This window comes from Pan troglodytes, chromosome 20 (assembly GCF_028858775.2).
Source record: "Pan troglodytes isolate AG18354 chromosome 20, NHGRI_mPanTro3-v2.0_pri, whole genome shotgun sequence".
Taxonomy (NCBI): Eukaryota; Metazoa; Chordata; class Mammalia; order Primates; family Hominidae; genus Pan; species Pan troglodytes.
In genome coordinates, this window is record NC_072418.2 from 57,707,459 (window position 1) to 57,810,120 (window position 102,662).

General features: G+C 49.1%; 3 protein-coding genes across 7 annotated transcripts; 2 read left to right on the forward strand and 1 right to left on the reverse strand.

The window, feature by feature from the left end:
- The first annotated feature begins 10,759 nt into the window (after positions 1–10,759).
- On the forward strand, positions 10,760–22,149 carry NCR1 (natural cytotoxicity triggering receptor 1). Of its 2 annotated transcripts, none has more exons than XM_016933988.4 (7): positions 10,760–13,219; positions 13,297–13,332; positions 13,521–13,805; positions 15,085–15,363; positions 15,854–15,901; positions 18,014–18,061; positions 18,513–22,149. In XM_016933988.4, exons 1-7 carry the CDS (start codon positions 13,186–13,188, stop codon positions 18,692–18,694), a joined length of 912 nt encoding a protein of 303 aa, XP_016789477.2. In that variant the 5' UTR covers positions 10,760–13,185; the 3' UTR covers positions 18,695–22,149. The 2 variants fall into 2 exon arrangements, with proteins under 2 accessions (XP_016789477.2, NP_001164063.1); NM_001170592.1 differs by having other exon boundaries at positions 13,175–13,219; positions 18,011–18,061; positions 18,513–18,779.
- Positions 22,150–29,271: 7,122 nt separating this feature from the next.
- On the reverse strand, positions 29,272–66,392 carry NLRP7 (NLR family pyrin domain containing 7). 4 transcript variants are annotated; one of them, XM_054674190.1, is made up of 13 exons: positions 66,116–66,392; positions 50,361–50,567; positions 50,187–50,223; positions 47,124–47,439; positions 46,620–46,694; positions 44,576–46,154; positions 43,731–43,928; positions 41,945–42,115; positions 40,171–40,341; positions 39,228–39,398; positions 36,141–36,308; positions 33,248–33,418; positions 29,272–29,631 (listed from the first exon to the last, which is right to left on the reverse strand). In XM_054674190.1, the coding sequence occupies exons 2-13, from the start codon at positions 50,366–50,368 to the stop codon at positions 29,499–29,501; spliced, it is 3,198 nt and encodes a 1,065-aa protein (XP_054530165.1). In that variant the 5' UTR covers positions 50,369–50,567; positions 66,116–66,392; the 3' UTR covers positions 29,272–29,498. The 4 variants fall into 4 exon arrangements, with proteins under 4 accessions (XP_054530165.1, XP_054530164.1, XP_054530167.1 ...); XM_054674189.1 differs by having other exon boundaries at positions 50,361–50,476; positions 66,116–66,383; XM_054674192.1 differs by lacking the exon at positions 33,248–33,418 and having other exon boundaries at positions 50,361–50,476; positions 66,116–66,384.
- Positions 66,226–99,904, forward strand: NLRP2 (NLR family pyrin domain containing 2). The gene is made up of 13 exons (XM_001175085.7): positions 66,226–66,543; positions 70,395–70,691; positions 73,950–73,994; positions 77,186–77,257; positions 81,048–81,113; positions 81,593–83,159; positions 84,476–84,646; positions 85,576–85,740; positions 89,442–89,612; positions 89,922–90,092; positions 93,673–93,843; positions 96,705–96,875; positions 99,522–99,904. The coding sequence occupies exons 2-13, from the start codon at positions 70,412–70,414 to the stop codon at positions 99,658–99,660; spliced, it is 3,189 nt and encodes a 1,062-aa protein (XP_001175085.1). The 5' UTR covers positions 66,226–66,543; positions 70,395–70,411; the 3' UTR covers positions 99,661–99,904.
- Positions 99,905–102,662: the final 2,758 nt, after the last annotated feature.

Here is a 102,662-nt window from a genome sequence, read left to right on the forward strand (position 1 = left end):
ATCTGTTTCACAACACTGTGAATACATTTAACACTGCTATACTGTACACTTAAAATGGCTAAGATGGTAAATTGTATGTTATGTTTTTACTACAATTTTTTTTTTTTTTTTTTGAGACAGAGTCTCACTCTTGTTGCCCATGCTGGGGTGCAATGGCGCGGTCTCGGCTCACTGCAACCTCCGCCTCCTGGGCTCAAGCCATTCTCCTGCCTCAGCCTCCAGAGCAGCTGGGATTACAGGCATGCGCCACCACGCCTGGCTAATTTTATATTTTTAGAAGAGACGGGGTTTCTCCATGTTGGTCAGGCTGGTCTCGAACTCTGGACCTCAGGTGATCCACCCGCCTTGGCCTCCCAAAGTGCTGGGATCACAGGCGTGAGCCACCACGCCTGGCCTACAATTTTTTTTAACTTTTTTTTTCTGAGATGGAGTCTCGCTCTTGTCACCCAAGTTGGAGCGCAGTAGTGTGATCTCGGCTCACTGCAACCTCTGCCTCCCTGGTTCAAGGGATTCTCCTGCCTCAACCTCCCAAGTGTGGGAGATCAGTCAGAGTAGCAGAAGAAATTATAGGAATAGGAAGCAGCAAACCTTCTTGGAAGGCCAGGGAGGTTGGCATAGCTTCAGATAGTTTGGCTGAAAGCAGCCAGATTCTCTTTTCAGGAGCCAAACAGCTTAGGGCGCAGATACAAAGGAATGCGGAGTATTTTATCTAAATAGCTTGCTTAGTCATATGGTCCTAAAATCAACCTTTGATCATTCTCGGGCAAGATGGCCCTCTCCAGGGAGGTGGGGGCGGGGGGGCGGTGACCAGGTTAATTACCCACAGGTGTGTTGACTCAAAGCCTTTGTTAATTAAATCTGTGCTAAATAAATGCAAGCGTTGCCAGCTTAGAGGGGCTGCACTCTCTTTGGCTCCTAGTGCCGGCAGCCCCCTGGCCTGCTCTTTCACTGAATATTGGTGTCTGAGGATGTGTCTCATCTGTCGTACAGCTGGGATCTGCAGAACAGATCCCCCCCGCACCCAAGAAGCTGGGATTACAGGCACCCGCCACCACGCCCAGCTAATTTTTGTATTTTTAGTAGAGACAGGGTTTCACCATGTTGGTCAGCCTGGTCTCGAACTCCTGGCCTCAGGTGATCTGCCCGCTTCAGCCTCCCAAAAGTGCTTGGATTACAGGCATGAGCCACTGCGCCTGGCCTTAGAAAACTTTTTTTTTCTTTTTTTTTTTGAGACACAGTTTCACTCTGTCGCTACGCTGGTGTGATCTGGGCTCACTGCAATCTCCGCCTCCCAGGTTCAAGTGATTCCCCTGCCTCAGCCTCCCGAGTAGCTGGAACTACAGGTGCGCACTGCCACGCCCAGCTAATTTCTTGTATTTTCGTAGAGACGGGGTTTCACCATGTTGGCTAGGCTGGTCTGTTTCATGGGCGTCCATGTGAAGAGACCACCAAGCAGGCTCTGTGTGAGCAACAAGGCTGTTTATTTCACCTGGGTGCAGGCGGGCTGAGTCCGAAAAGAGAGTCAGCGAAGGGAGATGGAGTGGGGCCATTTTATAATATTTGGGTAGGTAAAGGAAAATTACAATCAAAGTGGGGTTCTTTGGGGGGCAGGAGTGGGGGTCACAAGGTGCTCAGTAGGGGAGCTTTTGAGCCAGGATGAGCCAGGAGAAGGAATTTCACAAGACAATGTCATAAGTTAAGGCAGGAACCGGCCATCTGGATGTGTACGTGCAGGTCACAGGGGATATGATGGCTTAGCTTGGGCTCAGAGGCCTGACATTCCTGTCTTCTTATATTAATAAGAAAAATAAAATGAAATAGGGGTAAAGTGTTGGGACGGCGGAAATTTTGGGGGGTGGTATGGAGAGATAATGGGCGATGTTTCTCAGGGCTGCTTTGAGCGGGATTAGGGGCGGCGTGGGAACCTAAAGTGGGAGCGATTAAGCTGAAGGAAGATTTTGTGGTAAGGGGTGATATTGTGGGGCTGTTAGAAGAAACATTTGTCATTTAGAATTATTGGTGATGGCCTGGATGCAGTTTTGTACGAATTGAAAAACTAAATGGAATAAGAGAAGGTGAAAAACAGGTATTAAAGGTCTAAGAATTGGGAGGACCTAGGACATCTAATTAGAGTGCCTAAGGAGGTTCAGCATAGTCCTGCCAGCAAAGATTATTTATTTAAGAGTTAAGAGTGGCGGTTTGGGGATAGTACCAGGAGATATCAGCTGTGCTGGCTTAGAGAAACAGTGTAAACAAGAGCAGGGCATGTGTGAGTAGTTGAGAACAGTGAATAGGAGTATGACTAGACAGAAGATAGTAAGGATGACAAGTTTTTTGGGGCACATTCCAAGTTGGTCTGGTGTCTGGAATGAGACTGGGGCTTAATAAAAAGGAGTGTCGATACAGGAGCTCAAATGTGCTGTACCTTGTAGCATTCCGAGGACAGGCCTGAATTCTGAGAAAAGAAAGTGGTAAAAGTATTGTCCAGTCCTTTTTAAGTTGGTAGCTGAGCTTGGTGAGGTGTGTTTTTACTAGACCATTAGTCTGTTCTACCTTTCCTGAAGACTGAGGACTGTAAAGGATATAAAGGTTTCACTGAACCAAGAGCCTGAAAAAATGCTTGGCTGATTTGACTAATAAAGGCTGGTCCGTTATCAGACTGCATAGAGGTGGGAAGGCCAAACCGAGGAATTATGTCTGACAGAAGGGAAGAAATGACCTCGGTGGCCTTCTCAGACCCTGTGGGAAAGGCCTGTACCCATCCAGTGAAAGTGTCTACCCAGACCAAGAGGTATTTTAGTTTCCTAACTCGGGGCATGTGAGTAAAGTCAATTTGCCAGTCCTGGGCGGGGGCAAATCCCCAAGCCTGATGTGTAGGGAGGGGAGGGGGCCTGAGCAATCCCTGAGAGGTAGTAGAATAGCAGATGGAACACTGAGAAGTGGTTTCCTTGAGGATAGATGTCCACGAAGGAAAGGAAATGAGAGGTTCTAAGAGATGGGCTAGCAGCTTGTAACCTACATGGAAGAGGCTATGAAATGTCGACAGAATAGAATGGGCCTGTGAGGCTGGAAGGAGATATTTTCCTTGGTCTGAGAACTATTTGCCTTGTGTGGGAAGAGATTGATGGGTGGACGTTTCAGCGGGGGAGTAGGTGGGAGTGACTGATGAGAAGGAGAAAAACTGGCTGTGAGGGACAGAAGTTGGAATGCTAGCTGCTTGTCTAGCCACCTTATCAGCATAGGCATTGTCTAGAGCAATGGGATCTGACGCCTTTTGATGGCCCTTGCAGTGAATGACCCCAGCTTCCTTTGGAAGTAAAGCGGCCTTGAGCAGAGTTTTTATTAAGGAGGCATTAATGATGGAGGACACCTGCGTAGTGAGGAAACCTCTTTCAGCCCATATAACAGCATGGTGGGGCAGAATATGAAAGGCATATTTAGAGTCAGTATAAATATTGACGCGTAGTCCTTTTGCAACAGTGAGGACTTGGGTTAAGGCAACTAATTCGTCTTGCTGAGAGGTAGTAGAGGGGGCAGAGCGGTAGCCTCAATGATAGATGTGGAAGATACTATAGCATAGCCTGCCTTTGCTGGTGAGTGGCGATTAGGCCTGGTGGAACTGCCATCAATAAACTAAATGTGATTAGGGTGAGGAACAGGAAAGAAGGAAATGTGGGGAAATGGGGTGAATGTCAGGTGGATCAGAGAGATACAGTCATGGGGGTCAGGTGTGGTATCTGGAATAATGTGGGAGGCCGGATTGAAGTCTGGGCCAGTAACAATGGTAATTGTGGGAGACTCAACGAAGAGTGAGTATAGCTGAAGGAGCCGGGAAACAGAAAGTATATGTGTCAGGTGTGAGGAAGAAAATAGATTTTTGGAAGTTATGAGAACTGTAGAGAGTGAGTTGAGCATAGTTTGTGATTTTGAGGGCCTCTAAAAGTATTAAAGCAGCGGCAGCCGCTGCTCACAGACATGAGGGCTAGGCTAAAACAGTAAGGTCAAGTTGTTCGGACAGAAAGGCTACAGGGTGCGGTCCTGGCTCTTGTGTAAGAGTTCCGACCGCGCTAACCATGCCTAGGAAGGAAAGGAGTTGTTTTGTAGAAGGTGCTGGGGTTTGAGAGATCAGTCAGACACGATCGGCGTGGAGAGCACGTGTGTTTTTATGAGAATTATGCCGAGATAGGTAACAGAGGAGGAGGAAATTTGGGCTTGACTGAAGTAATGGGGGCTGTCTGTGAAGCTTTGCGGCAGTACAGCCTAGGTAATTTGCTGAGCTTGATGGGTGTCAGGGTCAGTCCAAGTGAAAGCGAAGAGAGGCTGGGATTAAGGGTACAAAGCAATAGTAAAGAAAGCATGTTTGAGATCCAGAACAGAATAATGGGTGGTTGAGGGAGGTATTGAGGATAGGAGAGTATATGGGTTTGGCACCACGGGGTGGATAGGCAAAACAATTTGGTTGATAAGGTGCAGATCCTGAACTAATGTGTAAGCCTTGTCTGGTTTTAGGACAGGTAAAATGGGGGAATTGCAAGGAGAGTTTATAGGCTTTAAAAGGCCATGCTGTAGCGGGCTTTAATCCTTTTAAAGCGTGCTGTGGGATGGGATATTGGCATTGAGCGGGGTAAGGGTGATTAGGTTTTAATGAGATGGTAAGGGGTGCATGATCGGTCACCAAGGAGGGAGTAGAGGTATCTTATACTTGTGGGTTAAGGTGGGGGGATACAAGAGGAGGACGCAAAGGAGGCTTTGGATTGGGAAGAAGGGCGGCAATGAGATACAGCTGTGGTCCAGGAATAGTCAGGGAAGCAGATAATTTAGTTAAAGTGTCTCAGCCTAATAAGGGAACTGGGCAGGTGGGGATAACTAAAAAGGAGTGCTTGAAAGAGTATTGTCTAAGTTGGCACCAGAGTTGGGGAGTTTTAAGAGGTTTAGAAGCCTAGCTGTCAATACCTACAACAGTTATGGAGGCAAGGGAAATGGGCCCTTGAAAAGAAGGTAATGTGGAGTGGGTAGCCTCCATATTGATTAAGAAGGGGACAGGCTTACCTTCCACTGTGAGAGTTACCTAGACTGTCTGTGATGGTCCTGTAGGCTTCCGAGGTGATCGGGCAGTGTCAGTCTTCAGCTGCTAAGCCGAGAAGATCTGGGAAGGAGTCAGAGAGCCTTGGGCCAGAGTTCTAGCTGCTCTGGGAGTGGCTGCCAGGTGAGTTGAACAGTCCGATTTTCAGTGGGGTCCCGCACAGATGGGACGCGGCTTAGGAGGAATCCCAGGCTGTGGACATTCCTTGGCCCAGTGGCCAGATTTCCAGTACTTGTAGCAAGCTCCTGGGGGAAGAGGTTCTGGAGGAAACCCTGGCAGCTGCGGTTCAGGCGTTTGGAGTTCTCGTGTGCTGGAGATGTGGCTGGGGTTTGTCTCATCTGGAGACTGGAGTGGAGGCAAGGAATTGCAACTCAGAAATATGTTGCTACTTGGCTGCCTCTACTCTATTATTGTACACCTTGAAGGCAAGGTTAATTGAGTCTTGTTGTGGGGTTTGAGGGACCGAATTTAATTTTTGGAGCTTTATTTAATGTCGGGAGCAGATTTGGTAATAAAATGTATTTTGAGAATAAGATGGCCTTTTGACTTAGGGTCTAGGGCTGTAAAGCATCTCAGGGTTGCTGCCAAACAAGCCATGAACTGGGCTGTGTTTTTAAATTTGATGAAAAAGAGCCTAAACACTATCTGATTTGGGAGAGGTCAGATAAAGAAAAAGGAGCATTAACCTTGACTATGCCTTTAGCTCCAGCCACCTTTTTAAGAGGAAATTGCTGGGCAGTTGGGGGAGGGCTAGTCACGGAACGGAACTGTAAGCTGGACCGGGTATGAGGAGGGGAGGTGATAAAAAGATTACAGGGTGGAGGAGCGGAGGCTGAGGAAGAATTGGGACCCAGCTTGGCCTGGCAAGGAGGGGAGATGTCAGATGGGTCTGTAGAAAAGGAAGATTAGAAAGACTCAGCGATGCTTGGGGTTGGGACTGACGGGACAGGCGGGAGGGAAAGAAGGAAGATTTGGGATGAGTTGCACTGGGCACAGAGACTAGGGAGGGACCGATGTGTAAAAGAATGCCTGGATGTCAGGTACCTCAGACCGTTTGCCCATTTTACAACAAGAATTATTTATATCTTGTAGGATGGAAAAATTGAAAGTGCCGTTTTCTGGCTATTTGGAACCACTGTCGAGTTTGTATTGGGGTCAAGCAGCATTGCAGAAGAAAATAAGGCATTTAGGTTTTAGGTCAGGTGTGAGTTGAAGAGGTTTTAGGTTTTTAAGAACACAGGCCAAGGGAGAAGGAGGAGGAATGGAGGGTGGAAGGTTGCCCATAGTGAAGGAGGCAAGCACAGAGAAAAGAGAGAGTAGAGACACGGAGGGAAGGGGTTCAGGGGTTCTTACCCTCCAGAAAAGCGGGAAAGGGGTCAGGGCACAGAAGTAAGGGATTGGGGTGCAGAGATAAGAGGTCGGGGCACAGAAATAAGGGATCAGGGGGTTCTTGCCCCCTAGAAAAGCAGTACTTGCCACTAAGGATGAAGGAGAAGGGGTTGGGGGGTTCTTGCCCCCCAGAAAAGCAGAGAAGGGGTAGAGACACAGAGAAGGAGTTGGGGGTTCTTGCCCCCCCAGAAAAGCAGTACTTGCCACTAAGGGTGAAGGACCAAGGCAGGCATCCCCGTGTGGTCAGACACCTCTGAAACGTGGGTGAATAATCAGAGAGGTGTCCCCGCATGATTAAACACCAAGGGAAGACTGCCTTCCCAAGTCCATGACCTGCGCTGGAGTTTTGGGTCCACGAATAAAACGCGTCTCCTGTCTCTACCAGAAAAGGAAAGGAACTGAAATTAAGAGAAGGGAGAAACTGAAGGGTGGAAAGGAGAAAGTGGTTGAGGGACAGTGAGAGAGGTTGGAGAAGAGAGTAAAAAGAGGCTGCTTACTGGATTTAAAATTGGTGAGATGTTCCTTGGGCTGGTTGGTCTGAGGACCAGAGGTCGTAGGTGGATCTTTCTCATGGAGCAAAGAGCAGGAGGACAGGGGATTGATCTCCTGATTCGAGTCATGGCACCAAATTTCACTCACATCCATGTGAAGAGACCACCAAACAGGCTTTGTGTGAGCAACAAGGCTGTTTATTTCACCTGGGTGCAGGCGGGCTGAGTCCAAAAAGAGAGTCAGCAAAGGGAGATAGGGGTGGGGCCGTTTTATAGGATTTGGGTAGGTAAAGGAAAATTACAGTCAAAAGGGGGGTTGTTCTCTGGCGGGCAGGAGTGGGGGTCACAAGGTGCTCAGTAGGGGAGCTTTTGAGCCAGGATGAGCCAGGAGAAGGAATTTCACAAGATAATGTCATCAGTTAAGGCAAGAACAGGCCATTTTCATTTCTTTCGTGGTGGAATGTCATCAGTTAAGGCAGGAACCAGCCATCTGGATGTGTACGTGCAGGCCACAGGGGGATATGATGGCTTAGCTTGGGCTCAGAGGCCTGACAGTCTGGATCACCTGACCTGGTGATCCACGCACCTCGGCCTCCCAAAGTGCTGGGATTACAGGCATGACCCACTGCACCTGGCCTTAGAAAACTTTTTAAATATTAAAATGTATGTTATGTGTATTTTGCTACAATTTTTGAAAAGCACCTTCTGGTGTTTAGAGACAGAAGATGAGTGGTTGCCTAGGGCCGGGAGAGTGAGGGGATCGTGGTGATGGGCAGCTGGTCGGCATGGGGTTCTGAAGGGCAGTGATGACAACATTCTAAAATTAGACTGTGTTGACGGTTGCACCAACTCCGTGAATACCACAAAATTTAAACCATTGAATTATGCACTTTTAATGGGTAATTGTATGGCATGTAAATCATATCTCAATAAAGTTATATTTTTAAATACCAAAAAAAGGCCGGGTGCGGTGGCTCACGCCTGTAATCCCAGCACTTTGGGAGGCCGAGACGGGCGGATCACGAGGTCAGGAGATGGAGACCATCCTGGCTGACATGGTGAAACCCTGTCTCTACTTTGGAAAAAAAAAAAAAAAAAAAAAGATTACCCAGACATGGTGGTGGGCACCTGTAGTCCTAGCTACTCAGGAGGCTGAGGCAGGAGAATGGCATAAACCCGGGAGGCAGAGCTTGCAGTGAGCTGAGATTGCGCCACTGCACTCCAGCATGGGTGACAGAGCGAGACTCTGTCTCAAAAAAAAAAAAAAAAAAGATTAGTAATATCCTCTGTGTCACTTACCACTTACGTGATTGAATCACGACTTGAAATTCATCATCTCAAACATGGCTTAGAGTCTGTAGAGGGGACAGTCCCAGGAATGCTGGTGTGGGCTTAAGGCTGAATTAAATAGATCCAGATGGCTCACACCTGTAATCCCAATACCTTGGGAGGCCGAGGCAGGTGGAAGGTTGAGGCGGGCGGATCAGTGGAGCTCCTGGAGCGAAGAAAGGATGCCAGTGGAAAAACTGGTGAAATCAGAATAAAGTCTATAGTTTTATTTTTTAAAAGAGGCTGGGCGTGGTGGCTCATGCCTCTAATCCCAGCACTTTGGGAGGCTGAGGAGGGTGGATCAGTTGAGTTCAAGAGTTCAAAACCAGCCTGGCCAACTTGACGAAACCCCATCTCTACTAGAAATACAAAAACTAGCTGGGCGTGGTTGTGGGTGCCTCTAATCCCAGCTACTCAGGAAGCTGAGGCAGGAGAATCGCTTGAACCCAGGAGGCGGAGGTTGCAGTGAGCTGAGATCACACCATTGCACTCCAGCCTGGGCGACAGAGCAAGACTCCATCTCCAAATAAGAGAGACATGACAATTAAATAAATTGTGTAATCTTGGATTAAATCCTAAACCAAATATATGTCACTGGTAAAACAAGTGGTAAAATTTGAATACAGTGGATAGATCAGACAATAGTGTCATATCAGTGCTATTTCTTGACCTTGAACATTAATAACAGAATGTCCTTGGTTTTGGGAAATATAACCTGAAGTGATTAGAGGTTGAGGGCATCATATGCAAATTAGACACACTTTCTTGGGGGAGAGAGGGAGAGGGAGAGAGGCTGAATGATGAAGCAAATGTGGTAAAATGCTAACTTTGGGGGAATCTGGATGAAGAAATTACAGATTTTTTTTTTTTTTTTTTTTTTTTTATAGACAGGGTAACACTCTGTCACCCAGGCTAGAGCGCAGTGGCACGATCATGGCTCACTGCAGCTTCTACCTCCCTGGGCTCAGATGACCCTCTCACCTCAGTCTCCCAAGTAGCTGGGACTATAGGCACACAGCACCACACCTGGCTAATTTTTGCATTTCTTTTTCCCCAGGCTCATCTCAAGCAATCCACCCACCTCGGCCTCCCAAAGTGCTAGGATTACAGGTGTGAGCCACTGCACCTGGCCAGAAATTATTTATACTATTTTTGCCAGTTTTTTTGTAAGTCTGGAATTATGTCAAAATTAAAAGCTCAAAATAATAAAAGACAATATTCTTATATCTATTTGGTGAAGGTAACTATGTTATGGCTGAGAGGGTGGCTGAGGTCTGAGGATCCAGCCTACATAAGTCTCCTCCATAGAGGGCATCCAAGCGTTCCATAGGGGGAAGGATAAAGAAAACACCCAGAGTTATGACAGTTGTGTAAGGGGAAACACCAGCACCGAGTGCTGAATCTTCAGTAAATAAGAAGCAGGTGGGCTGGGTGTGGTGGCTCAAGCCTGTAATCCCAGCACTTTGGGAGGCTAAGGTGGGCTGATCACTTGAGGTCAAGAGTTCGAGACTAGCCTGGCCAACGTGGGGAAACCCTGTCTCTACTAAAAATACAAAAATTAGTCGAGTGTGGTGGCACACGCCTGTAATCCCAGCTACTCGGAAGGCTAGAACAGGAGAACTGCTTGAACCCAGGAGGTGGAGGTTGCAGTGAGCTGAGATTACACCACTGCACCCCAGCTTGAGGGACAGAGTGAGATTCCGTCTTAAAGAGAGAAAAAAAAGAATTAGCACATTTGTTTGCCTCAAGAAGATACAACTAGTCTTGTACAGTAGTCACATGTATCCACCAGGATATATTTCAAGGCCCCAGTGGATGCTGAAAACTGCATAGTACCTTACATGTGTGTATATATATATATGTGTATATACATATATACATATATGTATATGTGTATATACGTATATGTGTATATATGTATACATGCATGCATACATGCATGTATATATACATGTGTGTGTGCGCATACATGTATGTATATATGCATGTATGTATATATGCATACATGTATGTGTATATACATATATGTATGTATGCGCGCATACATGTATATGTACATATATGTATGCATGCACACGTGTGTGTACATATATGTATTTATACACGCATGCGTATATATACATGTATGTATACACGCATACATGTGTGCATATATACATGTATGTATATATGCACGCATGCATGTATATATACGTATGTATATATGCACGCATGCATGTATATGTATATATACGTACATGTATATGCGCACATATACATGTATGTGTATATATACATATATGTGTATATATACATGTACGGTACTATGCAGTATATATATGCGGTATATATACGCATATATGTATATATGTATACATATATGTATAAATGTATATATGTATAAATGTATAAATGTATATATGTGTATATATATAAAAGGTATATATGTATATATGTGTGTATATATAAAATGCATGAATTTCTTTTTTCTTACTGTAGATCTTAACTTCTGCATAGAATTTTTTTTTATTAAGTGGAGAGTTAGTAACTTACTTAAAAGAAATGTTTCTTGGCCGGGTGTGGTGGCTCACACCTGTAATCCCAGCACTTTGGGAGGCCGAGGCAGGAAGATTCACTTGAGGTAAGGAGTTAGAGACCATCCTGGCCAACATGGTAAAAGCTGGTCTCTACTAAAAGTACAAAAATGAGCTGGGCGTGGTGTTAGGTGTCTGTAGTCCCAGCTACTCAGGTGGCTGAGGCAGGAGAATTGCTTGAACCCACAAGGCAGAGGTTGCAGTGAGCTGAGATCACACCACTGCACCACAGCCTGGGCAACAGAGCAAGACTCTGTCTCAAAAAAAAAAAAAAAAAGAAAAAAAAGAAAAAGAAAAGAAATGTTTCTTTTCTTATTAAGTTCTTTAAATGAAAAGCTTTTCTTTTCACTTTTATTTTATTGAAACATTATAACACTATCTTTGAAGAAGATAGTGTTATCATTCCATTCTGATGAAACCAATTAACTTATCCAAGCATATGCATGCTGTACACAGAGAAGCCAACGTCAAAACCCCTATTTTTATCTTCTTAGATTCAGCAGATACATGTGCAGGTTTTTTATGAGTATATTGCATGATGCTGAGGCTTACATTAATGATCTAGTCACCAAATAGGTAGATTTTCAAGCCTTGCTCCCCTCCTTACCCAATGTTTAGCGCTCTCACTTATAAGTGAGAACATGTGGTATTTGGTTTTCTTTTCTTTTCTTTTTTTTTTTTTTTGAGATGGAGTTTCACTCTTGTTGCCCAGGCTGGAGTACAATGGCACCATCTCGGCTCACTGCAACCTTCACCTCCCAGGTTGAAGCAATTCTCCTGCCTCAGCCTCCCGAGTAGTTGGGACTACAGGCATGTGCCACCATGCCCGGCTAATTTTGTATTTTTAGTAGAGACAGGGTTTCTGCATGTTGGTCAGGTTGGTCTCGAACTCCTGACCTAAGGTGATCCACCTGCCTCAGCCTCCCAAAGTGCTGGGATGACAGGCGTGAGCCACCGCGTCTGGCCAGTATTTGGTTTTCTGTTTCTGTGTTAACTCGCTTAGGATAATGGCCTCTAGCTGCATCCATGTTGCTGCAAAGGACATAATCTTGTGATTTTTCAAGGCTGTATAGCGTTCTGTGGTGTATACATATCACATTGTCTTTATCCAGTCCACCTCTGATGGGACCTGGGTGGATTCCATGTCTTCACTATTGTGAATCCTGCTGCAATGAACATACAAGTGCATGTGTCTTTTTGGTAGAATGATTTATTTTCCTTTGGATATATACCCAGTGATGGGATTGCTGGGCTGAATGGTAACTCTGTTTGTAGTTCTCTGAAATATCTCCAAACCAAACTGCTTTCCACAGTGGCTGAACTAATTTACACTCCCACCAACAGTGTATAAGTGTCCCCTTTGCTCCACAATCTCACCAGCATCTGTTAATTTCTGGCTTTTCAGTAATAGCCATTCTGACTGGTGTGAGATGGTATTGTTGCGGGATAATTTAGGAATCAGAGAGACCGAGGGGTTGAGGAGGATTTCTTCTTATTATTATTATTTAGGTGCACCGGCCCCAGTCGGATTAACATCCAAAAAGACTGAGGCTCGAACAGAGAGTCCGGTTACCTTTTAAGCATTTTGTGGGGTGGGGGGAGATCTGTGCAGGGGGAAGCATATTACAGAAGCGAGAAACAAAGACAGTTATTCAATTGAGACATGCATCACATTATTCCTTACTTTTCAAGAAAAATATGTTTTACGACTTGAGGTTATCCTGTCTGGTGACCTTGCAGCTGCACGGCAAGAGAAACAGGGTCTTCACAATGCCTGGGAAAGGGAGAGATAAGGCTCACTAGCCACAGACAGAAAAACAGGCAGTGCATGTTTAAAGGACTCTACCTCTTTCTCTTCCTCCGGGGGAACTGGGTTTTCTTACATACAACTGAGTTTTTGTTTACACATTCTGTAATTTCTTTTAATTCCTGTTCCAGTTTCTCACTGTGAAACTCCCTATGTTTTTATACGATTCTCAGGGGGTTTCCTCTGGGCATGATTGGGCACAACTTCCCACAGTCAGCTCTGGGTACGACATCCACATTGCAGAATTGAGAAGTTGACCCAGAAATGCATTTTGGGCTGAGCAGACAATTGTCAGAGTTGCTGGCTAGACCACAGATGTGTCAGAGGGGCCGTGGCCTTTCTGTAAGCTCATGGTCAGAGGCGGAGGGGAGTTGTGAACGTTCTGATGAAAGCAGTCAACGTGAAAGCGCTCTGGTGATGGGCGCTGGTGCTCACCCACCACTTCCTGTGTATGTCCCTGGCCCGCTGGGCTCAGTCCCCACTGCTCAGCACTAGGCCGGCAGAATCTGAGCGATGTCTTCCACACTCCCTGCCCTGCTCTGCGTCGGTGAGTTCTGGCGTGGAAGGGGAATGGGATCAGGGTGTGCCTGGGAGGCAACAGGTCTCATTACTCCCGTCTTCCAGGGCTGTGTCTGAGCCAGAGGATCAGCGCCCAGCAGCGTGAGTCCTTCCTTCAAAGCCCAGGGTCACCCTTCCTGGTTCAGGCCAAGCTCCTTCCACCCAAGCACGGCTGGGGAGAGGGGACAGGGTGCTGGCTTCCCAGGAGAGCTTGGGGCCAGCAGCTGGGGGGAGCCTAAGGTTGGGGGGAGGGGGCTCCGCTGGAACTCCAGCCTCTGATTCCCTTCCAGAGACTCTCCCAAAACCGTTCATCTGGGCCGAGCCCCATTTCATGGTTCCAAAGGAAAAGCAAGCGACCATCTGTTGCCAGGGAAATTATGGGGCTGTTGAATACCAGCTGCACTTTGAAGGAAGCCTTTTTGCCGTGGACAGACCAAAAGCCCCTGAGCGGATTAACAAAGTCAAATTCTACATCCCGGACATGAACTCCCGCATGGCAGGGCAATACAGCTGCATCTATCGGGTTGGGGAGCTCTGGTCAGAGCCCAGCAACTTGCTGGATCTGGTGGTAACAGGTAACTGTCCGGTTCTCTAACTGGAGAGTGATCTCAGTCTGCATCCGGGATGCAGCAGCATCTGAACTCTTCCAAGCCCCACTCAGACACTGTTTGTCTCGGTAGGAGGCTGGAAGGAGGGGTGATCCCCATCACAATCCTTGCCTACAAGGGGTTGTCTGCAGACCGTGTCTCTACATCCTAGGAGCAGATGTGTCCTCGGTCAGTTTCTCCAAGACACAGATTCTGAGATAGATATTTGTGTGCAGGGGTATGACTGAGGAATGTCCTCAAAAACAATGCCTGTGGGCCAGGCGCAGTGGCTTACACTTTGCTTCCCTCACCCATCACAGGTGGTGGGGTTTTTTTTTTTTATCTGTTTTGAGACGGAGTTTCGCTCTTGTCACCCAGGCTGGAGTGCAGCGGTGCAATCTCCAGTCACTGCAACCTCCACCTCCTGGGTTCAAGTGATTCTCCAGCCTCAGCTTCCCAAGTAGCTGGGATTACAGGCACCCACCACTACGCCAGATTTTGTATTTTTAGTAGAGATGGGGTTTCACCATGTTGGCCAGGGTGGTCTCGAACTCCTGACCTCAGATGATCCGCCTGCCTCACCCTCCCAAAGTGCTGGGATTACAGGTGTGAGCCATCGCGCCTAGCCAGGTGGTGTTTTTCTAAAAAAAAAAATTTAGGTTTTTTTTTTCTGGGACAGTCTCGCTGCAGTGCAGTGGTGCAATCTCAGCTCACTGCAACCTCACTGCCTCCCAGGTTCAAGCAATTCTCCTGCCTCAGCCTCCCAAGTAGTTGGGATTACAGGCATGGGCCACCACACCCGGCTAATTTTTGCATTTTTAGTAGAGACGGGGTTTCACCATGTTGACCAGTCTGGTCTCAAACTCCTGACCCAGGAGGTCGAGGCTTCAGTAAGCCAAGATAGTGCCACGGCGCTCCAGCCTGGGGAACAGAGCAAGACCCTGTATCATTTTTTAAAATGGTTTTAGATGGTAAATCTTCTATTGTGTGTATTTGACCAAAATAATAATTTAAAAAAAAAAAAAAAAAAAAAGCTGGCTGCCAGGCATGGTGGCAGGCCCCTGTAGTCCCAGCTACTTGGAAGGGTGAGGCAGGAGAAATGCTTGAATCCGGGAGGCGGAGGTTGCAGTGAGCCGAGATCGTGTCACTGCACTCCAGCCTGGGCGACAGAGAGAGACTCCATCTCTAAAAAAAAGAAAAGAAAAAAAAAAATAGCTGGCTGCTCATCACTGAGTTTCTGGTGTGGTGGCCCCACCTTCTCTCATAGAAATGTATGACACACCCACCCTCTCGGTTCATCCTGGACCCGAAGTGATCTCGGGAGAGAAGGTGACCTTCTACTGCCGTCTAGACACTGCAACAAGCATGTTCTTACTGCTCAAGGAGGGAAGATCCAGCCACGTACAGCGCGGATATGGGAAGGTCCAGGCGGAGTTCCCCCTGGGCCCTGTGACCACAGCCCACAGAGGGACATACCGATGTTTTGGCTCCTATAACAACCATGCCTGGTCTTTCCCCAGTGAGCCAGTGAAGCTCCTGGTCACAGGTGAGGAAATGCTCAATTCCCCACACCCTTCGCCGCCATGTCCTACCTGGAGCCCTGAGGGATCCCCAGAGAGTGATGGGGAGGGTGTCCAAGGGTCATCCACTTCCTGGGTGCCTGGTTGGTCATGTGAGGAAGAACACCAGAAGCAGGAAGGAGGAGGGAGCAGAGAAAGGAATGGTAAGGCGGGTGGATCACAAGGTCAGGAGTTCGAGACCAGCCTGGCCAAGACGGTGAAACCCCGTCTCTACTAAAAATACAAAAATTAGCCAGACGCAGTGGCGGACACCTGTAGTCCCAGCTACTCAGGAGGCTGAGGCAGGAGAATCGCTTGAACCCGGGAGGCGGGGGTTGTAGTGAACCGAGATCATACCACCGCACTGCAACCTGGGCGACAGAGCAAGACTCCATCTCAAAAAAAAAAAAAAAAAAGAATGGCAAGACCGGAGGAAACCCAAAACCCTTACTTTTTTTTCTTTATCTCCTTTTCCAGGCGACATTGAGAACACCAGCCTTGCACCTGAAGACCCCACCTTTCCTGGTGAGTAACTGGTCCTTCTAAGCTCAGACGAGCGATCAGAGCCTCCCAGTGACACTAAAAACGTGGCATTCATTCAAAATATTCATCGAGGCCAGGCGTGGTGGCTCACGCCTGTAATCCCAGCACTTTGGGAGGCCGAGATGGTGCATCACTTGAGGTCAGGAGTTTGAGACCAGCCTGGCCAACATGGCGAAACCCTGTCTCTACTAAAAATACAAAACTTAGGCTGGGCATCATGACTCACACCTGTAATCCCAACACTTCGGGAGGCCAAGGTGGTTGGATCACAAGGTCAGGAATTCGAGACCAGCCTGACCAACATGGTGAAACCCCATCTCTACTAAAAATACAAAAATTAGCCGGGCCTGGTGGTGCTCGCCTGTAATCCCAGCTACTCAGGAGGCTGAGGCAGGAGAATTGTTGAACCTGGGATGCGGAGGTTGCAGTGAGCTGAGATCGCGCCACTGCATTCCACTCCACTGCACGACACAGCGAGACTCCATCTCACAGAAAAACAAAAACAAAACTATTATATATATATATATTCATCAAGTGCATAGTATACACAGTGAACTACACTGTAACAGTCAGCCAGGCAAATATCTTGACGGTGCAGCACTTAGATTCTAGCAGGAGGAGACACACCATCGGTCAACGTCAGGATAGCACATAGGAGGGAATGATGCTATGGAAGGAAAAGACAAAGTAGAACAGACTTACAGTGATTGAAATGGCAGCTAGCAATATTAAATAGGTTTGTCCAGATGGACCTCACAGAGAAGAAGGCATCTGAGCAAATGCGTTCAGACTGGAGTTAATCATGTGGCTGTCAGGAGAAAGGAGGCTCTGGACAGAATGAAATGGCATCTGCCTGTGCCCTGGGGCAGGAAGATAACTGGGGTAATACAATAATAACTATGAGGCCAGGAGGGTTGAAAATTATGTTTGGAAGATGACGGTGGGATGGGGCTGGGGCGCACGGTTAGGATGCTGAAAAAAAACAGTGAGGCAGGGCATGGTGGCTCACGCCTGTAATCCCAGCACTTTGGGAAGCCGAGGCGGGTGGATCATGAGGTCAGGAGATCAAGACCATCCTGGCTAACACAGTGAAACCCTGTCTCTACTAAAAAAAAAATACAAAAATTATCCGGGCGTGGTGGTGGGCGCCTGTAGTCCCAGCTACTCAGGAGGCTGAGGCAGGAGAATGGCGTGAACCCGGGAGACGGAGCTTGCAGTGAGCTGAGATCGCGCCACTGCACTCCAGCCTGGGCGACAGAGTGAGACTCCGTCTCAAAAAAAAAAAAAAGAAAAAGAAAAAAAAATAGTGAGACTTTGGATTTCACTATGTGTGAGGAGAAAGAGGTAATGATGACTTAATGAGGAAAATGAGGCTTAAATAGAAGACCGGCTGGGCCGGGTGGCTCCCGCATGTAATCCCAGCACTTTGGAAGGCAGGGGCGGCTGGATCACTTGAGGTCAGGAGTTCAAGACCAGCCTGGCCAACACAGTGAAACCCCATCTCTACTAAAAATACAAACATTAGTTGGGTGTGGTGGCGCATGCCAGTAATTACAGCTACTGGGGGCTGAAGCAAGAGGATTGCTTGAACTCGGGAGGCGGAGGTTGCAGTGAGCTGAGATCACACCACTGTACTCCAGCCTCGGAGGCCTGTAATCCCAGCCCTTTGGGAGGCCGAAGCAGGCAGGTCATCTGAGGTTGGGAGTTCAAGACCAGCCTGGCCAACATGGCAAAACCCCGTTTCTACTAAAAATATGAAAAAAATTACCTGGGTATGTGGTGTGTGCCTGTAGTCCCAGCTACTCCAGAGGCTGGAACACAGTGAGACTCTATCTCAAAAAAAAAAAAACAAAAATAGAAGACATGACTGGTGCAAAGACACATGCTCACGAGTGCTAGACTGGAATTCCTCGCCAGCTTTGTCCATCTGTGGACCCTTCCACTTTACCCGCTGGATGAAGCTCCTGGGACCTGCAGGGTGGGGTGGGACCTTGCAAAGCTGCAGAACGTCATGGGGTAGACCCAAGGGAAGGAGTGCTGGGGCGGAGGAGGTCAAAACCATCCTCTTTTCTTCACTTCCCTTATTATCAGCAGACCCTTGGGACACCTACCTTTTAACCACAGAGACGGGACTCCAGAAAGGTAAGTAGACAGCTGGGGCCATAGGCTCTGAAGGAAGGGGCTGGGCATAGAGTAGACCTAGGAAGGAAATCTAAATGGGAACAAGAGGGTGTCCTTGGCCAGGCGCAGTAGCTCACACCTGTAATCTCAGCCCTTTGGGAGGCCAAGGCGGGCAGATCATCTGAGGTCGGGAGTTCGAGACCAGTCTGGCCGACATGGCGAAATCCCATCTCTACTAAAAATACAAAAAAATTAGCCAGGCATGGTGGCGTGTGCCTGTAGTCCCAGCTACTTGGGAGGCTGAGACAGGAGAATAGCCTGAACCCAGGAAGTGGAGGTTGCAGTGAGCCGAGATCGTACCATTGCACTCCAGCCTGGGCGACAAGACTGAGGCTCTGGCTCAAAAAAAAAAAAAAAAAAAGAGGGTGTCCTTACATCCCTGTCAGCGATCACCCTGTTCTCCTGCCTACAGACCATGCCCTCTGGGATCACACTGCCCAGAATCTCCTTCGGATGGGCCTGGCCTTTCTAGTCCTGGTGGCTCTAGTGTGGTTCCTGGTTGAAGACTGGCTCAGCAGGAAGAGGACTAGAGAGCGAGCCAGCAGAGCTTCCACTTGGGAAGGCAGGAGAAGGCTGAACACAAAGACTCTTTGAAGAATGACCGTGAGACACAGTGGCCGTGGGTGGATCTGAAAGCTGGTGTTGAGCCTGGGCCGCGTGAGCTCTGTGTTGGACCCACGGAGGAGGGAGTCACTGCAGGGAACGAGGGACACTGGCATTCCATTTGTCAGAGCATCCCGGACGATGCAGAGGGTGGGAGAACTACATGCTAAATTTCTTTTTTTTTTTTGAGACAGAGTTTTCTCTTGTTGCCCAGGCTGGAGTGCAATGGCGCGATCTTGGCTCACTGCAACCTCTACCTCTCCATCCCTCGGGTTCAAGTGATTCTCCTGCCTCAGCCTCCTGAGTAGCTGGAATTACAGGCATGCGCCACCACCCCAGCTAATTTTGTATTTTTAGTGGAGACGGGGTTTCTCCCTGCTGGCTGGTCTCGAACTCCTGACCTCAAGTGATCTCCCCGCCTTGGCCTCCCAAAGGGCTGGGATTACAGGCATAAGCCGCTGCGCCCAGCCACTGAATTTCTTCTGTAGACAAATCCTATGGTCTCTTCTAGGCTCTAACTATTTTTGTGCCACTTACTGCAAACCATACTTTTAACCACTCTGGTCTTTTCTGAAAAGATCTCTCCTTCTTTAACAGGAGGGCCATGGAAATATTTTTTTCCTACTTTGGTCTTTTTTTCTTTCCTTTCTCTGCAGGAAGCCATTCAAAATAGTTAATAACCAATATAGAATAGGTCTGTATCAAATGGTTCAGGAGGCATTGTGGCAACAACCAGTTGTAGAGAAGCAGCTTTATAAGTGAATCCTGCCAGGCACGGTGGCTCACACCTGTAATCCCAACACTTTGGGAGGCTGAGGCGGGCGGATCACCTGAGGTCAGGAGTTCGAGACCAGCCTGGCCAACATGATGAAACCCCATCTCTACTAAAAATACAAAAATTCGGCCAGGCACGGTGGCTCATGCCTGTAATCCCAGCACTTTGGGAGGCCAAGGTGGGAGGATCACCTGAGGTCAGGAGTTCGAGAGCAGCCTGGTCAACATGGTGAAACCACATCTCTACTAAAAATACAAAAATTAGCCAGGTATGGTGGCGTGTGCTTGTAATCCCAGCTACTCAGGAGGCTGAGGCAGGAGAATAGCTTGAACCCGGGAGGCGGAGGCTGCAGGGAGCCAAGATCGCACCACTGCACTCCAGCCTATGTGACAGAGCAAGATTCTGTCTCAAAAAAGAAAAGAAAAAAAATAAATGAGTCCTGGCTGCATCCCAACCATACCCCAATTCCTTCTAACCACAGAATTATTCCATCTTCTCTTCCTTTTTTTTTTTTTTTCTTTTTTTTTTTTTTTTTGTTTATTTTGTTGGGACAGAATTTCACTTTTTTTTTTTTTAATGTAAGTTTTAGGGTACATGTGCACAACGTGCAGGTTAGTTACATATGTATACATGTGCCATGTTGGTGTGCTGCACCCACTAACTCGTCATTTAACATTAGGTATATCTCCTAATGCTATCCCTCCCCCCGAGTTTCACTTTTGTCACCCAGGCTGGAATGCAGTGGTGCAATCTTGGCTCACTGCCACCTCCACCTCCAGGGTTCAAATGATTCTCCTGCCTCAGCCTCCTGAATAGCTGGGATTATAGGCATGCACCACCACGCCCGGCTAATTTTTGTATTTTTAGTAGAAATGGGGTTTCACAATGTTGGCCAGACTGGTCTTGAACTCCTGACCTCAGGTGATCCACCAGCCTCGGCCTCCCAAAGTGCTGGAATTACAGGTGTGAGTCACCGTACCCGGCCACCATCTTTGCTTCTTTATCCACACCTTGCCTTGTTCTTCAGGGCTCTGCAGAGATATCATTTCCTCCAAGAGTTTCCACAACTCCGACTTCACAAAGGTAGCACTTTTTTTTTTTTTTTTTTTTTTTGAGACAGTCTCACTCTGTAGCCCAAGCTGGCGTGCAGTGGCACAATCTCAGCTCACTGCAACCTTCGCCTCTGGGGCTCAAGCGATTCTCCTTCCTCAGCCTCCCAAGTAGCTGGGACTAGAGGCACGTGCCACCACACCCGGTTAATTTTTTTTGCATCTTTAGTAGAGATAGGGTTTCGTCGTGTTGCCCTGGGTGGTCTCAAACTCCTGAGTTCTGGTGATCCCCCCGCCTTGGCCTCTCAGAGTGCTAGGATTACAGGCGTGAGCCACTGCGCCCAGCCAAGACAACACTTTCCTCATCCCAAAGCACCTGTTAATTCCCTGTAACAGCACTTGAACCCTGATTCGGCATGCATGTCCATTTTCCTGCCTCTACCGTGAACTCGTGTGAATTGATCTATGTCAGATTTAGTGGCTGCATTCACAGCTCCCGCAACTATAATGGGGTTCTCGGGAAATATATATCAAATTAGTGAATGTATATACGGGGCTGTGGCACAGCCTGCAACTTGAGACTTCTCACTAGGGGTCTTGAAATGCTGTCTGGACACCACCATCGCTTTCCTCCCTGAGAACTACTTATCAACCCATTTATATACTCATCGCATGGGTCCTCACGCCCTCCCATTATTCTGGTGCCTCATGCCAGTCAAATTTATTCTCTAAATCTGATTTTTCCATTAAATAGCAGCCTGGCCAACACGGTAAAACCCCATCTCTACTAAAAAATACAAAATATTAGCCAGGCGCAGTGGCTTGCACCCGTAATCTCAGCTACTCGGGAGGCTGAGGCAGGAGAATCGCTTGAACCCGGGAGGCAGAGGTTGTGGTAAGCCGAGATTGCACCACTGCACTCCAGCCTGGTAACAGAGCGAGACTCCCTCTCAAAATAAATAAACTGCTGACTTGCGTATTTTTTCTTTACCCCAACTCATTCCTTACATGTAGGCACCTGTAATCCCAGCTACTCAGAAGGCTGAGGCAGGAGAATCGCTTGAACCTGGGAGGCGGAGGTTGCGGTGAGCCAAGATCGTGCCACTGCACTCCAGCCTGGGCGACAGAGCGAGACTCCATCTCAAAAAAAAAAAAAAAAACCACATAGGCTCAGTCTTTTCAGTATCTGCTTTACTGGTTCAGTAAAAGCCAGGAAACACAACTTTGTGGTAATCTGAATGTTATTGAACTGTATTTTGTTCACTTTATTGTAAATACTGGTGAACAGTGAATAAATGGTTGTATATTCCTAATAAGAAAAAAAAAAAAAAAGACCCAAAGTACAGCGAGCTGATGCCGATCTCATTTCACAGAGGTCCGCCTGCTCTCCCCTCTCCAAGAGTGTAATCCTATGCTTAATAAACTTATGCCGCTTTGCTATATGTGAGTATCACACCCAATTCTTTGTTCGAAACACCAAGGGCCTGGAACTTCACAGCTTCAGCTGGTAACAGGGGGAGCAGGGGTAAAGACATTTAAAAGCTGCTTGTGTTAACCATAATCGCCATCCCGTATATCAGACCCCCAGAACCAACTCATCTTATAACTGAATACTTGTGCTTTTTTTTTTTTTTTTTTTTTGAGACGAAGTCCTGCTCTGTCACCCAGGCTGGAGTGCAGTGGCGCGATCTTGACTCACTGCAACCTCCGCCTCCCGGGTTCAAGCGATTCTCCTGCCTCAGCCTCCCGAGTAGCTGGGACTACAAGTGCGTGCCGCCACGCCCGGCTAATTTTTGTATTTTTAGTAGAGACGGGGTTTCTCCATGTTGGTCTCAAATTCCCGATCTCAGGTGATCCACCCGCCTTGGCCTCCCAAAGTGCTGGGATTACAGACGTGAGCCACCACACCCAGCTACCTTTTGACCAACATCTTCCTCTCCTACCACCCCCAGCCCCCTGGTAACCTCCACCTACTTTCACTTCTAGGAGATCAACTGTTCTATTTTTTTTTTTTTTTTTTTTTTTTGAGTCTCGCTCTGCACACCTAGGCTGGAGTGCAGTGCTGCAATCTCGGATCACTGCAACCTCCGCTTCCCGGGTTCAAGCGATTCTCCTGCCTCAGCCTCCAGAGTAGCTGGGATTACTGAGCCACCGCGCCCAGCCAGAAGACCCACGCTCCCTAAGACATAACCCACACTGGCGGCCTTTGTTCTGACTTCTCACCTGTGCTCCCCACCCGCTAGAAACTGGCTTCTCTCCCCACACTTCCTCTGAAGCTGTCTGTGTGACCAACACTAATGAGCTTCCTTCCTGGAACACGCAGTGACCCTGCTCAGCCCTTCTCATTATTGCTCCCCCACAGTTGTATTTGACACGTTGACCACTTCCTCCTCGAAGGACTCACTTCTCTGGCTTTCTCGGACACTTCTTGCTACTCGTTTTCTGACGGTTACAGTACCAACAGGTTTTACAGGCGCCTCCACCACCAGAGCCAATCCCAGCTACTCGGGAGGCTGAGGCAGGAGAATCGTTCAAACCCGGGAGGCAGAGGTTGCAGTGAGTCGAGATTGCGCCACTGCATTCCAGCCTGAGTGACAGACTGTGACTCCTCAAATACAAAAAAACAAAAACAAAAAAACTACAGTCTTGCTCTGTCGCCCAGGATGGAATGCAGTGGTGCCATCTTGGCTCACTGCAACCTCTGCCTGCTGGGGTCTAGCGATTCTCCTGCCTCAGCCCCCCAAGGAGCTGGGACTACAGGCATGTGCCGCCACGCCTGGCTAATTTTTGTATTTTTAGTGGAGACGGGGGTTTTACCATGTTAGCCAGGTTGGTCTTGAACTCCTGACCTCATGTGATCCGCCCACCTTGGCCTCCCAAAGTGCTAGGATTACAGGCCCCCGCACCCAGCCTAGGATCCTGCACCTCTCTAGCCTAGCAGTTCTCTGCTGGGTGATTTTGCTCTCCACTCCAGGGGGCATTTGGTAATGCCCATGGTAATTTTTAATTGTCATGACTTGGGGAGGGGCTCTACTGGCATCTGGTAGGTAGGGTCCAGGGGTGCTGCTCAGCTTCCTACAATGCCCAGGGCAGCCCCAGATGGCAGCAGCACCAAGGCTGAGAAACACTGGCTCATGCAGAAAGCAACCAGCTTACCCCCTTCAGTGCAGGGACAAAGGCAGGGTTTTGAGTCCACGGAAACTCTCCAGTCTCAGCCTACGTAAGACGTGGCTATTTTTCTTTCTTATTGTTTTTATTCATTTATTTTTCTCGAGACAGTCTTGCTCTGTCGCCCAGGCTGGACTGCAGTGGCGCGATCTCGGCTCACTGCAAGCTCCGCCTCCCGGGATCACGCCATTCTCCTGGGACTACAGGCGCCCGCCACCTAGCCCGGCTAATTTTTTGTATTTTTAATAGAGACGGGGTTTCACCATGTTAGCCAGGATGGTCTCGATCTGACCTCGTGATCCTCCCGCCTCAGCCTCTCAAAGTGCTGGGATTACAGGTGTAAGCCACCGCACCCGGCCTTATTCATTTATTTTTTGAGACAGAGTCTGAGCCCTTTATTTATTTAGAGACCAAGTCTCGCTCTGTTACCCAGGCTGGAGTGCAGTGTCGTGGCCTCAGCTCACTGCAACAACCTCTGCCTCCCGGGTTCAAGCAATTCTCCCGCCTTGGCCTCCCAAACTGCTGGCATTACAGACACCCACTACCATGCCTGGCTAATTTTTTGTACTTTTAGTAAGTAAAGACAGGGTTTCACCATCTTGGTCAGGATGGTCTCGAATTCCTGGCCTCAAGTGATCGGCCCGCCTGGGTCTCCCAAAGTGATGAGATTACAGGCGTGAGCGACCACACTGGCCTAATGTGTAGTTTTTTATCTGTGGCCTCCCTTCTGCCCTCCCCCTTCTGAGACTCTGAAGCCCATTACATCACTCTGCCTTTGTGTACCAACAGCTTAGCTCCCACTGAGAACATACAGAGCCAGGTACGGTGGCGGTGGCTCACTCCTGTAATCCCAGCACTTTGGGGGTGCTGAGGCAGGTGTATCGCCTGAGGCCAGGAGTTCAAGACCAGTCTGGCCAACATGGTGAAACCCCATCTCTACTAAAAATAGAAAAATACATAGCTGGGTTTGGTGGCTGGTGCCTATAATCCCAGCTACTAGGGAGGCTGAGGTTGGAGAATCGCTTGAACCCAGGAGGCGGAGGTTGCGGTGAGCCAAGATCACACCATTGCACTCTAGCCTGGGCAACAAGAGCAAAACTGTCTTAAAAAAAAAAAAAAGTGAGAACATATGGATTCTACTCCCGTTAGAATAATGGCCTCCAGCTCCATCCAAATTGCTGGAAATGACATTTCATTCCTTCTAATGGTTGAATAGTATTCCATGGTACATAGACACCACGTTTTCTTTATCCACTGTAGGGACCAGCCCCACAGGGTTGGTAGGTCTCTCCCTGTGTGCAGCGACGAGAGAGTGTAGAAATAAAGACACAAGACAAAGAGACAAGAGAAAAGGCAGCTGGGCCCGGGGGACCACTACCACCAATGCGCGGAGACCGGTAGTGGCCCCGAATGTCTGGCTGCGCTGTTATTTATTGGATACAAGGCAGAAGGGGCAGGGTAAAGAGTGTGAGTCACCTCCATTGATAGGTAAGGTCACGTGTCCACTGGACAGGGGGCCCTTCCCTGCCTGGCAGCCGAGGCAGAGAGAGAGAGAGGAGACAGAGAGAGAGACAGCTTACGCCATTATTTCTGCATATCAGGGACTATTAGTACTTTCACTAATTTACCACTGCTATCTAGAAGGCAGAGCCAGGTGTACAGGATGGAACATGAAGGCGGACTAGGAGCGTGACCACCGAAGCACAGCATCACAGGGAGACGGTTAGGCCTCCGGATAACTGCGGGCAGGTCTGACTGATGTCAGGCCCTCCACAAGAGGTGGAGGAGCAGAGTCTTCTCTAACCTCCCCCGGGGAAAGGGAGACCCCACCCACCCACCCACCGCCCCTTTCCCGGTCTGCTAAGTAGCGGGTGTTGTTAATTGACACCTTTTGCTACCACTGGACCATGATCCGCTTGGTGACGGGTGTCTTCCCAGACGCTGGCGTCACCGCTAGACCAAGGAGCCCTCTGGTGGCCGTGTCCGGGCATAACAGAAGGCTCGCACTCTTGTCTTCTGGTCACACCTCACTATGTCCCCTCAGCTCCTATCTCTGTATGGCCTGGTTTTTCCTAGGCTATGATTATAGAGTGAGGATTATTATAATATTGGAATAAAAAGTAATTGCTACCAACTAATGATTAATGATACTCATATATAATCACATCTAAGATCTATATCTGGTATAACTATTCTTGTTTTATATTTTATTATACTGGAACAGCTCGTGTCCTCTGTCTCTTGCCTCGGCACCTGGGTGGCTTGCCGCCCACAATCCACTCATTATTCAATGGGCACTTCGGTTGGTTCCACATCTTTGCAATTGTGAATGGCTGAGCCAGCCATTCTTAACTGGGGGTGATTTTGTCCCCATGGGGGTATCTGGCCACATCCCGAGAGGTTTTTTGGTTGTCACGAGTTGCAGTGGGGGCAGGCTCAGACTCATCCAAGTCCAGGGGTGCTGCTATACATCACGTGATACACAGGACAGTCCTTGCTACGGACTGAATTGGTCCCACCAAACGTCATGTACAAGCCCTACCCCAGATGTGACTCTATGTGGACACAGGGCTTTTCAGAGGTAATTAAGGCTGGTCAGGCGCCGTAATCACAGCACTTTAGGAGTTCTGTGTTTATTACTCGTAAGTGGGTAAGAGCCCAGTGTGGCAGCTCACGCGTGTAATCCCAGCACTTTGGGAGGCGAAGGCAAGGGGATAACTGGAGGCCAGCAGTTCAAGACAAGCCTGGTCAATACAGCAAGACTCCATCTCTATATTTTAAAATTAGCCAAGCATGTTTGGCATGCACCTGTAATCCCAGCTCAGGAGGCTCAGGTGGGAGGATTCCTTGAGTTTAAGGCTGCAGTGAGCTAAGATCGCACCATTGCACTCCGACCCGGCTGTGAGGAACACAGCACCACCACCATCTTGGCTGGGCACAGTGGCTCATGCCTGTCATGCCAGCACTTTGGGAGGCCGAGGCGGGTGGCTCACCTGAGGTCAGGAGTTTGAGACTAGCCTGGCCAACATGGTGAAATCACGCCACTGCACTCCAGCCTAGGCAACCAAGTGAGACTCTGTCCGCCCCACCACCCCACCAAAAAAAAAACTATCTTAAACAAAATCAACATTTTTAAGTAGATAAAATATTTAGGGGAAAAAAACTTCAATTAAATATGCAGCAGAGTCTGACCCAGATGTTTTCACTCCCAGCCTCTACCTACTATCTTTGTGTCTTTATTTTTAGCAAATTCTACACGGGAACTTCATGTGCATGTAGAACCCTAAATGTTGACTCAGCCCTACCTCTCATCACCTGACCACTTCCTTTATTCACGCTGTCTCCACCACCCTTCCCATCGGTGTGAGCTGTATCCCGCTAAACACTGTTACCCACAGCCTGCATTACTACCAGCTGACTGTAGCCCTAAACACCACAGTGATCTCGAGCATTTGAGAAGACTTATCTTGACAAGGGCTCACGAAAGACAGCAATGCTCAACAGCAAGATAAATGAGGGCCTTCATGGGATCATTCAGTGCTGAAGCCACTCAACCTCCAGGTTTGGGTTAGTAAAAAGAACTTTGTCAGGCCAGGCACAGTGGCTCACGCCTGTCATCCCAGCACTTTGGGAGGCCAAGGCGGGCAGATCACCTGAGGTCAGGAGTTCAAAACCAGCCTGGCTAACATGGTGAAACCTCGTCTTTACTAAAAATACAAAAATTAGCCAGGCATGGTGACGCACACCTCTAGTCTCAGCTACTCCAGAGGCTGGGACAGAAGACTCACTTGAACCCAGGAGGCAGAGGTTGTAGTGAGCCGAGATCGCACCACTGCACTCCAGCCTGGGCGACAGAGGCAAGACTCCATCTCAAAAAAAAAAAAAAAAGAAAAAACTTTGTCATACAAGCTTTCAACCTAAAGCATTAGCCATATGCCCGTGTTTTTGTGCCTGGGACCATGACAACTTTCCCCATATCAATGCTCTTATTTTTTTTTTTTTTTTCGAGACAAGAGTTTTGCTCTTATTGCCCAGGCTGGAGTGCAGTGGCACAATCTCAGCTCACCGCAAACTCCGCCTCCCGGGTTCAAGCGATTCTCCTGCCTCAGCCTCCCAAGTAGCTGGGATTACAGGCATACACCACCACACCCGGCTAATTTTGTATTTTTAGTAGAGACGGGGTTTCTCCATGTTGAGGCTGGTCTCGAACTCCTGACCTCAGGTGATCCGCCCGCCTCGGCCTCCCAAAGTGCTGGGATTACAGGTGTGAGCCACAGCGCCTGGCTGCTCTTATTAAAATAGTCTCATCACCTACCGCAAGTGTGGAGAGCCAAGTGAGGAGAGGGGTCAGTCCCTTTTGGCAGCACCTGGAAGCCAGTGCTAACATCATGGTGACAACTTTTCATTCTTAAGGAAAATTGCAGAGTGACTTCTATGCATTTTCTATGAATGACCAAATACAGGGTGTGGAAAAGCTGTGTTTGCCATGGCAATGGGAAGCCGAGAGAACCGGGGAAGCGAGAGAGACAGAGACATACACAGAGACTCCCAGAGACAGCCACACAGACTCACACAGAAACAGACAGACAGGCTGGGCGCAGTGGCTCACGCCTGTAATCCCACCACTCTGGGAGGCTGAGGCGGGTGGATCACCTGAGGTCAGGAGTCCGACAACAGCCTGGCCAACATTGTGAAACCCCGTCTCTAGTAAGAATACAAAAAATTAGCCAGGCATGGTGGCACAGGGCTGTAATTCCAGCTACTCGGAAGGCTGAGGCAGGAGAATCACTTGAACCTGGGAGGCGCAGGTTGCAGTGAGCTGAGATCACACCATTGCACTCCAGCATGGGCGACAAGAGTGAAACTCCGTCTCAAAAAAAAAAGAAAAAGAGAAAGAACAGAGAGACACATACAAAGACAGAGATAGAAACGCCCAGCGACAGAGAGACACACACACAGAAACAGACACAGAGACAGAGAAAGAGAGACAAAAAGACAGACACAGAGAAACAAAGAGAGACACACAGAGACAGAGACAGAGAGAGACACATACACACACACACAGAGAGTAGGAGGCGGCCCGTGGGAGCCAAGCAGAACCCGCGTGAGGCAGGGCCATCTTCTGAATTAAAGGCAACGTGACTGTAAGCTTGTGCTTTGTGAGTAACAGGATAGATTAGAACAGGGCTGGCTGTCCATGGCCCACGAGCTGTTTCTGGGAAGCCTCCGCAGGTGCCAGCCAGGCCCTGTGCTGCTTCCATGTCCAAAGGCACAGCTGAGAGCTGATGAGAGACGCGGGGCCCACAGTACCAAGCATATGAACTATCTGGCCCGTTTGTCAATGGGTGGGTTGATCACATAAGTTATGATCACATAAGTCACAAAGACACACTGATCACATAGATGCACCTGGCAGCCAGTAGACCACGTGGCGCCTGAGTTAGGGAAGAAAAGAAATAGAAGAATCAACCGAATCATCCCTGAACTTCTTAGCAATACTTCCTCCTAGACGAAGCACAGAGTACCATGTTTATTGCAGGTTTGCTCCTGAGCATGTCAATAAACGCAGCTGCAGCGAGAGTGCTCTAACTTTATTATCCCTGTGAGAAAGTACATAGCGTGATGTGAAGGGGGTGCGTGACTCGTGCAGAATCTCCCAAAAACAGTGAGAAAACCAGTGTCAAATCCTACCTCTCGACATAGACTCTAGTGTTAACATGTGACCCTCTGACCTGCATTCATAAGACATCTTAGAGACCCGAATCCCGCTTCCTGTGTAATTCGTAGAGCGATCCCAGGCTGCTCAGCAAAAAAAGTCACAGCACGGAGGTGCCGTTGCCCCGGAAGCATTGCAATCAATAGTCAGCTTGGGATTCTTTTCTTTCACTTCCTCCAACAGCTTCTTGACTTCCAAATTAGTTTCATAGGTCTTCAACCTGGAGGGATCAGAGAACACAAATGTTCCCAGAGCGCCTATAGTTTCATTGTCCCGAGAAATTCATTCTCAACTACCCAGGATGCCTGAATATCTGTTTTCAAACACTCAAAGCAGGAAACGTTTTTGGGATTTTCTGGGGGGACAGGGTCTTGCTCTGTTGCCCAGGCTGGGGTACAGTGGTGCCATCTTGGCTCTCTGCAACCTCCAGCTCCCAAGTTCAAGCAATTCTCATGCCTCAGGCTCCTGAATAACTGTGATTACAGGTGTGCACCACCACGCTTGGCTAAGTTTTGTATTTACAGTAGAGATAGGGTTTCGACATGTTAGCCAGGCTGGTCTCGAACTTCTGGCCTCAAGTGATCCATCGACCTCGGCCTCCCAAAGCCATGGGATTACAGATGTGAGCCACAGCACCCAGCCAGAAAGGTTTTCTAAAAAGAAATTTAGACCCACACAATGGGGATCCTTATAAGTCTAAGAAAAAAGAGATTATGGCCAGGCACGGTGTCTCGCACCTGTAGTCCCAGCGCTTTGGGAGGCCAAGGCAGGCAGATTGCTTGAGCTCCACAGTTCAAGGCCAGCCTGGGCAACACAGTGAAACCCTGTCTCTACCAAAAATAGAAAAAGCCAGGAATGGTGGTGCACGCCTATAGTCCCAGCTACTCGGGAGGCGGAGGCAGGAGGATCACTTGGGCCCACGAGGCGGAGGTTTCAACAAGCTAGAGATTGCCCTACTGCACTCCAGCCTGGTAACAGAGTAAAACATGCCTTTAAAAAATAAATTTAAAAAACAGATAATCAGGCTGGTGCACGGTGACTCACGCCTATAATTCCAGCACTTTGGGAGGCCGAGGCGGGCAGATCACCTGAGGTCAGGAATTCGAGACCAGCCTGGCCAGCATAGTGAAACCCCGTCTCTACTAAAAATACAAAAATTAGCTGGGCATGGTGGCAGACAACTGTAATACCAGCTACTCAGGAGGCTGAGACAGGAGAATCGCTTTGAACCTGGGAGGCAGATGTTGCAGTAAGCCAATATCGCACCACTGTACTGCAGCCCGGGTGCCAGAGCGAGACTCTGCCTCCAAATAAATAAAAAAAAAATAGTGGCAAATCAAACCTTCAGTAGAACTAAGAGAATGCCAGAGTGAACCCCAGGGTTAGTGATAGCAAACTTGGCTCTAACGTGGCTGCAGCATGCAAGCCTGTGTATGTGAACATGAGGGGTGGTGATTGTGGAGACACTGGCTTGCTATGTTGCCCAGGCTGGTCTCAAACTCCTGGCCTCAAACAATCCTCCCACCTTGGCCTCCCAAAGAAGGAACTGAGGAATGAGAAAAGAAATACGCCCAAAACATGACATAAGAGACCACAGGGGGCTAGAGATTTGTCACCAATAGTCCTTGGTGGCATTACAGACCTCGGTCCCACCAACAAGAGAAGCATGACACTATTTAGCTCAAGTTTCATGATATACCCCTAAAACCTTAACCCATTTATGGCAGAGGTTACAATTATTTGAACTGCAGACGTGTGAAAAATTGTACCTTGAGCAGGATATAAATAACTCCCACATGCTTAGCGTTCCAATAATGCAACACTGGGCATCATGAAGCAGTTTACATGCGTATCATCTCTACAACTAAAATAACTCTTGAATAAGACAAGTGGGCTGTGCACAGTGGCTCACGCCTGCAATCCCGGTACTTTTTGAGGCCAAGACAGGAGGATCGTTTGAAGCCAGGAGTTTGAGAACCTCGGCAACATGGCCACACAGTGCCACAGAGCAAAACGTTGTCTCAGAAAAGAAAAGAAAAGAAAAGAAAAAAGAAAAGAGAAAGGCAAGAAGAAACTAAAGGTAGATTACGTTAAAATAAGTCACTGAGGCCGGGCGCAGTGGCTCACGCCTGTAATCTCAGCACTTTGGGAGGCCGAGGCGGGCGGATCACGAAGTCAGGAGATCAAGACCATCCTGGCTAACACAGCGAAACCCCGTCTCTACTAAAAATACAAAAAAATTAGCCGGGCATGGTGGCGGGCGCCTGTAGTCCCAGCTGCTCGGGAGGCTGAGGCAGGAGAATGGCGTGAACCCGGGAGGTGGAGCTTGCAGTGAGCCGAGATCGCACCGCTTCACTCCAGCCTGGGCGACAGAGACTGGAGTCTCTGTCTCAAAAAAAAGACAGATTCAAAAAAAAAGACAGACTCAAAAAAAGACTGTCTCAAAAAAAAGACTCCATCTCAAAAAAAAATAAAAAATACAAATAAGTCATTGAAAAGATATACATGGGTCACAACTAAGGGAGCATCTGTAGGACAATCTTCTGAAAAGCTAAGACCCAGGACAGCTCTGGGAACTACCTATTTTTGGATATAATGATTAGGGGTGTGTGTGTGTGTGTGTGTGTGTGTGTGTGTGTATGCTCATGCACACACATACACACAAGCTTCCAGTCTGTACTCCAGGATGATTTAAACTCTCAGTATGCCTAGGACTAAGTGTTTTGGGGGAAAGTTGGACAATATTCAATTCACAGAGCATTTTAGAAAAGTATCTAATTTTTAAATTATCTCCTAAGCTAGGAGTGTGCTATAGAAAGATGCCTTAAGTTGATCCCTACAAAGAGTACACTCACTCCCAAAAAAACTCTTCTCTGCATGGGAAATTCACCATGTGAAACAGCCATCCCAGGGCCGGGCACAGTGGCTCACACCTGTAATCCCAGCACTTTGAGAGGCTGAGGCAGGTGGATCACCTGAGGTTGGGAGTTTGAGACCAACCTGACCAACATGGTGAAACCCCATCTCTACTAAAAACTACAAAAATTGGCCAGGTGCCGTGGCTCATGCCTGTAATCCCAGCACTTTGGGAGGCCAAGGCGAGAAGATCACCTGAGGTCAGGAGCTCGAGACCAGCCTGGCCAACATGGCGAAACCCCATCTCTACTAAAAATACAAAAATTAGCTGGGTGTGGTGGCGAGCGACTGTAATCCTAGCTACTCAGGAGGCTGAGGCAGGAGAATCACTTGAACCCAGGAGGCAGAGGTTGTACTGAGCCGAGATAGCGCCACTGCACTCCAGCCTGGGCGACAGAGAGAGACTCTGTCTTTAAAAAAAAAAAAAAAAAAAAAAAAAAAAAATTAGCCAGCTGTGGTGGTGTGTACCTGTAATCCCAGCTACTCAGGAGGTTGAGGCAGGAAAATTGCTTCAACCTGTGAGAAGGAGGCTGCAGTGAGTCAAGATCGCGCCACTGCACTCCAGCCTGGGCAACAGAGTGAGACTCCATCCCAAAAAGCAAAAACCAAAAAGGCCGGGTGCAATGGTTCACCTCTGTAATCCCACTTTGGGAGGCCGAGGCAGGTGGCTCACCTGAGGTCAGGAGTTCAAGACTAGCCTGGGCAACATGGTGAAACCCCTCTCTACTAAAAAATTAGCCAGGCGTGGTGGCAGGCATCTGTAATTCCAGCTACTTGAGAGGCCAAGGTGGGAGAATCGCTTGAACCCAGGAGGTGGGGGTTGCAGTGAGCCAAGATCGCACCACTGCACTCCAGCCTGAATGACAGAGCAAGACTCCATCTCAAAAAAACAAAACAAAACAAAACAAAAAAACCCATACCTGAGTGTCTTCAAGGACCCAGTTCTTTGTCTTAGAACCCCAAAGAGCTTAATTATGCCACTCTTCCACAAATGATTCTGGCCCAGGTCCAGAGTTTCAAGCTTCTGATTGCTGAGGAGAGCAGATCCAAGATGCTGACAATAGAAAGGCATGAGGGAGCAGCTCCAGAGGCTGTTGAGGAAGAACATGGAAACCCACGCATTCACTGAGCAGGTAGTGGCTCACGCGTGTAATCCCAACACTTCGGGAGGCCAAGGCGGGTGGATCACTTGAGGCCAGGTGTTCGAGACCAGCCTTGCCAACACGGTCAAACCCCATCTCTACTAAAAATACAAAGATTAGGTAGGGCGTGGGGACAGACACCTGTAGCCCCAGCACCTTGGGAGGCCGAGGAGGGTGGATCACCTGAGGTCAGGAGTTCGAGACCAGCCAGGCCAACATGGCAAAACCCCATCTCTACAAAAAATTAGCCATGCATGGTGGTGTGTGCCTTTAATGCCAGCTACTTGGGAGGCTGAGGCACAAGAATCGCTTCAGCCTGGGAGGCGGAGGTTACAGTGAGCCAAGATCACGCCACTGCACTCCAGCCTGGGCAACAGAATGAGACTCCATCTCACAAATATATAACATAAAATGAAAATACAAAAATTAGCCAGGTATGGTGGAGCCACCTATAATTCCAGGTACTCGAGAGGCAGGAGAATCACCTGAACCAGGAGGCAGAGGTTGTAGTGAGCCAACATATCACCACTGCATTCCAGCTTGGGTGAAAGAGTGAGACTTGGTCTCAAACAAAACAAAACAAAAAAACAAGCAGCATATTTGCTGGGGCTCCAGTAGTGAGGAAATGCAGAGGGGAGTGAGCAGAAGAAATCCTTGTCCTCAGAGTTTTTAGTGACAGCAGACATCTCGATATGTTCTATTGAAGACAATGGATGATGGTATTAAAATAAACAGGGTAGAGGTAAGTCAAACAGAGAGGCATTGATTAGCTAGACTTATGCTGGTCATTTAAGTCCTCTTTTGGAAAGTGATATGAGGCAAGAAACTGAAGGATGGTAGATCATGAACCAGCATGCTAACTGGGGGAGGGAATCTTGTAAATAAGATACTGAGCTAGTGAGAAAGTAGAATGATTTATGGCTCATAACTTACACGAGGATCCCCCATAAGGCCCTGTAGGCCACTGTAAAAGCCTTTGATTTTGTTTTTTTTTTTAAGGCAGAGTTTCACTCTTGTTGCCAAGGCTGGAGTGCAATGGCGTGATCTCGGCTCACTGCAACCTCCGCCTCCTGGGTTCAAGCGATTCTCCTGCCTCAGCCTCCCGAGAATCTAGGATTACAGTCATAGCTGAGATTACAGGAACAAGACACCAGGTAATCCACCCATTTGCATTGAGCTTTTGAGTCTTTGGAAATAAAGGTGTCACGGTCTGGCTTGAGGCTTGAAATGTTCCTCAGGGGGATGGGTTAAGAAACTTCAGGAGGCCAGGAATGGTGGCTCATGCCTGTAATCCCAGCACTTTGGGAGGTTGAGGCAGGTGGATCACTTGAGGTCAGGAGTTTGAGACCAGTCTGGCTAACATGGTGAAACCTGGTCTCTACTAAAAATACAAAAATTAGCTGGGTATGGTGGTGCACGCCTGTAATCCCAACTACTCAGCTCAATCAGGAGAATCGCTTGAACCTTGGAGGCTGAGGTTGCAGTGAGCCAAGATCGCACCACTGCACTCCAGCCTGGGTGACAGAGCGAGACTCTGTCTGAAAAAAGAAAAAAAGTACCCTGTGTTCTAGTGTTTTTTTTCTTTACTCTACAGCAAAGCTAAGTAGTAATGACGTGCAGATTCTCTTTGCATTAGGATTGCAGATTCTAGTTGGAAAATAGGTTGCATCCAAGAGATGCAACTGACAAACTTGGGGGAGAGAAGTGATGAAGAGCTCGCCATTCCATTTGTGGAGACTTTCCATTTTCTGGGGGTGGTATCCCACCTATGGTTCCCTGGGTTTATGAGGTGGGGCAGGCTCACTGCTTCCTGATTACTGGATCCCAGCAGAAGCAGCATGCTGCTGAAGTCCAGGTCACTGGGGGCCATTGTTATCTATATTTCACTTCTCCAGGCCCTCTACCTGACTTTAGAAGTGCCCACCCACATATATTCAGTTTCTGGAGGGGTTTGCTCTTAAAACTGGATCCGAAGTGATACAGTCTGAGATATTGAAAACATAGAAATTGGCCAGGCGTGGTGGCTCACGCCTGTAATCCCAGCACTTTGGAAGGCCAAGGCGGGCAGATCATGAGGTCAGGAGATTGAGACCATCCTGGCTAACACTGTGAAACCCCATCTCTACTAAAAATACAAAAAAAATTAGCCAGGCACGGTGGCGGGCGTCTGTAGTCCCAGCTACTCAGGAGGCTGAGGCAGGAGAATAGCGAGAACCCGGGAGGAAGAGGTTGCAGTGAGCCGAGATCACGCCACTGCACTCCAGCCTGGGCAACTAGAACGAGGCTCCGTCTCAAAACAAAAAAAAAGAAAACATAGAAATTAAGGATTTCCAGATTTCCAAACACTTTAAAAATGAGGCCAGGCATGATGGCTCACGCCTGTAATCCTAGCACACTGGGAGGCTGAGGTGGGAGGATTCCTTGAGCACCAGAATTCAAAACCAGCCCAGGAAAGATGACAAGACCTCATCTCTACAGAAAACAGTTACCTGGCCATGGTAATACATGCCTGTAGAGCCAGCTACTCTGGAGGCTGAGTTGGGAGGCCCGATCAAGCCTGGAAGACCGAAGCCGCAGTGAGCCGTAATCACCCCACTGCACTCCACCCTGGGGGACAGAGCAAGACCCTGTCTCAAAAAAAGAAAGAAAGAAGAAAAAGAAAATCGCCTACCGTAGGTGTTTTAGGTTACAGTTTGGATTCTCTAACGCCTGACAGAGAATCCACAATCCACGAGCTATCTGGTTGACACTCAAGTCCAGGTTTGTGAGGCTGCAGGCTTCTTGGAGCGCCTCTGAGAGATATCTACAGCCAAGCTTGGTTATGCTGCATTGCTGTAACCTACAGGATAATCAAAGGAAGAGAAGCCTGTTATCCCTCTGGCTAACACCCTGTGAAGCAGTTATTTCCAACACTATATACCTTCCACTTATATACTGGAATGCAGTGCTGCACTCTTGGCTCACTGCAACCTCTGCCTCCCAGGTTCAAGCGATTCTTCTGCCTCAGCCTCCCAAGTAGCTGGGATTATAGGTGCCCGCCACCTATATAACCAGACTTGGTGGTGCGCGCCTGTAGTGCCAGCTACTCAGAAGACTGAGGCAGGAGAATCGCTTGAATCCGGGAGGCAGAGGCTGCAGTGAGCTGAGATCGTGCCATGGCACTCCAGCCCGGGCGACAGAGCGAGACTCCGTCTCAAGAAAAAAACAACAACAACAAAAAGTATTTATATAAAACATAGGTGGCAGGTAGGAATTGACCCATGAACTGGAGCTATATACTTCCAGGTGGGCTTGTACATAAAAGCATGCAAATGGACCGGGCACAGTGGCTCATGCCTATAATCACAGCAGTGGGAGGCCAAGACGGGCAGATCATTTGAGGTCAGGAGTTCAAGACCAGTCTGGCCAACATGGTGAAACCCCATCTCTACTAAAAAATACAAAAATTGGGCCAGGCGCGGTGGCTCAAACCTGTAATCTCAGCACTTTGGGAGACCAAGGTGGGTGAATCACGAGATCAGGAGTTCAAGACCAGCCTGGCCAAAGTGGTGAAACCCCATCTTTACTAAATACAAAAATTAGCTGGGCACGATGGCTCACACCTCTAATCTCAGCACTTTGGGAGGCTGAGGCAGACGGATCACCTGAGGTCGGGAGTTCAAGACCAGCCTAAGCAATATGGAGAAACCCATCTCTACTAAAAATACAAAATTAGCCGGGTGTGGTGGCACATGCCTGTAATCCCAGCTACTCAGGAGGCTGAGGCAGGAGAATCTCTTGAACTGGGGAGACGGAGGTTGCAGTGAGCAGAGATTGCACCATTGCACTCCAGCCTGGGCAAGAAGAGCGAAACTCCATCTCAAAAAAAAAAAAAAATTAGCCAGGTGTGGCGGCCCATGCCTGTAATCCTAGCTACTCAGGAGGCTGACGTAGAATTACTTGAACCCAGGAAGCGGAGGTTGCAGTGAGCCAAGATCGCACCACTGCACTCCAGCCTGGTGACAGAGAGAGACTCAGTTTAAAAAAAAAAAAAAAAAATCATCCAAATGGCCTTCTGATTCCATCCATTTCCAGCTCTGCCTGGGACAACAGCTTAGGCTCTGGGTTCAGACCGACCCAGGACAGGATCTGAGCCCTGGGTCACTTATTTTCTGCGTGGTTAGATTATGGAAATTTCACTTTCCCTGTCATTTTATTTCATGTTTAAGTTTTGTCTTTAACTGACACATTCTACGTATATAGGGGTATAGTGTGATGTTTTGGTGCAGGTACACTTCGTATAACGATCGGGTAGGTGACTGTTTGTTTAACAATAGTTATTCTAAGCCAGGCACAGTGGCTCATGCCTGAACGCCAGCACTTTGGGAGGCCGAGGCAGGCAGATCACCTAAGGCCAGGAGTTCAAGACCAGCCTGGCCAACATGGTGAAACCTCATCTCTACTAAAAGTGCAAAAATTAGCCGGGGCATGGTGGAGAGCACCTGTAATCCCAGCTACTTGGGAGGCTGAGGCAGGAGAATCGCTTGAACCTGGGAGGCAGAAGTTGCAGTCAGCCAAGATTACACCACTGCATTCCAGTCTGGGCGACAGAGTGAGACTTCATCCAAAAAAAAAAGAAAAATGAATCTCAGAAATGACCACTAGCTAGAATTTCTGAACAGGAGTATGTCTTCAACCCTATGCAATCTCTTGAATATTTTTCTAACCATAATTTTAATGTGAACAGGTAGCTCACGCTGGGCTTCTTTCCATATAACAAGATTCAGCCAACTATAGTTCGTGGGTCAATTCCAACCTGCCACCTATGTCTTTTATAAATAAGGATTTTTGTTGAGTTTTTTTTGTTTGTTTTTTTCTTGAGACGGAGTCTCACTCTGTCGCCCAGGCTGGAGTGCAGTGGCGCCATCTCAGCTCACTGCAGCCTCTGCCTCCCGGATTCAAGCGATTCTCCTACCTCAGCCTTCTGAGTAGCTGGTACTATAGGCACGCACCACCAAGCCTGGTTAATTTTTGTATTTTTTAGTAGCGACGGGTTTTCACCATGTTGGCCAGGCTGGTCTTGAACCTTAGGTGATCTGCCCACCATTCACCACCTGTTCCCCAATAACCTATGGAAATAAAAGTTTAAAAAAAGGTGCCACTGGCCCTACCACATAACTCAATCTACCTCCAATAGCAGGCAGTACTATGTCATAGGAATTTGAAAGAACACACACAAAGCATCAGATCCGAGAACCAACTACTCACCTCAAATCTTCCTTCATAGCAGGAAGAGGCTCTGCTGACATGTAAATATTAACATGTTTCTACCTGCATCTGCCTGGTTTTTTTTTTTTTTTGTTTCTTTGTTTTTTTGAGAAGGAGTCTTGTTCTGTCGCCCAGGCTGGAGTGCAGTGGTGCACTCAGCTCACTGCAACCTCCGCCTTCCAGGTTCATGCCATTCTCCTGTCTCATCCTCCCAAGTAGCTGGGACTACAGGCATCCGCCACCACACCTGGCTAATTTTTGGTATTTTTAGTACAGACAGGGTTTCACCATGTTAACCAGGATGGTCTCCATCTCCTGACCTCATGATCCACCCGCCTCGGCCTCCCAAAGTGCTGGGATTACAGGCATGAGCCACCACGCCTGGCCTCTGCCTGTTCTTTAATTCTTACCAGGTTTTTAAAAGTTACATTTGAAATGAATTAACAAGTACTTTCATGTCTCTCCTGCTTGAATTCATGTGCACACACACACACACCCAGCAGGGACTTACACCAAGGTCTGCAGTTTACAATCAGGGTAACTCAAGCCTTCACACAGAAACTTCACCCCTGTATCCCCAATGGGGTTCTTGGCCAAGCACAGGTGTGTCAGCTTCTTGCTGACAACCAAGACAGCAGCAAGGTCCTTGCAACTGGCTTCTGTAAGACGACAGTTTTCCAACCTGCAAAAATATGAAACAAATGGTAGAAGGATGAGAACATTTCCACAACTCCAACCTGCTCGGTGATGTCCACATGCTAGGGTACTCAGCTTCAGCCCTTCCTGTTCATCCCCTGCCCTCTGTCCTGTGGGAGTCATCATGGCCACAAAAGAGCAGGAAGGCGAGAAGGCCAAGATGCAGCGGTCCACCTGGAGCCATCACAGGACACAGGTGTTGTTTTTGAGACGGAGTCTCGCTCTGTCGCCCAGGCTGGAGTGCAGTGGCGCGATCTCGGTTCACTGCCAATCTCCGCCTCCCAGGTTTACACCATTCTCCTGACTCAGCCTCCTGAGTAGCTGGGACTACAGGCCCACCTACTGGGTATAAAAAATTATCCACCACACCTGGATAATTTTTTGTATTTTTTAGTAGAGACGGAGTTTTACCATGTTAGCCAGGATGGTCTCGATCTCTTGACCTCGTGATCTCCCCGCCTTGGCCTCCCAACGTGCTGGGATTACAGGCATGAGCCACCGCACCCGGCCTGTTTTTGGTATTTTTAATAGAAACAGGGTTTCACCATGTTGGCCAGGTTGGTCTCGAACTCCTGAACTCAGATGATCCGCCCACCTCTCTGCTGAGATTATAGGCAGGAGCCACCGTGCCGGGCCTGAAGCAGGTGTTTATTTCAGCAAGAGGCACCACGTGGGTGGTGCAGTAAGTCAGGTGTTACCCTTTCTCTTCTATAGCCCCAGAACTAAACCAGAGCTGCCCATGGGAAGAGGAGACTTACGACAACATCTGCAGGAAGTGTTTTGGGCGTGTCATGGTCTTGTACAGCAACATGGCACCCTCATCCAGGAGCACATTGGCTGAGAGACGCAGGTGCTTCAGGGACTGGTTGGCTTTGAGGACATAGAAGAATTCAGCCCACTGCTCCGGGGTGGCACAGTGACCTCCCAACCTGTGAAAAGAGTGGGAAAAGTCATTCTCCTGGGAGGACAGAGTATACCCTATCAGCTTTTTTTTTTTGAGACAGAGTTTCACTCTGTTGCCCAGTCTGGAATGCAAAGGCGTGATCTCACCTCACTGCAGCCTCCGCCTCCCGGGTTCAAGCTATTCTCCTGCCTCAGCCTCCGAAGTAGCTGGGATTACAGCCATTCGCCAATTTTTGTATTTTTAGTAGAGACAGGATTTCACCATGTTGGCCACACTGGTCTTGAACTCCTGACCTCAGGTGATCCACCCACCTTGGCCTCCCGAAGTGCTGGGATTACAGGCGTGAGCCACCGCGCCTGGCCCAGATCAGCTTCTTCTGCTTCACTTCCCAAGACATTATGTCTTTGGTTTATCTCATTCTACTCATGCCTCCAACCCTGGCCTGAATTATTGGAGAGATCTAATGTTGCCTCTGCTTCTTCAAGTATCCCCATGGCCATTAGAGTAACATCCAGCCACATCTCCAAGAGATTGTAATACAATTCTGTGCAATGTTTCACCAAAACGGCCTGTGTGGATGATTTTGTAGGCGGAAAAAAAAATTTTTTTTTTTAGACAGGATCTCGCTCTGTTGCCCAGGCTGGAGTGCAGTGGCATGATCACAGGCCACCACAACCTGTCTCCTGGGCTCAAATGATCCTCCCACCTCAGCATCCACTGTAGCTGGGACTAGAAGGGGCAAGCAAATTGATGCTTAATACTCAAAATAAAAATTTTATCCTGGCCAGGTGCAGTGGTTCATGCCTGTAATCCTAGCACTTTGGGAGGCCGAGGCAGGTGGATCACTTGAGGTCAGGAGTTCGAGACCAGCCTGGCCAACATGGTGAAACCCCCGTCTCTATTAAAAATACAAACATTTGCCAGGCGTGGTGGTGTATGCCTGTAACCCCAGCTACTCGGGAAGCTGAGGCAGGAGAACTGCTTGAACCCAGGAGGCAGAGGTTGCAGTGAACGAGATCGCACCACTGCACTCCAGCCTGGGTGACAAGAATAAAACTGTCTCAAAGAAAAAAAAAAAAAAAGATTCTCATTGAATGCAGAGGAGGTTGCAGGCTCCTTATGAATACCTAACTCCTGATCATCTGAGATTGATGATCCATTCTCCTCAGGCTCCCAAAGTGCGGGGATCATGCACTCCATAGGATCAGGCACCAATGATTAGCTCCTGTGCCTGATCTGAGATTGAACAGTTTCATCCCAAAACTACCCCCAAACCCGTCTGTGGAAAAACTGTCTTGCGCAAAACCGGCCCGCGGTGCAGAAAAGGCTGGGGGCCACTGCTCTCAATCCCAACAATTAGGCAAGGTGCAGTCAGGAACAACATGTCCCTAAAGCTGGAACCCAGCACAGAATTCGGGGTGTTTCTTTCCATCGATAGCTGGTTATGCAACACAGAAGACAAGCTGGCGGGGGAAAGAGGAGAGGCCGACTCCCCACACAGGCCTGTTTGAGGAATACATTCCCTGTCTGGGACGGCATCTGGAGTGGTTACCCTTTTTCCTAGATCCCCCGGCAACGCGGTGCAGTGGACTCCGGGTGCTGGGGAGAGCCGTGACCGTGAGACCCACCTCAGGTACTGCAGGTTGCATTTATGATTTCTGAGCAGGTCACACAGCATCAGCATCATCGTGCGTTCCCACTCGATGTGCCCCGCCAGGGTCAGGTGCGTGAGGGTCTTCTTCCCAATGAAAGCAAGACAGAAGTCCCGGTACGCGGTGTCAGGGGTGACGTTTTTAATCCTAGGGAAAAGCAGAAGAGATTCCACTTGGAGTGATTAATCCTCACATTGTGTGGAGGCATGTATAAACAAAAAGCTGTTTCACATTTAGAAATTATTAGAAGTTCTTGGCCGGGTGCAGTGGCTCGTGTCTGTAACCCCAGCACTTTGGGAGGCTGAGGCAGGAGGATAACCTGAGGTCAGGAGTCTGAGACCAATCTGGGCAACATGGTGAAACTCCATCTCTACAAAAAATAAATTAGCTGGGGCCGAGGCAGGCAGATCGCCTGAGGTCAGGAGTTCGAGACCAGCCTGGCCAACATGGCGAAGCCCCGTCTCTACTAAAAATACAAAAATTAGCTGCACATGGAGGTTCATGCTTGTAGTCCCAGGTATTTGGGAGGCTGAGGTAGGAGAATCACTTGAATCCAGGAGGCAGAGGTTGCAGTGAGCCGAGACCGCGCCACTGCACTCCAGCCTGGGTAACAGAGCAAGACTCCGTCTCAAAAGAAAAAAAAATTTGCTGGGTGTGGTGGCTCATGCCTGTAATCCCAGCACTTTGGGAGGCCGAGGCCGAGGCGGGTGGATCACGAGGTCAGGAGATCAAGACCATCCTGGCTAACACGGTGAAACCCCGTCTCTACTAAAATTACAAAAAACTAGCCGGGCGTGGTGGCAGGCGCCTGTAGTCCCAGCTACTAGGGAGGCTGAGGCAGGAGAATGGCGTGAACCCGGGAGGCAGGGCTTGCAGTGAGCCGAGATTGCAGCACTGCACTCCAGCCTGGGGAACATAGCGAGACTGTCTCAAAAAAAAAAAAAAAAAGTCAAGAAGCAGAGGATCAGGAAAAACAACTAAGGGGTACTAGGCTTAATACTTGGGTGACAAAATAATCTGTACAACAAACTCCTATGACACACAGTTACCTGTGTAACTAACCTGTACTTGTACCTACTTTTTGGTTTGTTTTGGTAACAAAACAAACCAAAAAAAAGATAGCTGGGGCCAGGCATGGTGGCTCATGCCTGTAATCCCAGCACTTTCGAAGACCGAGGCAGGCGCATCACCTTAGGTCAGGAGTTCGAGACAAGCCTAGCCAAGATGGAGAAAATTCCACCTCTACTAAAAACACAAGATTAAGTCATTGCACTCCAGCACCTAGGTGACAGAGTGAAACTCTGTCTCAAAAAAAATAAAAAATAAAAAAGGGGCCAGGTGCAGCGGCTCACGCCTATAATCCCAGCACTTTGGAAGGCCAAGGCAGGCAAATCACCTGAGGTCAGGAGCTCGAGATCAGCCTGGGCAACACGGTGAAAACCTGTCTCTGCTAAAAGTACAAAATTAGCCGGGCAAGGTGGCACATGCCTGTAATCCCAGCTACTCGGGAGGCTGAGGCAGGAGAATTGCTTGAACCTGGGAGGTGGAGGATGCAGCGAGCTGAGATCGCGCCATTGCACTCCAGCCTGGGCAACAAGAGTAAATCTCCGTCTCACCAAAAAAAAAAAAAAAAAAAAAAAGACAGCTGGAAAATCCCCAAATACATGGAGATGAAACAGCACATTTCCAAATTTAAAAAACAAAAGTACAAGAAGCTTAGTCATGGTTCAGGGTCTTCCTTGCAAGATGAGATTCTGCTTACTCCACTTTCTGCAGATGACAGGTGCTACGGGTTACATGGTCACAAAGAATCCGCACAGAAGAGTCGCTCAGGAAGCTTTGTTTCACTTCCAGAAACTTCAGGTTGCTGTTTGAGCTGAAGAGAGAGCAGAAATCCGTCCAGAGGCGAAGAGAGCGAAGATCCTGCCGAGCCCAGGTCGGAATGGTTAGGTAAGTGCACCTGCAGGAGAACACACGTTCCTCTCTTAGGACTAGTACCTGCATGGCGAGATGGGCGTCTGCAAACCACATTTCAATGGCAAAAACCACAATTACTTTTGCACCAACCTAAAACAGTGTCTATAGTAAACAATATTGCATCACATACTTTGCTACCAGTATAGATCTTAAGTTTTACAAAAAAATAAAATAATAGATAAGCCTGAGTGAGGTGGCTCACGCCTGTAATCCCAACACTTTGCTAGGCCAAAGTGGGAAGATCTCTTGAGCCCAGGAGTTTAAGACCAGCCTGGGCTAGAAACTGAGACCCCCATCTCTCCAAAAAAATAAAATAATTAACTGGGCAAGGTGGTGCACGCCCGTAGTCCCAGCTACTGGGGAGGCTGAGGCAGGAGAATCACTTGAACCCGGGAGGCGGAGCTTGCAGTGAGCCAAGATCACGCCACTGCACTCCAGCCTGGGGGACAGAGCGAGACTCCGTCTCAAAAAAAAAAAAAGCCCCAATTCCTAATTGCCAAGTCGTGTCTCCACGTTGAACGTGAAGCTGGAAAGAAGTCCAGCCAGAGGGAAATTCTGACAGTAAGTGACAGGGCAAAGGAGACGCTGGCCTCTTCCTAGTGGAGCGTGGGATGGGAAAACAGTTCTTACCTTTCAAATTCAATGTCCAGGTCAAAATCCATGTAATTCTCCAGGAACACCCCCTTTGCTACCTGCAGTGAGAGTTTCTGCAAGTCTTGACAATGCTTCAGGCTGAAGGAACAATGCCTCACTTCAGAAGTATTTGTCAGGTGAATAGAAATTTCCTTCAACGGGGCCACCACCACCTTCGCCAGCTCCTCCTCCTGAGACTCATACAGGCAGCCCAAGACCTCCCTCAGGTCAGTCACGGATAAGGACTTATTTGCATGAAGATGTGCTTTGCACCGCAGCAATTCCTGTTTGATGTCCGGTGACATCCGGCAGCCAAAAGTGGCCTCCAACTCCTTGGCTCTCTTCTCGTTAGCGAGGCCGAATAAGAAGTGTCCTACTTGAATCAGGTCGGGGTTCTTGAGTCTTTCTTCTCCGGAAAGCAGCTTCTGTACGTCCCCAATGTCCGAGGTGTGGCCGTCCCTGTCCTCCTCCTCCTCCTTCTCCAGGGCGTAGAACAGCGCAGCGAAAAACTGCTGGAAGCTGAGGTGGATGAAGGAGTAGCAGCCTTTGGAGACTCTGTCCTGGCGGAGGATGTCTCCGTCCAGGAACAGACGGAGGTCGGACTCCTGCACCCCGAGCCTTTCCAGGTCCTCTCGGTGGAACACGGACATCTGCGCCCACAGGCCCTGCGCGGCCAGGAGGCTCAGCGTCCGCAGCGCGCCCCGCAGCTGTGCGCCCTGCGGGAACCGGCTGCAGAGGAAGCGCAGGAACAGCCCCGTGCGGGTGAGGCAGGTGGGGACCGGGTCCTCCCCCTTCTCCATCTGCAGCTTCAGAGTCGTGCACACGATCCAGCACACCGCGGGGGCCGAGCCCAGCTGGAACAGGGCCGCGTTGCTCCTCATTAGCTCAAAGGCACGCATGGCTTGGTCCTCGTCTCCAAAGTGTCTCAGGAAATAGGCCCTCCTGTCCTCCTCCAGGAAGCCCTCCACCCTTACGTAGATCGGCTGCTGCGCCAGGAGCTGGAGGTCCCTCAGGGCCCTGGGCCGCGTGGTGACCAGCAGGGCTGCCTTGGGTAACATCTTCCTCTTCAGCAAACTCCCCAGGAGGACGGGCACCGGCTTCTTCTTCTCCCAGTCCCCGCAGATGTCCTGGATCAGCGCCCCAGGTGGGACTTTCAGCTCATCAAGGCCATCGACCACGAACAGGATTCTCTGTGCTTGGGCTAGGATGCTTGGAATGTCATCCTGCAATTCAGGCCAGTCTTTGGAGATCAGCTCTGCAAAACTGCAGGGGCCCATGCGGCTGAGCTCCTTGCAGCTGAGGTAGAACGCGTATCTGACCGTCGGGCTGAGGTTGCAGTCTGTCCAGTCCAGCATACACTTTTTGGCCAGCGTGGTTTTCCCCACGCCCGCGGGGCCGTGCAGCACCACCGTGTAAGGTGTTAGCTTCCCGGGTGTTCTGGGATTCAAGAATGGAATGAACCGTTGGTTTCTCAGAGTGACGGCGTCATGGAAATTGTCAATGTCTCCTTGCCAAAAGGTGTTCTTCCAGACCGAAGATTGTTTCTCCATTGAATTTCTCCATCCTTCCTTTTCACCTACAGTGACAGCCCATAGGACAGTTGAGGTTGATGATGATGCTCTTCTGAAAATTACTTAGTCAAGTACCAGAAATGAGGGCCAGGCACGGTGTCTCATGCTTGTAATCCCGGCACTTTGGGAGGCCAAGGTGGGTGGATCACTTGAGGTCAGGAGTTCAAGACCAGCCTGGCCAAGATAGTGAAACCCCATCTCTACTAAAAATACAAAACATTAGCTGGGGGTAGTGGCGGCCGCCTGTAATCCCAGCTACTCAGGAGGCTGAGGCAGAGAATTGCTTGAACCCGGGAGGCGGAGGTTGCAATGAGCAGAGACGGAGCCACTGCACTCCAGCCTGGGCTACAGAGCAAGATTCCATCTCAAAAAAAAAAAAAAAGCCAGAAATGAATAAAACCAGGAAGAAGTGATGCACCTTGCACGCTCTCAAACACCAAACTCATGACCACAGGACCGTATTTACCCACCTGGCTTTGCTAACTCCGAGTCTTCTTCTGCATCTCCCAGCTCAGGATTATCTATTTCTTGCACCTGTCCGTCCTCTGTAAAATACTTAGATGTAAGCCTGACACAGTAATTTACACTTCGTAAATCAGACATTATTGTACATAAAGTGTCAGCCAGGCATGGTGGCTCATGCCTGTAATCACAGCACTTTGGAAGGCTGAGGTGGGCAGATCACAAGGTCAGGAGATCAAGACCAGCCTGGCCAACATGGCAAAACCCCATCTCTACTAAAAATACAAAAAAAAAAAATTAGCCAGGTGTGGTGGAACACGCCTGTAATCCCAGCTACTCCGGAGGCTGAGATAGGAGAATCACTTGAACCCAGAGGCGTAGGTTGCAGTGAGCCCAGATCTCACCACTGCACTCCAGCCTTACACTCCAGCCTGGGCGACAGAGCGAGACTCCATCTCAAAAAAAAAAAAAAAAAAAAAAAAAATGACCAGGACACCCCAGGTTCTACTTACCCATCATCTCAGCCTTTGCCATCTTACACAATTCCGTGAGATTCATCTCTTCCAAGATGTTCACAGTCGCATTCCTTATCCAATTTTCTGAGGAGGTGTTGACCAGAATTTCTGCCAGTTTCTTGCCATCAGCCTCTTCCACCTCAGACCATGGGGTCTTCTGTAGCACGTCTTCGAGGGGAAAAGCCCATAAAAGGGATTTGAAACTCTTTAATTCATCCTCGTTCAGCTGCTCCAGAAGGGTCTGCAGAGTCCACTCTAGCTGGGGCGATGTCATAGTGCTCCGAGTATGAGACCTTAGGTTAAGGCTGAAGAACTGGAGGGAGAAAAGAAAAAACAGTTCACGAGTTACCATCATTAAATGAAACCACAGTTTCCTGTGTGCCAAGAACAAGACTGTTCCTGCTGTACAGCGAGTGGTAAAATATTCCATAGACTGAATTAAGAGACTGAAAATCTGGCCCAGCACGGTGGCTCACGCCTGCAATCTCAGCACTTTGGGAGGCCGCGATGGGCAGATCGCCTGAGGCCAGGAGTTCGAGACCAGCCTGGCTAACTTGGTAAAAAGAACGAACAAAAGGCCGGGCACGGTGGCTCACGCCTGTAATCCCAGCACTTTGGGAGGCCGAGGCGGGCAGATCACAAGGTGAGGAGCTCAAGACCATCCTGGCTAACACGGTGAAACCCCGTCTCTACTAAAAATACAAAAAAAAAATTAGCCAGGCATGGTGGCGGGCGCCTGTAGCCCCAGCTACTTGGGAGGCTGAGGCAGGATAATGGTGTGAACCTGGGAGGCGGAGCTTGCAGTGAGCTGAGATCGCGCCACTGCACTCCAGCCTGGGCGAGTGAGACTCCCTCTCAAAAAAAAAAAAAAAGAAAAGAAAAATTCAGGGTTTTTTTTTTCTTTTTCAGAAAGTCTTGCTCTGTCGCCCAGGCTGGAGTGCAATGGTGCGAGGCTTACCACAACCTCCTCTTCCCGGGTTCAAGCGATTCTCCTGCCTCAGCCTCCCAAGTAGCTGGGATTACAGGTATGCGCCACCACACCTAATTTTTTTTGTATTTTTAGTACAAATGGGGTTTCACCATGTTGGCCAGGCTGGTCTTGAACTCCTGACCTCAGGTGATCTGCCCACCTCAGCCTCCCAAAGTGCTGGGATTACAGGTATGAGCCACCAGGCCTGGCCAAGTATTTTTTTTCCCAAGTACATTTTTTTTTCTTTTTTTTTTTGAGATGGAGTCTCCCTCTGTTGCCCAGGCTGGAGTGCAGTGGCACAATCTCGACTCACTGCAACCTCCACCTCCCAGGTTCAAGTGATTCTAGTGCCTCAGCCTCTCAAGAAGCTGGGATTACAGGCGCACCGCATCACGCCTGGCTAGTTTTTGTATTTTTAGTAGAGACAGGGTTTCTTGGTTTTTTTTGAGACGGAGTCTTGCTCTGTCACCCAGGCTGGAGTGCAGTGGCGCGATCTGGGCTCACTGCAAGCTCCGCCTCCCAGGTTCACGCCATTCTCCTGCCTCAGCCTCCCAAGTAGCTGGGACTACAGGCGCCCGCCACTATGCCCAGCTAATTTTTTTTGTATTTTTAGTAGAGATGGGGTTTCACCGTGTTAGCCAGGATGGTCTCGATCTTCTGACCTCGTGATCTGCCCGCCTCGGCCTCCCATAGTGCTGGGATTACAGGCGTGAGCCACTGCACCCGGCCGAGACAGGGTTTCTCTATGTTGGCCAGGCTGGCCTCGAACTCCTGGGATCACAGGCGTGAGCAACCGCATCTGGCCATTTACATTTTTTTTTTTTTTTTTGATGCGGCATTTCACTCTGGTTGCCCAGGCTGGAGTGCAGTGGCGCAATCTCAGCTCACCGCAACCTCTGCCTCCCGGGTTCAAGTGATTCTCCTGCCTCAGCCTCCCGAGTAGCTGGGATTACAGGCATGTGCCACCACGCCCAGCTAATTTTGTATTTTTAGCAGAGATGGGGTTTCTCCATGTTGGTCAGGCTGGTCTCAAACTCCCGACCTCAGGTGATCTGAAAGTGCTGGGATTACAGGCGTGAGCCACCGCGCCCAGCCTACTTTTTTTTTTTTTTTTTTTTTTTTTTTAAACAGGGTCTTCATCTCATCCAGGCTGGAGTGCAGTGGCTCAATCACACCTCATTGCAGCCCCCACCTCCTGGCTCAGGTGATCCTCCCACCTCACCCCACAAGTAGCTTGGACACAGCACAAGGTCTGGCCTTCTTTGTTTTTTGAGATGGAGTCGCACTGTCTCCCAGGCTGGAGTGCAGTGGCACGATCTCAGCTCATTGCAACCTCCCCCTCCTAGGTTTAAGCTATTCTCCTGCCTCAACCTTCCAAGTAACTGGGATTACAAGCATGCACCACCACACCTGGCTAATTTTTGTGTTTTTAGTAGAGACAGGGTTTCACCATTTTGGGCAGGCCAGTCTCGAACTCCTGGCCTCAAGTGATCCACCCGCCTCGGCCTCCCAAAGTGTTGGGATAACAGGCATGAACCACTGTGCCTGGCCTTGTATTTTTTTGTAGTGACAGAGTTTTACCATGTTGCCCAGGCTAGTCTCAATCTCCTGAACTCCTCTAAACTATATTTGAATAGAAGTCCTTAAGACAACATTAGGCCAGGCACGGTGGCTCACACCTGGAATCCCAGCACTTTGGGAGGCCGAGGCAGACGGATTACCTAAAGTCAGGAGTTCAAGACCAGCCTGGCCAACATGGTGAAACCCCGTCTCTACTAAAAATACAAAAATTAGCTGGGCGTGGCGGCACGTGCCTGTAGTCCCAGCTACTCAGGAGGCTGAGGCAGGAGAATGGCGGGTGAACCCAGGAGGCGGAGTTTGCAGTGAACCAAGATCACGCCACTGCACTCCAGCCTGGGCGACAGAGGGAGACTCCATCTCAAAAAAAAAAAAAAAAAAAATCAAAGATCCTTCCAGCATCCTCGCACCAACCATTAAGGCTTGGGAAGGGCTATGGTGGAAACTCAACCAATAACTTCTTCTCCCTTAAACGAGAAGACAAAGAAATCGATGCAAGAACCAGCACTCACCTCCCTCAGGTCAGGTCTTGCTTCCAGCCTGTGTTTCCTGCAAAGGGAACGGATAAAAAGGGGAGGTCTCTGGCCCTTGGTACGCGGGGTGGAGAGACAGCTTTCCCGCCCAGGGTGGAGCCGCCCCACTGAGATTAACATTGGGTGGCTCCCAACCACTGACCTCAGGCTCACCTTGACATCACCTGGGCCCCATCCTCAGGGATTCGGCTGTAATTGGGCTTCAGTGGGCTTTGGAGAATTACGGCTTGCTGAATCTCCCCAGGTGAGATTAATGTGCAATTCCCTTCCTAGAGCACCCGGGCCAGGTGTGATAGGCAACAGAACAGGAAATACACATTTTGGGTTTTGCAGGGTACCTGGCTCCCAGCTTTTAAAACTCTTGTAGAGAAAAAAAATTAAACAAAAATAAATAAAAATTTTTTAAAAAGAGGACAAAAACTCCCATGACTTCCTAAGTTACAAATACAATAAGTCTACTTTGTGGCCAACTGTGGTGCCTCCTGCCTATAAATCCCAGCAGGCTGAGAGGCCTAAGCCAGTGGATCCCTAGGGGCCAGGAGTTTGATACCAGCCTAGGCAACATAGCAAGATGCCATCTCTTCAAAAATATTTAATAATTAGCCATGCATAGGCTGGGCGTGGTAGCTCATGCCTGTAGTCCCAGCAATTTGGGAGGCCGAGGCGGGTGGATCACCTGAGGTCAGGAGTTGGAGACCAGACTGGCCAACGTGGTGAAACTCTGTCTCTACTAAACATACAAAAAATTAGCCAGGTGTGGTGGCAGGTGCCTGTAATCCCAGCTACTCGGGAGGCTGAGACAGGACAATCACTTGAACTAGGGAGGTGGAGGGTGAGTGAGGCACGATCACGCCATTGCACTCCAGCCTGGGTGACAAGAGCAAGACTGTCTCAAAAACAAAAACAAAAAAAATTAGCCATACATGATGGGCTGCACCTGTAATCCCAGCTATTCAGGAGGCTGAGGTGGGAGGATCACCTGAGCCCAGAAGTTTGAGGCTGCAGTGAGCTGTGACTGGCCACCTCACTCCAGCCTAGGCCACAGAGTGAGACCCAGTCTCAAAAAAATAAATAGATAACTGATATTTAATTTTTTTTTTTTGGATGGAGTCTTGCTCTGTGGCCCAGGCTGGAGTGCAGTGGTGCAATCTCGGTTCTTGCAACCTCTGCCTTCCAGGTTCAAGCAATTCTGATGCCTCAGCCTCCCAAGTAGCTGGGACTGCAGGCACATGCCACCATGCCCAACTAATTTTTTGTATTTTTAGTAGAGGCAGGGTTTCACTATATTGGTCAGGCTGGTCTCAAACTCCTGATGTCAGGTGATTACAGGCATGAGCCACCACACCTGGCCTAAAATTGTTTTTAAATAAAACAGTGTATGTTGTGGAAAACATTCAGCACAGAATTTTGGTTGTTTAAACTGTTAATTTAATGGAAGCAAATGGTCCCACAAATGAAGATGTATATATCAGTTGCAGCGTGCCATCTACAGAAACAGGCACTATGGAGGCCTGGCATGGTGGCTCATGCCTGTAATCCCTGCACTTTGGAAGGCTGAGGCAGCTGGATCATCTGAGGTCAGCAGTTCGAGACCAACCTGGGCAACATGGCAAAAAACCCCTGGCTACTAAAAATAAAGAATTAGCCAGGCATGGTGGTGTGCACCTGTAATCCCAGCTACTCAGAAGGCTGAGGCATGAGAATTGATTGAACCTGGGAGTTGGAGGTTGCAGTGAGCCGAGATTGCACCACTGCGCTCCAGCCTGGGAGACAGAGACACCATCTTTAAAAAAAAAAAAAAAAAAAAAGATGGCCAGGCGCAGTGGTTCATGAATGTAATCCCAGCACTTTGGGAGGCTGAGGCAGGAGGACTGCCTGAGTCCAGGAGTTCAAGACCAGCCTGGGCAATATGGCGAGACTCCCTCTCTGAAAAAAAAGAAAATAAAAACAATAAAAATAAATTATATTCTAGCTGACAAAAAAAGAGAGAGAGAGAGTATATTTTGTTAAAACATTTGGCCTTTAGTCCTAGAGCAGCTATGGAGAGATAAACATGAAAGAGGTATCTCTTGTTATGCATACCCAGGCCCTGCAACCACACCTGAGTTTATGTAAATGAGGTGACTTTTGGAAAGCCCCTAGATAACCCCACAAGTGCGGGGGACTGGCTGCCAAAGAAACCATCAGTGATTAGACATTGGGAACTTTCAGCCCCAGGCTCCAAGTGGCCTCCAGGGAGGGGAGAGGGGCTGAAGGTTGAATTGATTATGAACTGCCAGCTATGTGATCAGCATTGCCCACCTAAGGAATCCTCCATAAACCTCAAAAGAAAAGGGTTTGGGCCGGGCGTCATTTGGCTCATGCCTGTAATCCCAACACTTTGGGTAGGGCCTAGATGGGAGGATTGCTTGAGCCCAAGAATTCTAGGCCAGTCTGGACAAAATAGCAAGACCCTGGCTCTACAAAAAATAAAAAATTAGCCAGGCGTGGTGGAGTGCACCTGTAGACCCAGCTACTCAGGAGGCTGAGGCATGAGAATCACTTGAACGCAGGAGGCAGAGGCTGCAGTGAGCTGAGATAGCGCCACTGCACTCCAGCCTGGGTGACGGAGTTAGACTGTCTCAAAAAAAAAAAAAAAAAAAAAAAACCAGGAAAGAGTTCAGAAGAGCTTCCTGGTTGGTGAACCCGGGTGCATCCGTGTGCCAGGACTGTGGTGCACCCCAGGTCCACAGGGACAGAAGCTTCTGCACTTTGGGCTCCTCTAAACCTCCCCCTACGCATCTCTTCCTTGGCTGTTCATTTGCATCCTTTAAAATATGAAAGGGCAGGTTGCCCCTCCACACCTGTGGGCATTTCTCGTTAGGTGGAAGGAGAGACTTGGAAAAGAAAGAGACACAGACAAAGTATAGAGAAAGAAAAAAGGGGGCCCAGGGGACCAGCGTTCAGCACACGGAGGATCCCGCCAGCTTCTGAGTTTCCTTAGTATTTATTGATCATTTTGGGGTGTTTCTCAGAGAGGGGGATGTGGCAGGGTCATAGGATAATAGTGGAGAGAAGGTGAGCAGGTAAACACATAAACAAAGGTCTCTGCATCATAGACAAGGTAAAGAACTAAGTGCTGTGCTTTAGATATGCACACGCATAAACATCTCAATGCCTTACAGAGCAGTATTGCTGCCCTCAAGTCCCACCTCCAGCCCTAAGGCGGTTTTCCCCTATCTCAGTAGATGGAATATACAATCGGGGTTTACACCCATACATTCCATTGCCCAGGGACGAGCAGGAGACAGATGACTTCCTCTTGTCTCAACTGCAAAGAGGTGTTCCTTCCTCTTTTACTAATCCTCCTCAGCACAGACCCTTTACGGGTGTCGGGCTGGGGGACGGTCAGGTCTTTCCCTTCCCACAAGGCCATATTTCAGGCTATCACATGGGGAGAAACCCTGGACAATACCTGGCTTTCCTAGGCAGAGGTCTCTGCGGCCTTCCGCAGTTTTTGTGTCCCTGGGTACTTGAGATTAGGGAGTGGTGATGACTCTTAAGGAGCATGCTGCCTTCAAGCATCTGTTTAACAAAGCACACCCTGCACAGCCCTTAATCCATTTAACCCTGAGTGGACACAGCACATGTTTCAGAGAGCACGGGGTTGGGGGTAAGGTCATAGATTAACAGCATCTCAAGGCAGAAGAATTTGTCTTAGTACAGAACAAAATGGAGTCTCCTGTGTCTACTTCTTTCTACACAGACACAGTTACAATCTGATCTCTCTTTCTTTTCCCCACAAAAATATCCTTTGTAGACCAGGCACAGTGGCTCAGGCCTGTAATCCCAGCACTTTGGGAGGCTGAGGCAGATGGATCACTTAAGGTCAGGAGTTTGAGACCAGCCAGCCAACATGGTGAAACTGCGTCTCTACAAAAATACAAAAATTAGCCGGGCATGGTAGCTCAATGCCTGTAATCCCAGCTACTCGAGAGGCTGAGGCAGAATTGTTTGAACCTGGGAGGCAGAGGCAGAGGTTGCAGTGAGCCGAGATCGCACGACTGCACTCCAGCCTGGGTGCGACAGAGTGAGACTCTATCTCAAAAAACTAAAAACAAAAACAAAACAAAAAATGAAAACCCGCTTTTAGTAAAAAAAATAAAAATGAAAAAATGTGAATCAGGCTGCACTCTGGCCCACGTCCTGGCTGCTGTGTATCACGTGGCTCTAGACACTGCACTTTTGCCTCCTCATCATTGCTGTAGATAGGATTTCTGACAGCAGGGTCATTAGATGAATTTTTTTTTTTTTTTTTTGAGACGGAGTCTCGCTCTGTCGCCCAGGCTGGAGTGCAATGGCGCAATCTCTGCTCACTGCAAGCTCCGCCTCCTGGGTTCACACAATTCTCCTGCCTCAGCCTCCCGAATAGCTGGGACTACAGGTGCCTGCAACAATGCCCGGCTAATTTTTTTTGTATTTTTAGTAGAGACGGGGTTTCACCGTGTTAGCCAAGATGGTCTCGATCTCCTGACCTCGTGATCCGCCCGCCTCGGCCTCCCAAAGTGCTGGGATTACAGGCGTGAGCCACCGCGCCCGGCCCCATTAGACGAATTTGTATCTGCACGGTTCCTACAGATAAACTCTGGGACATTAGAATTATAAGGCTTTTGTTTAAGGATGGTTTCAGACCTTGAATTCCAGCCAAATAGCTGACACTAACCAGTTTGAAGACCCCAGCGAGGAATGGGATCAGCATGAGAACACCGCGTCTTCATGTCCCTGTCTCCGCCAGCAGTCAGCATGGCCACACTCTGGCCCACACCAAAACACTTAAAAACCCTAGCCCTGGCCGGGTGCAGAGGCTCACACCTGTAACTCCAGCACTTTGGGAGGCCAAGGCAGGTGAATCACCTGAGGTCAAGAGTTCAAGACCAGCCTGGCCAACATAGTGAAACCCCGTTTCTACTAAAAACACAAAAAATTAGTCGGGCGTGGTAGCGGGTGCCTGTAACCCCAGCTACTCAGGAGGCTGAGGCAAGAGAATTACTTGAACCTGGGAGGCGGAGGTTGCAGTGAGCAAAGATCCTGCCACTGCACTCCAGCCTGGGTGACAAAGCAAAACTCCATCTCAAAAAACAAAAAAAAACCCTAGACCCAAACTTCTGGGGCAGATGGATTGGAGGTTTCCTCCCATCTCCTCATTCCTCAGTCCTGTGATTAAACTTCCTTCTCTTCTGCAACACAGTGACCCGGCAAATTGACTCACAGCGTGCATTGGGCAACGGACCTACTGTCAGAGGCGTGTAACCAGGGCAACTCCATCTTGAATAGGAGCTGACTAAAATAAGGCTAAGACCTACCGGGCTGCATTCCCAGACAGTTAAGGCATTCTCCAAAAAAAACAAAAAAACAAAAATGCCAGGCACGGTGGCCCAGCACTTTGGGAAGCCGAGGCAGGTGGATTACCCGAAGTAGAGTTTGAGACCAGCCTGGCCAACATGGTGAAACCCCGTCTCTACTGAAAATACAAAAATTAGTCAGGCGTGGTGGCTCGTGCCTGTAATCCCAGCTACTTGCGAGGCTGAGGCAGGAGAATCGCTTGAGCCGGGGAGGCGGAGGTTGCAGTAAAAAGAAAAAAAAAAGCATTCTAAGTCACAGGATGAGATAAGTCAGCACAAGATACAGGTCATAAGGACCTTGCTGATAACACAGGTCGCAATGTAGCAGGACCAGCCACAGACAAAACTCCTCAGACACCGAGTTAAAGAAGAAAGGGGTTTATTCGGCCAGGGGCATCGGCAAGACTCCCGTCTCAAGAGCCGAGATCCCCAAGTGAGCAATTCCTGTCCCTTTTAAGGGCTCACAACTCTAAGGGGGTGCGCGTGAGAGGGTCGTGATCGATTGAGCAAGCAGGGGGTACGTGACTGGGGGCTGCATGCACCGGTAATCAGATCCAAACAAAACAGGATAGGGATTTTCACAGTGCTTTTCTATACAATGTCTGTAATCTATAGATGACCGATTAGGTCAGGGGTCAATCTTTAACTACCAGGCCCAGGGTGTGGCGCGGGGCTGTCTGCTTGTGGATTTCATTCCTGGGGCGCGGGGCTGTCTGCTTGTGGATTTCATTCCTGGGGCGCCGGGATGTCTGCTTGTGGATTTCATTCCTGGGGCGCGGGGCTGTCTGCTTGTGGATTTCATTTCTGCCTTTTAGTTTTTACTTTTTCTTTCTTTGGAGGTGGAAATTGGGCATAAGACAATATGAGGGGTGGTCTCCTCCTGAAGCAATAAAGAATCCAGCCAGGCCGGGCGCGGTGGCTCACGCCTGTAATCCCAGCACTTTGGGGGGCCGAGGCGGGCGGATCACAAGGTCAGGAGATTGAGACCATCCTGGCTAACACAGTGAAACCCCGTCTCTACTAAAAATACAAAAAATTAGCCGGGCTTGGTGGCGGGCGCCTGTAGTCCCAGCTACTCAGGAGGCTGAGGCAGGAGAATGGCGTGAACCCGGGTGATGGAGCTTGCAGTGAGCCGAGATCGCGCCACCGCACTCCAGCCTGGGTGACAGAGCAAGACTCCGTCTCAAAAAAATAAAAAATAAATAAATAAAGCATCCAGTCAAACTCCATCAAAACCAAGATAGTGACGAGAGTAACCTCTGGTTGTCCTCACCGTTCCACTCCCAGCAGCCCCATGACAGTTTACAAATGCCATGGCAATGTCAGGAAGTTACCCTATGCGGTCTAAAAAGGGGAGGCATGAATAATCCACCCCTTGTTTAGCATATCCATAGAAATAACCATAAAAATGGGCAACCGGCCGGGCGCGGTGGCTCACGCCTGTAATCCCAGCACTTTGGGAGGCCAGGCGGGTGGATCATGAGGTCAGGAGATTGAGACCATCCTGGCTAACACGGTGAAACCCCATCTCTACTAAAAAAAATACAACAAATTAGCTGGGCGTGGTGGCGGGCGCCTGTAGTCCCAGCTACTCGGGAGGCTGAGGCAGGAGAATGGCCTGAACCCAGGAGGCGGAGCTTGCAGTGAGCCGAGATAGTGCCACTGCACTCTGGCCTGGTGAAAGAGCGAGACTCCGTCTCAAAAAAAAAAAAAAGGGCAACCAAGGCCGGACGTGGTGGCTTACGCCTGTAATCCCAACACTTTGGGAGGCCGAGGCGGGCATATCACCTGAGCTCAGGAGGTCGAGATCAGCCTGGCCAACATGGTGAAACCCCATCTCTTACTAAAAATACAAAAATTAGCCAGACGTGATGGCAGGCACCTGTAATCCCAGCTACTCAGGAGGCTGAGGCAGGAGAATCACTTGAACTCAAGTGATTCAAGGCAGAGGTTTCAGTGAGCCAAGATCACGCCACTGCACTCCAGCCTGGGCGACAAGAGCAAAACTCCATCTCAAAAAAAATAAGGGCAACCAGCAGCCCTATGGGCTGCTGTCTATGGAGTAGCTATTCTTTTACTCCTTCACTTTCCTAATAAGCTTGCTTTCACTTTACTCCATAGTCTCGCCCTGAATTCTTTCTGGTATGAGATTCAAGAACCCACCATGCCCAGCTCGTCCTTACTTGCTTTTAAAAAATATCATTGGTGGCCGGGCGCGGTGGCTCACGCCTGCAATCCCAGCACTTTGGGAGGCCAAGGCTGGCGGATCACCTGAGGTCCGAAGTTTGAGACCAGCCTGACCAACATGGAGAAACCCCGTCTCTACTAAAATACAAAAAAATTAGCTGGGTGTGGTGGTGCGTGCCTGTAATCCCAGCTGCTCAGGAGGCTGAGGCAGGAGAATCACTTGAACCCGGGTGGCAGAGGTTGCAGTGAGCCGAGATCACGCCATTGCACTCCAGCCTGGGCAACAAGAGTGAAACTCTGTCTCAAAAATAAATAAATAAAATCACTGGAATAATTTTCTTCTTTAGGAAGAGCAGTCTTGGGCCAGGCATGGTGGCACATGCCTGGAATCCCCGAACTTTGGGAAGCCCAGGCAGGTGGATTGCTTGAGTTCAAGAGTTCCAGACCAGCCTGGACAACATGACGAAACCTCTTCTTGATCAAATATACAAAATTTCGACTGAGCACAGTGGCTGTAAGCCCAGCATGTTGGGAAGCTGAGGTGGGTGAATAATTTGAGGTCAGACCAGCCTGACTAACATGGCGAAACCCCATCTCTACAAAAAATACAAAAGTTAGCCAGGAGGTCGTGGGCGCCTGTGGTCCCAGCTACTCGGGAGGCTGAGGCAGGAGAATGACGTGAACCCCGGAGTCGTAGGTTGCAGTGAGCCAAGATCGTGCCACTGCACTTCAGCCTGGGCGACACGGCAAGACTGGGGTTGCAGTGAGCTGTGATCCTCAACCTCCTGGGTTCAAGGGATTGTCGAGCCTCAGCCTCCCGAGTAGCTGGGATTATAGATGTTCGCTCCCATGCCTGGCTAATTTTTGTATCGCAAAAATGCACTCCAGCCTAGATGACAGGACTGCACTCCAGCCTGGATGACAGAGCAAGACTGTGTCTCAAAAATAAATAAATAAATAAATAGCCAACTGTGATGGTGCATGCCTGTAGTCCCAGCTACTCGGGAGGCCAAGGCAGGAGGATCACTTGAGACTGGGAGGTCACGGCTACAGTGAGCCGTGATCTCGCAACTGCACTCCAGCCTGGGCAACAGAGGGAGAGAAAGGAAGGAAGGAAGGAAGGAGGGAAGGAGAGAAGGAGGGAAGGGAGGGAGGGAAAGGAAGTCAGTCTTGTGGGACAAGGAAGGAAGGAAGGAAGTCAGTCAGTCAGTCTTGTGGGACTCAGCCCTGAACCTTTGGGATCTGATGCTGTCCCCAGGTAGGGAGTGTCAGAACTAAATCAAAGGAGAGGACACCCAGCTGGTCTCTGCTGGAGAACTGGTTGTTGGTGGGGAGAAACATACATTTTTGGTGAAGTATTCTGTGTTGAGTGTGAAAGTAGGAAAAACAGGACTGGGCATGGTGGCTCATGCCTGTCATTCCAGGATTTTGGGAGGCCAAGGCAGGCGGATCACTTGAGGTCAGGACTTTGAGACCACCCTGGTGAACATGGCAAAATCCCATCTCTACTAAAAAAATACAAAAATTAGCTGGGCGCGGTGGCAGGTGCCTGTAATACCAGCTACTCGGGAGGCTGAGGCAGGGGAATCACTTGAACCCGGGAGGCGGAGGTTGCAGTGAGCTGAGATTGTGCCTTTGCACTCCAGCCTGGGAGACAGAGCAAGACTCTCCCTCAAAAAAAAAAAAAGGCCGGGCGCAGTGGCTCACGCCTATAATATCAGCACTTTGGGAGGCCGAGGCAGGTGGATCACTGACACCCAACACCACGCCTTCTAATTTTTTGCATTTTTAGTAGAAACGGGGTTTCACCATGTTGGCCAGGCTTGTCTCCAACTCCTGTCCTCTGGTGATCCACCTGCCTTGGCCTCCCAAAGTGCTGGAATTACAGGCGTGAACCCAGCAACTTTTCCCCCTTTTATCATACCTTAATTTGCCTCCACCACCCCCAGAAGCTCCAAGTCTCTACGCCTTTTCATTTATGTATGTATGTATGTATTTTATTTTGAGACAGGGTCTCCCTCTATCTCCCAGGCTGCAGTGCAGTGGCGTGATCTTGGCCCACTGCAACCTCCGCCTCCCGGGTTCAAGTAATCCTCTTGTCTCAGCCTCCCAAGTAGCTGGGATTACAGGGCACACCACCACACCCGGCTAATTTTTGTATTTTTAGTGGAGACTGGGTTTCACCCTGTTGTCCAGGCTAGTCTCAAACTCCTGACGTCAGGTGATCCACCCATTTCGGTTCCCAAAGTGTTGAGATTACAGACGTGAGCCACCGGGACGGACATCCCTACTCCTTTCTTCTTCTTCTTTTTTTTTTTTTTGAGATGGAGTCTCCCTTTGTAGCCCAGGCTGGAGTACAATGGTGCGATCTCAGCTGACTGCAACCTCCGCCTCCTGGGTTCCAGTGATCCTCCTGCCTCAGCCTCCAGAGTAGCTGGGATTACAGGAACACACCACCACACCGGCTAATTTTTGTATTTTTAGCAGAGATGGGGTTTCATCATGTTGGCCAGGCTGGTCTCAAACTCCTGACCTCAGGTGATCCACCCACCTTGGCCTCCCAAAGTGCTGGGATCACAGGCGTGAGCCACCTCACCCTACACTCTTATACTCCTTTCTGTAGCTCAGGCAGCTAGATGAGCTTCAATCATCTGGCCCTTCCTCCAGTCTCACATTTTTGTGGGACTGCTGTGCATACATAATTGAATCTGGTTTTTCTTCTGTCAAACTGTTTTGTGTCAATGTAATTCATAGCCCATCCAAAGAACCTAGGAGGGTGGAGGGAATCCATTTTCTCTCCTCCACACTGGAGGGCCATGGAGCCCAAGAGTTCAAGACTGGCCCGGTGTACAAAGTGAGACCCAGTCTCTATTTAAAAAAGATGGGGAGGGGGCCGGGCACGGTGTCTCACACCTGTAATTCCAGCACTTTGGGAGGCCCAGGTGGGTGGATCACCTGAGGTCAGGAGTCCAAGACTAGCCTGGCCAAGGTGGTGAGACCGTGTCTTTACTAAAAATACAAAATTAGCTTGGTATGGTGGCAGGAGCCTGTAATCCCAGCTACTTGGAAGGCTAGGGCAGGAGAATCGCTTGGTTTGGGATTTTCTCCCTGAAACACTTGCTATCTCCAGGATTATGGGTCTCAGGTGAAAGAAAGACAAAGAAGGAGAGAGAGACAGAGAGAGGGACAGGGAAAGAGAATTTCAGACTTATCTAACATTGACACTTAGGAGAAGTAGGGAGAAAGAGGTGGGAAAATAAAGTGGCTAGGTAAAAATGAACATGTCAGTAACAATAATAGCATTAACAATAACTAGTATTGCCGGGTGCGGTGGCTCACGCCTCTAATCCCAGCACTTTGGGATGCCGAGGTGGGCGAATCACAAGGTCAGGAGTTCAAGACCAGCCTGGCCAACATGGTGAAACCCTGTCTCTACTAAAAATACAAAAAGTTAGCTAGCTGGGCATAGTGGTGCATACCTGTAATCCCAGCTACTCTGGAGGCTGAGGCAGGAGAATCGCTTGAACCCGAGAGGCAAAGGTTGCAGTGAGTCAAGATCAGGCCACTGCACTCCAGCCCAAGGGACAGAGTGAGACTCTGTCTCAAATAATAATAATAATAATAATAATAATAACTAGTGGCCAGGCACAGTGGCTCACGCCTGTAATCCCAGTGTAGCAGGACAAGCCACAGACAAAACCTCTCAGACACCGAGTTGTAGAAGGAAGGGCTTTATTCAGCTGGGAGCATCGGCAAGCTACTGTCTTAAAATCCAAGCTCCTCGAGTGCACAGTTTCTGTCCCTTTTAAGGGCTCACAACACTAAAGACTGCGCATGAAAGGGTCGTGATTGAACAATCTAGGGGATACGTAACAGGGGTTTCGTGCACTGCTGGTCAGAGAGAAACAGAACAGGGCAGGGAGTTTCACAATGTTCTTCTATACAATGCCTGGAATCTATGGATAACATCGGGTTCTAAGTCATGAGTTGATTTTTATCTACTAGGTTTACGCCAGGCAGGCCCAGGCCTGGTTTCGGGTCTGGTTTTGGGTCTGGTGCCTGGTGCCCGGCTACCTGCCTTTGGTTTCACTTCCTTGTTTTTTTCTTTTTCTTTTTCTTTTTTTTTTTCTTTTTCTTTTTCTTTTTTTTTTTCTTTTTGAGACAGAGTCTTGCTCTGTCGCTTAGGCTGGAGTACAGTGGCGCAATCTCGGCTCACTGCAAGCTCCGCCTCCTGGATTCAAGCAATTCTGCTGCCTCATCCTCCCGAGTAGCTGGGATTACAGGCGCACGCCACTATGCCCGGCTAATTTTTGTATTTTTAATAGAGACGGGGTTTCACCATGTTGGCCAGGCTGGTCTCAAACTCCTGACCTTGTGATCCACCCGCCTTGGCCTCCCAAAGTGCTGGGATTACAGGCGTGAGCCACCGCGCCCGGCCTCCTTGTTTTTTTCTTAAAACAAGTACTGAGTATAAAACAATATAAAACAATATGAGACGGTTTCTCTCTTCCCTCACCAGCACTTTGGGAGGCTGAGGCAGGTGGATCACGAGGTCAGAGTGGATAGCACTTTGGGAGGTTGAGGTGGGAGGATCCCTTGAGCCCAGGAGCTCAAGTCCAGCCTGGGCAACATAGCAAGACCCCCATTTCCAATTTTAGTGTATGTGCTGCCAAAGCAAGTACTCTGAGACCCTGTTTCTACAAAAAATAAAAAAATTAAAATAGTGCTTGGAAAAAAAAAATTAGTGCTTGACCAGGAGGCAAGCACACCTCCTCATCCTCTCATGGATGTCTGTCTGTAGAAAGTAAATGGAGACAGCTTCATTTTACCCAACTGCTCCGTTTTAGGTCCGCTCCTGAGCTTCTGTTGTTCCCAGCCATGCAACCCTGGGAGCCAACTCCCGGCTGCAGACTGACAAGGCTGACAAGGCTGACTCCTTGTCAGAAGCAGGCAATGTACACAGAGACCCAAGGCCTGGTTTAGACAGGCTTTCACAGACCTGGGCATTTTGTTGAATTGTTTTTGAATTGTGGTTTCTTATCAGTTCATCCGATACTCTGTTCTGACCACGTAGTTCCTCTTTTGGATCTCCAAACCCCTTTGCAGGTTCCATCTACCCGAACCAAACTCACTTATTCCAACAGAAGTCTGGTGTTTCTTGTTTTTTTTGTTTCTTTTGTTTTGTTTTTTGAGATGTTGTCTCCCTCTATCGCCCAGGCTGCAGTGCAGTGGCAAGATCTCGGCTCACTGCAACCTCTGCTTCCCGGGTTCAAGCAATTCTCCTCCCTCAGCCTCCTGAGTAGCTGGGATTACAGGCGCCTGCCGCCACACCCAGCTAACTTTTGTATTTTTAGTAGAGACCGGATTTCACCATGTTGGCCAGGCTGGTCTCGAGCTCCTGACCTCAAGTGATCCACCCATCTCAGCCTCCCAAAGTGCTGGGATTACAGCCTTAAACCACTGCGCTCAACCAGAAGTCTGTTTAAATCCATTCTTCTCCCCAGCCACCCAAGATTTATGTGACCTTGGGGTTGCTACTTAACATTACAGTCTCAATTTCCTCAATAGAACAAAAGTTAGCAAGAATAACAAAAGATAGTTTATTTTTTTATTTTTATTTTTTGAGATGGAGTCTTGCTCTGTCACCCAGACTGGAGTGCAGTGGTGTGATCTTGGCTCACTGCAAGCTCCGCCTCCCGGATTCACGCCATTCTCCTGCCTCAGCCTCCCAAGTAGCTGGGACTACAGGCACCCGCCACCGTGCCCAGCTAATTTTTTTAATTTTTAGTAGAGACGGGGTTTCACTGTGTTAGCCAGGATGGTCTCGATCTCCTGACCTCGTGATCCGCCTGCCTCGGCCTCCCAAAGTGCTGGGATTACAGGCGTGAGCCACCATGCCCAGCACAAAAGATAATTTCTTAATCCCATGCATTTGAGTCTTAAAAAAATATTCTATATAATTCTAAGGTCAAAGAAGAAATAACAAAGGGCATTTTTTAAAATGCTAGAACTGAGTGGTGGTGAAATTGCTGTTGAAATGTGTTTGTTGCACTGATGGAAATTTATAAATGTAAATATTTATATTAAAATATAAAATAATGGGCCAGGCATAGTGGCTCACACCTGTAATCTCAGTACTCTGGGAGGCCAAGGCGGGAGGGCCATGGAGCCCAGGAGTTCAAGACCGGCCCGGTGTACAAAGTGAGACCCAGTCTCTAGTTAAAAAAGAGGGGGAGAGGGCCGGACACAGTGTCTCACGCCTGTAATTCCAGCACTTTGGGAGGCCAAAGCAGGTGGATCACCCGAGGTCAGGAGTCCAAGACCAGCCCGGCCAAGGTGGTGAAACCCCGTGTGCACTAAAAATACAAAATTAGCTTGGTATGGTGGCGGGAGCCTGTAATCCCAGCTAGGGCAGGAGAATCACTTGAACCCGGGAGGCAGAGGTTGCAGTGAGCCAAGATCGTGCCACTGCACTCCAGCCTGGGCAACAACAGAGAGACTTCATCTCTAAATAAATAAATAAAGGAAAATACAAATTTTTTTAAAAAGGTACTGTGGCTGGGCGTGGTGGTTCACACCTGTAATCCCAGCACTTTGGGAAGCCGAGGCAGGTGGATCTCAGATCAGGAGTTCAAGAAGAGCCTGGCCAACATGGTGAAAACCTATCTGTACTAAAAATTAGCCTGGCATGGTGGCAGGTGCCTGTAGGAGGCTGAGGCAAGAGAATTGCTTGAGCCCCGGAGGCAGAGGTTGCAGTGAGCCGAGACCACACCACTGCACTCCAGCCTGGGCAACAGAGCGAGAGTCTGTCTCAAAAAGGAAACAAAAAAAAAAGTACCTCCAAATTATGGTAGGGTGTCCATATTAAGAAGGTAGAAAACGGTGGGGGGAAGTGGCTCATGCCTGTAATCCCAGCACTTTGGGAGGCTGAGGCGGGTGGATCACCTGAGGTCAGGAGTTCAAGAACAGCCTGGCCAACAGGGTATGGTGAAACCCCGTCTCTACTAGAACTACAAAATTAGCCAGGCGTGGTGGTACCTGCCTGTAATCCCAGCTACACAGGAGTCTGAGGCAGGAGAATCACAGGAAACCGGCAGGCAGAGGTTGCAGTGAGCTGAGATCGCACCATTGCACTCCAGCCTGGGCGACAAGAGCAAAACTCCATCTCAAAAAAAAAAAAAAAAATGAAAAAATGAAAAAGAATTTATTGAAATGTGCAGTCTGAAAACTGCTCCTGCACATTTTCATTCATCCTTCCTATTCCCTCCATCCCTCATTTTTTTTTTTTTTTTTTTTAGACAGAGTTTCGCTCTTGTTGCCCAGGCTGGAGTGCAATGGCACGATCTCAGCTCACTGCAACCTCTGCCTCCCAGGTTCCAGCGATTTTCCTGCCTCAGCCTCCAGAATAGCTGGAATTACAGGTATCTGCCACTACGCCTGGCTAATTTTTTGTGTATTTTTAGTAGAGATGGGGTTTCACCATGTTGGTCAGGCTGATCTCGAACTCCTGACCTCAGGTGATCCACCCGCCTCGGCCTCCCAAAGTGCTGGGATTACAGGCATGAACCACCACGCCCGGCCCCTCACTTTCTTTTTATTCTTTCTTTCTTTTTTGTTTGTTTGTTTTTGAGACAGAGTCTTGCTCTGTCACCCAGGCTGGAGTGCAGTGGCGCGATCTCAGCTCACTGCAAGCTCCGCCTCCCGGGTTCACGCCATTCTCCTGCCTCAGCCTCCTGAGTAGCTAGGACTACAGGCGCCCACCACCATGCCAGGCAAATTTTTTGTATTTTTAGTAGAGACGGGGTTTCACCGTGTTAGCCAGGATGGTCTCGATCTCCTGACCTCGTGATCCGCCTGCCTCGGCCTCCCAAAGTGCTGGGATTACAGGCGTGAGCCACTGCGCCCGGCTATATGTTTACAAAATTAATACTGCCAGCCAGGCACGGTGGCTCACGCCTGTAATCCCAGCACTTTAGGAGGGTGAGGCTGGCAGATCACCTGAGGTCAGGAGTTTGAGACCAGCCTGGCCAGCATGGCAAAACCCCGTCTCTACTGAAAAAAATACAAAAATTAGCCAGGCGTTGTGGCGCATGCTTGTAATCTCAGCTACTCGGGAGGCTGAGGCAGGGGAATCGCTTGAAGCCGGCAGGCGGAGGCTGCGGGGAGCCGAGATCGTGCCGTTGCACTCCAGCCTGGGGAACAGAGCAAGACTCCATTAAAAAAAAAAAATTAATACTGTGAATGTGAAACTGATGAACTTGGTGCTTTTCATGCGTCTCATAGTTGACGTGTCATTGATATTTCACTTGAAATACGGTTGGATTTTTATTAATAATATACCTGGGGTGATGGGAGAAGGTAGCCAATCACAGCTGAGGCTTCTAAGCGGTGATTCTCAGCCTCGGCCGCAATCACAATTATCTGGGACTCTCGAAAGAACTCCAGGGTCTGGGCAGCCCCAGTGTAACCAATCAAGCAGAATCTCTGGGCGTTCGTGCTTTGAAATGAGGCTCCACATAGGTAAGTTTAACAGGCAGTCAAGATGGAGGACCACAGGTGGAGATCGGGAAGCTCAGGTGAAGAACCGCCCCCCAACACCCCCCGCCCCCAAAAGACCTCTCAGTAATTCCGGTGGATACAGGAAGTGCTCAGCAACGATTACGCCCCGAGGGCCAATCACAGGGCTGCGGCCGAAAGAGAAGCCTTATTAGAGCTTTCTCAACCTGCGGCCCTCATCGCCGCCGGAGAGTAGGGCCAGTTGTTGAGAGGTGAGTAGCTCTCCGGCAACTCTGCAACTTCATTTCTTTATTTCTCCATTCCACAGTTGGTAAAATTTCTCCTTTTATTTCATATATTTTTTTTTTGAGACGAAGTCTCGCTCTGTCGCCCAGGCTGGAGTGCGGTGGCCCGATCTCGGCTCACTGCAAGCTCCGCCTCCCGGGTTCCCGCCATTCTCCCGCCTCAGCCTCCCGAGTAGCTGGGACTACAGGTGCCCGCCACCACGCCCGGCTAATTTTTTGTATTTTTATTAGAGACGGGGTTTCACCATGTTGGCCAGGCTGGTCTCAGTCTCCTGACCTCGTGATCCGCCCGCCTCGGCCTCCCAAGGTGCCGGGATTACAGGCGTGAGCCACCGCGCCCAGCCTTTTTTTTTTTTTTTCCCCTCTTTTTTGAGGGTCTTACTCTGTTTCCCAGGCTGGAGCGCTGTGGCAGGATCTCGGCTCACTGAACCCTTGACCTCTCAGGCTCAAGCAATCCTCACACCTCAGCCTCTGAAGTAGCTGGGACCGTGGGAGGGTGCCACCACATCTGTTCTGGCTAATAATATTATTATTACCACTGTTTGTAGAGACTCACTAGATGTAGGGTCTTAGTATGTTGCCGAAGCTGGTCTCTAACTCCTGGGCTCAAGCGATCTTCCTGCCTCAGACTCCCAAAGTTCTGGGATTACAGGCAGGTGCCACCGCGCCCGGCCTAAATCTTCTGTTAGAAATTCAGTGGTTCTGCCTGTCTCAGTGGCTCTCACGCCTGTAATCGCAGCGCTTTGGGAGGCCGAGGCGGGCGGATCACCTGAGGTCGGGAGTTCGAGACCAGCCTGACCAACATGTAGAAACCCCATCTCTACTAAAAATATACAATTAGGTGGGCGTGGGAGCGCATGCTTGTAATCCCAGCTACTCGGGAGGCTGAGGCAGGAGAATCACTTGAACCCGGGAGGCGGAGGTTGCGGGGAGCCTAGATCATACCATTGCTCTCCAGCCTGCGCAGCAAGAGAGAAACTGTCTCAAAAAATAAAATAAAATTCAGTGGTTCTGATTGGGGAAAGAGTAGCAGATGCTTAGATCTAGAGAGACTCTAGTTAAGGTTGGCTCATAAGAGGATAGTTTTGTGTGCTTTTATTTCTGTTCTCTTGGATTTAGGATAGAGCTATAGAGAGCTCCAAAAAAAAAAAAAAAATGTTGGAACAGGTCAGATGCTGTGGTTGCTGTGTGAGGAGTCCTGGGCAGTGCTAAGGTTTTCTGTCTAATGAGTCCTCTTAAAAGAAGGTATTGTTTTTTATTCACTGAGGTGAGGGAGACTCTTACCATCATTCTAGTCCAGCTTCCGGACCTGAGTCTTATGCAAATACCTATGCCAGTTGCCATTCTCACGCTATTCACAGCTATCATATAGAGAGGTGTTATACCCTTTCTGTAAAGTTTTTGTTGCTACTGCCTTTTTTTTTTTTTTTTTTTTTTTTTTTTTTGAGACGGAGTCTAGCTCGCTCTGTGGCCCAGGCGGGAGTGCAGTGGCGCAATCTCGGCTCACTGCAAGCTCCGCCTCCCGGGTTCACGCCATTCTCCTGCCTCAGCCTCCCGAGTAGCTGGGACTACAGGCGCCCGCCATCACGCCCGGCTAATTTTTTTGTATTTTTAGTAGAGACGGGGTTTCACCGTGTTAGCCAGGATGGTCTCGATCTCCTGACCTCGTGATCCGCCCGCCTCGGCCTCCCAAAGTGCTGGGATTACAAGCGTGAGCCACCGCGCCCGGCCACCTTTTTTTTTTTTTTTTTTTTTTTTTTGAGACAAAGTCTAGCTCTGTTTCCCAGGCTGGAGTACAGTGGCGCTATCTCAGCTCACTGCAACTTCCACCTCCCAGGTTCAAGCAATTCTCGTGCCTCAGCCTTCTAAGTAGCTGGGACTACAGCCGCCTGTCACCAACCTGGCTAATTTTCGTATTTTTAGTCGATATAGGGTTTCACTATGTTGGCCAGGCTGGTCTCAAGCTCCAGACCTCAGGTGATCCTCCCACCTTGGACTCCCAAAGTGCTGTGATTACAGGCGTGAGCCACCGCACCCGGCCCTGTTGTTGTTTTTAAAATAGAGACAGGGTCTTATGTTGCCAGGCTGGTCTGGAACTTCTGGACTGGAGTGATCACCCACCTGAGCTTCCCAAAGTGCGGGGATTACAAGCGTCAGCCACCACCCCCAGTGTTGTGTTTTTGTTTGTTTTACCAGGCTGGAGTGCAGTGGTGCGATCACAGCTCACTGCAGCCTTAACTTCCCTGGCTCAGGTGATCCTCCCACCTCAGCCTCCTCAGTAGCTGGGACTACAGGTGCATGCCGCTATGCCCAGCACAATTTTTTTTGTATTTTTTTGTAGAGACAGGGTTTTGCCATGTTGCCCAGGCTGGTCTCAAACTCCAAGCAATCCTCCCACCTTGGCTTCCCAAAGTGTTGGGGTTCCAGGTGTGAGCCATGGCCCCCCGGCCAGCTTCAGTAAAGTAAAAGCCACACACCTGTGTCCTGAGACCAGGCTCCACCGCTAAGTTATCTTTAAGCCTTTTTTTTTTTTTTTTTTTTTTTTGAGACAGTTTCACTCTTGTCACCCCAGGCTGGAGTGCAGTGGCGCCATGTCAGCTCACCACAACCTCTGCCTCCCACTCCCAGGTTCAAGCGATTCTCCTGCCTCAGCCTCCCAAGTAGCTGGAACTACAGGCACCTGCCACCACACCCGGCTAATTTTTTGTATTTTTAGTAGAGACGGGGTTTCACTGTGTTAGCCAGGATGGTCTCGATCTCCTGACCTCACGATCCGCCCACCTCGGCCTCCCAAAGTGCTGGGATTGCAGGCGTGAGCCACCGCGCCTGGCTGTGTGTTTGCATTTTCATATTCACCCCAGTTTTCACGAAGTTTCTTGTCTCCTGGGTGATCCACATAGCTCCCCACTTCCTTATCTGATCTATGCTTGTCCTTTCATTGTTGTGTTACTACTTTGCTATAATGAGAGAGTGTTTTCGCTTTATAGGTTAACTTTTAGAACCTGAGCAGCCCCTCAGGGAAAACCCTGACAGTAGCTGGTTATTTTGCAATTAGAAAAACTAGCTGGGCACTGAGGCAGGTGAATCACAAGGTCAGGAGTTCGAGACCAGCCTGGCCAACTTGGTGAAACCCCCCCCCCCCAATCTCTACTAAAAATACAAAAAATTAGCTGGGCACAGTGGTGAATGCCTGTAATCCCAGCTACTTGGGAGGCTGAGGCAGGAGAATTGCTTGAATCCGGGAGGCAGAGGTTGTAGTGAGCCGAGATTGCAGCACTGCACTCCAGCCAGGGTGACAAAGTGAGACTCTGTCTCAAAAAAAAAAAAAAAAAAAAAAGGAGCTGAGCGTGGTGGTGGGTGCCCATAATCCCAGCTAGTCGGGAGGCTGAGGCAGGAGAATTGTTTGAACCTGGGAGGCAGAGGTTGCAGTGAGCTGAGATCGTACTACTGTACTCCAGCCTGGGCTGCAGAGTGAAACTCTCTCAAAAATAAGTAAATAAAAATAAAATGAGTTGAGGTCTTGCTCTGTTGCCCAGATGGGAGTGCAGTGGCACAATCAAGGCTCACTGCAGTTTCAGTCTCCCAGGCTCAAGCAATCCTCCCACTGCAGCCTCCTGAGTAGCTGGGACTACAGGCATGTACCACCACCCACTGCTAACTTATTTTTCGTGGAGATGGGGGTCTCACTATGTTGCCCAGGCTGGGAGTTTGTTCTTGAAGAAGCAGGGTAGATGGTGAGTGTCCTTGTTCATGGCACAGCAGGAGACAGGAGTGCTAATCACCATCCCTCTCCATTCCTCCCTTGATTCTCATCACAGCTCCCACGTGGGACAAGATGGTGTCTTCGGCGCAGATGGGCTTCAACCTGCAGGCTCTCCTGGAGCAGCTCAGCCAGGATGAGTTGAGCAAGTTCAAGTATCTGATCACGACCTTCTCCCTGGCACACGAGCTCCAGAAGATCCCCCACAAGGAGGTAGACAAGGCTGATGGGAAGCAACTGGTAGAAATCCTCACCAGCCATTGTGACAGCTACTGGGTGGAGATGGCGAGCCTCCAGGTCTTTGAAAAGATGCACCGAATGGATCTGTCTGAGAGAGCAAAGGATGAAGTCAGAGGTGAGCGGAAATCGGTCCACACTGTGTCCTAGGAGGAAGCAGGCGTCCTCTCCAGGACTTTAGAAATTCAGAAGGCCAGGGGCGCTGGCTCATGCCTGTCGTCCCAGCACTTTGGGAGGCTGAGGCGGTTGGACCACCTGAGGGTCAGGAGTTTGAGACCAGCCTGACCAACATGGTGAAACAGCATCTCTACTAAAAATACAAAAATTCGCTGGACGTGGTGGCAGACACCTGTAATCCCAGCTACTCCGGGAGGCTGAGGCAGGAGAATCACTTAAATCCAGGAGGCGGGGGTTGCTATGAGCCGAGATCACGCCATTGCACCCCAGCCTGGGCAACAAGAGCAAAATTCTGTCTCAAAAAAAAAAAAAGAAATGGCATTGAGGCTTGGAGAGGGACTGCTTGTTCTGAACGCAGGTGCTGGATCTTCATAAACCCTGGTGTCTGTCCTGGTCCTTATTTTCTACCTATTTCTATCGCTTTCAGGTATCGTACAGTTGGCCTAACATATCTGTGGATTTAACCAATCCTAGATCAAAAATAATGGGGGCAAAGACAATTAAAAATAACAATACAATAAAATGCACATGAACTATGGTTATTTAACTCTTCTTGAGAGAGGATCTCACTCTGTCACCCAGGCTGGAATTTAGCGGCACGATCTCGGCTCACTGCAACCTCCGCCTCCCGGGTTCAAGCGATTCTCCTGCCTCGGCCTCCCGAGTAGCCGGGATTACAAGCATGTCCCACCACGCCTGGCTGATTTTTTTTTTTTTTTTTGTATTTTAAATAGAGATGGGGTTTCACCATGTTAGCCAGGATAGTCTCGATGTCGTGACCTCATGATCTGCCCGCCTCGGCCTCCCAAAGTGTTGGGATTACAGGCGTGAGCCACCGCACCCAGCCAGCAAGTGCATTTAGAACTACTCTACTTTCTACCCCATAACTTTTTTTTTTGTTTGTTTGAGACAAGTCTCACTCTGTCACCCAGGATGGAGTGCAGCAGCACAATCTCAGCTTATTGCAACTCCCGCTCCCTGGGTTCAAGCGATTCTCCTGCATCAGCCTCTTGAATAGCTAGGATTATACAGGCACCTGCCACTGAGCCTGGCTAAATTTTGTATTTTAATAGAGATGGGGTTTCACTATGTTGGCCAGGCTGGTCTTGAACTCCTGACTATGTGATCAACCCGCCTCAGCCTCCCAATGTGCTGGAATTACAGGTGTGAGCCACCATGCCCAGCTACACTTTTTTTTGAAACGGGGTCTCATTTTCTTGCTCAGGCTGGAGTACAATGGGGCAATCACAGCTCACTGCAGCCTTGACCTCCCAGACTTGAGCAATCCTGCCACTATGGCCTCCCACCACACCTCGCTCATTCTTGTATATATTTTTTTTTTTTTGTAGAGATAGGGTTTCACCATGTTGCCCAGGCTGGTCTCGAACTTCTGTGGGCTCAACCGATCCTCCTGCCTTGGCTTCCCACAGTCCTGGGATCAGAAACATGAGCCACAGTGCCTGGCCAGTGCAGCTTTATTTACAGTAACCAAGATACAGAGTCAGTCTAAGTGACCATCAGTGGATGAATAGAAAATGTGCCCGTTGGGTACCCTGCCTACTGCCTGGGTTATGAGATTGTTGGGACCCCAAGCCTTAAAAAGGAAACATGGTAGGCCGGGCGCAGTGGCTCACGCCTGTAATCCCAGCACTTTGGGAGGCCAAGGCGGGTGGATCACTTGAGGCCAGGAGTTTGAGACCAGTCAGGCCAATGTGGTGAAACCGTGTCTCTACTAAAAATATAAAAAAATCAGCCGGGCGTGGTGGCACACTCCTGTAGTGCCAGCTACTTGGGAGGCTGAGGCAGGAGGATTGCTTGAACCAGAGAGTCAGGTTGCAGTGAGCCAAGATCGTGCCAATGCACTCCAGCCTGGGTGACAGCAAGACTCCATCTCAAAAAAAAAAAAAAAAACATGGTATTAATTACACAATGGAATACTCCTCAACCTTAAGGAAATCCTATCTTTTTATTTAAAAATTGCCAGTTTTATTTCAGTTAGAGATCACTTTTTAGCATAATGTTTCCTGTCTTTAACGATGGGTGAGGGTTTTTTTTTTTTTGGTTTGGATTTTGGTTTTGCTTTTGAGTCGAAGTTTCACTCTTGTCTCCCAGGCTAGAGTGCAATGGCGCGATCTCGGCTCACTGTGACCTCCTCCTCTCAGGTTTAAGTGATTCTCCTGCCTCAGCCTCCAGAGTAGCTGGGATTACAGGCGCCTACCACCATGCCTGCTAATTTTTGTATTTTAGTAGAGACAGGGTTTTACCATGTTGACCAGACTGGTCTCGAACTCCCGACCTCAGGTGATCTGCCCACCTCAGCCTCCCAGAGTGTTGGGATTACAGGTGTGAGCAACCATGCCCGGCCAAGGGTTTTTAACTTTAGCTGACCTCCGGAGGTTACAAGTTTGAAAACGGCAGGAGGAAACCCAGAGAGTTGTAAACTTACGAAGGTCTGGGCTCTGAAAAAGATGCAAATTGTCTTTCCATGCCAATAGCGCTCACACGGACATGGTGAATGTTCCTGAAACCCGCCGGACTTTCTGTAAGAAGTGTGGCAAGCACCACCCCCACAAAGTGAAACAAGGCAAGGATTCTTGGTATGCCCAGGGGAAGCAGTGTCATGACAGGAAGCAGAGTGGCTATGGTGGGCAGACTAAGCCGATTTTCCGGAAAAAAGGCTAAAACTACAAAGAAGATTGTGCTAAGGCTTGAGTGCCTTGAGCCCAACTGCAGATCTAAGAATGCTGGCTATTAAAAGATACAAGCAGCTGAGCGCGGTGGCTCACGCCTGTAATCCCAACACTTTGGGAGGCCGAGGTGGGCGGATCACAAGGTTAGGAGTCTGAGACCAGCCTGGCCAAAATGGTGAAACCCCATCTCTACTAAAAATACAAAACTTAGCCAGGCATGGTGGTGTATGCCTGTAGTCCCAGCTACTCAGGAAGCTGAGGCAGGAGAATCGCTTGAACGTGGGAGGCAGAGGTTGCAGTGAGCCAAGATTGTGCCACTCCAGCCTGGGCAATAGATTGACACTCTGTCTCAAAAAAAAAAAAAAAAGATGCAAGCATTTTGAACTGGAAGGAGATAAGAGAAAGGAACAAGTGATCCAGTTCTAAGTGTCATCTTTTTTTTTATGAAGGCAATAAAATCTTGAGCTTATGGTAAAATGCAAAATTTTTCCCCCCTTCTCCTTTTTCAGAAGCAGCCTTGAAATCGTTTAATAAAAGGAAGCCTCTATCATTAGGTAAGTTACCTCATTTATAACTTTTATTCTTCATGTGAGATCTGGGGACTCGGGCCTTTGTTTTAAGGAGAATGTGCTGAGCACTAAGAATGCAAAGAAATGCCGGACTTAGCATCCCTGCTCCCAGGGCGGAGCTGGTCACACAGGTGCGTAGCAGTAAGACCTGGGAAGCTGAAACACGATCGCGTTTGTTGGAAATCTATAAATACATACAAAGCGGGGAAGGGTAAGCTTGGCCTTTGAATCTGGATAAGCTAGAGACTTTTCTTTTTTGAGATGGAGGCTTGCTCTGTCACCTAGGCTGAAGTGCAGTGGTACGACCTCGGCTGACTGCAACTTCCACCTCCTGGGTTCAAGCAGTTCTCCTGCCTCAGCCTTGGGAATAGCTGGGATTACAGGTGCCTGCCACCAGGCCCGGCTAATTTTTTGTGGTTTTTGTAGAGATGGGGTTTCACCATGATGGCCAGGCTGGTCTTGAACTCTGACTTCAAGTGATCTGCCCACCTCAGCGTCCCAAAATGCTGGGATTATAGGCATGAGCAACCACCACACCCGGCTTTTTTTTTTTTTTTTTTTTTTTGAAACAGGGCTTCACTCTGTCACTTAGGCTGGAGTGCAGTGGTACAATCATGGTTCACTGCAGCCTTGACCTCCCAAGCTCTGGTTATCCTCCTGCCTCAGCCTCCTGAGTAGCTGGGACCACAGGCACTTGCCACCATGCCTGGCTAATTTTTTTCACTTTTTGTAGAGACAGGGTCTTGCTATGTTGCCCAGGCTGGTCTCGAATTACTAAACTCAATCAGTCCTCCCGCCTCACCCTCCCAAACTGCTGGGGTATGGGTGTGAGCCATGACACCTGGCCCTTACCAGCTACTTATATCCTGAAGATTTTTTTTTTTTTTTTTTTTTTTTTTTTTTGAGATAGAGTCTCAATCTGTCACCCAGGCTGGAGTGCAGTGGCGCGATCCCGGCTCACTGCAAGCTCCGCCTCCCGGGTTCACGTCATTCTCCTGCCTCAGCCTCCCGAGTAGCTGGGACTACAGGCGCCCACCACCACGCCCGGCTAATTTTTTTTGTGTTTTTAGTAGAGACGGGGTTTCACCATGTTAGCCAGGATGGTCTCGATCTCCTGACCTTGTGATCCACCCGCCTCGGCCTCCCAGAGTGCTGGGATTACAGGCGTGAGCCACCGCGCCCAGCCCCTGAAGATTGTGTTTTGAGATGGGGTCTTGCTATGTTGCTCCGGCTTGATTGCAGTGGTGCAGTCATAGCTCATTGCAGCCTCAACCTTCCAGGCTCCAGAGATCCTCTTACCTCAGCCTCCTGAGTAGCTGGGACTACAGGTGTGCACTGCCACACCTGACTAATATTTGTATTTTTGGTAGGGACAGTTTCACTATGTTGGTGTCAAACTCCTGGTCTCAAGTGATCCTCCCACCTTGGCCTCCCAAAGTGCTGGGATTACAGACATGATTCACCACACCTGGCCATGAAGACTTTTTTTTTTTTGGACAAAGTCTCACTCTGTTGCCCAGGATGGAATGCAGTGGCATGATCTCAGCTCACTGCAACCTCTGACCTCCGCCTCCCAGTTCAAGCGATTCTCTTGCCTCAGCCTCCCGAGTAGCTGGGATTACAGGTGTCTGCCACCAAGCCCAGCTAATTTTTGTAATTTTAGTAGAGATGGGGTTTCACCATGTTGGCCAGGCTGGTCTTGAACTCCTGACCTCGTGATCCGCGTGCCTCAGCCTCCCAAAGTGTTGGGATTACGGGTGTGAGTCACTGCGCCTGGTCTCATGAAGACCTTTTTTGAGACAGAGTCTTGCTCTGTCACCCAGGCTGGAGTGCAGTGGTACAATCTCACTGCAGCCTCCGCCTCCCAGGTTCAAGTGATTCTCCTGCCTTAGCCTCCCGAGTAGCTGGGATTACAGGCGCCTACCACCACGTCTGGCTAATTTTTGTATTAGTAGAGACAGCGTTTCACCATGTTGGCCAGGCTGGTCTCAAACTGCTGACCTCAAATGAACTGTCTGCCTCAGCCTCACAAAGTACTGGGATTACAGGCATGAGCCACCTCACCTGGTGGTGAAGACTCTAAAGGCTCTTCTCAGATCAGCCTTTGTCCTGAAGTTCACATGCCCGTGTCCAGTTCCCTCCCCAGCATCTTTTCAGGAGTTCCATGGTCTCGCCTCTTCATTATCCAGGGTTAAGCTGCAGATATTGTTATTAGGATTCCACCTTGTTCTCTTTTTTTTTTTTTTTTTTTGAGACGGAGTCTCGCTTGCTCTTTTGCCAGGCTGAAGTGCAGTGGAGCGATCTTGGCTCACTGCAATCTCCGCCTCCTGGGTTCAAGCAATTCCCCTGCCTCAGCCTCGCAAGTAGCTGGGACTTACAGGTAACACACCACCATGCCCGGCTAATTTTTTGTTCTAGTGGAGACGGGGCTTCACCATGTTGGCCAGGATGGTCTCGATCTCCTGACCTCATGATCCGCCTGCCTCGGCCTCCCAAAGTGTTGGGATTACAGGCGTGAGCCACCATGCCCGGCTGATTCCACCTTGTTCTTACATTCTTTCCCAGTTCATTTTAAATTTATCTACCTCATCAGAAACTAGGGGGTTAGGCCCGGCAGGCAGATCACCTGAGGTTGGGAGTTCAAGACCAGCCTGAGCAACGTGGAGAAACCCTGTCTGTACTAAAAATACAAAATTAGCCAGGTATGGTGGCGCATTCCTGTAATCCCAGCTACTCGGGAGGCCGAGGCAGGAGAATCACTTGAAACCAGGAGGCTGAGGTTGCAGTGAGCCGAGATCGCACCATTGCATTCCAGCCTGGGCAACAAGAGCAAAACTACGTCTCAAAAAAAAAAAGAAAAACTAGGCAGTTAATCTTCAAAGCCTTTCCAGTGGCCTCATGCATGAGGGGTGTGTGTGTGTGTGTGTGTGTGTGTGTGTGTGTGTGTGTCTTTCACACCATGTGTTCTGAACTACTTAGGAATTCTCACCGGAAAGGCACGTAAACCTGGGATCATGGCCTAATGTACTTTCACTTTTACATCCAGTACCTTGTCAACGTCCTTTTTAGTACCTAATCTAGGCTTCACTACCGAGACTCAGTGGTCGAACTTGAGCCATCTTGGAGTCCCACTGCCAGCACAGCAACAGGCCTGTAACGCCCCCCTTTTTCTTCAGGGATAACAAGGAAAGAACGACCACCTCTAGACGTGGACGAAATGCTGGAGCGCCTCAAGACAGAAGCACTAGGTGGGTGTCAGGACCTCCAGTGTTGGAGTCAGCTGAGGAAGCCGCCCATTCTTGCTGCTTTCTCCTGTTCCTTTGAAGAACCCCATCTCTCTCCAGTCTTTTTCTCCACTATTCTTAATGTGCCCACTGTCTTCTGGAGAATGCCAACCTCCCTTCCATAAGAATAGAGGGAAGAACGAACATTGCAGAGAATTAGAACTCAGTTTGTAGAAAGTTAGGAGCACGATGCAGAGAGTTTTTGTTTTTGTTTTGAGACAGTTTCTCTGTTGGCCAGGCTGGAATGCAATGGCGCGATCTCGGCTCACTGTAACCTCCACCTCCCAGGTTCAAGCGATTCTCCTGATTCTCCTGACTCAGCCTCCTGAGTAGCGGGGATTATAGGCACCTGCCACCACACCCAGCTAATTTTTTTTTTTTTTTTTTTGAGACGAAGTCTTGTTCTTGTCACCCAGGCTGGAGTATAGTGGCACCATCCCTTTTCACTGCAACCTCCGCCTCCCAGATTCAAGTGATTGTCCTGTCTCAGCCTCCTGAGTAGCTGGGACTACAGGTGCATGCCACCACGCCCAGCTAATTTTTTTTGTACTTTTAGTAGAGACAGGTTTCACCATCTCAGTCAGGCTGGTCTCGAACTCCTGACCTCGAGATCTGCCCCCCCCCAGTCTCCCAAAGTGCTGGGATTACAGGCGTGAGCCACCGTACCCGGCCTTCTTTAAATTATTTAAAAGTTGACTGGTGGCCAGGTGTGGTGGCTCACACCTATAATCTCCCAGCACTTTGGGAGGCTGAAGCGGGTGGATCACGAGATCAAGAGATCGAGACCGTCCTGGCCAACATGGCGAAACCCCAACTCTACTAAAAACACAAAAATTAGCCGGGTATGGTGGCACCCGCCTGTAGTCCCAGCTACTCAGGAGGCTGAGGCAGGAGAATCGCTTGAACCCGGGAGGTGGAGGTTGCAGTGAGCCAAGATTGTGCCACTGCACTCCAGCCTGGCAACAGTGCGAGACTCCATCTTAAAAAAAAAAAAAAAAAAAATTGACAGGCATAAATGTATTTATGGTACATTGCTCAGACAACTTTAATATAAACAACTTACAGAGAAAATTGAGTCTTTTGGGTAGGTGACTTGCCTGAGCTGACTTTGTGATAGGTTTTTTCTGTTTTTTTGTTTTTGAAATAGAGTCTCACTCTGTCGTGCAGGCTGGAGTGCAGTGGCCCGATCTTGGCTCACTGCAATCTCTGCCTCCCGGGTTCAAGGGATCTTCCTGCCACAGCCTCCCCAGGTGCTGGGACTATAGGTGCCCACCACTATGCCTGGCTAACTGTTGTGTTTTTAGTACAGATGGGGTTTCACCAGGGTAGCCAGGTTGGTCTGGAACTCCTTACTTCAAGTGATCCACCTACCTCGGTCTCCTAAAGTGCTGGGATTACAGCTGTGAACCACCGCACCTAGCCTGTGATCAGTTTCAGATCAGCCTTGCTTACTCCACGTTCCCTCTTATCTTCCTGGTAGCATTTTTGTTTTTTCTTGAGAAAGAGTTTTGCCCTTGTCGCCCAGGCTAGAGTGCAATGGTGTGATCTCGGCTCGCCACAACCTCCACCTCCCAGGTTCAAGTGATTCTGCCTCAGCCTCCTGAGTAGCTGGGATCATAGGCGCCCACCACCACATCTGGCTAATTTTTGCATTTGTTTTATTTTTAGTAGACAGGGTTTCACCATGTTGGGCAGGCTGGTCTTGAACTCCTGACCTCAGGTGATCCACCCACTTCGGCCTCCCAAAGTGCTGGGATTACAGGCATGAGCCACCGTACCTAGCCCACATTGACTTTTGATACAGCAAGTATTTCTTGCTATGGCTCTGTATAATAGAGATGAGTAACTTGGTTGAAGGAATTGTTTGCCCTGTTCATCTCTCTAGACCCGGCCAATGTCATTCCCGGCACACAATCTTTTTTTTTCTTGAGATGGAGTCTCGCTCTGTTGCCCAGACTGGAGTGCAGTGGTGCAATCTTGGCCCACTGCAACCTCTGCTACCCAGGTTCAAGCGATTCTCCTGCCTCAGCCTCCCAAATAGCTGGGAGTACAGGTGTGTGCCACCACGCCCAGCTAATTTTTTGTATTTTAGTAGAGACAGGGTTTCACCGTGTTAGCCAGGATGGTCTGGATCTCCTAACCTCGTGATCCGCCCGCCGTGGCCTCCCAAAGTGCTGGGATGACAGGCGTGAGCCACTGTGCCCGGCCTAGCACACAATCTTGACAAAGAATTTCGGTGCGACTTGGGGTACTGTGGTGCCTGCTCTATCATCATGCTTCAGCAGGAAATGTGGGTGAATAGTGCCTGGTGGCATGGCAGGTAAAGAAATGTTTTTGTTTTTTTTTTTTTGAGACAGTCTTGCTCTGTCACCCAAGCTGGAGTGCAGTGGCGCGATCTCGGCTCACTGCAAGCTCCGTCTCCCGGGTTCACGCCATTCTGCCTCAGCCTCCCCAGTAGCTGGGACTACAGGCGCCTGCCACACGCCCGGCTAAATTTTTGTATTTGTAGTAGAGACAGGGTTTCACCGTGTTAGCCAGGATGGTCTCGATCTCCTGACCTTATGATCCACCCGCCTTGGCCTCCCAAAGTGCTGGGATTACAGGCGTGAGCCACCGCGCCCAGCCACGGGTAAAGAAATTTATGAAGACAATCGTAGGTAAAGGAAGGCAGATTTATTGGAGAAAGTAGGAAAAGACATTAGCAGAGAGACTCCAGCGGGCAGGTTGTCATGAGAGTAGCTCACTGCCAGGAGACCAAAGCTTCCTGCAGATTTTATAGAATAGGGCTTGGGCTGATTGATAATGTCAACAGGGGGTTTAACTTGCAGTCTTCTTTCAGCAGAAGTGTTTGATAAACTGAGGCGTTTCATGGCAAACAGGGAGTTTGTGAGCTCTGTGTGTGATCTGGCCAGGAAGGCCAAACATCTTGGGCCGTATCTCCTGGACCATAAAAGCAGACCTGGCCCAGTGCAGTGGTTCACGCCTGTAATCCCAGCACTTTGGGAGGCTGAGGTGGGTGGATCACCTGAGGTCAGCAGTTCTAGACTGGCCTGGCCAACATGGCGAAACCCCGTCTCTACTAAAAATACAAAAATTAGCCTAGACGCAGTGGCACATGCCTGTAATTCCAGTTACTCGGGAAGCTGAGGCAGGAGAATCGCTTGAACCCGGGAGGCGGAGGTTGCAGTGAGCTGAGATTGCGCCACTGCACTCCAGCCTGGGCAACAGAGTGAGACTGTCTCAAACAGACCTATAGCTGACCTGTTTCCTCTTGTTTGTATGCCCTGAACCATGGAGGAAAGCTTATTTATTTATTTTATTGAGATGGAGTCTTGCTTTGTTGCCCAGGGTGGAGTGCAGTAGTGCGATCTCTTACTACAACCTGCACCTCCCAGGTTCAAGCAATTCTCGAGCCTCTTGGCCTCCCAAGTAGCTGAGATTACAGGCATGCGCCACCACGCCTGGCTAATTTTTGCATTTTTAGTAGAGATGGGGTTTCTGTGTTGGCCAGGCTGGTCTCGAACTCCTGAGCTCAAGTGATCCACCCACCTCAGCCTCCCAAAGTTCTGGGATTATAGGCATGAACCACCACACCTGGCCGGAAAACACATTTGTAGCTTATTTGCTTTATCTGATCCCGCGCCCCCTGCCCCCCCCCCCCACCCCCATCAGCCTGCCTCCTTTTCTCTAATTGGGACTCCACAGGAAATACACCTGATTTTGTGTCAAGCTCACATGAGTTTGTATTTTGTAGCGTTTCCAGAAACGAAAGGAAATGTCATCTGCCTGGGTAAAGACGTCTTTAAAGGAAAAAAGCCAGGTCTGTACCATATCTTCCTGCAGGGAGCTTGGGATCAGGTTTCTCTTTATAAACTTGAAGTCCTCTTAACTTTCCTATGTAACACAAAGCATTTATTTATGTATGTATGTATCGAGACGGAGTTTTGCTCTTGTTGCCCAGGCTGGAGTGCCATGGCGTGATCTCGACTCACTGCAACCTCCGCCTCCCAGGTTCAAGCAATTCTCCTGCCTCAGCCTCCCGAGTAGCTGGGATTACAGGCATGCGCCACCATGACTGGCTAATTTTTTGTTTTTAGTAGAGACAAGGTTTCTTTATGTTGGTCAGGCTGGTGTTGAACTCCCAATGTCAGGTGATGTGCCTGCCTCGACCTCCCAAAGGGCTGGGATTACAGGCATGGGCCACTGTGCCCGGCCAACACAAGGCATTTTGTTATTTTGGTTTTCCCTGTGGGTAACTGATTGCATCCTCTCTCCCTTCCCTCCTCACCAATGATAAAGACAAAGACAATAGGTGCAGGTATATATTGAAGACGAAGTTCCGGGAGATGTGGAAGAGCTGGCCTGGAGACAGCAAAGAGGTCCAAGTTATGGCTGAGAGATACAAGATGCTGATCCCATTCAGCAACCCCAGGGTGCTTCCCGGGCCCTTCTCATACACGGTGGTGCTGTATGGTCCTGCAGGCCTTGGGAAAACCACGCTGGCCCAGAAACTAATGCTAGACTGGGCAGAGGACAACCTCATCCACAAATTCAAATATGCGTTCTACCTCAGCTGCAGGGAGCTCAGCCGCCTGGGCCCGTGCAGTTTTGCAGAGCTGGTCTTCAGGGACTGGCCTGAATTGCAGGATGACATTCCACACATCCTAGCCCAAGCACGGAAAATCTTGTTCGTGATTGACGGCTTTGATGAGCTGGGAGCCGCACCTGGGGCGCTGATCGAGGACATTTGCGGGGACTGGGAGAAGAAGAAGCCGGTGCCCGTCCTCCTGGGGAGTTTGCTGAACAGGGTGATGTTACCCAAGGCCGCCCTGCTGGTCACCACGCGGCCCAGGGCCCTGAGGGACCTCCGGATCCTGGCGGAGGAGCCGATCTACGTAAGGGTGGAGGGCTTCCTGGAGGAGGACAGGAGGGCCTATTTCCTGAGACACTTTGGAGACGAGGACCGAGCCATGCGTGCCTTTGAGCTAATGAGGAGCAACGCGGACCTGTTCCAGCGGGGCTCGGCCCCCGCGGTGTGCTGGATCGTGTGCACGACTCTGAAGCTGCAGATGGAGAAGGGGGAGGACCCGGTGCCCACCTGCCTCACCCGCACGGGGCTGTTCCTGCGCTTCCTCTGCAGCCGGTTCCCGCAGGGCGCACAGCTGCGGGGCGCGCTGCGGACGCTGAGCCTCCTGGCCGCGCAGGGCCTGTGGGCGCAGACGTCCGTGCTCCACCGAGAGGATCTGGAAAGGCTCGGGGTGCAGGAGTCCGACCTCCGTCTGTTCCTGGACGGAGACATCCTCCGCCAGGACAGAGTCTCCAAAGGCTGCTACTCCTTCATCCACCTCAGCTTCCAGCAGTTTCTCACTGCCCTGTTCTACGCCCTGGAGAAGGAGGAGGAGGAGGACAGGGACGGCCACACCTCGGACATTGGGGACGTACAGAAGCTGCTTTCCGGAGTAGAAAGACTCAGGAACCCCGACCTGATCCAAGCAGGCTACTACTACTTCGGCCTCGCTAACGAGAAGAGAGCCAAGGAGTTGGAGGCCACTTTTGGCTGCCGGATGTCACCGGACATCAAACAGGAATTGCTGCGATGCGACATAAGCTGTAAGGGTGGACATTCAACGGTGACAGACCTGCAGGAGCTCCTCGGCTGTCTGTACGAGTCTCAGGAGGAGGAGCTGGTGAAGGAGGTGATGGCTCAGTTCAAGGAAATATCCCTGCACTTAAATGCAGTAGACGTTGTGCCATCTTCATTCTGCGTCAAGCACTGTCGAAACCTGCAGAAAATGTCACTGCAGGTAATAAAGGAGAATCTCCCGGAGAATGTCACTGCGTCTGAATCAGACGCCGAGGTTGAGAGGTGAGAACCGTTTCACTCTACCAGTCGTTCCATCTTTAGCCTCATCCCATGCCCCCTTAGGAAGAGGCCAGAGCCTCCTATGCACTGTGGCTTAGGGTCAGGAATTCCCTCTTGTTGGACTCTTTGTTTGTTTTTGTTTTGAGATGGAGTCTTGCTCTGTCGCCCAGGCTGGAGCGCAGTGGCGCGATCTTGGCTCACTGCAACCTCTGCCTCCCGGGTTCAAGTGATTTTCCTACCTCAGCCTCCTGAGTAGCTGGGACTACAGGCGCCTGCCACCTTGCCTGGCTAATTTTTATATTTTCATTAGAGACGGGATCTCAGCATGTTGGCCAGTCTGGTCTTGAACTCCTCCTGACCTCAGGTGATCCACCTGCCTCAGCCTTCCAAAGTGGGATTACAGGCATGATTCACCATGCCCGGCCCAAATATATTTTTTGAAGACAGGGTCTTGCTGTGTTGCTCAGGCTGGAGTACAGTGGTGAAATCAGCTCACTGCAGCCTCAAACTTCTGGGTTCAAGTGATGTTCCTGAGTACCTGGGATGACAGTTATTAAATGTGTACCATCATGCCCAGCTAACTTAAGTGGGGGTTTTTTTTGCTTTTTTTTGGAAAGACAAAATCTCACTATGTTGTCCAGGCTGGTCTTGAACTCCCAAAGCACTGAGATTACAGGCATGAGTTACCACACGCCCTGCCTGAATATTTCTTATTGATATGTATAGATATGTATATTCCCAATCTTTTTTTTTTTTTTTTTTTTTTTTTTTTGAGACGGAGTTTCACTCTTTTTCCCAGGTTGGAGTGAAGTGGCTTGATCTCGGCTCACTGCAACCTCTGCCCCACCAGGTTCAATGATTCTCCTGCCTCAGCCTCATGAGTAGCTGGGATTACAGCCACCCACGACCATGCCCAGCTAATTTTTGTACTTTTAGTAGAGACGGGGTTTCACCATGTTGGCCAGGCAGGTCTCGAACTCCCGACCTCAGGTGATCCACCTGCCTCAGCCTCTCAAAGTGCTAGGATTATAGGCGTGAGTCACCGTGCCCAGTCTATATTCTCTATCTTTTATCAATGATGTGCTTAGCATTTTAACTTATTTTTACCCTCTATTGGATTTTTGTCTAAGAAGAATAGGTTCTTTCTCCTGTGATGCTTCTTGGGTGTTGAGTTGTCTGATGGTGGTGCTAATAAGTGATTACATGGTCCAGCTTTCAATTATACTCATTTGTCAGGGGTATATGCCCAGAGAAACCCTAAATACTTCAGCCGTGATGGACACACATTTGGTGTAACCCCCTTCTTCTCTTCCCTATAGATCCCAGGATGATCAGCACATGCTTCCTTTCTGGACGGACCTTTGTTCCATATTTGGATCAAATAAAGATCTGATGGGTTTAGCAATCAACGATAGCTTTCTCAGTGCCTCCCTAGTAAGGATCCTGTGTGAACAAATAGCCTCTGACACCTGTCATCTCCAGAGAGTGGTGTAAGTAGAAACTAATTCGTGAACTAAAATCCTTAGGGTGTGAAAATGGTACAATGTTAACATTGGAGCAATATTCAGATTCCTGTACTAGACTCTTAAGTGCTCAAGACACAGGGAATTGAGAGAGTCCTGTCCTTAAATTTATTTTGTGGGGTAATCGTATAAAGTAATTTCTAGGGGCTGGGCATGGTGGTTCACACTTGTAATTCCAACACTTCGGGAGGCCGAGGCAGACAGATCTCTTGAGGTCAGGAGTTCGAGACCAGCCTGGCCAACATGACAAAACCCTGCCTCTACTAAAAATACAAAAATTATCCAGGCGTGGTGGCAGGCACCTGTAATATCAGCTACTTGGGAGGCTGAGGCAGGAGAATTACTTGAACCCAGGAGGCGGAGGTTGCAGTGAACCGAGATCCTGCCACTGGACTCCAGTCTGAGTGACAGAGCGAGACTCGGTCTCAAAAAAAAAAAAAAAAAAGAGAAAAAAAGGGCCGGGCACAATGGCTCACGCCTGTAGTCCCAGCACTTTGGGGGCCCAAGGCGGGGGGATCACTTGAGGTCAGGAGTTCAAGACCAGCCTGGCCAAGATGGTGCAAGACCCTGTCTCTACAAAAAATACAAAAATTTGCCAGGTGTCGTGGCAGGTGCCTATAATCCCAGCTACTCCGGATGCTGAGGGTAGGAGTCGCTTGAATCCGGGAGGCAGAGTTTGCTTTGCAGTGAGCCGAGATCGCGCCACTGCACTCCAGCAGCCTGGGCAACAGAGTGAGACTCCATCTCAAAGAAAAAAAAAATCTGTAAAGATGGACAAAAATTTAAACATGGAAAAAATAGTTCCTAAAGTTTAAATATATCGAGCCCCTGGTTTCCATTTAAGTACGATACAGGTGTACACACTAAAGATTTCACTTTCGTTCTCTTTTCCCTAGGTTCAAAAACATTTCCCCAGCTGATGCTCATCGGAACCTCTGCCTAGCTCTTCGAGGTCACAAGACTGTAACGTATCTGACCCTTCAAGGCAACGACCAGGATGATATGTTTCCCGCATTGTGTGAGGTCTTGAGACATCCAGAATGTAACCTGCGATATCTCGGGTATATCTCTTAATCATTAAAATCCTTCATCATACAAACATAAGCTACCACAAGCTTATGTGGCAATTTTGTGTAAATAAGAAAAAGTTCGTTATTCTGACTAGAAACAGTACTAAGGGCAGATGACCCAGGATGCAGCATGGGCTGAACTTGAGTTTCTACTTGCCTTGAACAGTAAACAACCTGGACAACCATACGTGAGGACCCTGAATCCAAAGAAACTCCCAGAATCTTTTATCATCTTTTTTTTTTTTTTTTTAATGGAGTCTTGCTCTGTTGACCAGGCCAAAGTGCAATGGCACGATCTTGGCTCACTGCAACCTCTGTCTCCTGGGTTCAAGTAATTCTGCTGCCTCAGCCTCCCAAGTTGCTGGGATTACAGGCACCCGCCACCATGCCCAGCTAATTTTTGTGCATTTAGTGGAGCTGGTTTCGCCACATTGCCAGGCTGGTCTCGAACTCATGACCTCAGGTGACCTGCCCCCCTCAGGCTCCCAAAGTGCTGGGATTATAGGCGTGAGCCACCATGCCCAGCCAGAGTCCTTATGTTTTGGTTTTGGTTTTTTCTTTTTCTTTTTTCTTTTTTTTTGAGATGGAGTCTCGCTCTGTCACCAAGGCTGGGGTGCAATGGTATGATCTCAGGTCACTGCAGCCTCCACCTCCCAGGTTGAAGTGATTCTCCTGCCTCAGCCTCCTGAGTAGCTGGGATTACAGGTGCATACCACCACACCTGGTTAATTTTTGTATTATTAGTAGAGATGGAGTTTTACCACATTGGCCAGGCTGGTCTCGAACTCATGACCTCAGGTGATCCACCCGCCCACCCCCACCCTACCCCGCCGTCGGCCTCCCAAAGTGAGGCGTGAGCCACCGTGCCCAGCCCAGAATCTTTATCTTCTCTCAGAGATCATTCACTCATGGTTCATGCTTCTGTATGATGATTCAGAATACCAGCTATTGACATTTTTCAAGCAAGAACCCTTCAGGAACATCAAGTTGCCCCTTTTCTGTTAGTCCTCTGGTTTGAGAGCTCTCCCCTTGGGAAGCTGTCCACGTGGCTGCCCAGGTGATGAGAACCTACATGCGTCATGGGGTTCCATGAAGCCTCACTTGGCCACACTGGTGTAGTAGGTGGTCATTGGCCTCAAATTATTGCCCTGGGCCAGGCGCAGTGGCTCACGCCTGGGAGGCCGAGGTGGGTGGATCACTTGACGTCACGAGTTCAAGACCGGCCTGGTCAACATGGTGAAACTCTGTCTCTACTAATAATACAAAAATTAGCTGGGCATGTTTGCGCACACCTGTAGTCCCAGCTACTCAGGAGGCTGAGGCGGGAGCATCATTTGAACCTGAGAGGCGGAGGTTGCAGTGAGCTGAGATCACACCACCGCACTCCAGTCTGGGCAACAGTGTGAGACTGTCTCAAAAAAAAAAAAAAAAAAAAACTTGGCTGGGTGCGGTAGCTCATGCCTGTAATCCCAGCACTTTGGGAGGCCAAGGCAGGTGGATCACAAGGTCAGGAGTTCAAGACCAGCCTGGCCAACATGGTGAAACCCCATGTCTACTAAAAATAGAAAAACATTAGCCGGGCATGGTGGCGCGTGCCTGTAATCCCAGCTACTCGTGGAGGCTGATGCAAGAGAATTGCTTGAACCTAGGAGGCAGAGGTAGCAGTGAGCCAAGATCACACCATTGCACTCCAGCCTGGGCAACAGAGCAAAACTCCATCTCGAGGACAGAAAAAAAATTTATTGCTCTGGCTCTACTGATACAATCTTAGGCTGCTTAATGGGATCTTCTCAGTTGAATAGGATGCTGTACATCTCACAGGTATTGGAAGGCTGAATGAAACCAAGCACATGCATTCAATAGTGGCTGCTGTCATTACTAACCGTTGCAATTACCCTCTTTTCTTTTTGCCTGAGGATAATGGGATGCAGGGTGAGGGGGAATATTGGGTGAATTAAAGATTTGGGTAACTAATTTCTTTCTTTTTTTCTCGAGATATAGTCTTGCTCTGTCTCCTAGGCTGGAGTGCAGTGCCACAATCTTGGTTCACTGCAACCTCTGCCTCCCGGGTTCAAGTGATTCTTCTCCGTCAACCTCCCGAGTAGCCGGGATTACAGGCACCCACCTGTATTTTTGTATTTCTAGTATTTTGTATTTCTAGTAGAGACAGGGTTACACCATGCTGGTGGCCAGGGTGGTCTCAAACTCCTGACCTCGGGCAATCCACCACACCCAGCTAATTTTTGGTATATTTAGTAGAGCCGGGGTTTCACCGTGTTGGCTGGGCTGGTCTCGAACTCCTGACCTCAAGTGACATCCATCTTCCAAAATGCTGGGATTACAGCCATGTGCCACCACGCCCAGCTAATTCTTGTATTTTTAGGAGAAATGGGGTTTCATCATGTTGTCCCGGCTGGTCTTAAACTCCTGGCCTCATGATCCACCTGCCTTGGCCTGCCAAAGTCCTGGGATTACAGGCATGAGCCACTGTGCCCAGCCACTCATTTCTTATGAATTTATTCTAACACATTTTCCGGATGAACAGAGCACCTTGAAACATAGGTTAGTGGGCTGGGTATGGTGGCTCCTGCCTGTAATCCCAGTGCTTTGGGAGGCCTAGGCTGGTGTATCGCTTGAAGTCAGGAGTTTTTTGTTTTGAAACGGAGTCTTGCTCTGTCGCCCAGGCTAGACTGCAGTGGAGTGATCTCGGCTTACTGCAACCTCCGCCTCCTGGGTTCAAGTGATTCTCTTGCCTCAGCCTCCTGAGTAGCTGGGACTACAGGCACGTGTCACCACGCCCATCTAACTTTTGTATGTTTAGTAGAGCCGGGGTTTCACCATGTTGGCCAGGATGGTCTCAAACTCCTGACCTCCCGATCTGCCCACCTCGGCCTCCCAAAGTGCTGGGATTACAGGCATGAGCCATTGCCCCGGCCAAAGTTAGGAGTTTGAGACCAGCCTGGCCAACATGGTAAAACCCCATCTCTACTAAAAAATACAAAAATTAGCCAGGCAAGATGGCATTTGCCTGTAATCCCAGCTACTCAGGAGGCTGAGGCAGGAGAATCTCTTGAATCCAGGAGGCAGAGGTTGCTGTGAGCTGAGATCACGCCACTACACTCCAGCCAGGGCGACAGAGCATAAATAACTCCCTTTCAAAAAACCAAACAATGAAACATAGGTTAGCGGAGTCTGCATCCAACATTAGAGTCAGATTGACTAAGTTCTGTATTTCCAGCTGATTCCTGGGCGATGTTGGTGCCGCTGGTCTGACCACCCTTTGACAACTGCTGTTCCAGATAATTCAAGTCGGGGTATAACACAACCAGTGAGATGTAAACCAAAGACGATTCCGCGGTTAGATTCTCAAGAATGACTTGTTCTGCCGGGCGCGGTGGCTCACGCCTGTCATCCCAGCACTTTGGGAGGCCGAGGTGGGCAGATCACCTGAGGTTGGGAGTTTGAGACCAGCCTGACCAACATGGAGAGACCCCCCCACCTCTACTGAAAATACAAAATTAGCTGGGCATGGCGGTGCATGCCTGCAGTCCCAGCTACTCGGGAGGCTGAGGCAGGAGAATCACTTGAACCCAGGAGGCAGAGGTTGCTGTGAGCCAAGATTGCGCCACCTGGGCAACAAGAGTGAGAGTCTCACAAAAAAAAAAAATGACGTGGTCCTATTTCTCCCACAGGTTGGTGTCTTGTTCCGCTACCACTCAGCAGTGGGCTGATCTCTCCTTGGCCCTTGAAGTCAACCAGTCCCTGACGTGCGTAAACCTCTCCGACAATGAGCTTCTGGATGAGGGTGCTAAGTTGCTGTACACAACTTTGAGACACCCCAAGTGCTTTCTGCAGAGGCTGTCGTAAGTCTCTCCTCTCTTCCAGAGCAGCTGTGCTTTCGATCTGGGGCCACAGACGAGCAATGGTCATGCCTGACTTGGCTGTATGGAACCTCTCGCTGATGTGAACACCTGTTCACATGTTTAGATCCAGGCCGATGGCCTGTGAATTTTATTCTTCTCTCATTCCTATTCCTTCATAGGATCACCAGTGCATGATAGAAGGTGGGGAGTTCACAAGAAGGGGCTTTTGGATGCTGGCACTTGTGGAGCTAGCCGGGAAGGTTGAAGTTGGAAATGTCAACCGTGTTGCCATTTGTGATTCTTTTGTAGGTTGGAAAACTGTCACCTTACAGAAGCCAATTGCAAGGACCTTGCTGCTGTCTTGGTTGTCAGCCGGGAGCTGACACACCTGTGCTTGGCCAAGAACCCCATTGGGAATACAGGGGTGAAGTTTCTGTGTGAGGGCTTGAGGTACCCCGAGTGTAAACTGCAGACCTTGGTGTAAGTCCGTGCTGGCTGCCTGTTTGCGTGGGTGTATATGCACACACCCCCCACCTCCGGGTTTGAGTAGGGTTGTTATGAGAACACTTAATTCCTCTAAAAGTTCCAAGCATGATGCTAATGACAACTGGTAAGACCTGGGGAGATGATGGTAGGAAAAAAGTATAAGTAGTAGTAGTAGTAATATTCTATAGGGATTTGGACAATGTAGCTAGTTTTCAGGGTTTTTTTTCCTCTTTATGTATGTATGTATTTTAGAGATGGGGTCTCACCATGTTGCCTAGGCTGGTCTCAAACTCCTGAGCTCAAGAGATCTGCCTGCCTTGGTCTCCCAAAGTGCTAGAATTACAGGCATGAGCCATGTCACCCCATGCTGTGTTTTCTCTTAATCTGTGTTCTTAGAACTATAACTGTAACATAAATTGCATGCAATTGGTTGTAAATGGAATTCATTTACTTATTTTTTAATGAATGATTTGCAAATCAGGTAGTCTTCTGGGCCAGTGTACGCTCAGACTCCCAATGGAAGCTATTGGAAGCTACATGCTCAATGTGATCCTCCTGTTAATACTAAAATCACAGGACACGTGGCCTGGCACAGTGGCTCACGCCTATAATCCCAGCACTTTGGGAGGCCGAAGCAGGCAGATCCCTTGAGGGCAGGAGTTCGAGACCAGCCTGCCCAACATGGTGAAACATTGTTTCTCTACTAAAAATACAAAAATTAGTCAGGCATGGTGGGACATGCCTGTAATCCCAGTTACTCAGGAGGCTAAGGCAGGAGAATCACTTGAACCCGGGAGGTGGAGGTTGCAGTGAGCTGAGATGGCACCACTGCAGTCCAGTCTGGCCAATAGAGCAAGACTCTCAAAAAAAAAAAAAATTATAGGACAAATCTTTAGAAAGGAATTGGGGCCTGGCATGGTGGCTCATGCCTGTAACCTCAGCACTTTAGGAGGCGGGCAGAACACCTGAGGTCAGGAGTTTGAGACCAGCCTGGCTGATGCAGTGAAACCCTGTCTCTACTAAAAATACAAAAATTAGCTAGGCGTGGTGGTATGGTCCTGTAATCCCAGCTACTTGGGAGGCTGAGGCAGGAGAATCGCTTGAAGTCGGGAGGTTGCAGTGAGCCGAGATCGTGCCAGCCTGGGTGACAGAACAAGATTGTCTCAAAAAAAAAAAAAAAAAAAAAAAATTGTATCTGCACTGATGGTTTCTGTTCAGAGATTCGATTTTATGTTAACATCTCTGGTTTTTTTTTTTTTTTTTTTAAGATGGAGTTTTACTCTTGCCCACGCTGGCAATGGCATGATCTAGGCTCACTGCAACCTCCGGCTTCAAGGAGGTTGATTCTCCTGCCTCAGCCTCCCGAGTAGCTGGGATTACAGGCACTCACCACCACGCCGGGCTAATTTTTGTGTTTTTAGTAGAAACTGGATTTCACCATGTTGGCCAGGCTGGTCTCGAACTCCTGACCTCATGATCCGCCCGCCTCAGCCTTCCAAAGTGCTGGGATTACAGGCATGAGCCACTGCGCCCAGCCATACATATCTCTGGTATTCTTTGTCTCTAACATCACCTCCAACAGTTAGGAACTGTCCTCTTCCTATGAAGTAACTAATCTAGGATATGTACCTGGCATCTGAAAACTACCCACTTAAATTTAATGACATATTCAGTTCATGGCTGGAGACGATGAGTAGAAGGAAAGGATTCTTCCCACACCCACTATATCTAGGCCCTGAAACACTAAAAAAGAAGTCCCACAAGCAGTGAGATGTCACCCACTCACTAACTGTATCTTCAAATGAATGTCTAGTTTTTTTGGTTGTGTGTGGTGTGTGGTGTGTGTGGTATTTTTTTGGGGGGGGGGTTTTCTTTTTTTTTTTTTTTTGGTTTTTTTTTTTTTTTTTTGATAGTCTTGCTCTGTCACCCAGGCTGGAATGCAGTGGCTCCATCTCAGCTCACTGCAACCTCCACCTCCTGAGTTCAGGCGATTCTCCTGCCTCAGCCTCCCAGGAATTAAGGTGCATGCCACCACGCCCAGCTAACTTCTGTATTTTTAGTAGAGACGAGTTTTCACCATGTTGGTCAAGCTGGTCTCGAATTCCTGACCTCAGGTGATCCACCCACCTCAGCCTCCCAAAGTGCTGGGATTACAGGTGTGAGCCACCGTGCCGGCCCCCTCAATTCAACTTTTTGATCCATGCCCCTATTTTGCTAAGTTGTCAACTTCCCTTTAGTCTTATGTGGGTTTTCCTCCATTACAGTCATGGAAGTTTCTAGAAGGCCGGGTAGGGTCTTTGAGAGGCCGAGGCAGGTGGATCATGAGGTCAGGAGTTCAAGACCAGCCTGGCCAACATGGTGAAACCCTGTCTTTACTAAAAATACAAAAATTAGCCAGGCGTGGTGTCGGAGCCTGTAATCCCAGCTTACTTGGGAGGGTGAGGCAGAGAATTGCTTGAACCTGGGAGGCGGAGGTTGCAGTGAGCTGAGATTGTGCCACTGTACTCCAGCCTGGGTGTCAGAGCGAGACTGTCTCAAAAAAAAAAAAAAAAGTTTCTATACATTCATAAAGTTTCAAGATTTGGGGGTGTGTTTTCACTCCTCCATCGTCATGGACTCCAATCTGCCATCTATTTCCAAGGCCCTTCCAGGTCCTGTGTCCCTCAGCTAGTGGTATGCTTCACTTGGGACCCAGAGATACATGGGCATTATAGTTCAAATTATAATTAAGTTTAGAACTCTATTGAGACAGAAGAAAGAAAACAGAGCTAAGGTGAAATATCTCTGATAATCTGTGTTGGTTAATATCTAGGATCCTAGTACCAGATATGTTGGAGTGTGAGCTGGTGTCTTCTGCCTGAAAGACACTACCTCTCTAGCAACTGAATTTAGCAAATACAATCGTAATCCCAGCACGTTAGGGAGGCCAGGGTGGGCAGATCGTCTGAGGTCGGGAGTTCAAGACCAGCCTCGCCAACATGGGGAAACCCTGTCTCTACTAAAAATACAAAACTTAGCTGGGTGTGGTGGCACGCGCATGCGTGTACACACACACCCCCCTGTAATCCCAGCTACTCGGAAGGCTGGGGCACAAGAATCGCGTGAACCCAGGAGGCGGAGGTTGAAGTGAGCCACCGTGCCCGCTGAGAATCCTTTTTACTTCTCCAACTTCTGTTGGCCACCTGCATTCCTTGGCTTGTGGCCCTTCCTCCAACTTCAGCAGAGCATCTTCAAACGTTGCCCTGGCTCCCTTATCACGTCACCTCCTGCTGGCTTTGACTCTCAGCTCCCTCTTATGAGGATCCCTGTGATTGCTGGACCTACCCAAATAAACCAGGATATAAACCATCTTAAGATGCTCAGTCACCTCTACGAGGTCCCTTTTGCTCGCAGGTGCCAGGAGTTGGGACTTGGACATCTTTAGGGGAGGCCATTCTTCTGTCCACCACACCACCCCATGATTCCATTTCCATGTCACCACTGTCTCTAACCCACGGCTCAAGAGTCAAAGGTGCATCACAGCAGTGAGAACTCACAGGTTCGGGTTTGCTTTCTTCCTGTGGTTGATTTCTAGGCTTTGGAACTGCGACATAACTAGCGATGGCTGCTGCGATCTCGCAAAGCTTCTCCAAGAAAAATCAAGCCTGTCGTGTTTGGATCTGGGGCTGAATCACATAGGAGTTAAGGGAATGAAGTTCCTGTGTGAGGCTTTGAGGAAACCACTGTGCAACTTGAGATGTCTGTGGTGAGTTAACTTATAAGTTCAACTTCCTATACTTACACCTTACTGAATCTGTGGCTAGTGTAAAATAATCAGTGAAGCCGACTTCCTAAGTTATATAATTGAGAGGACCTTTATAGAGTCAATCGAGCATTTACTAGGATGGTTAAAGGAATGAGTTCTAGTCTATGTCTAAGTTTTTTTTTTTTTTTTCTTGAAGTTTTGCTCTTGTCACATAGGCTGGAGTGCAGTGGCGTGATCTTGGCTCACTGCAACCTCCGCCTCCCAGGTTCAAGCAATTCTCTTGCTTCAGCTTCCCGAGTAGCTGGGATTACAGGCACCCGCCACCATGCCCAGCTAATTCTTGTATTTTTAGTAGAGACAGGGTTTCGCCATGTTGAAGGTTCATCTCAAACTCCTGACCTCAGGTGATCCGCCCATCTCGGCCTCCCAAAGTGCTGGGATTACAGGCGTGAGCCACTGCGCCCGGCCCTATGTCTAAGTTCTAGTCTGTGTTATGCAAAGAACACCTGTGAAATTTTAAGGATACAGTGCCTCAAGCCATTCAGCCAAAAGCCACTGCCCAGCACCCCACATTCAGAGAGGTGGGAATTGGGCCAGGCACAGTGGCTCACACCTGTAATCCCAGCACTTCGGGAGGCCGAAGTGGGCGGATCACTTAAGGTCAGGAGCTCAAGACCAGCCTGGCCAACTTGATGAAACTCCATCTCTACTAAAAATATAAAAATTAGCCGAGCGTAGTAGTGGGTGCCTCTTTTTGTTTTTTTTTTTTTTTGAGATAGTTTCATTCTTGTTGCCCAGGCTGTAGTGCAATGGCGCGATCTCAGCTCACTGCAACCTCCACCTCCTGGGTTCAAGTGATTCTCCTGCCTTAGCCTCCCACGTAGCTGCAAATAAACAGGCATGTGCCACCATGCCTGGCTAATTTTGTATTTTTAGTATAGACGGGGTTTCTCCATGTTGGTCAGGCTGGTCTCGACCTCCCGACCTCGGGTGAGAGCCACCGTGCCCAGCCAGTAGGTGCCTTTAATCCCAGCTACTTGGGAGGCTGAGGCAGGAGAATCACTTGAACCCTGGAGGCAGAGGTTGCAGTGAGCTGAGATCCTGTCACTACACTCCATCCTGGGCGACAAGAGCAAGACTCCATCTCAGGAAAAAATAAAAAAGAGGTAGGAATTAGACAGAAAATGCTGGCTCTATCAGCAGGTGAGTGGTCTCAACTTGGCTATCTTACAAATCCCTTGTGAGTTAGCTACAATCAGATGCACTTGAACCTGGAATCCTACCTGGGAGGCAATCTTAAAAGAATTTGACTCGGGATGGGCAAGGTGGCTCATGCCTGTAATCCCGGCATTTTGGGAGTCCAAGGCAGGTAGATTGCTTGAGGCCAAGAATTTAAAAACAGGCTGGCCAACACAATGAAGCCCTGTCTCTACTGAAAGTGCAAAAATCCGCTGAGCGTGGCTGTGTACCTCTGCTCCCAGTTACTCGGGAGGCTGAGGTGGGAGGATCACTTGAGCCTGGGAGGAAGAAGTTACAGTGAGCTGAGATCACGTCACCTCACTCCAGCCTGGGTGACAGTGAGATCCTGTCTCAAAAAAAAAAAAAACAAAGGCGCCTTTTTAATCACTCACTGACACGTGTAGAGGAGCAAAAAGTTTGAGTTGCTGGTTGGCCCAGGAGGTCAAGGCTGCAGTGAGCCAAGATGGCGTTACCACACTCCAGCCTGGGCAACCGAGTGGGACCGTGTTTCAAAAAATAAAGTGGCCGGGTGCAGTGGCTCATGCCTGTAATTCCAGCACTTTGGGAGGCCGAGGCAGGTGGATCACCTAAGGTCAGGAGTTCGTAGACCAGCCTGTCTCTACTAAAGAGACAGGTGAAACCCTGTCTCTCTAAAACCACAAAAATCAGGCGGGCATGGTGGCACATAGCTATAATCTCATCTACTCGGAGGCACGAGAACTGCTTGAATCCGGGAGGCAGAGGTTACAGTGAGCCGAGATCATGCCACAGCACTCCAGCCTTGGCGAGAGAGCAAGACTGTCTCAAAGAATAACTTCAAAGATGGAAGTTATTTAACCTCTCTGCTCAAAAGCCTCAGTGCTTCCCTATGTCAATCCAGGTAAAATCCTATATTGACAATGGCTTCAGGGTCTTCTGTGAGCTGGCCACCGCTTACCTATGACCTCATCTTGACAATCCTCCCTGTCTCACTCATGCCCGCTGCCTGGATGTTCTATTTTACGTGTCAGTCACATGTATCTTCAGGGCCTCTGCACAAGCTATTTCTCTGCCTGGAGAACTCCCCCCCGAGCTCTATGACTTGGTCTCTTCACCCCCTTACCTCCAACCATTGTAGCCAGAACCCCCAGTTATTCCCTGTACCCCTTGCCCTTCATAACCCCTCATCGCCTCCATATTTTCCTGTTAGCAGATGAGCCCTGAGGGCGGAGACGTTTTGTTTGTTTTTTTGAGACCGGAGTCTCACTCTGTCACCCAGGCTGGAGTGCAATGGCGCCATCTCGGCTCACTGCAACCTCCGCCTCCTGGGTTCAAGCGATTGTCCTGCCCCAGCCTCCTGAGTAGCTGGGACTACAGGTGCCTGTCACCATGCCCAGCTAACTTTTGTATATTTAGTAGAGACACGGTTTTACCATGTTAGGTTGGTCTTGAACTCCTTGACCTCAGGTGATCCATCCACCTCGGCCTCCCAAAGTGCTGGGATTACAGGCGTGAACCAGCGTGCCCTGCCTGAGACTTCTGTTGGTCATGCAGATCCCCAACACACGAGGGTGGGCTTGGCTTACCGGAGGGCATCGATCAGCACTGGCTGCATTAACGTGTTGATTTCTGTGTTTCCCCAGGTTGTGGGGATGTTCCATCCCTCCGTTCAGTTGTGAAGACCTCTGCTCTGCCCTCAGCTGCAACCAGAGCCTCGTCACTCTGGACCTGGGTCAGAATCCCTTGGGGTCTAGTGGAGTGAAGATGCTGTTTGAAACCTTGACATGTTCCAGTGGCACCCTCCGGACACTCAGGTATGATCCATTTACTTCCCCATCAGGCTTTCTCCAGGGTGGTAGGTTTAGGGGAAGCATAATGACATGGACCTGCTGTAGGAGACTGATCTGGTAGCTGGATTACAGGTTCCCGCCATCACACCCAGCCAATTTCTGTATTTCACTTGGAGAAACGGGGTTTCACCATGTTGGCCAGGCTGGTCTCAAACTCCTGACCTCAGGTGATCCGCCCGCCTCGGCCTCCCAAAGTGCTGGGATTACAGGCGTGAGCAACTGCACCCGGCCACCTTTTTTTTTTTTTTTCCTTTGAGGCAAGAACTCACTATGTTCCCCAGGCTGGAGTCCAGCAGCACAATGATGGCTCGCTGCAGGCTTGCTCCAGCTCCTGGGCTCAAGCAATCCTCCTGCCTCAGTTCCTGAGTAGGTAGGTTTATAAGCATGAACCATTGCACCCAGCCATGGCTGCTGTCTACCTGCTCATGACAGCCAGTTGTCACTGGGCTGTGTTTTGGGGTTTTGTTTTGTTTTTTCTTTTTTTTTTTTTTCTGAGATGGAGTCTCACTCTGTTGCCCAGGCTGGGGTGCAGTGGTTGCTAACTGCAACCTCCACCTCCCAGGTTCCAGCTATTCTCATGCCTCAGCCTCCCAAGTAGCTGGGATTACAGGCATGCACCACCACACCTAGGTAATTTTTGTATTTTTAGTAGAGACAGGGTTTTGCCATGTTGGCCAGGGTGGTCTCAAACTCCTGACCTCGGTGATTTGCCCACCTCAGCATCCCAAAGTGCTGGGATTACAGGCATGAGCCACCGCACCCGGCCTGAGTTGTATTTTGATACCATGGCATCAAAGAACCAAGAAGCCCCTTCCTAGGAGTGTGGGAACTTCAGAAATTCTCACAAGCAATATACTCTACTGCTGGCTTAAAATAATCTTTATGTAGAAGAAACATAGATTACTTGTTTATTTAACATGAAACTCAGCCTAAGATACTTTGTAAGTCAAAAGACATATGGACACTAAGGGTTTTTTTAAGCTTTAAGTTTGTTTGTTTGTTTATTTATTTATTTATTTATTTTGGAGACAGAGTTTTACTCTTGTTGCCCAGCCTGGAGCGCAATGGCGCTATCTCGGCTCACTGCAACCTCCGCCTCCCGGGTTCAAGAGGTTCTTCTCCCTCAGCCTCCCAAGTAGCTGGGACTACAGGCATGTGCCACCACACCTGGCTAATCTTGTATTTTTAGTAGAGACAGGGTTTCTCCATATTGGTCAGGCTGGTCTCGAACTCCTGACTTCAGGTGACCCGCCTGCCTCAGCCTCCCAAAGTGCTAAGATTACAGCCATGAGCCGCCATGCCTGGCCTGCATCTCCTCTGTTTAACTGGTACTCCGGGGTCCACCGAGTAGAAGTTGCCAAAGTGGGTGATAGAGCGGGTAGGCAGGTATTAGAGCTATAGCCCAGCTGTACTCAGCAATTCCATTTTCTGTGTATGATAATCAACAAGCATCTCAAACTACACAATGGCTATATACCATTACAAGGTTAACCTGATGTTATGTTTTTCTCTATCATCAGATCAACATGGTTGAGAATAAGAGGAATGAAAAAAAGGATTAAAAAGAGAAATGAAAGTCTTTAATTTTACATTTTATTATTTACTTCATTTATTTTTTAGACAAAAATCTCACTCTATTGCTCAGGCTGGAGTGCAGGGGCCCGATCTCAGCTCACTGTAATCTCCGCCTCCCAGGTTCAAGTGATTCTCCTGTGTCAGCTTCCTGAGTAGCTGGGATTATAGGGACGCACCATCACACCCAACTAACTTTTATATTTTTAGTAGAGATGGACTTTCACCATCTTGCCTAGGCTGGTCTCAAACTCCTGACCTCAAGTGATCTGCCCACCTCACTCTCCCAAAGTGCTGGCATTACAGGCATGACCCACCACATCTGGCCTCATTTTATATTTAAAAATAAAAAATAAGCAAATCAAGCCAGGTACAGTTTAGGCAACATGGTAAAACCCCAACTCTACTAAAAATACAAAAATTAGCTGAGCATGGTGGCAGGTGCCTGTAGTCCCAGCTACTCGGGAGGCAGAGGATAGGATGGCTTGAACCCAAGAGGCACAGGTTGCAGTGAGCTGAGATGGTACCACTGCACTCCAGCCTGGGCAACAGAGAGACTGTCTTTTTTTTTTTTTTTTTTTGAGATCGCCCAGGCTGGAGTACAGTGGCACGATCTCGGCTCACTGCAAGCTCCGCCTCCCGGGTTCACACCATTCTCCTGCCTCAGCCTCCTGAGTAGCTGGGACTACAGGCGTCCGCCACCACGCCCGGCTAATTTTTTGTATTTTTTTAGTAGAGACAGGGTTTCACCGTGTTAGCCAGGATGGTCTCGATCTCCTGACCTCGTGATCCGCCCGCCTCAGCCTCCTAAAGTGCTGGGATTACAGGCATGAGCCATCACACCTCACCTGAGACTGTCTTTAAAAAAAAAAGAAAGAAAGAAAGAAAATCAATGTGGAACACTCCTTTGCCACCTAGAATAATCAGGAAAGGTGACCCATGCCCTGTGCCTCCTTAACAGAATTTCAGGTACTTGGGAATTTGAAACAAATCTCCTTGATGCACAAAGTAACCTTTTCTTCCCCCATTGTACCCCAGGTTGAAAATAGATGACTTTAATGATGAACTCAATAAGCTGCTGGAAGAAATAGAAGAAAAAAACCCACAACTGATTATTGATACTGAGAAACATCATCCCTGGGAAGAAAGGCCTTCTTCTCATGACTTCATGATCTGAATCCCCCTGAGTCATTCATTCTCCATGAAGTCATCGATTTTCCAGGTGTTGGTGAACTGCCTGTGACTCCTCTCCTCCCCCGCCCCTACCCCTCAGGGATAATGAGTTCATTGCTGGGCTAGATGTTTTAGCCATGATTCTGCCTCTGTTTTACACCTGCACACGTCCTTATCTTTGTTACATATGAAATATCTGTATCACGGGTATATTGAGAGAAATAAAGGTGAGAGCATTCACAAATGAAGCTGTTACTTAATAATGGGCTTTGACAAGTTAGAGAAAAGATATCTTACTGGGTAGAACCTGGGGGGTGGGGGAAGTGACAGTGTTTAATTGCATTGATTTCTATTGCCTTGTCAATCTTTGCCTTGCCTTGGTATTTCCTTTCTTTTTTCTTTCTTTCTTTTTTTTTTAGACTGAGTTTCACTCTGTTGCCCACGCTGGAGTACACTGGCACGATTTCAGCTTACTACAACCTCCCAGGTTCAAGCGATTCTCCTGTCTCAGCCTCCTGAGTAGCTGGGATTACAAGCATCCCCCACCACACCCGGCTAAATTTTTTTGTATTTTTAATAGAGATGAGGTTTCACCATGTTGGCCAGTCTGGTCTCAAACTCCTGACCTCAAGTGATCCACCCACCTCAGCCTCCCAGAGTGCTGGGATTACAGGCATGAGCCACTGTACCCGGCTTTTTTTTTTTTTTTCCTCAAGCACGAGTGTTGCTCTGTTGCCCAGGCTGGAATACAGCAGCATGATGATAGCTCACTGCAGCCTCAAGCTCCCAGGTTCAAGCGATCCTCCAGCCTCAGCCTCCTCAGTAGCTGGGACTACAGGTGCACACCACCAAACCAGGCCAATTTTTGTGGGATTTTTTTGAAGACAGGGTCTCACTATGTTGCCCAGGCTGATCTCAAACTCCCAGGCGCAAGTAATATTCCTGCCTCAGCCTCCCAAAGTGCTAGGATTACAGGTGTGAACCACTGTGCCTAGCCTGTCTTGTTACTTCTTGACCTGCGTGGATCACTGCCTGCTGAGTATTACTTGCCAGAGGATTTCTCCTACCAATCTACAATATTTTAGGTGCTTCGGTGTAGCTCATATATGACCATGTCATTGCTCTGATTTTGCTTTTTAAAAATTCTAACTTAAAATAGAATCTCGGCCAGGCACGGTGGCTCACACCTGTAATCCCAGCACTTCGGGAGGCTGAGGTGGGTGGATCACGAAGTCAGGAGTTGGAGACCAACCTGGCCAACGTGGTGAAACCCCGTCTCTACTAAAAATATAAAAAATTAGCCAGGCATGGTGGTACATGCCTGTAATCCCAGCTACTTGGGAGGCTGAGGCAGGAGAATTGCTTAAACCCAGGAGGTGGATGTTGCACTGTGCTGAAGACTGCACTACTGCATTCCAGCTTGGGCAACAGAGTGACTCCTTCTCCAAAAAAAAAAAAAAAAAAATCTCATGGTATGCATAGTTTTTCACTATAGAGTCTCCAGTATTTCCTTGTGATACAGAATTCCAAATTCAACAAAGCAGCAGTGCAAGCTCTACGCTGTAAAACCACAAACAAAACGAACTGTACTATAAAGACAACACTAGTTGGCAAAGTTGCTTCTCATGGGGAGACTTTGTTGCTGTCTGTGTTTACTGGATGAGCAAACAAATGGACGGTAAGGGGGAAAAAGAACAGTACAAATTTTTATTAAACACTAATCGTGTTTTTTTTGTTTGAGACAGTTTCCTCTTGTTGCCCAGGCTGGAGTGCAATGACACGATTTTGGCTCACTGCAACCTCCGCCTCCCCGGGTTCAAGCGATTCTCTTGCCTCGACCTACTGAGTAGCTGGGATTACAGGCATGTGCCACCAAGCCTGGCTAATTTTGTATTAGCAGAGACGGGGTTTTTCCATGTTGGTCAGGCTGGTCTCGAACTCCCGACCTCAGGTGATCCACCGGCCTTGGTCTCCCAAAGTGCTGGGATTACAGCTATGAGTCACCGCACCTGGCAACATTTTTTTCCTTTTCTTTTTTTTTTTTTTTCTGGTGGCAGAATCTTGCTCTTTCACCCAGGCTGGAATGCAATGGCACGATCTCGGCTCACTGCAGCCTCCACCTCCCCAGTTTAAGCAGTTCTCCCATCTCAGCCTCCCATGTAGCTGGGACCACAGGTGTGCACCACTGCACCCAGGTAATTTTTGTATTTTTGGTAGAGATAGGGTTTTGCCACGTTGTCCAGACTGGTCTTGAACTCCTGAGCTCAGGTGATCTGCCCACCTTGGCCTCCCCAAATGCTGGGATTATAGGCATGAGCCACCACACCTGGTAAAAAGTAGTTTTAATATTTAAATTTAAAACTAAAAAAGTTAATCTCTCTTCCTACTTTCATTTCTTCATCAGGGGCTATTGGTTTATTCCCACCGACTAGATCCAAGTTCCCTGATACTACCTTTAAACCACTCCATCACTTTCCAGTTCCACTGCATACAGTGTGGGCTTCTGAGGTTTCCTGGTTCAAGGTGTCCTTGTTCAATGTGGCATGGGTCATTCCCTGAGCATTTTGTTTTTGTTTTTTTTTTTGACAGTCTCGCTCCATTGCCCGGTTTGGAGTGCAGTGGTGTGACCTCGGCTTATTGCAGCCTCTGCCTCCGAAGTTCAAGCAATTCTGCCTCAGGCTCCCGGATAATTTTTGCATTTTTAGTAGAGACAGGGTTTCACCGTGCTGGCCAGGCTGGTCTCGAACCCCTAACCTCAAGCGATCTGCCTGCCTCGGTCTCCCAAAGTGCTGGGATTACAGACATAAGCTACCGTGCCCGGCCTCCAGAGCATCTTTATTCTCAGTTTCAGCGGGAAGAAGGGAGAAGGTTGGTAAAAGAGAGGCACAAAGTTTAAAAAGGACATTGCGTGAAGAAACTAAAGGTTTCTCCTTCTCCACACTATTGACATTTGGGATCGGATCACTACTCGTTGGGAAACGTCCTGTACATTTCCAGGGTGTTCGG

Bases quoted from the DNA above. Each gene is read 5' to 3' on its own strand.
- NCR1 (NM_001170592.1), top strand. From the start codon at position 13,186: ATGTCTTCCACACTCCCTGCCCTGCTCTGCGTCG. The intron at 15,364-15,853 runs GTGAGGAAATGC...CTCCTTTTCCAG, and splicing joins AGTGAAGCTCCTGGTCACAG to GCGACATTGAGAACACCAGC. The intron at 18,062-18,512 runs GTAAGTAGACAG...TCCTGCCTACAG, and splicing joins AGAGACGGGACTCCAGAAAG to ACCATGCCCTCTGGGATCAC.
- NLRP7 (XM_054674190.1), bottom strand. The intron at 46,695-47,123 runs GTAAGTAGAACC...AGTATTTTACAG, and splicing joins GGCAAAGGCTGAGATGATGG to AGGACGGACAGGTGCAAGAA. The intron at 36,309-39,227 runs GTAAGTCCCTGC...ATTATCCTGTAG, and splicing joins TGTAAACTGCAGACCTTGGT to GTTACAGCAATGCAGCATAA.
- NLRP2 (XM_001175085.7), top strand. From the start codon at position 70,412: ATGGTGTCTTCGGCGCAGATGGGCTTCAACCTGCAGGCTCTCCTGGAG. The intron at 83,160-84,475 runs GTGAGAACCGTT...TCTTCCCTATAG, and splicing joins TCAGACGCCGAGGTTGAGAG to ATCCCAGGATGATCAGCACA. The intron at 85,741-89,441 runs GTATATCTCTTA...TTTCTCCCACAG, and splicing joins TGTAACCTGCGATATCTCGG to GTTGGTGTCTTGTTCCGCTA.